Here is a 115,722-nt window from a genome sequence, read left to right on the forward strand (position 1 = left end):
TGAGCCGAAGGCAGACGCTTAACCGACTGAGCCACCCGGGGGCGCCCCAATCCGTTCTCATTTAAAAGAAGAAAGAAAAGTCAGGGGTTGTGTATGTGTGTGAGTACTTGTGTGAGCCTAATGACATTGAAGGATGTGTATCTGACTGTTAACATTGGCAGCTAACCCCAAGGGGTAAGACTGGAGGCAAAGAAGAGGTTACGAAGCTTTTGCTTTTTACTCCGTTTACGTCGTTGTAGCAAACATTTGTTAATTTTGTGACACACTATAATAATGTCCACAAACCTTTTTTTTTTTTTTAAGATTTTATTTATTTATTTGACAGAGAAAGACACAGCGAGAGAGGGAACACAAGCAGGGGGAGTGGGAGAGGGAGAAGCAGACTCCCTGCCGAGCAGGGAGCCCGATGGGGGACTCGATCCAGGGACTCCAGGATCATGACCTGAGCCGAAGGCAGTCGCTTAACCAACTGAGCCACCCAGGCGCCCAATGTCCACAAACCTTATAAAAAGAGAGGAAGAATCAAATACACTAATATATATATATAGGAGAGGAAGAAAGGAAAAGGGTACAATGGCAGAACATTCTGGAATCACTGGTTATCGCTCAGGGCCAGCTGGTCCTCAGTGACCGGGGCAGGTACCGTGCCGAGTGCAGGGAGCCGGGAGTGGACAGGCTGAGGAAATGGAGCGGATCAGTAGGGCTCTGCTGTTCGAGCCAACACGACCAGCTCCAGATTTGTCCCACGGGCCTTGGTGTGGAGGCCCAGCCATTCGGGAGACCACTGGGACCCCATCGGGGCACGAGAGGCCCAGAGGGGCAGGTGCAGCCTGGTCAGGAAGGGAAGTAGCCAGAGGAAGCTGGACTCTGGGATCTGGGGCCTGGGGGTGCAAGGCGGGGGTGGGGGGCGCCCTGCCTTGTGACCGGGCATGGCTGTGGCCCGCAGCGCTCATCCCAGGCTCCCCGGACATGGGTCCTTGCTTTCAGGGGCAGGCCTCCACTCCTTTCCCTACTGGGCTTATGGTTGGATCCCACCTTATAGGCTCTGAGCAGGGTCTAGACCAAGTCACAGTGTTGTGCTGCTGACTGTGGGCATGACATATGTCTTCTTAGTCGGTGGCTCTTTGCTTCCTGGAGCCTTCATGGCCCCCACTCTGTGCTGGGCCCCTGTGCAGCCCAGGGGCTGGGGGCGACAGGGCTATGGTCTTGGACCCGCCTCCCCTCTCCTCCACCCCCCCAACCGCCTCCCCACAGGATTTCCTCTCTTGTGGCAGCCAGGGGTTTCCTGTTCTCTCTGGCTGTCTGGGCAGCTTCCTCATTTCCCCTTGCAACACCGTGCAGCAGGTGTCTGGATGGCTCATGCTCGCCGATCCTCCGGCAGCCAGGGACAAGCAGAGAGCCTCTGGGATCAAACAAAGGTGTGCCATGGAAGGGCCGGCAGCTCAGCTGGGCCGGGCCCGGCCGGGTTCTGGAGGAGCCCCAGGAGGGAGGCTGTCATTTTCCAGAACTGGGTTATGACCCACATATCACACAGAACATATTTACGCTCAAGAATTCTTGGTCGCTTATTGAACATTTCCATTTAACTGAACATCCTGTATTTTTATTTGCTAAATCTGGCAACCCGATCCTAAGACGGCTCAGCTTTCAAAGTTCTAACTCGATTTTCCAGAAAGGGAAGCGAGGGAGGAGAGGAGAGTGGAGAAAAGAAGAAACTCCCCATGGAAAGGGCCTGTGTGTGACTCACCAGCCGAGAAGGCAGGGCTGGGGGGGTACCCCGTGCCAATCCTGGCTCAGCCACCGACTTCCTGCAGGTCACCCTGGGCCGTGGCTGGGCCTCTCTGGGCTCCCAGGCTGGTGTCTGTGGCCTCCAGCCCCCATACGTTCATCACAGTTGGCCCAAGCACACCCTCCGTGGGCCAGACCCGAGTCTGGGAGAGGAGCCGGACTCCTGGGCCCTTGAGCAGCTGGCTGGAAGGTGGCACGTGGAGGATATAGATGTGAAAATGGAGCCCCATGATCCAGGAAGAGAGAATTTCCACTTCCCTCCTTCAAAGGGAGAGCTACTCTGTCCCCACTCGGCCCTGCACATGCCTTCTTCCTCTTCCTGGCACCAGTGGCCGCTGGGGGATCTGCGGGGGCTGCAGTGGTGGCCTCGGCTGTCGTGGCACTTCTCATAGACCCAACAGGGGTCCTGCCATCCTCAACGGGAAGCCCTCCACAAAGCCACGCTGTCTCTGGCAGCCCCCAGAATGCTGGGGGTGAGCTTCATGAGCCGTGAAATGTTCTGGGGGACTTGCTTCCCCGGGACCAGCGGGTTGGGTTGGATCAAGGCAAGCTTGGGTCTCTCAGATGCCCACCTGCGTGCCCAGGGGCTTCAGAGCACCTGGTGGGCTCAGGATGAGACAAGGCGGGAGTCTTCGAATGGCCAACCTAGGATGGTAGGCTTCATACTACCGCTTTTTACCAGCATGTGTGTGTGATAGGAAAAAGGGAAGGAGGGCATTTTATTTTGATGACCGGGGGCTAATCTAGAAGGCACCATTCTCCTCCACACAGCAGCCACGGTGCTTTAAAATATAATTTTGGGGGGCGCCGGGGTGGCTCAGTCATTAAACGTCTGCCTTCTGCTCAGGTCATGATCCCAGGGTCCTGGGATCGAGCCCCGCATCGGGCTCCCTGCTCAGCGGGGAGCCTGCTTCTCCTTCTCCCACTCCCCCTGATTGTGTTCCCTCTCTCGCTGTCTCTGTCAAATAAATAAAATCTTTTAAAAAAATAAAAATAAAATAAACATGGAGCATTTAGGCTATGTTTTAAAATATATATATATATATATAATTTTGGGGGGGCACCTGGGTGGCTCAGTCAGTTAAGCGACCAACTCTTGGTTTTGGCTCAGGTCATGTTCTCCACAGGTCCTGGGATCCAGCCCCGCACTGGGCTCCACGCTCAGCCGGGGAGTCTGTCTGTGGGTTCTCCCTCTCCCTCTGCCCCTCCCCCGGCTCTCTCTCTCTCAAGTAAATAAATAAATACATCTTAAAAAAAAAAGAATTTTTTTTATTGTGGTAAAAATACAATAACGTGGAGGTGCCTGGGTGGCTCAGTTGGTTAAGCGTCTGCCCTCAGCTCAGGTCATGATCCCAGGGTCCTGGGATCGAGCCCTACATCGGGCTCCCTGCTCATTGGGGAGTCTGCTTCTGCCTATGCTCTCTGTCTGTCTGTCTGTCTTAAATAAATAAATAAATAAATAAAATCTTTTAAAAAATATAGCATAACATTTACCATTGCGGTGCACAACTCAGTGGCATTGAGTACATTCCTGATGTTGTGTAACCATCACCACTATTCCTAGAACTTTTTCATCAGCCCAAGCAGAAACTCTGTCCCCGTTAAACAGTAATTCTCCCCTCTTCCTCCTCCCCTCCCAGCCCCTGGTAACCTCTAATCTGTTTACTGTCTCTGTGAATTTGCCTGTTCTCAATACCTCATCCAAGTGGAACCATACCCTATCTGTCCTTTTCTGTCTGACTGCTTTCACATAGCATGTTTTCAAAGAACTCCTGTGTTGTAAGGTGTCATTCCCGCTTACAGCCGAATCATATTCCATTGTGTGGCTAGACTCTATTGCGCTTATCGATTCATCCGTGGGTGGACACTTGGGTTGTTTCTGCCTTCTGGCTACCGTGAATGATACCGCAAATGAACGTGGGTGTACAGATACCTGTTGTTGAGTCCCTGCTTCCAATTCTTTAGGGTATATACCTAGAGCAGAATTGCTGGGTGACAAGGGACCGCTCTGCTATTCTCCACTAAAATTATACTTCTGGTCTATGCTTCCGCGTCACCAGATAATGTGGGGTTTTTCCAAAACTAGGCATAGGCATGAGTGATTAAACCATTGACGTTGGTGATTAATTCAATCTCTAGCCCCATCTCTTCTGCGGGAGTCAGGACAGGGCCATCCTTAGGGGCTTTCCAAAAGCCACTTCATTATCATAAATTTGGGTGCGGTTGAAGGTTGTTACGAATAACAAAAGACACCTTTGTTGCTCTTATCAGAAAGTTCCAAGGATTGTAGGTGCTGGTATCAGGAATGCAGGTGAAAACCGAAATACGTATTTTTTATTAGATGACAGTATCACATCGGGTCATATGACAATTCTGTGTTTAGCTTTTTGAGAGGTTGTTTCCCGCAGGAGTTGCACCATCATTTTACATTCCCACCAGCAATGCATGAAGGTTCCAGTTTCCCCACATGCTCGCCAACACTTGTTGTCCTGTTTTATTTTATTTTATTTTATTCTGTTTTATTTTTTTTTATAACAGCCATCCCAGTGTTACCCGTAACTGGGCTTGCCTCTTGGTGGGTGTCGAAAGACAACCAAGCCAAAGAATAGGAAAAGCAAGTGTTTTGCCTGCAACAAGTGAAGGACACTGGACCCGTTTCCCAAAGTGGCGTCTCCTGGAGCCAGAGAACTGGAAGTTTTAAGCTGGGCATGCATACAGATTCACAAAGGGGCTTGCGCAATGGGGAATTCAGCAAGGAATTGGGGCAAAAGTCATCTTAAGGTGATCTGTCTGTCCAGGTCAAGGCATGAGGGCCAGCAAGGGTCGGCATCGCCAATTCTGCGCCTCCATTTGAGTTTTAATCTGGTAGAGATAAGTCAAGAATGTGTGTCAGGTCAATCTTTACTTTTGAATCAGCACTGGGAGCTTTACCACTGATTTATTGTCCCTGATATGATTAGGCTATCTCCTGGTCTGACAGTGGCAGTTTGTTCTTACATTCTTTTGTTCCCTTAAAAAATCATTATCTACCGGGGCCTATTCTGCAATTTGCAAGATATCCCTGGAAGTTCTGCAAGCAATATGCTTTGGGCAAATAGTGCTGGTCAGGCATAGATCATAAAGTGGCGGGGGTTAGGGGTCGTGGGCCCTAAAATGACGTATCTTATGTCAAGAAAGCCATGCCTATGGGTGCCTGGGTGGCTCAGTTGGTTAAGCACCTGCCTTCAGCTTAGGTCATGATCTCAGGGTCCTGGGGTCGAGCCCTGCATAGGGCTCCCTGCTCAGCAGGGAATCTGCTTCTCCCTCTCCCTCTCCTTCTGCCTCTCACCCCTGCTTGTGCTTGCTCTCTCTCTCTACTCTCAAATAAATAAATAAAATCTTAAAAAAAAAAAAAGCCATGCCTCATCTTTCTTTTTTCCGGGGACCCCTAACTCTTTCTGCTCACACTAGTGGGTGTGAAGTGGTAACTCGAGTGGTTTTGGTTTCTATTCCCCTAATGACTAATGATGTTGAATATCTCTTGTGCTTATTGGCCATTTGCATATCTTCTTTGGAGAAATGTCCACTTCAGCCCTTTGCCCATCATTTTTAACTGGGTTGTGTGTTTTCTGTTGTGTTCTGGAGAGTTGTAGGAATGCTTTATATTCTCACAGCAACCAGAGTGATTGATTGATGGATTGGTTTAAAGATTTTATTTATTTATTTGTCAGAGAGAGAGGGAACACAAGCAGGGGGAGCGGCAGGGAACACAAGCAGGGGGAGCGGCAGGCAGAGGGAGAAGCAGGCTCCCTGCTGAGCAGGAATCCTGATGCAAGACTCGATTCCAGGACCCTGGGATCATGACCTGAGTCGACGGCAGATGCCTAACCGACTGAGCTACCCAGGTGCCCCTATGAATGCTTGTTTAATGACCAGATGAGCCAATGAACTGTCTCTCCAAAGGGCTCATGGCCTTTTGGGAAGACGCGGTCGTCACTTCGATCTCCTGCCCTTGACAGCCAACACAAGAGGTCATGTCTCACAGATCTACTGAAGACACAGCAGGTAACTCCCCTAAGCTCTGCAGTCCCTTCCCTGTTTCCAGATTTTCTTCAAACTCTTCTCTTCCTTTGGACCCAGGGAACCACAGTGCTGAGGCCCTGAGGATGCCCTGAGGATGCCCGAGGTCCCGGAGCAGAGGAAGCCCCTCACCTAATGGGTGTTGTGAGTGTGTGAGCTCACCCAGAGCACTAGGAGCACCTCTTTCTCTTTAAAAAAAAAAAAAATATATATATATATATATATCTTTTACTAAGTAAACTCTATGCCCACTTGGGGCTCGAACGCATGACCCTATGATCAAGAGTCACATGATCTCCCGGCTGAGCCAGCCAGTGGCCCCTAGGAGCATCTCTTTTTTTTTTTTTTTTTTTTTTTTTAAATTTTTATTTATTTATTTGACAGAGAGAGACACAGCGAGAGCGGGAACACAAGCAGGGGGAGTGGGAGAGGGAGAAGCAGGCTTCCCGCTGAGCAGGGAGCCCGACGTGGGACTCGATCCCAGGACCTTGGGATCATGACCTGAGCCGAAGGCAGTCGCTTAACCAACTGAGCCACCCAGGTGCCCCGGAGCATCTCTTTTGATAAGAGGTGGGGCAGTAGCAAAAGAGAGAGAGAGAAGGAAAGAACCAGAAGCAAAGGAGATAGAAGTAGACTGCGGCCGCAGGGCGGGCCAACTACAGGACTGCACAGGAGGGCAGAGCAGGGAAAGCTCATTGGGAAGGACATCAGAGACCAAAAAAAAAAAAAAAAAGACTTCAACAACCTCCTGAGTGGGAGAAAATATTTGCAAATCATATATCTGATAAGGGATTAGTATCCAAAATATCTAAAGAACTCATACAGCTCAATAGCAAAAAATCCAATTTAAAAAAGTGGGCAGAGTGGGGCGCCTGGGTGGCTCAGTCGTTAAGCATCTGCCTTCGGCTCAGGTCATGATACTGGGGTCCTGGGATCGAGCCCCGCATCGGGCTCCCTGCTCAGCGGGAAGCCTGCTTCTCCCTCTCCCACTCCCCCTGCTTGTGTTCCCTCTCTCGCTTTGTCTCTGTCAAATAAATAAATAAAATCTTAAAAAAAAAAATGGGCGCCTGGGTGGCTCAGTCGTTAAGCGTCTGCCTTCGGCTCGGGTCATGATCCCAGAGTCCTGGGATCAAGCCCCACGTCCGGCTCCTGGCTCGGCGGGGAGCCTGCTTCTCCCTCTCCCTCTGCCTCTCCCCCTGCTCATGCTCTCGCTCTCTCTGTATCTGTGTCTCGAATGAATAAATAAAATCTTTAAAAAAAAAAAAAATGGGCAGAGGATCCGAACAGACTTCATAGCATTACGGGTGCAAGGCTACAGAGAACAAAAGAACATTCTTCTTGCTGGGGGATATTTAGGAGATATTAGGAGCTCGTGTTTTAGGCCAGGTGTTCAATATCTTTTTCAGGGGACGATGGCGCAGGGTGTTGAGAGCACCTGGGGTCTGAGAACACCTACTGGGTTGGGACGGCCTCCGGAGGACCTTTCCACTGGATCATAAGGCAGGACAGACCCTTGTCAGGCAAAGGAAAGGGGAAGGGTCCGTGAGGCAGAAGGCCTGGGCAGAGGTGTGGGGTATGAGAGGCTCTAGAATGTTCTGAGGACAGTGAGGACATGGTTTGTTTGGAGCCCAAGGCACACCGGGAGATAGGAAGGTGTTGGGGGCTAGGCCTTGGATGCCGGGGAGGGGGAAGGCCTGTGGCTTTCCTCCTGGGGCAGCAGAGGCCAGAAGAGGCGAGCATGAGCACGGACGGCGCATGCTCAGATCTGTGGCTGAGCTCGCTCCTCGATGCTGCATTTTCTTTTTCCAGAAGCCAATTTCTGAATATCTGCAAGCCAAGCACTACACTGCAATTGGGGATTGTGACACCTTCTCTAATTAAGAAGTTTTTAGGTGTGCGTGAGTGTGCGTCTGCATGCACGTATGTGTGCGAGTCTGTGAGTGTGCATACGTGAGTACGTGCGTGTTTGGGCCAGTGTGTGACCATGTGTTGTGTGTACGTGCACGTGCACAAGTGTGAATGTGTGTGTATGTGTGTGACTGTATATGCATGAGTGTGACTGTGTGTGCTTGTGTGTTGTGTGTGTGCATGCGCGTGCATGAGTGTATGTGAGCATATGCGTGAGTGTGACTACGTATGTGCGGGTGGGTGTGATTGTGTGTTGTGAGTGTGCATGTGTGTGTGTCATGAGACCGTGTGTGTGTGTGTGTGTGACTGTGTATGTGTGAGTGTGTGGCTGTGTATACGTGTGTGTGTGAGTGTGTCCCTCCAGTCCTGGCCTCCTGTTGATGTCCCTTTCCTGCAGTGTCTGCTCTGAGCAAGCCTGAACTAGCTGGTACTCATTTCTTCCTTTTCAAATGAACCTGTGTTCTTTAAACAAGGGGAAAACCAGAAGAGAAGCTTCCCCCAGCCTGAAGGTGCCCGCTGCTTTCCCATTCCGTCCAGGAAGGGAAATTGGGTACAGGATCCACCCTGGGGTGGACCTGGTGGCTCGAATCTTCGCCTTTTTTTTTTTTTAAGCACTTTCCCCCCACCCCCCAAGTTTATTTATTTCTTTATTTAAGTAATCGCTACACCCACCATGGGGCTCGAACTCATGATCTGGAGGTCAAGAGTTGCAGGTTCCTCTGACTGAGCCAGCCAGGCGCCCCTTGAATCTTTGCTTTGAATCCTGGCTTGGTGCTTAGTTTTTCCGGGTTGTGTAACCCCCGATCTAGCCCTTGATCTTTCTGAACCTCAGCTTCTTCATCCGTGGAAGGAAGGAACGCTGTTTACTTGGCAGGGCTGTGAGGATTAACAGTATACAGAGAGTCTTGCCTAATGGCTGTGACATTGTAAACGTTTGGTACATAGTAGCGTTTGGACCATAATCTGCAAAAGTGTGAGCAACGCAGAGTGCTTTTGGGGCCCCTTGGAGCCGCCTCCTCTGCCTCTCTGGCCCCTAACATTTCTCCTGAATCCTATCCCCTGCATCAGGTGGGCTGTTTCAGGGACATGGGTGTGAAATCTAGGGCTTCTGGAGTCCAAACACTTGACCAGAAATAAACAAAGCAAGCTTTAATGGTGAAGGAGCCGGCAGAGGCACCTGTCACGGTTCCCCCATAAGGGATTCTGGGTGTGGAGGCAAGGCCAGGGGGCAAGATGACTGGAATCACGTGGAAGGAGGACGGAGAGCTAAGGGATCATGCAGGTTCTGCTCCCAGGAGGGGTGAGTGAGTGTGATTGATTCATGCATCCAGGCGGCTCCCAGTGAGCAGAACGCCCGTCCCGGGCTCTGGGGTAAGTACTCGGGCACCACGGTGAGCCCACTCGACACCATCTCTGCCATCATAAAGCTTAGAGCAGGGAAGACAGCCGGAAAATGACTGCCCAGAGAATAAATTAGGACACACGGCAGTAGTAACGTGATTCTACAAAAAGGAGATGAAACGTAAAAATTATGGGGTGGGCGGGCGCCTGGGTGGCTCAGTTGGTTGAGCCACTGCCTTCGGCTCAGGTCATGATCCTGGAGTCCCGGGATCGAGTCCCGCATCGGGCTCCCTGCTCGGCGGGGAGTCTGCTTCTCCCTCTGACCCTCCTCCCTCTCATGCTCTCTGTCTCTCATTCTCTCTCTCGCAAATAAATAAAATCTTAAAAAAAAAAAAATTATGGGGTGGGGGCATCTGCTTTAGACTGGGTGTTCTGGAAAGGCCTCTCTGAGGAGGGGACATTTCAGTGAAAGGTAAAATAGGAAAGAGGTACCACTCTGAGTTGGGAAGGAAGGGAGGTCGTTTTGAGGAAATGGAAGAAGGACCCCCAACCCCATATGCAGACAGCCCTGAGGTTGACCTCTGAGGGGCACGGGGAAGAGGCCAGATCATGCAGAGAGTCTTAGGGTCTTTGGGTCCTGTTTTAATCCACACCCCAGCTTCTTCCCACATCCCCACTTGGTATCCTCAGACATCACCCAGGACATTGCCGACAAGAGTGGTGCATCCTGAGAGCCGCCTGCCCTGAGACTCACCAGCCTCCAGCCCTGCTCCTCCACTGACCTTGTGCCTCAGTTTCCCCACTGAAAAATCATTAATATTTTTCCAAAGACCATCCCCCTTTCATTGGGCCACTACATGAAGCATTAAGAAAAAAAAAAAGGCTACTTTTCCTCCCCATCTTTTCTCCTCTTCTCTGACTGGGCTAGGTGGACGGGAGGAGACTGCATCATGGGGCTCAGTAAACAACCCTTAATAATTTTTTAAAATTTATTTTTATTTTGGGGGTGCCTGGGTGGTGCAGTGGGTTAAGTGGGCTCGGGTCGTGATCTCAGGCTGGTGAGGTCAAGCCCCACAGCAGGCTCCATGCTCAGCACAGAGTCTGCTTGAGATTCTCTCTCCCTCTCCTGCTGCCCCTCCCGGGCGTGCGCTCTCTGTCTCTTTTAAGATTTTATTTATTTGACAGAGAGAGACACAGCGAGAGAGGGAACACAAGCAGGGGGAGTGGGAGAGGGAGAAGCAGGCTCCCCGCAGAGCAGGGAGCCCGATGCGGGACTCGATCCCAGGACTCTGGGATCATGACCTGAGCCGAAGGCAGACGCTTAACGACTGAGCCACCCAGGCGCCCCTAAATAAATAAATCTTTAAAAAAAAATTTTATGTAATCTCTATGCCCAACATGGGGCTTGAACTCACAACCCTGAGGTCAAGCGTCACATGCTCTAGGGACTGAGCCAGCCAGGTGTTCCATAAAGTCTTGACCCCTTAAAGGAGGACCCTGCCACCGGGGCTCAGGATCACCCTCTTCTTTATAGCAGAAGGGACGCACCTGGGTGGTGAGGGAGCATGGCTGCAGGGGAGCTGGTGCCTGAGAGCTGCCCCTCCCTTGCCTCCCCTCCCGCCTCACCCTAGCTTTGTCCCTGCGCTGATTATTGCTTTATTACTGTTTTCAGTCAGATATAATTCCGGCATTTTCTACAATCTTGATCTTTTCACTGATACCAGCTTTTTGTACAAAGATTTGTATATAAAATGATTATGTACTCACCAGAATACATTCCCCAGCAATTAGAATGTTTAAGATGCAGCTCCTAACACTCCTTCAGCACATTCCTCATTTATTACTTTTGAAAATGTTTTGTGGTTGTTTTTTTTGTTGTTGGTTTTTTTTTTTTTGGTGGATGTGTTTACAAATCCAGTAACAATCCTCATTTAGAGTTGCAAAACACGAAGCCATTTTGAACCCAGACAGATGGCAGCTAAATGAACTTTAATTAAAGAATGAGTGCTTTGAATCAAATCACTTTAAAAAGTACAGTACACTGAAATTCTGGAGAGGTTGCATAAACAGCATCTGGGCTCTTCTGCAGGGAGAAGGCCTGCCTGCGGGAAAGAGGAAGGCATCCCCACCAGATCCGGGCTGGGCGAGCACCGCGGGCAAAGCGAAAGGGGGCGGGCGGCCCAGCGGCCCCCAAACGCGCCCTCTGCCCTCGGCCCGGACACACGGTCCAGTGCGCAGAGCTCCCGAGACGGGCTGAAACGGACACAGGCCACCTCTGGGTTCAAGGGCTTTGCCTTGGGGGGGGGGGTGTCCCCCTTCTGCTTTCGTGCAATGGGGTGGGGCCCCAAGGCGCGAGGCTTTGTTGCACCACCGGCCTCATTGCACGCGTCGGCACAGCGCGAGCGCAGGCAGACAGACAGACGGCGGAGGCTCGCGCGCCGCAGCGCCCGGCTTCCCGGGCCCTCCCCGGGCGCCCCGCCTCCCGCGCAGACGCCCGCGGGGCAGGAGTCACTTCCGGCCGCGGCCGGGGGTCTGGGCGGGGGCGGTGGCTCGTCTCTGGGCAATCGAGAGGCGCCAGCCGCCCCGGAGCGGGCTGCTGGGGGCTGCGGGGGCTGCGGGGGGCCGGGCCCGGGGACGCGGTGGAGAAGGAAGGGGACGGGCGGTGGGGTGAGGGGCAGGGGAGGGGACAGAGGGGAAGAGCCCGGAGCGCCGGGCCGGAGACGTTTGCACTCAGTGCTGGGGGGCAGGAAAAGCACCCGAGGCGTCTAATCCGGGGGAGACGGGATTAGATCAGGGGAGCTTGGCCTCCAGGAGCGGGGGCTGAAGGCCAGGTGGTAGCTGCCAGATTGTCTTCGATTTCAGAGTTTCTGCCTTAAGGGCGGTGATGAATGGCGGGGGCGCCCCAGCTCCGATCCTGGAAAGGGGCAGGGGTCTGCAGGTGGGGTGGAGGGTCCTGGTGGGTCCCGGGGCCCCTGGGATGGGGGAGGGAGGTGGTGGCAGCAGAAAGGAGCAGTTGGGGCGCTGTGTGCCAGCCTTGTGGCTTCTGGCATCGTTCCAGGAGGAAGCGGAGTCCGGAAGGCTGGCCTGGGGCCTTCCCTCCCGGCTCTGGGCACGGGGCTGATCCCACCGGTTGGCAGAAAGCTCCCGGCCTGTTTTGATCGTGTAATTAGCTGAGTCAGGACTCAGAGCTCCTCCGAGTCCTGGGCCTGCTTCTGGCCCTTGGCTTGACCCTGTGGTCACTGTGACTCCTCCTTGCCCCAGTGCTCCTGTCCATTTGACTTCCAAGTCCTGTTGGCTGACCTTGTTATTCTCCACCTGGCTGGGCCCCGGGCCAGCTCTTCTGGAACAATTACAGGAGCCTCCCTGTGGTCTAGCAGCTTCTCCTTCGGGAGGCGGGCCCTTCTATAATGCAGATCCGGTGGTGCCCCCCTACCCCCCAGGCCTTACACACTTCCACAAGGCTGGTGAAAAAAGGGATGCGGGCCGGCCCCAGGGTGCACGGCTCAGCCCTCAGCCCAGAGAACCCAGGCTGCATTTCTGCCCCACTCACCCCTTCAGCTGGGCTCTGCCCAGCCCGCTGAGCATCCTCACCGAGCGCTAATCTCACCTCCAGCCACTCCCTGTTCCTGGAACGCCCGGTCTCGGGCAGCCTCCCAGCCTTGGCACAAGTGACTATCCTAGATCATGGTCCTGTCCTCCCCGTCCCGCGTTGCCCTGCCAACCCCAACTGTGCTCTTCAAGTCTCCGCTTCAGAGATGGTTCTAGATTCGGTGCTGCCTTGTGCTCCCAGGGGACCCTGCCTCCCCCGCCTCAGTGAACGGGGCCGCTGCCCACTGTCGGGCCCTCTTGACCTGTCCTTCTGCCTTCAGTCTTAACCCTTCCTTCATCTTCTCACCTGCCACCAAAGTGGCCTTGCTGAAACACAGCTGTGACCCATCACTCTGCTCAGATGCCCTTGAGCTCTATCAAAAATCCGCCCCACCCCTCCGGGCCCAATCCAGAGCCCCTCGGCCAGGGTGCCTTCTCTCCAGCCACGGAGAGTCCAGGCTTGATGATCATACTTAACGCTTGAGACGTCCCCTGCTAATTCACCAAGACAGCCCCCTTCCACCCTGTGCGCTCCCTGAAGCCAGGGTGTCAGTCTGCCACCTGGCCTTCCGTGCCACCTCATTGGGAGGCCACGCGGCCCCAGCGGCAGAGAAATGAGAGAAGTCTGTCCCCAGACAGCAGGGCCCAGCGGTCAGGGACATGGCCTCTGCTCTGGCAAGGAAGGAGGACCTTGGCAGGCCGTCTGAGCCGGGTTTCCTGACCTCATCCCAGTGACAGTTGTAATTCCAAACGAGAATACGCAGAAGTTATGAGCAAGGGCCAGGCTTTTTTTTTTTTTTTTTTACTTATTTAAAAAGGCCTTGGTGGCAGGAATATAGTGTAAAAATCATTGGAAAAACTAAAAGGCATCGATACATATCCGAATATACACTTTGTACATAAATTACATTTCCTTTAGTCTTTCTGAGTGAGGTCCTGATTCAGCACTGAGGTCTAGTAATTCAGAGGTCCCGGGAGCTGCACGTTCAGGCCGGCATAGTCCACCATGTACATTGGCCATTGCTAGAGAGAGGGGGACAAACGGTCTGGGTTAGGACTCCGGGTGACACGGAAAGACCGCCAGACCACTTAGCAATGCTTTCTGAAGGGCCTTCTCAGATGCGATTCATTTTGAGGCACTGAAGGTCCAGAGAGGGGAACATGACCTGTCCAAGGTCATGCAGTTCACTGATGCCCATGGAGCCTGGGCTCAGGCCTTCCGACCTGTTCCCACCTGTGTCCCAGGGGCTATTCATGTGGACCAGACAAAATTGAGGAGTGGCTCAGAACAGGTGGTCATCCCCACACACTCAGCCCCCTCCGGGCCTTATGCCCCAGAAAGTCTGTCCCCCTCCCTCCAGGCCGCCTCTGCCTGGCCCACAAGGCCTTCCCCACTTCCGCAAGGCTCTTGGATGCGGGAAGAGCTAGGGACCCCGTGGACGCACTCCTAGGTGGGGAGAAAGGTACGGCCTGAACTTTGGGTTTTTTTTCCAGGAAGCGGTTAAAGGGGGGGCACAGTCAAACGATAAATCCCCAAATCATTTTCAAAGGTGCTCCAATATTCTCCCCATAGGACTCAGGATTTCAAAGCTAGTATTTTGAAGTCAGAAAGAACTGTCATGCGTGTGTGCCCCTCATGGGGTTTTCCTCTTGGATGGGAGAGAACCCAGGCCAACCACACGGTGGGACGGGAGGGGGCTGCAGGTGGGTCCTCCATCACGGCTGACCGCAGTGAGGCCACCAACTAGCCGCTGACCCCTACTTCCCTCCTCCACACCCTGCGGGTAACACCTACACCTCACAGGGCTGTGGTGGGGCCCGGAGCTCGTGAGGTGAGTGCAGAGATTAACCTAGCCTCTGACAGCCCGGGAACCGAGAGTCTGTCTGCTCGGGGTCCTGTTCTGGTACCGCCCAGGGGAGCCCCCTACCCTCTCCCGGGCTCCCGCTTGCCCACCTGCCCAGCGGAGGTGTGACTTCCTGGCCCGGGGGCTCGTGAGCAGCCGATGACAGGGCTGGACTATCTCTTGAGGAGATCGGGCAGACGTGTCTGCAGCCCTGAGGCTGCGGAGCCCCACTCAGGGCCCAGTGCTTCCCTGCACCCCAAACCCACGCCCCAGAGCAGACAGCCCTGCCCGCGTGCGGGGTGAAGGCCAAAGAGCCGAGCGGTCAGGTCCGGATCTGTGCAACTTTACCACGAGTGAGATCTGGTTAGTGGACGCCACGGACTCCGGGTTAGAGGATGAGGAGGAGGAAGACGAGGAGGAGGAGGAGAAGGAGTTCCCTTCGGAGACCCGCTTTCTCTTGCGCTTGGGAATGCCGCTGTCTTTGGCTGGGGGAGAAGAGGTTGCTGCTGGGTCTCGGCTTCGAACCCCTCGGGAGAAGGCTTTTGTTTTCAGGTTTCAAGCCCCCTTCTCGGCATTCAAGGCTCCAGACCCCCCCCAGACCACCCCCCTCTCCCCCGCCGGTGGCCGAGGCCCAGCCCTCCAACCTCTGTCCTCAACCAGGCCCCACAGCCCCGTGGCTCTCCTCCCTGCCTTTGCTAACATGAGCCTCACCCCCCCAGGTGTGCCCCCCGAGCGGGCTCAGTTCAGGCCCATGTCCTCCTTATGTCATCCGCAGACCATCCAGCCTGTGGGGGCCGGCCTCCCCAGAACTCCCAGGGCCCAGCATTCTGCAGTGAAGAGCTCGGCCTCGGGCCCTGGAGAAAGTCACTTCAAGTCACTCGGACTTGTGCCTTCATTTCCTTGCGAGTGAAATGTTGAGGGGGACCCAGGCTCCCGTGGGTAATATGCCTGGGCCCCCAGAAATACTCAGCAACTGAGAGCTGGTATCCATATTGTCGCTACTGTTAACTGTGGATGTGTGATGACCCCAACCTGAGAATGCTGACAGATGACAGTTCACAGCACGCAGTGTCCCCGGGGAAAGAGACTCAGGTTTATAGTCAGAAGTCCCAGATTCCAATTCCCATTACTGCCAACCCTTGCTGTGTGACCCCGGGCAAATCGATTAACCTCTCTGAGCCTAACGGGGAAAACCGTGTGATGTGAGACTCAAAGGAGGTTACTGTGTATGAAAGAGCCCAGCACCCAGCCCAGCACAGGGCAGGACTCAGCCGGGGTTCTGTTGCTGCAGAATTAAATTGATAGGAATATATGAGACTTAGAAAAAAGATCTGCAACCGTGCACCACACAAGTAGGGTTTGGTGCTTGACTGAGCGGGCCAGGTCACTGAGTAGAAACCAGACTGGGTGATAATCAAATGGCCTGAGGGCTGGCCGAGCCCATGAGGTGGCTGTTTGTCCAGCTGATGAAGAAAAATCAGAGGCTGGGGGTCTGTGACTACGGCATAAACAGACATCCTGGGAAACAGAAGATTCTGGGGGCGGAAGGAGCTCAGCCAGAGAAAAGGGATTTTTGTAGGGGGCCCCACATGAACAGGAAGGCAGAGGTGCTGGCCCAAGGTCACAGCCAACCTGGGGTCACTGGAAGACCCTAAAGATGGCCATGGTGGGAGGGAGTGGTGGATGCAAGTCATGGCGTCTGCCCTCTGAGCATCTGTCCTAAACTCTCCTCCCGACGCCTCGGCAGGGCCTTCTGCATCTCTGCCTTCGACCTGGGAACAGCTCCCAAACCTGTCACCTCCCTACCCGCGAATCTGGTGCCTCACCTGGCCCCCGTGATCAGCACAGGACAGAGGGAGGTGGCTCCTGGCCGGGCTGTGCCACCCTAGGCCGTGCCGTTCTAGGGGGACCTGGACCCAGCTGGAGTTGGGGCCTCAGGTCTCAGGCCAGGATGGGGGCCCATCACGGTCCCCACTAAGCACTTGCTGGGCCTGCAGTTCGGATGGATGGCTTGAGGTGGCCACCAACTCCCCACGTGGCCCCGTCAAGCCCCTTTCCCTCTCTGGGCCTCAGCTTCCCAGCTGCACAATGTGGTTGGGACTAGATCTGTGTATTTTAATCAGCGGCACGCCTCCCAATCACTCTGAGGAATGTTCCGCCGTTTCTACGGTGCATCTTCTCAGGCAGAACCATGGCACCAGATGGCCTCCCAGCTTCCTGTGCACTCAAGGGTTCTAAGAGACAGTGTCTGGTGCAGGTGTGTGCCCTGCAAATGCAGGCAGAATGGTGGGGTACCCCCTCCCACCGGCCCCAGCCAGTCTCGGCCATGCGGCCTGCCTCCCCCTGCTGGTCACACAGCATCCTTCTCCCCCCCAGGTGGCTTCCATGATCCCACTGGCCGCCCCCTCCTCCTGGCTCTAGCCTGCCCCTCCTCATCTCCCGTTGATGTGACACACTCAGCCGTGCTGTGACCGGGCCCCCTCTGGTGGGCACCTGCAGGCTCCCTGTGGACCCACTGGGCAGGGAGCACTATACCCCCTCTGGGTGGTCAGCTACCGACCGCAAGCCACCTGGACCAGATCTACCCACAGACCCTGGTCCCTGAGAGGCAGAGAGGTGGCTTTTCCAGCCTCCGCCTTACCTGGCACCTTGGCGTCATTGCAGATTTCTGCAAAAGGTCTAAAAGGAAAAGAAAGGAGGTGGCAGTTAGAAAAATGGGGTTTCCCCTCTTCCTTCCCACCTGCCCCCTGAAAATGGGCGACACCTCTCACGAGAGGAGATGCTCCCACCGCCGCTGGAGTGTGAGGTAAGACCCGGATGGAAACGGTGGGCATCCCCCCCAGACCAGGCAGTGCCCTGCCAGGCCAATCACCCCTTGGGGCCCGCTTTCCTGGTCTAGAAGTCGAGGGTGTCGCCTGACCAAGTGGTCAGAAATGTGTGCCTAGGGATCCCCAGCTGGTTCAGTTGGTAGAGCATGTGGCTCTTGATCTCGGGGCTGTGAGTTCGAGCCCCACATTCGGTGTGAGATTACTTAAGTAAATAAACTTAAAAAAAGTGTGTGCCTAGATTTATAGAAGTGGATATTCATCACACTATTATTTTTTTATGTATGCGTTAATTTTTATTTTATTGTTTTACTTTTAGCATTCTTTGTATGAACCCCCCCTCCCAAATGAGATGCAGCCTAAATGTCCATCAGAAAAGGACATTATGGTCTATCTATTCAGATGACTGGTCAGTCACTAAAGGGAATCCTCAGGGACGTGGATAATGTTCGAACGTGTACAAGACAGCCAGACAAGAAACAGCAAGTTTTATTTACTGTCTACAGATAAATACTGTATGATCTCAGTTTCATTTGCCACAAATAAAAATCTAATAGGCATTAAAAGAAACGTGGAAATGGGGAAGGAAAGTTCTAGAATGTCTTTGGCGGTTCTTTCTGGGAGGTACGCCTATGGGGGGGGTGAGCATTTTTTTGCTGTGGTTTCTTGCACTGTCTAGTAGTTGCTTCAGGGGGTGGACGGTAGGTGGGAGGGAAAATGCTTTTTATTTGAAACCCGTCTGAATCATTTCATTTTTTTTTTTGGATATATACAAATATTTTAATTCTAAAGCGGCCAATTCTTGGTTTAGGGTTACCGCATCGGGCTCCATGCCCAGCACAGTCTTCTTGAGACTCTTTCTCCCTCTTGCTCTGCCCCCCTACCCCGCTCTCTCTTTCTCTCAAATAAATAAATAAAATCTTAAAAAAATTTAAAACATCAAGCGTAAAATTGAAAAGAAAATGTGCATAGGGGAAAAAGTTAATGCATCACAGTATTAGGCCTGAAGAGGACAGTTACATGGTTGCCTTCTTTTTTTCTACCTTTTCGTGTTTCCCAAGTTTGCTGTGTGTATTTTCTTTTTATCGAGGTATAATTTCTTTTAAAGATTTTATTCATTTATTTATTTGAGAGGGAGAGAGGGAGACAGCACAAGCAGAGGGGAGGTGCAGAGGGAGAGGGAGAAGCAGACACCCCGCTGAGCTGGGAGCCCGATGTGGGGCTCGATCCCAGGACCCTGGGATCTCAACCTGAGCCGAAGGCAGACACTTAACGACTGAGACACCCAGGCACCCCTTTATGGAGGTATAATTGACATATGACATAAAGGACACATAACTGACACATAATTGATATAATAATACCGTGTTAGTTTCAGGTGTTCAACATAACGATTCCATGTTTGTATATATTGTGAAATGATGACCATGTTAAGTCTAGTTAACATCTGTCACCATACAATCTTTTCTTTTTTTTTAAGATTTTTATTTATTTATTTATTTGAGAGAGAGAGAGAGAGAACACAAAGGGAGAGTGAAAGAAAGAAGCAGGCTTCCTGCTGAGCTAGGAGCCCAATGCGGGGCTCGATCCCAGGACCCTGGGATCATGACCTGAGCTGAAGGCAGATGCTTAACAGACTGAGTGACCCAGGCGCCCCAAGAAGATGGTCACCTAGGAAGTGGGTCCTCACCAGACCCTGAATCTGCCACCACCTTGATCTTGGACTTCCCAGTTTCCGGAACTGTGAGAAGTCCATGTGTGTTGTTTATAAGCCTCCTGGTCTGTAGTATTGTGTTACAGTGACCCGGATGGAGTGAGAGAGCTGGGTTTGTGTCCCAGCTGACCCACCATGAAGATGAGAGTGTTAAGCTATCTGTCTCTTGGAATCTGGGCAAGCAAGAGGCACCAGTCTGTCTGTCTGTCCATCTGTCTCCGTCTCTCTCGTCTTCTGGCTGGGACTGCTTTGGAAATTTCCCCACCAGATGCAAGCAGTCCCCTCTCCCATGGCCCCGGCCCATTGTGCCCACCCCGCGCTGGATGCTGGGGGCACTCACTGGAGCTGGTTGATGATGACCATGCGCACGTGCTCTCGGGCCTTCAGGATCTTCTCCAGCCGGTGGATGTCATACGTGTTGGGGTTCCGGAAAGGGATGTCGTCGGGCAGGCCCGTGACCTCGACGGCGTCTGGGCTGTCCCGGATCAGTTTGTACGGGACCAGCACAGGCCTGTTCAGGCCCAGGGCCTCGCCTACAAGACACGGTGGGTCAGTGCGAGGGGAAGAGGTCCCCTGTGAGAGGCCACGCCCCCCGGGGAAAGGGCTGGATCCTGGTATGGTCCAGCTTGGCGGCCACCATACTACAGAGTTTAAAAATCAATACACACACCTTCTTTTTTTTTTAAATCCACTTAGCAAAACTATAAACCTAATACCCAGTGCTCGCAATAAAACAGGCACTTTGGCGCGTGCCTGGTGCAATGTTAAGTGTGCGTACCCAGAACTGATAAACAAGAGATGTGATCTCTGCTTAAGATCTACTATTATGGTAGAAAAACTACAAAGTCCTTACTTAAGTTATTTATGGATGATAGGATAGGGTGTCTTGGGTGTGTTTTCAAAAATTCCGAAGTGTGTACATGGACACTGAAGAAGTCAGGTTGGCAAAATGTTGGTGATCACAGGGGCTGGCTTTGGGTGACGTGGCAGGTCACCAATACCCATTTTCGTCCGTGTCTGAATTTTGATTTCACAATGACAAGTGAAAGAGACGACCCCACCAAACACCAGCAGAGTCGCTTCTCACTCTCAGAACGAAACCCCAACTCCTCGTTAGGCCTGCCCGCCCCTCCCTGTGCACTGGGGGCCTCCCCCGGCTGCTTACCCCAGGCCCTCTGGCCTCCTTGCTGGTCCCCAGTCACCCAGCTGTCCCTGCTGCCCGGCAAGCTTTTCCTGGAATGTGTGTCCCCTCCTGACATTCGAGTCTCTAGTCTTAGCTAACATACGTCCCATCCTCCCAGGGGCATTCCTGCCCCACCCCCCAGGCAACCCCTTAACCTGCTACTGTTTTGTCTTCTCCGTTATCACTCTCTGAAATTCTATTTAAAAATATTTTTTATTACGTCCGTCTCCCTGCTACAATGCAAAATGGAAATAATACTAAATTCATCAAATAAAATGTAATGTATACAGAGCATCTAGCAGAGCTTGGCACTCAATGATCTAGAAAGCTCGCCTGTAACCATATTATTATTATTATTAAGATTTTATTTTATTTTTGAGAATTTATTTTTGGGCGCCTGGGTGGCTCAGTCGTTAAGCGGCTGCCTTCGGCTCAGGTCATGATCCCAGGGCCCTGGGATCGAGCCCCGCATCGGGCTCCCTGCTCCACGGGAAGCCTGCTTCTCCCTCTCCCACTCCCACTGCTTGTGTTCCCTCTCTCATGTCTCTCTCTGTCAAATAAATAAATAAAATCTTTAAACAAAAAAAAAAAAAAAAAAGAATTTATTTTTAAGTAATCTCTACACCCAAGGTGGGGCTCGAACCTGCGACCCTGAGATCAAGAGTTGCACGCTCCACCCACTGAGACAGCCAGGCGCCCCGTAACCATATTATTAATTGTCCCAACTGGGCTCTGCCCTGGCACCCTGGGTGCCTTCACCTAGCATCGCATGGCCCTTACCTATTCCCTGACCACCTCCCTGCACAGATTCCGAGCCCCAGGATGGCAGGGATCGGACGCCCTCCCCCAGAGTCCTCACGGCTAAGTGTGTGTTGGGCAGATGCACAAACAAGCACCTGGCCGTGGGCCATGCATGGCCTCTGCCGCAAGGCCCAGCCCTAGAGCAGCGGAAATGCTGACCTGCAATCTCTGCCCTGGGCGCCCCAGATGGGTTCTTTCCCAATGTTCGGACAGGGAAGTGAGGGGTCAGCTCCCACCAGTCACTGGCAGGGCAGCTGGGGGTGGAACTGGAGGCGGCCAAGGCTGGCTGTAGAGGGAGGGGCTGCCCAGGAAGGCTGGCCCCACAGACCCTGCCCCACAGACCCTACTCCTCATGCACTGACCGTATTTCTCATTGAAGAGCTCCTTCACCTGCTCGCGGAGGATCACCTTCTCCCCTAGTCTGTTGGCGTCATCTTCATCTACGAGAGGAAGACAAGGCGGCCGTGAAGGTGGGCACGGGCCGGCCCCTGGACGGACTCCCATGTGGCATCCCCTGCCCACCGCGTTAATATCAGGCAGCTTTGTTTCTGGCCGTGGTTGTCTGTTCATCAATCCATCCGTCCCCCCTTCCCATATTAGCTGTTCGAGTGTGCTCTCAGAAGGCAGGCAGGGGCTTCTGATGGATGGGGTGGGGTGGGAAGAACTGGCCCAGGCCGGTCTGCTGGATGTGGCGGAAGCACGGGGTGGTGCCAAGGTCACTGGCTGGACTGAGCCGGGCTGCCAGAAACTCACCCCGGCTGCCTGGATGATCCTGAGCCCGAGGCTCGTGACCGGGGAGACAGGCACGCTGCGGGAGCACGGGGGCTGCACACTCTCCCCACCCAGGGCCCAGGGCAGACCTCCGTGGACACCTGCTGTTGGAGCCTGGGCTCCCCTCGCCCGTCTTCAGTCTAAAGTGGCAGTGGGCCAGGTGAGCCCTGAGACAGGGCCTGGGCTGGGCCGGGGACGTGGAGGGTGTGGATGGGATGCAAGGGTCCTGGGGGCAGAGGGGCCTGATGGGCTCGTGCCCTGGGCTGGGGAGGGAGCTGGAGTTCCAGGAAGGGTGCCCTGAGCTGGCCGGGCCTCCGGCAGACAGGGGTGGGAGTGGAGTGGAAGCAGGCGGGGAGCCAGGGCCTGGGAGATGTGGGGCAGAACAGACAGAATGGGTTTGTGGAGAAAAACAACTCCTGTTTTAATCTGGAAAATCTCACAGAACTCAGTTCAAGTTCGGAGGCCAATGCAGGAACTCTGCAGCCCCGCCAGGGAGGAGCCTCCCTCCCCAGTCCGCCTGCTGCCCCTGCTGCCCGGGACTCCTGATGGCCCGCCGTGCCTTGTGTGGTCCCGGTCATGCCCATGCTCCCGACTCTGGAACGAGATCTGCCACATCTCAGAGTTTCTGCATATGTCTCTTCAACCATGACCATCCAGCCACCCGGGTGCTCCTGACACCCTGCACCCCAGGGTCCTCCCTCTCGGGGGAAGTAATGGCCCCATCAGTCGGACCAAGACACTGAACTGAGCCCCCCTTAGAGGCCTCCTTCTTCCCACATCCCCCCCAAACACAGCCCTCCCAGATGGTCTTCAGGACCCCACCGTGGCCAAGAGTCAGCCTGACCCTTCTCCAGGTCCTGAGTGGGCAACCTGACAGAGCCCTGGGCCCAAGGGCCACCTAGAGCCTGTGGGGAGGTGGCAGACGCTGTCCATCTCCCCCTTGGCCACCAGGCATTCCTCTGGTGCCAGGATTCCGCACAGACATGACAGCACCCACAGGACAGGGAAGTATGGCCTGGATTCCCATCGGTGATGCCGGCAGCTCTCCTGGGCACGAGCACGGCCACCCCTCACCACAGCCGAGGACACCAGAGGCTCAGAGAGGTCAAGCAACTTCCCCAAGACCACACAGCTGCCAAGTGCCAGGAACAGTCCATCTGTCTGACCAAGAGCCCCGGGTTCCCCGAGATCTCTGTTTCCCCGTCTGTAGGAAGAAGGGTTGATCCTCAGGTTGTTTCCTCTAAATCTCTTGTCCTATCAGCTCACAGTCCGGAATCTCTGTCTCCCTGGGGCCCGGGGCGGGGCCGACACAGCTGGACCCCACAAAGCCGGCTGGGTTGAAAGGCAGTGCACGGCCCCTCAAGGACGGGCCCTGTAAGTGGCGGCCGCTGTGGCTGGGGACACGGCCGTGTCGTGTCTCCCCTCCCCTGCCTTGGCCTGGAGGCTCCGGCGGCTGTGTGGGTGAGAGGTGCACACCGCGCAGGCCTGAGCCTCACACGGCCCTCGCCCTGGCAGAGGCCACACCAGGCCCCAGAAGGGTAGAGAACCTGAAGCCACGCACCTGGGCTCCTGCTAGCCCTGCCGTGCGGGCGTCGTGGGATGTCCCCTCTCGGGGCTCCTGCTCACTGTCTTGACACGACATTTGTCTGGGCCCAAGATTTCACGAAGACCATCCCATCTGGATGTGGTGCTGCCCCTGGGCATTTAGCAGAGGACAGAAACACAGCCCGGGTCCAAGGCAAGGAATGGTGAGGGACGCTTGGTGACCTACCGGCCTTGATAACTATCAGTGCAGGGCATGTGGGGGGAACCTAACCCAGCTGGGAATCAGAGAGGGCTTCCCAGAGGAGGTGCTGCTGCTGGGTATTAAGCACCTCCTATGTGCACAGCGCCAGGCCTCAGAAAGGGTGCCTCTTGGCTCCTCTCCCCTCTTTGTTTTTACTGATTACTTTTTTAATTTTTAAAAAGTCTTAATTTTTTTGTTTTTATTTAATTTGGAGGAAGGGAGTTCCATTTTTTCTTAAAGGTACTTTTTTTTTTTTTTTTAAGATTTTATTTATTTGTCAGAGAGAGAGACACAGCGAGAGAGGGAACACAAGCAGGGGGAGTGGGAGAGGGAGAAGCAGGCCTCCCGCTGAGCAGGGAGCCCGACGCGGGGCTCGATCCCAGGACCCTGGGCTCATGACCCGAGCCGAAGGCAGACACTTAACGACTGAGCCACCCAGGTGCCCCATCAATGGTACATTTTTGAGTGAAACAGGCGAGGGTAGATTCTGGTGTGGGCTGGAGGGGAGAGAGCCCCTGCCCCGTCTGGGGGCTCACAGGAAATGGGAGGCAGCTCCTCGAGGTGCATGGGCAAAGTCGAACCACAGGTGGAGACGCCCCCAGCCCCCCGTCCCGTGTCCCTGCTCCAGCCCTGAGGGGGAGAGCCAGGCTCCCTGCTGGCCTGGGGCTTCGGTGGGAGCAGCTGTCCCGCTAGCCTGGGCTGGGGCAGGACAGGCCCCGGGGAGCTTTTCCCTCTGAGTCTGGTCTGCTTGTGGGCAAAACAAAGACCAGGAAACTCCCTCCGAGAACACGGGGTGGGGCAGAGAGCACAGTCACTGTGGGCCGTGTGGGGCCGTGTGGGGCTTCGACCATAAACCCAGTCTGAAGGGCAGCCGGGAGTTAAGAGTGTTTACTTGGGTATCTGACGGTTGGGGTTCAAATCCTGTTATTAGCTCGTGACCTTGAACAATTCTCCGAACCACTGGATTTCCTCGTTTGGAAAGTCACTACCACGACAGGGGAGACCAGGTGGGGCTGCCGTTGAGAACCCAGTGCCTGGCATGGCCCTGGGGCCGGTTTTACTGTTCTGAAGCCTGAGTCACCAAACCTATTCGGGGGGACCGGTCTGAGCTCCTCTGAACCCAGGCTGGCTATAAGAACACCGACCGGTGTTGACAAACATTTCAGAATGTTCTCCATTTGGAGATGTCACTGTTAGGGCTCCATGTGGAGTGTGGGTCCCCCCAGTGTACCTCCCTGAATGCCTGCCCGCAGCGGGGAGGAAGGGGGTCCCCAGGGCCTGTGACACGGGGGTCCCTGGCTCAGCAGACTGCAAGGCAATCTTGATTCTACCCCTAATGCTATGTGATGTTTGGAACGTCACTCCACCTCTCTGGGCCTGTTTCCACATCCCTCAGATGGGACTCCTGGCCTGCCAGGAGGATCCCATGGTGTCACAGATAAAAACGGTGAAGGCCCCCCGCCATCACAGTCAGGTTGTCGCTGACGCTATTAGATCAATGTTTCCATTATCCTGGAGTCTCGGGGAATTAAGCTTCACGTATGAGACTCTTCCAGATAACGGATGCTTAACTTCTCCAATCTCCTGGGTTTGTCGTACCCATTGTGGGCAGGCCGTTTACTAAAATGCATCAAGTACCCCTTTCTTAGGTAGCACACGGTGGGGCAGAGTGGGGGGGGGGAGGAGAGGTTGACCTGAACCCCCCCCACCCCGGGGCAGCAACACGCTTCAAGGGCAGGCCCACCCTGTCGGCATTTCTGCCCCCCTTCCTGCTCATTCCAGCTTATTGGTCTCTGTCACTCCGTCTGCCCCAGTAGCTCTCATCTGGTTGTGTCTAATCTGCCGTCTGTTAGCTTGAGGATTAACTGAATTTTGCCTGGGGGAAGAAAGCAACCAAGCTTACTAAATCACAGCCAAGCTGGGTACACAATTAGAAACCAGAGGGCTCGGGGTGCTTGCTGTCTGCGATGGCCCCACAGCCCTCTCCCCGGGGGCAAAGTACGAGAACCGCGAACAGCCGGGGGCCTCTCTCCACCAGCTTGAGGTCCACAGCTCGGATTGGTGTCTGTACGCTGACATTCAGGATGGTAAGGGGCCAGGAGGAGCCTGCAGCAAGGGACAGGCTGCTCGGAGGGGGACAATTCCCCCTCTCCCAGTGCTTCCGCGGGACCCCTCCTCTCTGCCAGGCCTGGGCTGGGTGTTCCAGGCATCACGCAGACCCTCAAGCGAACAGAGGGTGGATGTTCACAGGGATCCCCACGTTGATGGGACAGCTGCCCCCGCTTGTCCCCTGCTCGGGCTCTGCAGCTTGCACACCTCCCTTTCCGGGCTCCAGACCTTCATCAAAGTGAGAAGGCATGCTCAGCTTCACCTTTTCACTCCCTCTCAGCCCGGCACGCAGGTGCAGCGGGAATTCTGTCACTGGTTTTAGAGGTGGAGAAACTGAGGCTCAGAGAGGCCACGCATGCATGGCAGCGGGGTGGACGGCCTCACCCCCGTGCCTGCTCTCGGAGAACACACCCCAGAGAAACTTCTTACACGTGCCAAAGGAAATATGGCCAAGAGCCCTAACAGCACTCTTATTAACAGGAAATCCACAAAGCCACCTGAGTGGCCGAGGACAGCAGAGTGGCGTGGTCACCTGCCAGAACTGCACGGAGCAGTGGACGCGAGCTGGCTCGGCGTCACATGTCAGAATCACCTTACATAAGGCCGAGTAGGAAAAGCAAGTCCAGACTTGACACACGAGGACACGCCTCGCTTATAAAAGTAAAAAGTGGGGCTCCTGAGTGGCGCAGTCGGTTAAGTGGCCGACACCTGGTTTCAGCTCAGGTCGTGATCTCAGGGTCGTGAGATGGAGCCCCAAGTCAGGCTCTGCACTCAGCGGGGAGTCTGCTCGAGATTCTCCCTCACCTTCACCCTCTGCCCCTCCCCGACCCCTCTCTGAAATAAATATATGTATCTTAGGAAAAAAAAAAAGGAAAAAGCATGCAAAAGGAAACAATTTTGGTTTCAGCAAATATTACACGTAATAAAGCCACTTAAGAAGTCGGCCTGTGAAGAGTGAGTCAACCTCAGATATACCAGATGATTTTCCCTATACGTACATACCAACGATAAAGTTTAATTTAGAAATTAGGCACAGTAAGAGATGAACAACTCTAACGATAAAACAGAATTATGACAACGTACTGTATTATATAATAAAAGTCACGTGAACGTGGTCTATTTCTCTCTGAAAATATCTAATTGTATTGTACTTCCCCTTCTTGTGATGATGTAAGAGGATAAAACGCCTACATGGGGAAAAGAAGTGAGGTGGGTGATGCAGACATCAGGATGTGGCATTAGGCTACTACTGACCTTCTGGAGCTCTATCGGAAGGACAGTCATCTGCTTCTGGACTGCAGTTGACCGCGGGTGGCCGAAACGCGGAAAATGAATCCGCGGATAAGGGAAACCAGTTGTATTTGTTCTGGAGAGAGGAGGGCAGGATGAGGGAGAACACGGGGGCGGAGGGCACGTTATGGGCGCTGTTCTAATTCTTGGATGGTGGTGGGCTCACGGGGTTCAGTGCAGTATTGATTAACAAGTAGACCCATGGGCAGGAATACGAACAAAAGAATAAAAAAATGAATGGGTGCTATGTGCACTGTGGTATCCTAGAGTGGATTCTGGAACGTAAAAAACATTTAGTGCAGGAACTCACAAAATCTAAATATAAAGCCTGCAGTTTCGTTATGCGTATTGTACCGATCAAGGTTGAATTCTTAGTGTTGACAAAGGTACGTGGTTCTGCTGACCCTGCATGGGTCAAAGGGTATATTTGGGGATTCTATGCGATCTTTGCAATTCTTTGGCAATTAAAAATTATTGCAAAATTAAAAAATTATATCAATCAATGGAACGATGGTCACATGCAGGGGATGGTCAATGGCACAGTGGGTCCCGAACCAGGGATCAGGACTGATCTGGTCAGTGCATGAGGTCTAATGGGACCGGGAGAAGGGAGGGAAGAAAGCAAGCCTTCTCCCCCAGAGTCTCCTTGGACAGGCTCTGTGCCCACATCCATCCATCTCCCTTCCCCTCCCTGGGGCCCAGCTTTGTGACCTCTAGCTGACGGGCTGCACACAAAGGTCTGGAATAATGGCTGACGGGGCTCGCTGGCTGGAGCCTCCCCTGCTGGGGCTACCAGGCCCTTCTTCTGCCCTCTCAGCAGCCGGACACTGGGGTACAGACCCCACATCTGCTTGGCAGATTAAACACCAGGTCTTCTTGTGGGGGTTCATCCGGGATCCTGGCGCCAGCCACACACATGGCCCTTCCCAAGGGAAACCGCCTCCTTCTCTCTCCTCTCCCATTCCTTCCTCCGAGGTCCCAGCTACGCGGCAGACATCACTGACGTCACTGACCCAGGGCCGGCCAGGCCCTAGGCTGAACTGTGGCCATGACCAGCCAGGCACAGAATGCCACGCACTGAGCCTGATGAGCAGGACAAGAGCGCCCCTCCTGGGAAGGATGGACAGACCTGGGCACTTGGCTGCATTTCTGCTGCATCACCGGGGGTGGGCGACTGATTTCGAGGACACGATCCAGTGGTTCTACCACAGCAGCTCGTGCTGCAGCCAAACACACGAGAATGGTCGCTCCCTGTCGGCCGAGACCTGTCTGCTTTCATCCATGTGCGCACGGTTAAAGCCCCGGCGCCTGCCATGATGCCCGACACCACGGACGCTCCATAAGTAAGGGTTAGAGAGACCAAGCTCTTGCGCGCTGGGCACTGTTCTCACAACTCCGCAGGGATTCATTCCCTTAATCTTTCCAACAACCCTCGGTGGCTGGGCCTGTGACTACCTCCGTTATACAGACAAGGAAACTGAGGCACGGAGAGACAGCCACCTGGCCCGGGTTACCCGGCGAGTAAGCGGGGGCCGGGACTGGCCCCAGATCCAGACGTCTAACTAGCTGGCATGAGGACACCATGTCCAAAACCCAGGCTTATGATCGTGCTGACTGTATCAGGACCTTGTTTCCACGCTCGGGGGAGGGAAGAAAGAGCAGGTCCTCCTACCCTGTCCACACCGCAGGTTTCTCTCCGCATCTCTGCGCCCCCAACCCCCAAACCCACATTTCCAACTGCCTCTCGGGGCACCTTTGATTTTGCACGTCCCTAAGCAGCCTCTCCAGGGCTCCCTCAAACCTGGCCCTCCTCTCTGGGCTTTCCTTCTCTGGGGTCCCCCTCCTGGACGCCCAGGAGAGAAACCTCGGCTGCTTCCAATCCCGGAGCAGGCTGAGTCGTGACCCCCAAGCTGTCCCCGTCCTAGTCCCCGGAGCCTGTGACTACGTTTCTTGACACGACAGAAGACACTGGCTGGTGTGACTAAGGTAAAGATCTCGAGATGGGGAGGTTATCCTGGGTTAGCCAAGTGGGCCCTAAATGTAATCACTGGAGTCCTTCTAAGAAGGAGGCAAGAAGGTCAAAGGGCAGGAGTTGGGCCGACAGAAGCAGAGTCAGCGTGAAAAGCTTTGAAGCTGGAGGAGAGGCCACACGCTGAGGAATGCAGGGGTTTCTAGAAGCTGGGAAAGACAAGAGCCTCCAGAGGGAACCTGCCCCGTTGACACCCTGACTTCAGCCCGGTAAGACTCATCTCGGATCTCTTACCTCTACAGCTCTAAAGGGAAAAAAAAATGTGTGTGGCTTTAAGCCACTATGTTGGGGTAATCTGGTCGGGCAGCCACAGGAAACCCGGGCCAACCCCATGTGACCCTTCGAGCCGAGATCATGACCTGAGCCAAAATCAAGAGTCAGACGCTTAACTGACTGTGCCACCCAGGTGCCCCAAAAGTCAACGTTCTCATCCAGCCTCACACAATCTGCCTTCTCTCCCCATTTCCACCTCATCTCCTACCACTTCCCCCACCTGCTTCCTCTGACACCCCTGGCAGGTGACCCCAGGGCCTTTGCAGTCGTTCTCTGTGCCTGCACTGCTGTTCCCTAGCCCCCTGGCTCTCTACCACCCCAAAGGCCCTCCCTGGCCACCGCCTAGCTCATGTTGCAACCCCCTAAAAATAACCCCAACCTCCCCCATCCGCTTCCCCACTTCTCCCGAGCACACATCTGACACACTTTTACACTTTGTGCATGATTCTCTGCATCCACACCAGAAGGTCAGCGCCATGAGACAGGATTGTTGTTTTTTTTTTTTTAACTGGTGTTGAGCAAAAGCCCAGCATCCAGCCCAGTGCCTGGCTCCACAGACACCCCAGAAGTATGCAGTGCCTGAGCTCCCGAAGGGGAATGTCCCACTCCCCATGCCTGCTGTGGGCTTCAGGACAGGGCTGCCTGTTCCCTACTCCCCACTCCCACCACGAGGCCTCTTTTGTCCCCAGACCCCTCCCTAGCAGGTTGGAAAGATGGAGTCCACCCAGTCAACCCCATGTGCTGAACCACACTTAGCCCCCATGCCCCCGGCTCAGAGATGCATTTCTTGGCCAGAGAGAACTTCTGTTCCGCACGCCGGGCCTGGTGACCCTTCGAGCCCATCTCAATCCAGCCCAAATAAAGGTGCTGGTTGTTCCTGTGAGCTTGGGTGGTCCCAGCTGGGGAACCAGTTTCGGTGTGGTTTTCTGGAATGTTGCAAAAAAGTCTGAAGCCCCCCCGCCCTGCTGCTCCCTTCTGGGGAGCCCCCCAGCTCTAGGAACCACGGGGTCCCCCTCCCCAACCAGCAGGGCTCAGGGAGGACAGGGCTAGGGACCACTAACCCAACCCAGGGGCGGGATGGGGCTGTGGGGACCCAGCTGGGTCCCCCGGGCCAGGAAAAGGTAGGGGCCTCCCAACATGACATTGTTCAGCCTCTCCCTGGAAGAAAGGAGGCAGCGGGCCAACGGCGCGGAGCCTGGCAGCCCGGCTGGGCATCTGCCCACAAAGGCCTCCGGGCCCCGTCCTGCAGATGCCCCAGCATTTCCTGGGAAGGCAGCAGGGACACTGTTACTGGAGCCTAATTAACAAAGAAAAGCAGAGATAATTAAGTGAAGAAACATGTGGCTGGCGCTGGAACGGGGATATCTTTAGAAACTCGAGAAAGGACGGCTTTATTTTGAGCTCTCAAGAGCGGGACAGCGTCGGAAGGGTGGAGAGGGGGTGGGGAGGGCCCACATATGGGGGGGGGGCGGGGGCCAGAGGAGCAGGTGGGTGTGTGTAACCACACCGAGAGGAGGAAATGACCCTCGGGGCGGCTGAAGGGAGGAGGGCAGGGGGACCGTGGAGATGTCCCCGCTCCGTGTGACCTGGAGGGGTCTAGAGACTGGAGGTTCACTTATCCCCGATCACACAGCTCAGAAGTGGCATCAGTTCCTGAGGGGGCCGAAGGGGACTCACCACTGCCGCCCCCTCCCCTCTCATTCTTTGCTGAGAGCAGCCCCATGCTGGCCCCCTTCTCCAGGAAGCCCACTTGGCATAGCACCTGCTGAGTGACAGGAGCCCCCACAGAGAGACCTGGCAGTGCCCCCCACCTGCCCCCCTGCAAACAGGATCTCAGCCCTCTGCTTGAGAGGCCCTTCACCCACCCCACAGCTGAGCTTCTCACGCGGGGCGTCGGGCCGAGCTGGGGGTGTGATGCTGGGGGCGTGACGCGGGTCAAGTGGGATGATTTCTTTTCCTCAGCAGAACGTAACTGAACACGGTTCCTTCAGTCAAAATTAATCTTAAGTGCAGAGTTTTGGGAGCAGACCGTGTGCGGACTTCCGAGATAGAGCATGGGGGGCGCCCCCCTGGAAACTTCGGCCCCCCTGGAAACTGCAGGGGTGCTGGGGCTCCGGCTGCGGGGGACGTCAGCGGAAGAGCTTGCCAAGGCCGGGTCTGCAGGGTCTAGTCCACGCTGCAAAGCCAGGCCTTCCAGGCCCTCCACGCTCCGCCTGGCCGGCCTCTCGACCTCTCGACCTCGCCACCTCGCCACCTCCCGCGCGCGCGACGGGCCACCCGGTCCTCCCCTCCCTGCCCTGGCTGTGCGCCCCAGGGCGCCCCAGGACGCCCCGGCGTGGGACCTTCCCGCTTTACAAGGAGGGAAACCGAGGCCCAGGCAGGCAAACCTGACTTGCTGGAGTCACACAGGAAGTCGGCAGCTCTGCTCTGTCTCTGGGACCCAGAGCCCCTGCTCTGGGGTGGGGAGTGGGGAGTGGGGGGCCTGCTTCTTGGCTTCTGGCTGCTCATCGGAGAGTCCCCTGGAGCTGGCAGGGAGGGCTGCACCGCTGGGGTGGGGGTTGGGGGGGCCTGGGTCCTGGGGGAACTGCGTTTGCCCAGGAGGGAGCTGGGAGGCACTTGGAAGTGATGAGGTGGATGAGGACCCTCCCTCTGAGCCCTTCCTGGTTCTCAAAGGCTAGGGTTCCCTTTCTCCAGGCAGGTGACAGTTAAGCCAAAGGCGGCTCCTGCTGGGAAGTAAGTGGCTGCTCGATCTCCACTCAAATGCCCCCAGTGACGGGGAGTTCACTACCCAACAAGGCACTTTTTTTGGCCACTGATATTTGAGAATAGTTCTAGAATGTTATTTCCTTGATCCCTCTGGTGTCTCCCAGAAGGGCTCCCACTCTCAGCTCTTCTTACCAGCAAATTCCTCCACCTCTTTTCCTCGGGCTCCGCCTCCCTCTGTTCCTTCACAGGCTCTTTTCCTGCAAGGTCCCTTGGAGGTCAGTGTGCCCCCTGGGCCGTCTCTGCTGGCGACACACTGGTCTGAGGGGTGGCGGCAGTTGCCACCTTCCCACGGGCCCTGCCCAGCCCATCGCCACCCTGCGCTAAAGCACCGATTTGGTCCCACTAATGCTATGGGCCCCTGGATGTTTCATGGGCCCGGAGACCCAGCCTGGGGCCTGGGTACCACCATCACCCTTCTGGAACTTTCCGCCTGGCCTCCCTCCCACACCGATGCCACCTCTAGATCCTAGCACCACTCACCTCCGCTGGGTCCTGCCGCCGGCCGCCTGGGGTCAGCCTCCTCAGCCCTCCCCTGGCCTCACTGGCCCAGTTCTGCTTTTCCAATCCACCCCTGGTGGGTGGAAGCCTGGTTACCATGGTAATTGTAAGACAACGCAAATCTGATCCTATCATTTTGTTGACTGAAAAAGAAAACCTCCAATGCTACAAGCTAAAGCTTGAGTCACCAGCAAAGTTTTGGTCCAGGCCTTTTCTAATTCTGGCCTCATTGTTTCACTATCCTCCTCCCCCACCACCCAACACTCCCCGCTGAGGCTCCTCAAGAGCACAGTCCTGGGTATGACTTGGGTGCCTGCTAACCCAGGCTGCCTCTTGCAGCCTCAGTGTGCTCAGCCGTGAAATGGGCATGACCACGGCGTCTATCTGACAGGCTTGTGAAGGGCTCCATGAGGCCGTGTGAGAGACACAGGGCCTGGCGTGTGTGGGCGCTCAGCAAGAGATGGACACAGCTCTGCCTTTGTGGGTGCCACCCCCTCAGTCTGGAATTCCTGCTCCCTTTTCCACCTGGGGAAGGTCAGCTTGCGGGGGAGCTTTCCCTGGCCCCAGATTCAGGTGGTCTCCTGGCAGGGAGCTAGGTCTCCAGGGGGAGAAAGGCTGGTCTTTGCCTGTAGGTGGCACTGAGCTTATGGTGCCCGGGGCTTGGGACACCCACTCTGCTCCCGTCACATTTCCTGGGGATCAACCCGCAGGCAGACATGCCTTCCAAGCCCCTGGCCCTCCACGCCTCGACCTGCTGTCCTCCACCAGCCACATCTAAACCTCTTGATCATCCACAGTGGGGGCCCCTCCATGGTAGCCCACTGGGTACCACCATCACCGCATCAGGATAGACGGGACTGTCCCTTCCATCTTTCTAGCCCTTGCCTCTAGGACCTGACTCCACCAGTCTCTCATCCCCACGGGAACCCACAGCCCCCGCCCTATCACCTCCCTGTCCCCCTAGGAGGAGTCGGCAGGGGCTCCTGCACCAGCTCTCAGCTCCCCTCTTGCACCCATCCTGCTTCTTGGGGGGAGGGGCGGCGGTGTCCCTCCTCTTGCCCCTCCCCACCCCCATCACTCATTTCTCTAAAATCACGCTGTGGCTATTCTTACCTCTAAAACCCGCTCCTGATCCCATTTCAGCCGGCAGACCCGCCCCACCTCTCTCCTGGCCCTGGTGCGACCCATTTCTCTGCTCTCATTCCCTCCTAATCCACTCGGGTCCCCTCCCCGGAATGGCTCCTAACCCCACTGCCCATGACCTCTGGGGGTGGCTCAACCCCGTGGGCCAGGCCAGTCTCAGGTCTCCTCCCGTATTTGACCTTGCACGCAGTATCTGGCTCAGGTGGCCACTCTCCGAGTTTCTCACTTGGCTTCTGGCCATCTGTCTCTCCCCATCTCTCCAACACCCGAATGCAGGAGGGCCCAGGGCTCATCCTTGGACCCCTCCGAATTGTCCACACTCATCCCCACGGTGATCCAGCTTCCTGACTAAAACACGCTACATGCGGAATGGCCCCCACTTGCATGTCTCCAGCAAGACGCTCTCTCTGATTTATAGATCTGCCTGTCCAACCCGGCCACTTGGGTGTCTAATTTGGTGACATTCAGATGCTGACCCCTCTTGCCCACTAGCTGCTCAGGACAAACTCTTTCGCTCACACCCCACACTCACTGCATCAGCAATCCTGTTAGCCCTACTTCCAAAATATGTCCAGGGCCCCTGGGCCTTTGCACTGACTCCCTCCCTAGATGCTTCGACTGGGATTTCTACATGGCTCATACCCTCACTTCTTTCAGGTCTTAACTCCTGCTGACCTATCTGAAATTGTCCTTTTGACAGTCCTATCTGTGTTGTATGTCTCCATGGCACTTGTCACTATCAAATACATTGCTCTTTGTCCTTATTTATCTTATTTATCTCCCTCATTAGAAAATAAGCTCCATGAGGGTAGAGATTTTTTGTCTATTTTGTATTCCTAGATTCTGCTTGCCATAAAACAGGCTATATATATATATATATATATATATATATATATATATATTTATTTATTTAAATTTATTTGAGAGAGAGAGAGAGAGAAAGCACACAAATGGGGGAAGGAGCAGGAGAGGGAGAAGCAGACTCCCTGCTGAGCAGGGAGCGTGATGCGGGGCTCGATCCCAGGACCCTGAGATCACGACCTGAGACAAAGGCAGACACTTAACTGCGTGAGCCACGCAAATGCCCTTATATATAATTTTTTAAAAGTAATCTCTACACCCAACGTGGGGCTCGAATTCACAACCCCGAGATCAAGAGCCGCACACTTTTCTGACAATATATTTTTGTTGTGCATATACATAAACCCAAAGGATTAACTGTGAGCCTAAAGGGTGAGAGAGGCAGGACCCATGTTAGAGATGCCGGCAGCCAGAAGGGGGAGCAAAGAGTGACCCAGTGTGGATGAAAGCTTGGGGAGGCACGGGCACAAGCTGTGTGACCTTTACTGAGTTTCTTAACCTCTCTGAAACTCAGTTTCTTCCTGTAAGATTGGTTATTGGGGAAGATCCCGTGCGCTGCTATGGGAAGGCTTTGTGACCGGCAGATCATAAGCACGATGTAGAGGTTAGGTGTCCACGGTGTGGGCAGTTGTCCAATGTCCACGGTTGGGGGACAGGACAGTTGCACAACTATGATAACAGCCTGATGAGGGAATGTCATAAGGCATTTTAAAAACATCAGAAAATGCTTATGTTTTCAGCGTGTATGCATGTAAATTTATAGAAAGAAGAACAGCGAGATGTAAAGTTAATAAGCTTGGGGGAAAATCTGGAAGAAATGTATCATCCTAAAAACGGACAGCCATCTGGGCACTTAGATTTCTGTGTTTTCCAAATTTCCAGCATGGGCACATATCTGCATTTCCCTTCAGGTTTTTATGACCTACTAGAATGTTCTGTGGTTGTTACTACCCCAGCCGCCCAGGTGGAGGGCCTCTCCTTCCTGTGTCACCACAACCAGCATTACCCCAAACAGCCTGCATTGCTGTGCTGGGTGGGTGTTCATGGCTGTGGGCCCCTCTGGGTTTGGGGAGAGTGCCTTGAGTTGGTGCTAGGCTCACCCAGACCCCCCTCCATAGCAAACACGACCACTGTGCTCGTGTTTGCGGAACTGTGGCCTGTGGCCCCTGGTGCACATCTGTGCCCGAGAGCAGGATGTCTGGGGCTTTGAGGGACTGTGAGGGACTCTTAGTGCTGTCCCCAGGCACCTGCCTCCCTGCCCCCCCGGCCCGGCCTCTCTGCTTTAACACGGCAGCTCCAACGGCGTGGACCTCTCCTGGGCCTCACTCGCTAGGGCTCCTGAGGTCACATCTGGGTCACCCGGGCCCACTGAAGGCAGGATTGGAGTTCACGCTGGTACGAGTGGAGGGCCTGGCCCCACCATCCCTCTGCAGCCCCAGGTCCCCCCACCAGGACCCCTCCAGCCAGCATTCCGACCCCCTAGGGATCTGTCAAGCCGCTGGCCCACAGGTCCCCGGACCAGAGGCCCCAAATCCCACCCACTGTCCTCTGAGACTCGGTCCAAGTCCATCATTAGCCAGGCGCCTGGGGGGAAACTGAGGCCCTGAGGGCGGACGTGATGTACCCAGTTGGGACAATGCTAAAGGCCCCGGGATCGTCTCTTTTGACCCAGAACAAAGCTGGCTCAGGAATGGCCATACCGTCTCCCCACTCTGGCCTGGCCCACAATTCTAGGAAGCATCGTGAAAGCCCCAGGTTTAACGACCGATTTATCTTCAAAGCATAATTTTTCTTTAGCATTCACTTTCTCAGATGGTTCTCTTAGCAAAGGCTTCTATGGGAGCCTTCGATAAATCACCTAGAAAATCTCAGAGCCATCCTTAACAGGCCTCCCCTTCCAGGGAAGCCCCCTTCTTCCCAAGCCTCACGCCCCTGCACCTCCCCACCGCACCCCCATCTGCCCTCCCACCCTGTACCACCCACTGACCAGGCCTTCCCCAGTCACTGGTCTGCTCATGCTCAAACCTTCCGCAGTATGGAAGTGGCTATATGGATGGGCTTCTTAGAAGGTTCCAGGCCCTGGGGAAGCCTCAACGGGGAGGAGCAAGGGGCATCTCTCCAACCATCTGCATGGACGTCTTGTGGGTACCAACGTGGACACATGATATTCAAGACTTGGCGGGCCCCCTGACCCTAACTCCTTGGCACTATGAAGCCTTCTGGAACCTGGACACGAGCCCAGGGAAAAGGGGAGGAAAATGGGACTCAGATTCTCCCACTATGCAATGTGGGCTTTCGGTAGAAATCTGGTTCAATTTTACATGTCTTGTGCTTCTGAGTTTCCATTCCGTATTTCTGGAAGAGGACGAAAGAACTAGGGAAGTGTCCTGAAGGCCCCGCTGTGCCCAGGATAAGGCCTGTGTCTTTGCCATGACATGGCCAAGCTGGTTTCACCCCCTACCCCTGCCCCAGCCACGTGCTCTGATGGCCCCTCCGTCTGTGCCTTCACTTAGGCTGGGCCCTGCGTCAGTACCACACACTGTTGTGCTCATCTCGGAGACCCGGCTCAATGCCACTTCCTCCGGGAAGCCTTCCCAAGCCCCAGGAATAACCACCGCCGCCCCCACTGGCTGAGCACTTCCCATCACAGCCGGTCCAGGGCTGAAGGATTCACAAACGTCTCACCCAAGCGTCAGGATGAAGCCCCCCCCCAGGATAGCAGGGGAGAAACAGTCCTCCACAGCCCGCGCGTCACTGCCCACCGTTTTTCCAGTTCTGATCACCGAGGGAGGCAGGTATGCGTTTCTCCATCACACAGATGAGCAAGTAGAGGCTTGGGGATGTGAAATAATGAGCCCAGAGTCACATGGGTAGTAAGGGGCGGGGGGGATGCAGGGATTTGAACCCAGGTCTGTCTGAGCAGCAGCCTGTGCTTTCCCACGGCCGACGTGCTGCCACCGACCCCCAACCCAAATCAGATTATCTGCCACCCCTGCCATCCATATGCCCAGGGCACCTGCGTCTGGTTCAGCCCACCTTCCTCCAGACTACGGCACCTGCTAACGTCCCACCTCCCCCAGACACCTGAGCTCCAGCTTCAATTCACCTGGGGACCCCAGGAGCTGGCCTGTGTCAGGCTTTGGTGATTCTCTGCTGGAGGGCCTGGGGACAGGCTGTGACCTCTCGTGAACTCTCGGAGGCCCCCACAAGCCTGGACACCTTCCCAGCGCGGTGTGACGAGTGCCTTGAGTAAGCACGGAGCTGGCCGGCCAGCCCGTCTGTCCCGGCCCCTCCCGGGGGCCACCCAGCCTGGGAAGCCAATGCCTGGAAAGGCGTTCGCAGGCCCCCCCGAGGGTTGGGCCAAGGGCTACTTTCCCATCTCCTCTTCCAGGCAGCCTGCCACCCTCTTCCACACCACGTGGGCAGAGAAAGCATTTCCCAGGGCTCCCTCTGCACACAGAAGAGCCAAAGCACAGGCCGAAGGGTGGGTGGACAGGCAGACTGGCCAGGAGACGTCAGGAAGCTGCTCTAACCGCCAATGGGCAGCCGAGCTCCCCGGGCCGGAGGGCAAGCCCTTGTCGGCAGAAGGGCCCGGAAGCCCTGGGGTCTGTGGGAAGGTTGCTGGCCGACCCTCTGCCCCGCAGCGTTCCTCCGCAAAGGTACGTAACCGCTCCGCGTTACGTACCACCCGGATCACTGGGCCTCCCTGCAGGGAAGCCAGGCTTTGGAGCCAACAGTCCCTTCACTAGGGGTAGGGCATCCGGGGGAGTCACTGATGTTCCCTCGGCCTCAGTTTCCTCCTCCGTAAAAAGGAGACAGGAAAAGGTCACAGTGCAAAGCGCTGACCTGGTAGCGCACGTCAGGTATCAGAACTGACTTCCTTTCCTGCTTCCCAAGCTCATTAATGACTGTGCCTGCCCCCCGAGCAGCTGCATGCTCAGGCCCCCACGGGGACCCTTCCTTCTGGAAAGAGGGGCTGGGAGCACACAGACCGCCACTGTGTTTCTGCTCTCCCTCAGCATCCCCTGGGATGGGGCCTGGGCTGGCCAGGCGCCCCTCTCCTTCAGGGTTTGGGAGGGCCCGGACACAGCCCATGGAGGAGACGGAGGTCAGGAGAGGCAGCTTGCCATCTAAGGCTGAGGAAGCACTTACCACCATCCTACCGCCCAAGTTTGGTGGGCCTGATGCAGAAACCCCTCCCTCTGCGATTAGGAACCACCTGCCACCGAGCTCACCCACACACTCAGGTCAACCAGGCCCCTTCATTAGGAGGGGAGGACCGGGCCCCCGCCCTCCTGAACCCTGGCCAGGTACAGCACATGAGTCAACCCGTGCCCCCCCGCCCCCCTTTTCTCGGCCCGAGGTTCCAGTGTGGCCTTCCTCCTCCCACCTGGGGCCGGTGCCCAGAGGAGGTGGGCGAACAGAAGGGCAGGGCCTGGTGTCCCACAGTAAGCTGGGCTCCGGCCTCTGGCCCCCAGCACGGCGGCCGGCCTCCCATGCCAAGCGGCCCCCCCCGCCACAGCCAGTGCCTCTTACCAGGCTTTGGGATGAGTCCTTGAAAAGGCCTGAAAGAGAAAGAGAGATAGGAGTGTCAGAAGGGGGACCTGGGAGCTCTTCGGCAATGTCTGGGGACCACCCCACACCGGCTGCCTCAGAATGGCATCTGAACAAGCTGCCCGGGGAGTCACTGCTCAGGCCGGACATGGTGACGATGTGGCATTGTGCTGTGCGGGGGGGGTGACCAGGGCCTCCTGCTGGCCCTGCCCTGGCTGGCTCTGTGATCCCGGGCAAATCACCTGTCTCCGTGTCCTCCCCTCTGAAGTGGGCTGACCGCCTCTCCCAAAGGGCTGGGATGGGAGGGCAGTGAGGTGACGGGAAGGCCACCCCTCTGCTGTGGTGGCTGATGTGGGGTTCCCTGCACCCTGGCCGGCCTGCAGTCACCCTTCTGCACACCGCCCCCCGCCCCCCGCCCCGGGACCGAGGATGGCACTGGAGAGCAGAACAAGGCGGGACCAGATCAAAGGCAAGGCCAAGGGCCCCGCGCATGCTAGTCTGGCCTCCTCACCCGTCCCCTGAGTACCTGGTGACTGTGAACTTGATCTTGTCAGCCACTGCGAGGATCCTCTCCAGGTTCTGGGAGCCAAAGGTGCAGGGCTTTCGAAACGGGATTCCTGGGGGGAGCCCCTCAATGATCACCGAGCCGGGGTTACTCTTGATCCGCTTGTAGGGGACCTGGACGGGGTACTTGATGCCCAGGGCTTCTCCTATGGAGGAGGGACGGAGGATGGGTCATAAGGAGCCAGAGCAGGGCCGGTGTGTGGACGCGGGGTGCGAGTGTGATGGGAAGGCGTGTGCGTTGGGGGGGGTATGGGGGCTGGCGTGTAGCCCCGTGGGAAGGCACAATCGGTGGGGGGCTAGGAGTTAGGGAGTGGGTCATGCAGGGGTACCGAGTGTCCGGGCGGGGCAGAGGAACGGGCAGGGCACGCGGGGCTTCAGCCGCAGGGAAGAGGGTAGCGGCTCAGGTTCCTCGGCCTCTCGGCCTGAGATTCTGCAGGCCCACATGGAGGATGGGACCTGTGGCCATGGCTGGCCCTTCCCTACAACGCCTGACCCTCCATCAGCCCCCCGGGGCTCTGCCTCACCCTGGTTTGGGACCCGCCCAGCCTGAGGGCAGACTGTATTTGGGGTCCCTCCTGGACAGAGGGAAGGAGCTCACTGCGATCCCTCCAAGGGGTCCACTGAGAGCGTCATCCCCTGCATTGCAGGGCGTCCCTTTATGAAGACACGATGCAGAAATCTCTGCACGTCTCAGCTCGAGGAAGAACAGCTGGAACCCTCTCTGTGCAAGAAACTAACTTTTATCTCAAGGATACTGGGACTGGTATAACTGGACTCATTTCCCTTTTTGCTCTGGCTCCCAGGGAACACAGAGCCTGATTTGTCATCTGCATCCCCCACGTACAGAATCTCAGTGGCTTCCTATGACCTCTGACCATTGTTCCTGCCTGTTTTTGTGTTGGTTTTTTTTTTCATTGAGATAAAATTTCCATACCATAAAGCCAACCATTTTAAAGTGTACAATCCAAGCGTTTTTAGTGTACACACGAGGTTGTGAAATTCTCACCACGAGCTAGTTCCAGGACACATTCATCACTCTGGGAAGAAACCCTGTGGCCATCTGCAGTCTCTCCCCGTCCCGCCTCCCCGAGCCCTGGTGGCCCCTCATCGACTCTGACTTGACGGATTTGCCTGTTTTTAACTCTTTATCCTGACTGTGATGCTGACTAGGTTATATGCGATGGCTAAGAGATCCTCACCTCCCAAACGGCCCTTGCTACAACGACCGATGGCCTCCATGTAGCCAAATCCAGTAGACACCTGCGCTTCTCTCAACAGAGTTTGGCACAGATGTCCATGCTCCCCTCCCTGAAGCCCTCCCCTTGATGTCCGTGACCCCATGCTGCCGCCTGGACCTGACCTCTGAACACCAGGGCTCCTTGGCCTTTGGTCCGGGTCCTCTTTTTTGCTCCTCTACCCTCCTGGCCTAAGTTTTACATCCAATCCAGACACTTCTCCTGAACAGCAAACTGGATCCCCACTTGCCTATGGGTCATCTCTACTCAGCCCTCAAACTCAACACATCCAAGATGGCACCCATCCTCTCCCCCTCAAGCTACCCCTCCTTGGTGAGGGCGCTGCCCCTTCTCTCTAGCTGACAGTTTGGGGTGGGTGTCTGCCTGTCTGTGAGCCCATGTGCTCCATCCCCCCTCTCTCCCTTGTCACAGTGATAGGTCCCCATCACCCAGTGAGCATGTGGTGTTTCCCTGCCGCAGGGATTGAGTGAGGAATGGACATGTGACTCAGTGGGGACCAATGAGAAACAAGGGGGGGGGCTCAGGGAATTCTAGAAAAGAAACCCCTGGCTCTCTGGAGAAAGGCCTCGAAAGAGCCAGCCCTCTCCTTCCCTCCTCAAGGTGTAGGTGGGATGTCTCAACCTGCTGTGGCGGGAAGCCAGCCTGAGACTGATGCCAACATGGTGGAAAGACACCAAGGATTAGCTCTGAACTGCTGGATCCAGTTGATCCTGAAGGCTGCTCTCCTGCTGGATTTCCCAGGCTGTGAGCTGTGGCCCATGATACTGTCCAGAGACAGCTGCACCAACATTCCTCCCATCCCACACACTCCTCTTAGCGTCATGTCAACACTCCCTCACAGAGAACTGGGGGCCTGTGTCCCCTCCCCTTGAACCTGGGCGGGACTTCGTAATTACCTCGACCAACAGAGTATGGCAGAGGCTCTGAGGCTGGGACACAAAAGGCGACGGCTTCCACCTGGCTGGCAAATCCAGCCACCGTGGGGTCACTACACCGGAGAGTCCACGTGGGGAGAAGGCACAGAAACAGGGACAGAGCCATTCCAGCCAGCGCCAGCTGGGTCCCCGGCCCAGGGGTCACACACAGGAGGTGACTCCAGCTCCAGCCACCTTCTGACTACAACCCCAGGACAGACTCCGAAGGCGAGCCACCCCCTGAGCCGCTCCCAGACTCCTGACTCACGGACACCACAAGAATAAAGGCCATTGTTACTTTAGGCAGCTCGGTGCGGGCTGATCTGGTCTGTGGTCATAGGAACTGACTCAGGAGCCCGTTTGTTTTTGTTACTTGAGGCCATGAAGCACCTTAACTGCATGAGCTTGTTTTCCTCAAGCCAGACTCAACGGGACGCCTCCCCTCTCCCCTCGCCTCCCTGCTCCCCACCAACTCGGCACCTCCCGACTCTACCTCTGCAGCTCAGCTCCATTCCATCCACCTTCCTCCGGCATCCCTGCCAGGGCCCGGCCAGCCTGTCATCACTCCGGTTCCGAGCTGGTCGCCCAGCCCTGCCCTCTTGCACCCGTTCACCTTCCTCGTGGGCAGCCAGGAAGATACTTTAAAACTACAGAGTGCCTTCTGTTCCTTGAGTCCTCCCAACAAAATACAAAAGCGAGACCATGGTTCCTTTGAAGGCCCTAGGTGACGGGGTTGTGTCCCAGCCACCTCTCCAGGGCCCCTCCCCTCCAGCCCCACTTCCCCACTTCAGCTTCCTGTCCGTTCCTAGGACAAGCCTCAGGGCCTTTACATGTGCTCTTGCCTCGGCCGGCCTGCCCTTCCTTCTCTGTGAGATGAACTTCTTTCTTTAAAGAGGCCTCCCTGGCTCCCAATCCAAGTTATTCTCTCTTGAGCAGCTTGCTCTTTTCCTGCGAAATCGTGGAACGGGCCCTCGTCGTTACTAGACTTGGTGTAGTTATTGAATGTCTGTCTCACCTCGCTGGTCTACAGGGCCCAACAGGGCAGGGTCCCTTTTTCCTTCAATTCTTTATCCCCAGGGTCTGGCACATAGTAGGTGCTCAAGAAATGTCCGAACGTGAGGGAGTGGTTTTCCCGGAAATGACCACGGCTACGAGTAGGAAGCTCCCGCCTCCCTTCCCGTGGCAGCCGGGCTGCCCTCCCACCTGGGTGCCTCGGGGCTCACCGTATTTCTTATTGAACAGATCCTGGACTTGCTCTCTCAGCGTGTTGGCGATGTCAATGCGCGAGAGTCTAGCGTCATAATTTTCTGCAAAGTGAAAAACAATTATGGATTGGGGCTGTTAAATTAAAAGGCACTTGGGGACTTTTGAGGAATATGATTTTCTAACGATGGGGAGCTCCTTCTCTGGCAATTACCAGATCCTCAGAGTGGGACCCTCAGAGTCCTTCAGAAGGAACATCCAGGTGGAGATGTGTGTTTTCCGGAAGGACCCACGCGGTTGTGACAACAGCCACGAGTGGGAAATTAATTGTTGACATTTGAAAACCACCCAAGCAGTCAATCAGCCCGGGCGGTGAGAGGCCCCAGGATGGGGAGCAGGTTCTGGGGCTTTGGTGGGGCCGGTGGGGAGGGCCACCCCTGGTCAGTCCCTCAGCCGCGGGGCGTCAGTGAAAGAGTCCACGTGCCAACCCATGCCGTGGGGACCCCAGATGGGCCCCTGACCCCGAGAGACTGCAGCCTGGCACTGCCTGGGGAGAGACAAAGGTGAGGGAAGGAGGGAGGGAATGGACCTCTAGATGGCTGGGGGTGGGGGGCGTGGTGAGGACCCCCGTCTGCTGTGAGGCTGCGCATGAGGAGCCATGGGTGGGCTGAGCGCTGTGAGGACACTTCATTGTAGCCAGTTCCGGCTGCCCGGGGGGGAGAGAGAGAGAGAGAGATGGGGCAGGGAGCAGCCCCCTCCGGGATCTGGGTCCTATCTCTGGGCGCCCCACTCCCTGGGCTGGCCCATCCTGTCGCTGGTCTCGCTGACCTCTCTCTCTCTCTCTCTCTCTCCGCTCAGAGCCACAGGGACCAGCCAAGGGCCACCTGGGGAACAACCCGGCCTCGGGGACTCACAGCCACACCCTGGAGCTGTCCCCACACGCATGTGGGACTTCCTGCTTCTGTCTCTCCTGCCTGCCAAGCCACTTGCATTGGTTCAAGCTTCTCCTACCTTCCATCTAGCTTTCTCCCTGCTCACTGCCTCTCGGCCCTTCCTGGCCCAGCCACGGTTCTCCTCCTCCACAGAACCCCCTGGCCCTTGGGGCCCTCGCCCTCCTTTGGCTTCAGGCATTGAGAAGACAGCTGACTGCCTGATACGGAGAGGGCAGGCCCCTGCACCCTGCTGCCCCCCACACCCTTATGGAGCCTCTTCTTCCTGCTCCACCTGCCAGCCAGCCTCACGCAGACCCCCAGGCCCTGATGTCGGGGGCCAGCCCCTCCCACCCACAGCCTGGCCCTCCAAACCCAAGCCAGGTCAAGGTCATGGCACTGGGACAGCTGACCCCATCCTGAGCTGCAACCTTACCTTGGAAACCCTGTCTCTTCAGGCTCTCGTCCACAAGAGGGTCCCCGGAATCCCTCTCTGGGGGCGGGGGAGGGGGGGAGAGAAGCCAGGGTGAGCAGCCAGCTCCTGGGACCCCGGGACAGAGGTGGTATCTCCGGGGGGCGGGGAACCTGACAGGGAGGGCGGTGGGGGATGCTAGGGGAGGTAGGACCAGGGTAGAGGAAGGATGAGGGATGGGGGCACAGAGCTGGGACCCCTCCCGCACCCGGCTAGCGCCTCAGCCCGTGACCCTGCGTGGGGTACCTTGGCTGTCCGTGATGGGCTCTTTGACTCCCTCGGTGAGCAGCTCGGGCCTGGAAGACACCACAGCAGGGCAGTTACTGAGGCCCCTCTGGCCCTCCTTGTACAACCCCATTCTGCACCGGAGGCTCCGTCTACACAGCTGAGCAACAGGCCCTCCCAGCTCTGGACAGCCCAGGTCCGGGGTCCCCGTCCCTTCCCCCCCGCCCCCCCAAGCCCCTGCACCTGTCCTGAGGACCCACGCCTGAGATCGGGGGGCGCTGTGCTGGGCTCTGAGGATCCAGCCCAGAGGGAGGACGGCCCGACCCAGACCAAATGGAGGGGACACCGTCACTCGGTTCCGGGACGCTTCCCACGGGGTCAGTTTGAAGCAGAGAGAAGCAGCCGGGGCTGACCATGTGGCAAGATCTCGGAGGGGCAGGGAAAGTCCGGGGTTTCTGGGGGACACCTGAGAGCTGCCGTGGCACTCGGAGTCAGGGCCTCGGGGACCGACCCCCGCTTTGCACTCACGTCTGTACCTCGAGACCCCACAAAGCCCTTCCCGGATGTCGTGGAGCCCTCTCCGCATGCTGGAGGCGGGTACTGTTTCCACCGCCCCATTTACAGGATGAAGAGACAGGCACTGACAAGGTGAGTAAGGTGCCCGAGGCCACACAGCAGGAAGGGGCAGGGCTCCATCAAGGCCCGCGCCCCCTCACCCGGCCGCCTCTCCGGATACCCAGGTCCTGCGGCCAGAGAGGCACCAAGTCCTCATCCACTGGCCACCTGACTTGGGCGGGGGGGGTGGGGGGGTGCCCTGAGAGTCTGGCCTTTGGCCTCCCTTCTAGGCCGGGTCTCCGTGCCACTGCTTGGCCACCCCCATGACGGGGAGCTCATTACCTCTCCCAGCAGCCTCACCCACCCTGGTCCAGCACCCCAGCCCCATGATACCCTTCAGGAGATTTGAAGGAGTGATTCTGCTACCTGTCCCACTCCATCGTCCCCTGTCAGCCTTCCCCTGGCCAGCCTGACCTCCCCAAGGCCCCCAGCCTGCCACACACTCCAGACCATGCCTCTCTCTCCTAAGCAGACAGGCTGCTCCAGCTGGACAGATCTGTAGTGAAAACAGGGCATTTAGAGTCAGCGCTGTATAATAAAGAGTTTCGTCCTTGTCCTGGGTCCTGGAAGGTGACCTCTCATCTTTGGTATTTCTCGAGGGACAGGAATGTGAGTGCTTATTCCTGGTGGGATGCTGGGATCACACCTGGGTTTATGCTAACGAGATGACTCGGGGGATTCTGGAAGACGGACCCTGTGATCAGAGGACTGGGGCTTCGAGCCACCTGATACCCGCCCACCCTCCTGATTTCTAGGGAGGGAAGGGGGCTGCAGATGGAGCTCAATCACACAGCCCATGACCCAGTCAAGCACGAATCCCAATAAAAATCATGGGCACTGAAGCTCGGTGCTGGAGGGTGACATGTCCTGAGATCATGGGGACCTTGGCTTTCATGTCTCTCTATTTGGCTGGTCTTGATTAGTATCCTTGATAAAAAACTGTAATTGTAACATAGCACTTTCCTGAGTTCTGTGAGGTTTTCTAGCTAATTATTGAGCCCCAGGGAGCCATGGGGAGCCCTGGATTTTGAGCCATTTGCTCAGAAGTGTAGGTGGCCTAGGGACCCCTGAACTTGCAGCTGGGGTCTGCTAATGCCGGGTGGTCAGTATCGGAACGCCCTGTAGCACTACATGAACCAGAACGTTCCACCTCGACTTCCCTGGGTAGCGGTCTCCTGTCTGTGTGAATCCACCCATGATTTTCAATTTCCAAAGGGTTTCTTAACTTTGGAGAATTGGATGAAAGCAAGGGACCCTCTGCCCAGAAGAAGGTATAGAAGAATATGTTTAGAAGGACGTGGAGGTCAGGTGCAAGCAGAAAGAGTGACAATCAGTGAGTGATGTCTCCTGCAGGTGGTTTCTCATATATATAAACACGCAGCTAACCCTTGAACAAAACGGGTTCGAACTGCATGGGTCCACTTACATGCACGTTTTCTTCAATACAGTACTGTAAATTCATTTTCTCCTCTTTATATTTTCTCTTTATGTTTTCATTTTTGTAGCTTACTTTATTGTAATAATGCAGTATATTATACATATAACATATAAGATACATGGTAATCACCTGTTTATGCTATTGCTAGGACTTTTGGTCAACAGTACGCTATTAGTAGTTATGGGTTTTTTTTTCTTTCTTAAAAATTTATTTATTTTAGGGGGGAGGGGCAGAGGGAGAGGGAGAATCTCAAGTAGATGCCCCGTCAAGCGTGTAGCCTGATGTGGGGCTCGATCCCAGGACCCCGAGATCATGACCTGAACCAAAGGCAGATGCTTAACCAACTGAGCCACCCAGGCGCCCCTTATCTGCTTAGAGTGGACACACAGTGTTACATTCGTTTCAGATCTAAGTAGCTAGGTTTTTGGGGAGTCAAAAGTTATACATGAATTTTCAACTGCACAGGGGCTCAGGGGAGGGTCGGCACTCCTAACCCCCGTATTGTTCAAGGGTCAACTCTCTGTTTTTATGGGCTGAACTGTGTCCCCTTCAAATTTCATGTTAAAGCCCTGACCCCCCAGTACCTTGGAATGTGACTGTATTTGAAGGAGTCTTTAAAGAGGTGGTTAAATTTCAATGAGGACATCAGGGGGGGGCCCTCATCCCCTGCCTGGTGCCCTTATAAGAAGAGATTAGGTCACATGGAAAGAGACACCAGGGATGTGTGCACACGGAGAAAAGGTGACTTGGAGGCACAGTGAAGAGGACAGGCCTCGGGAGAAACCAAACCTGCCAGCACCTTGACCTTGGACTTCGAGCCTCCAGAACGGTGAGAAATAAATTTCTGTTGTGTCAGCCACCCCCCCCATGTGTGATGTTATGTTATGGCAACTCCAGCAGACCAATATGCACGTACACACAAATATACAGAAGATAAATATGGATGCTCTATTGAGATGGAACTTACATGCCATAAAATTCACTTTCAAAGTATGCCAATCTGTGGTTTTTAGTATGTTCACGAAATTATTGATACAGCTGTACTTCTACCTGATTCCAGAACATTTACATCACCCCCCCCACCAAAGGCACCCTTCTCTAAAGTAAGATCAATGACAAGTGGCTCTTTTATGCTTAATATACCCAACAGTATTTTCTGATTTTTATTTTATTTTTTTTCTGCTGATTTTTAAAATGAGAAATAACAAAATAAATATACTAAGGGCTCAATCTCTCAGAATCACCCAGCAAGGCCACCCCCAAATGCTGCGCCTGGCAAAGCTCATCACGCTCTCCTACGTGAGTCCAAGTCTTTGCTTGGCTTTCAGGAAACTGGAATCAGTTAAACTTACTTTTTAAAACGGATATGTTTTTAAAGACACGAAATCCAAATCCAGGCAACCACATGAATGAATCTCAAAAGCTAAGTGAAAGGAGCCAACTCAAAAGGCAGCCACCGAATCACTGTACTTGTAGGATGTTCTGGAAAAGGCAAAACGATGACAAAAGATACGTCGGCGGTCGCCAAGAGCTAGGGTGGCCCACAAAGGGACACAAGGGAAGGTTTCGGGGTGATAGGACTGTCCCGTATCTTGATGGTGGTGGTGGTTATATGACATATGAGCTTGCCAAAGTTCAAAGGGGTATACAACTAAAAACGATGAATTTTGCTGAATGTCATTAAACTCCAATAAACCTGACATTAGGAAAAAAAAAAAAAACAACCCATCTCGATTGAGTACTGAGTGCGCCAGCCCTTTGCTGAGCCTCGACTTCCACTGCCACTCTGGAAGTGGTACAGTGCTTCCTGTTTAACAACCTGGAGCAAGCTGCCCAAGGTCATGGGGAGGAGCGGGAGGTCCGGACTCAGACCCAGGAGCTGGTCTTCAAGTCTGACAGAGAGCCACCGGGCTAACCCGCCTCCCTTTCTAAGTATAAAGCAGCGTGAGAAAATGCTCGTGAGCACAGGAGATTGAGAAGCTGTGTCTGCACTGAACAATGAGAAAGGTCAGCTCGTGAGGATGTGCCGTGAAACTTGGCTCCCCCTGCTGAGCCGCCCAAGTGCTTCTGGTTCTCCGTCTGGAGGATGGATGTGGCAGGCGGCCCCCCTGTGACACGTCCCTCCTGAATCAGGACATTCAGGACATTCAGCTCCTGACGTCCTGTCCCCACCCCACGCTCTCCCCTGAGCAGGGGGTGAGTCCCGTTTTCCACCTGCCACCACCCTGTCCCCAGGGCCAGAGCAAAGCCTTCTTGCTGGTCCCTGCTTCTGTGCCTGCCCACAGCCCCGAGGTCCCCTTGTACCTCACAGCTGGAGGAAAAAAAATAAAGACCAGATTATGTCATAGTCTCCTCGGGATGTTCCAGTGAGTTCTCATTCATTGTAAAATAAAATCAGAACTCTTTAAGCCAGGCCAGGACCATGCATGATCCGGCCCCTGCTCCCTCCTAGGCTTTACCACCCTTCCCTCGCTCACTGTGTGCAGCCACACCGGCGTGTCACTGGTCTTCAAACACACAAGCATGCCCCTGCCCCAGGGCCTTTGCACCTGCTCTTCCCTCTGCCTGAATGCCACCAGATATCGGCATGCCTCGCTTCCTCAGATAGGTTCCTCCTGCCCCTCTCTGCCCCCAGACCCTAGGTTCTAGCATTTATCTCTACCTGACATTAGATGGTAGTTTTAGTCAACGAGACTGGCCAACTTGAGGGTAGACCTCGGCATGTGCTGCTTCTCACAGGCTGGCCCGCAGTTGGCACTCAGATGTATGTGCCAAAGGAAGGAACCACATGTGCATTATTTGTGTCTCTTGGAGTACCCCCTTCCTTGTTCCTCCTGGTGCAAACCAGGCCCCCGGGGGAGAGCGCCCTGCCCCACGCCCCATCACCCGCCATGAAGGATGTCATGAATTTTCCAGTTTGGGGGCCATCTACTCCCCTAGGGGGAGCAAACCCTTAGGACTCTCCTCTTTCTTGTCCCTTTCAAGCAAACCAAGCCTAAATTGACATAACAGTATCACACAGTAGCAACAAACAGGTCACCCCAGCCCCGCCCCCCCCCCCACCTTAAATCAATAGCTGCCTCCATCTTTTCCACAGGGACTGTATGTCTGAGCTGGGCTCACAGGCTGGATATGCGGAGCTCCACTGGGCCCTCGAAGACAAAAACGAGATGCCCAGGGAAACAGAAAGGACCCGCCACCACCGTATTTTCCAACCCTGGGATAATGGGCCCTCAGCAGCGCTCTGATGCCCCCGGCCCAGGATACCAACACACGCCCAGAGAATGTGCAGAACGGTCCAGGAAAGGAAACCGGCGGGCAGATTCCCACTGCACATGGTGACAAACAGGCGGGTTGCTTCGGGTCTCGCAGGCCCGGGCAGGGTCTGAGCAACCTCCCGCTTGCCCAACTGTGGCCAAACTTTATCTAACGCCCCACTGTGTCCAAACAACAAAAAAGCCTGCCCCGATCTGAAGACGAAGATGGCACTCTGGCACCGCTCCCAGGCGCCGGGTCAGCCTGGAGGGGCCCCCTGTGGACGCGGCCAAGCCTTACCTCTTGATGACAAACTGGATGCTGTTGCTGGCCTCCAGGATCTTCCGGAGCTTGGCGATCCCGAAGCAGTTGGGCCTGCGGAGGGAGATGCCTTCAGGCAGCCCCACCACAAACAGCTCCTCTGGGTACATCAGGAACTTGGAGTAGGGCACCTTGACGGGCTCCGAGATGCCAATGGCCTTGGCTGCAGAAATACGGCTGCTGTAGGGCCATCCAGGGCTATGGGGCCATGAGCCCCGGCTCTAGCCTCCTGTGTCTGTGCAGGGCCGGGGGGGGGGGGTGCACGTGCCAGGGCTCTCTTGAGAGTCAGTGCTTAGTTGACCCCCCAACCCTCCTGAGAGGTGGGTACCGTGACCCCAGTCTGCAGGTAAGAGACCGGGAGCTCAGAGGGGGACGGGACTCAGGTAGCGGAGCCCCAGAGCTGGGGGATGCGAACCCGAGTCAGTGGGACCCCCAAACCCTCGTACCCAGGCAGTGCACAAGAAACCACTGATGGCTGGTGAGACCTGGTTTTGGCTTCGCCCAAGCCCGCTTATCCCTGGGCTGCCAGAAAGGACTTCCAGAGAGCCCCCCGTTATCCATCCATAACCCCAAACTCTGGGTGGCCCAACCCCATGCCTTGGGAATGGGACAGGTCGGAGGCCCAGGCCGGGCACTACACCTCACACTCGGACAAGCCATATCATTTCCCCAAGCCTCGTGTCTCCTCATCTGTCAAATGGGTACAAGGACACAGGGTTTTGTGAGATGGGAGAACTTGCGTGAAGCCCCTGGCCAGTGCCTGGCAAACCACTGGGGCCTCATAAAAGAACAGCCTCCCCTGCCTCCTGGCCCCCGCCCCATCCTCTTTCCTGGACTCTTGAGTAGGAAAGGTCTTGCTATGTGTGTGTCCTCCCGAGGACCCCGAATGAGGGTGTCCATGAGGACGGAGGAGCGGTTCTGGCAGTGGACAGAGCGGGCTCTCCAACCTGAGGCCAAGGCCGACCGGGAGCGGGCAGGTAATGGAGAAGGCAACGGGGGCCACATTGCTGGGGTGGGGGGTTCCCTGGGTTTCCCCATCCCCTTCCCAGTGGGCCCTGGCCCTTCCATCCCCTCCCTGCCTCATGTCAGAGCAGGGAGCAGCAGGGGCCCCACATCCCTCTGCAAGCAGGGCAGCTAGAGGGAGGGCGAGCTGCCCAGGGCCCCGGCTGGCTCCTGGCTCACCGTATCGCGTGTTGAAGAGAAGCTCGACCTGCTTCCGCAGGGGCCGGATCACGTCACCGTGGCTGTCTGGAAGGCAAAAGGCAGCCTGTTGGGCCTCCCCAGGGGCAGCAGCACCCCGCTTCTCAGCTCATGTCCCAGCTCTGCCGGCATCATTCTTGGCCCATCTGCATTGGGACCTTGAAATGGGGGGAGGCTGGGGTGGTGGTGGTAGCAGCTAACCTATTTCCTCAGAAATGGCACCCCCAGACGGGTCCGCAATTCCTGAACTCAAAATGTCTGCTTCTAAAATCAGGTCTAAGGTATCGCTGGGCCTGAATGACGATTTGGAAGACTTTGCAGCCTAAGAACGACCACAGATCTTTCGAAGCGTGTGTCATTCTAGACCAGCTCAGGAAGTGACTTAGCTAGTGGGTGAGTGTTAGGCCGGCAAACTGAGTACGCTGCCACCAGGTGGCAGTGGACTTTTCTACCCCCACCCCAGGTCAGGCTGGGTTTAGGGCAAAGACCCTTCTCTCCTCACACACCCACTCACATTCCATTCCAGGGGCAGATACTCCCAAGAGGAAACAGACCCATCCCCACTTTGATCTCTCGTCCTGCACAACTCTCACTCAGCAGGAAGAGAATGAGGGGTGTTCCTGAGAATGAGCAGGTCTGCTGGACACAAAGCCAATTTTGTGCTTCCTGGCCTCAATACTACTTGCTCAGACTCCAGACTTAAAACCTTTGTGACAGAAGCAGGGTATGTATAAAAACAAAGATAGAGAATGCTCTGCATTTCCCTTACCAGAAAGAGCTGCTGGTGCCTCTGATCAGGTACCTCCTAGTTCTAGAAGACAGGTCTATAAGCCTCCTCCCGGGACTCCCACCTCCAAACGGGGTGTTGGGGAGAGATGGGGTGGAGAGAACCAACAGAGAGAGGAAAGGCAGGGGAGGGTAGGAGAGATGGGGTGATGGGCTGAAAGGTGGGAGGTGGACAGCGCCTCACCCTCTACGGGCCTCTCCTCGGGCCGTGGGTCCTCGCTGGGGCCTTTCTCTGAAAGAGAAGAGAGGGTGCCAGGAAGCCACAAGCACCATCTCCCCAGGAACGTCAGGCCAGACAAGGGGGGTGCAGCAGGCTGACTCTGGAGCAGAGCATAGCGACCCCCCGGATGGGATCAGGGACCTCGATCCTGTACAGGCACCCCACCCCTGTCCTCACACAAGAAGGCCAAGTTCAGAGCCAGGTGTCAGAGCACATTCGGTCCGCACCGTCTGGAGACCAGACCCGCGTTGGTCGGTCCCTCTTTCCGGGTGCTAGGCTCTGCTCGAGGCACTACGACATGCAGGGACAAGACAAAGCCCTGTCCTCCGCTGTGACACCAGCTCGAACACAGAAGGCCAGTCAGCAGGGATGCCGTGAAGAAAGGTGGTCGGGTAAGGGGAGGGCAGGTGGGGGGGGCGCGGAGCTACCCCAGGTCAGGTGGTCCACAGGGCTCTCTGATGAGATGGCACTGATCCTCGCCTAAGCTCACAGCAACAGACCCAGCCTCGTCCCCAGATAGCCAGGATGTGGCGCGTCAACTGCGAAGGGGAGTGCGGAAGCTGTATGGGGGTGGGGGACCCTGCTGGCCTTGGGGGGCGTGGAGAGGAGGGGAGCACCTGGGCTGGAGATGAGAGTCTAGGAAAAGCAGTAGGGGAGAAGGACACAGGCAGGGAGGGAGGAGCAGCGTGGGGGGCGGTGGCAAACTGAGGTTCTGACTGGAGGAGGAAGTAGGTGTGCACGGACACCGGACTGGGGTGCAGGGTTGGGGACAGCCATGCTGCAGGGCCTCCCTCAGCAGCACCCCTTCATTACCAGGGGTGGAGCCAGGAAGGCATCAAGGGCTGGTCAGTACTTGTAACAAGTGGAAGGAAGCTGTAATTTGGGAAGCTCGTGGGCGCTGTGGCGCCAGGTGCTTTCACACGCAGGACTAAGCCTCCAAGGGCCTGTGTTGGCCCACGACGTGCAGCCAAGCTGGAGAGCAGCGGAACTGGTGGCGCCCAGGTCTGCCAGACTCCAGGCCAGCGTCCGTCTGCTCTCCCGCCGGCTCCTGGAGGGAGCACGTGGGGACAAGGGAGACCAGGGCACGGTCCCCTGTCCCCAGGCGGGAATGGGGAGCTGGAAGGAAAGGGGCTGGTCCCGGGAGAGCTGCCAAGAGTCCAAATTCGCTCAGGATGGAGGGAAAGGTGAGCCTGCACCTGGGATCACCAGACAAGCCTGAGGCTTGGGGCTCAGCGTGGAAGGCGCTGGAAGATTCTGGAGGGTTGCCCCTATGCTCAGCCGACTTGAAAAGGTTGAGGGCCAGCCCTGGGCTTCAGGCCTCAACCTTCCTCAGGGAAATGGGCTCACTGTGGGCAGTGGATGCTAGGCCCTCCTGACTTGGCTTGAAGGCTTTCCTCTGGCTGCAGTGGCAGCCCCAGCAAGCTGGGAGAAGCAGAACTGCCTGGAAACATCTCTCAGCCAACGACGACGTAGGGCCATTTGGAAGATCACTATCTCAGCTCCCTCCCTACTCGGCTGCCGACCTGGGGCCTGGGGCATGTGGTTTACGTGGCTCTCATGTCCCCTGGCTCAGCTGTCCGCAGCGGTAACGGATCTGGTGACACTCCTACACTGTCCCTGTCCCACCTCCCACCCCATGTTGGTGTGCCTCGATCTCCTCCCAGGCAAGCAAGCAGAGCCCCATCCACAGCCAGCTTCTGGAAGGTCCTGCTAATCCACTGCATTTTTGCCATTTCCAGATGAAGGGGGGGGGTCAGTCAGGGAGAGAGGAGTCTGGTGGGACCCGCAGGGCCACCAGAGACTTTTCCTGGGCAGGGACCTGTGACAAGGGGTCAGGTAATGGTCAGTCCCAGGGGAAGGGAACCACCCAAGTGTCACACCTGGAGCACTAATTAAGGTTACAAGGTGGCCTGGAGAGACACGAGGGGGGAGACCTGGCCAGGGAGTCTGTCCCTGCCATGAGCTGGCCCTGTGCCATCGTTCTGAGAGTAGCAACAAGGAGGCAAGATCCATCCGGAGCCCGGGCAGGAGAGGACCCGCCCCCGCCGTGCAACGAATCCAGGTATCCTCGGCCCCACCAAGGAGGGGCTTCTGTTGGGCTGGGGCCACTCCTGGGGGCCTGTGACCCGTCTGCTTTGGAGTCCCCAACTCCAAACGTGGGGAACTCACCAGATACTCCACCCAGGTGTTGGGGGCTGGGCTATTTACCCTGATTGAGCCCCCTGCAACTGGCTCACTGTGCCCCCCTTTCAACTGAGACTAACTGGCGACACCCTCCAGATATGATCAAGGACACGCCAACTATCCCAGCACTCTAGAGATGTCCAAGGCACCAGGTAAGGGAGGGAGGGACAACCTGTACAAAATCATAGCCACACGCATATGCACACGTGCAGAAAAAGGACATACGAAGGACCCGAGGAGGGGGCACAGAACTCTGTCCAGGGCACAGAACTCTGCATCATTTATTTTATCATGGATACGTGTCAGCAGAAAAAGCACACGCACAGGGACGCACGGACACACACACACCCCGTTCGAAACCACGGTGGTCCTGAGGGCCTCAGAATCTTCCAAGTTCGTTGGTTTTGAGTGGGGTGCTTGGAAAGACACCTCGGACAGGCAGTCAGCAAACCTGAGCTCCAGCCCAAGGCTGGGTGCCCCTGGGCAGGTGGACTGGCCCGGCTGGACCTCAGGTTCCCACCCTCTGTCACGCCAAAGAGGAGAAGCCATTCCAATAGGCCCATTGGCCCATGGCCGCCCAGCCACCTGGGGTCCAGACGGAGATGGATACCCACGATCTTCTCTAACAGCACTGTGACCACAGCCTGGTACCCTGCGACCTTGGGGGCCAGGCTCCTCTGTCAGCTCATCCCGAGCCGCGGGTCACCTGAATGCCCCCCCCACCCCCCAGTTTCTCCAGAGACTGTTGTCAAGTCTGGTCCTGCCCAGCCCATCCAGAATAGTCTTTCTTCACGACCAAGGTATTAAAAGCCCATCCCAACTGGCTGAGGGAACGAAAAAGATAACACCACTTAACCTCGCATAGCTACTGTTCCAGCAGTTTCTTCCTTGTTTGTTTAACCAGCGATTATGTTTTCAACAGCTGCAAACAGAGCAGCCTTGTCCCTTCCGTGCTCCCCCTCGCTGCTTATTTTTGGTGGCTACTAACAGTCCATCAGGAGGATGCCACCAACAGGTCCCCGCCAGGTGGGCCAGCTCTTTCCAGTTCTTTCTTTACCAGTAACACGGCCACGAACAGCCCCGTGCGGAAGACACTGTCCGTGTTTCAGATCATTTCCTAGGACCGGACCCCAGGAACCCCCAGGGGGTGCTCGTTTTGACAGCTCGTCAAGCTGACCAATTTCCTGAGAAAGCAACTTGGCAAGCTGCATCCTTACCGGCACCAGAGGGGCACCCATTTCCCAACATGCTCAACAAAGGTTCCGCCAGATTAAGGGGTGCAGAGGAGATGTCCCCTTTTCGTTTCCTTGAGGCTGCGCGTGTTTGTGTTGCTTGCTGTCTCTTTTTTTGCGTGCAATCATCCATCCGAGCTGCGGCGGACACTGGGATGCACCACTTGGGTCCCCTTCCAGGGGCAACTCCCGTCCCATGACTGATTGAGGATAGCCCAGGCCAACTTGGAACAATGCCAAGGGGCCATTCTGGCCGCAGAGCTTCTCATGGGGCCGGCAGAGGCTGTCAGTGGGGCCGCATCATGCCTCCACCTCCCTCCCGGCCCCCCACGCTCCCACCCCCTTTTTTACTTAACTGCTGAGCCCAAGGGCAGCCCCTAATAACCCCCCGCCCATTAAACACCAGCTTGGGGTCTGTTCCCTGGGGAACACCACCCGTGTGACATGTGTCCTTGGGCTGTCAGTTTTTCCTGTGGGTTCCAGCCCAGCGTTCTGGTCTCTGAAGGCCACGGGGAACGTCATTCCCGGGGACACTGCCCATCCTGTCCCGAGGCACCTGCCAACTGCGTAATCTTACTGCCTGAACTACCTTTGCCTGACTGATAAATACGAGAGGAAGGACCGAGCCCCCCAGGACACCGTGGGAAAGCTCCCCCAGGAGGAGGCTGGGGTCCCCTTGCCGCCCCGCTTCCCCAGCTGGCCCGCCGTTGGCCCCAGATCCTGGTGTCCCATGAGCCGACTCATCAATGAGCCCACACTGGGTCCCTTCTCATGGTTCAGTCATCCGTATGGAAATGGGCTCCAGAACCGAGCCCGGGACGGGCACGTGCTCGACCTGTCTGTGGTTTGGACAAACCGTCTGGAAGTCTGTTTTCCATGGCCGGTCATCTTCTGTCCCCCATGACCCCGCTCCAGTGCTGTGGACCGGGGATCTTTGGGATTATCTGCCTGGGATCTGACTCCTCAGAAGCCGGAGCCTGACAGGCCCCCACAGCAGCTCTGCAGACCCTGCGTATTGCCCCACCGAGCGGGACTCCCAGGTCCTCTTCCCACTCTCCTGTTTCCAGACCCATTCTCCCTGACAGAGAAGACAGATGCAGACGAGGAGCAGAGATGTTCTGTTTTAATTCTGTCGCCAATGAACACGGCACCACCCGCCTGGGCCTGCAGGAAACCTTGTTTTTCCAGTCATGTGTCTATTTTTGGTCGGGGGTGGGGGGGAATTTCTCAAGTGCAGCAAAGCACGCAGAAGAATATTATAATAAACACCTGTGTACCCACCGGCCGGAATGAGTATGTTAGCATTTTGTCATTTTTGCACCTAATTTTTTAATAAAACATTAAACAACACTGTTTTTTTGGAATTTTGAAACAATGTTTCCAAACTTACATAAAATGCTGTGTCATCCATATCTTTCTGCAGTTGCTTTTCACGCTGAATGTTCTCTTTCTGAGACCTCTTTGCCCTGTTTATTTATTTTTACTGTTTTCAAGTAATCTCTATGCCCCACGTGGGGCTCGAACTCATGATCCCGAGATCAAGAGTCGCACGCTCCACTAAGTGAGCCAGCCGAGTGCCCCTGCGTGGGTCATTTAAGTGCCACCTGCTATACGCTTTTGCATGGTATCCTTCCGGCACCCCTGCCTTCCACTCCCAATCAAGCCCACACCAGATATCGCACACACGGGAAACACACAAAAGACAGTCCAGTCCCCTTCTTCGCGTTTCGTGGCCTGGCCCTGCATCTTGTATTACAAAGCTTTCCAAAGTTTAATTATTTGAGTACTAACATCATTTTCTAGCCTGTGAACCTTGTGTCCTATACTTAACATGCTATTTGTCTTTGTGATAACCAACTTCTAAAAAACTTCACCTAGGGGCACCTGGGTGGCTCAATCAGTTGAGTGTCCAACTCTTGATTTTTGGTTTAGATCAGGATCTCAGGGTCCTGGGATCGAGCCCCGCGCTGGGCTGTTCGCTCAGCATGGAGTCTGCTTGGGATCCTCTTCCTCCGTCTCCCTCTGCTCCTGCCCGCACTCTTGTTCGCACTCTCTCTCTCAAATAATCTTTTTTTTAAAAGATTTTATTTATTTATTTGACAGAGAAAGAGAGAGGGAACACAAGCAGGGGGAAGTGGGAGAGGGAGAAGCAGGCTTCCCAACGTGGGGCTCGATCCTAGGATCCTCAGATCATGACCTGAGCCAAAGGCAGATGCTTCATGACTGAGCCACCCAGGCACCCCTCAAATAAATAATCTTAAAAAAAAAATAGGGGGCGCCTGGGTGGCTCAGTTGGTTAAGCGACTGCCTTCGGCTCAGGTCATGATCCTGGAGTCCCGGGATCGAGTCCCACATTGGGCTCCCTGCTCGGCAAGGAGTCTGCTTCTCCCTCTGACCTTCCTCCCTCTCATGCTCTCTGTCTCTCATTCTCTCTCTCAAAATAAAAAAAAATAAAAAAAAAAAATAAAATAAAATAAAAAACTTTACCTATAGTAATTCTTGCTTTCATTATCTATAATAAATACAGAACATCTGTTGATAATGGTTGGAGATGGGAGGTGGGTGCACGAGATTCATTAAACTACTGTTTTCAATTTTGCATGTTTTTGAACATTTCCAAAATAAAGGAAAAAACAAAAACCCTAGGGGGCCCCCCCCCCCTTGCTGCTATCTACCTGCTGGACCAGTCCTCTTGGCTAGGATTTACAATAGTCTGTTTCTGTCTTTGTCCTCATTACCCTGCAGTTTATCCTCAACCCCATGGTCAGAGTAAACACTGTTAGAATGTCCCTCGTTAGCTCCAACCACCCCCCATGAGGAGGTTTCTGTCCCCTCAGAGTCAAAGCGTCCACTCTTTCCTTTGACATATGTGCCCTGCACAATCCACACCATCACCTACCTCCCCACCTCACTCTGCGCCAGACACCCAGGCCGCCTTGCTTCTCCTTGGACAGTAAATAGTTGTTGAACAAATGAACAAGTTAATTCACACGGGGGCTCGTGGGAAAGATGTAGAAGCCAGACTTAATATAAACCAAGGCCGACTTCAGGTTTCCAGAGAGGAACCTACCCCGCACAGGGAGTCAGGCACATACTGGGTTTCCTCTGGGGGGCTTCCTGGCCCATCCTTCTCCCCGTTACGCCCCAGGGAGGTGGGTTCCCAGCCCATTTCTTACCAGTCAGCATCTCCATCCCGTAACCAGAATCTTCTGAGGGCAGATGCCCAGGCATTGAGTCTGTCATCTCCTCAGAGGTGGGTGAAGGGTCTGGAGACAAAAGGACAAAAGCATCTTCTGCTTGTCCCACACTGTCACGGTCCCTCCGGGACCCCCAGCCCCACATGCCTGCAGAGCAGGACCCTTAAAGGAAGCCATGCCCTGGAACTCTGGGAGGACAGCTTTAGTGACCAATTGTGCTAGAGGCCAGGCGGGGGCCTGAGGCGGGGGAACCCCACATTGAGCCTCCAGAGACCACATACACCCTCTTTTTCACAGATGTGGAGACAGAGGCTTAGGGGCTTCTAAGTCTGGAGTCATACTCAGACCCTCCTATCCCCATACCTTTTCTTCTCCTCCCTCCTGCCTTATAAATCCCAGGGGAGCCAGGCCTGAGCGGGAAGGCCTGGGTGGGGGGGGCATCTTTAGGAAGACCGGAGCCGAGAGACGGGCTTGCCAGCGTAGAGGGGAGACCCAGCTGCAGAAAGTGCATGCCATATGCCCCATTGGAGGGGTATATGGAACCAAAACTAGAGAAACAATGGCCTGGAGACCCCTTCTTGGCCCTCAGGAGACAGAGGGGATAGCCCAGGAGGGGACACGGTGCTTCTGGCCAGTCCAGGAGCGTGAGCTGCTTGATTCCTGGAGGTTCATGTTGGGCAGCAGGGCAGCCCTTCAGACACCTGTCCCTTACCTGGGACGGTGACCTGAATAATATCTAGATCCTCTGGCTCAATTTTAATGGGCCTCAGCCCACTCAGCTCCCCAGAAGTTCCTGCGAGGAGGGAATGAGGGATCTAGTTAGGTGTGGGCCTGAGCTTTGCTGGACAAAGCAAACCATTCTAGAACATTCTTACGTCTGTGCCTAGTTAGTCATGCCCTGGGAACAGTCATGCCGGCCTCAAGCTCCTGCCCAGCCCAAGAGTGGAGGGTCACCATGCAGGCCCTGAGTCCTGTCCTGGTATCTCCAATTTATAGGCCTGGTTACGGAGGCCCACAGAGGGAAGTCACTTGCCACGGACACACTGGGAAACAGTGGTGATGCCGGAAGCCAGGTCTCCCGACTCCCCATAATGCCACCCACATCCCACCAGCCCCTCCAGCCTCCCAGTGAGCTCCCAGCATGCTCTGACGCCGGGGGGGTGGGGGGCAGGGAAGGGCAGGGTAGCTCATTAGTATTCCAGGCTCATGGGCTGAGCTTGCCTCCCTCCTCCCCAAGGCTGCTGGGAGGGGAGACAGGGGGGTGCTGGTGGACACCCTCTCACCCCAGGACACACACAGCGGGGTCCTGCTCCTCCTCACCTGGCCCACAGTCTTCAGAGACACCATTCTTGTCTGACCTGTGGGAAGGAAGGAGGCCAAGAAACGACACGGCATCAGCCCTAGCTCTCCCCTCCGGCAGAAGCCCACGGTGCCTGCCAACTCCACACCCCCGACCACATTCACTCCCATCCCCACAGGGCAGTCCTCCCTACGGGAGAGGCCCGGTGCAGGGTCCCCCAGGACAGCAATCACCTGCCACCCTAGCCAAGATGCTGCTCCCTACCCTGAGGTGAACGGTCTGGGCGTCCACCTTCCCCACCAGTTGGGAGCTCCCGAGGCCTGGCTCGGCCAGTATGGGAGCCCCACAACTTAGTACAGTGAGGTTCCATCAGGGCTTGCTGGGGGGATTGAGAGCTGAGGGACTACCAGCCTGGAGAGGGTATAGAGGTCTGGGAAGCAAAAGTGGGCAGGGCCCCTGGATGGATGATTCAGTGAATTCACAGAGCACTGTGGGGCAGGCCTGGGCTGGTCATGGTGGTTCTGGAATGAACAAGCCATCCCTGGCCGCCAGGGGCCCAGAGCCTAGGTGGGGGGCACTGGTGGACGGTGGTGACCAGGCCATGAGCTGAGGGCAGGGCCTTGTAGACACGCAGGACAAATGCCTGACCTAGTCTGGGTGCCAGGGAAGGCTTCCGAGAGACCAGGCAACCTCTGGCTGGATCCTGAGCGGGCACAAGAGCTCTCCAGGTGGAAAAAAATCGGCAGAGTCTCTGTTCTCCTCTGTCCCTTTGGATTCTCCCTGGCCCACAGCGGGGTGAGGACACAAGGGGGTGTGTGTGTGTGTGTGGGTGTCAGGAGCCACTGGGCACGGCATCCTCTGGCCAGCCCCAGGCCTTGCTCCCCGCCCCCACCCGCAGGTAACACCGCCAGACCAGAGTCGGGGAGGGGGTGGGCCAGGAGCTGGCGTGGGGCCTTACCGAGCAGTCCCGGGCAGGTCGAGGACAGACGCACGGGAGATCTCTGTAGAAGTATCCTCTGGCGGGCTGGCTGGCTCCAGCTTCGTGGGGTCTTTGGTAAACTTGTTCCCTGGGCGGAGAGGTGGGGGCAGGTCAGGGCCAAGGCCCTCTAGCCTCCTGCCTGACTGTGGGGCACCTGGGCAGTAACCTGTGCGAGGTTCTTGGCGGCACCCCTTGCATATGGTCTGGGCTCTGCCGAGCCAGAATGGGTCTTGGGTAGAGAAGGAACGTAGGCCCCGGTGCCAGAGGACGCCAGGGATCTGGGAGGATTGCAGGAGGAAGGAGCAGCCAGAAATAACTGTCCTGGCCTCACGTTCACTATTAACGCTGAGGGCGCCCTTGGGAAAGAGGCCAAGTGGCCCCCAAGGCCGGACTACAAAACCATTCTCTCATATAATTATCTCAAGAACTCAGAGGAAGGTCCTTCTTATTACCCGCCCCCATTTCACAGATGTGGAAACTGAGGCCCATAGGATCCTGGCCAAGGTCACAAAGCTGGTGGGAAGGAGGGCCGGAACCAGGACCCAGCTCTGTTGCACCCCAAGATCTGTTCTCCCTTTGCTGCACCAGGCAGAGCCCGACTCTCCCTCCTGGGAGGCGTGCTGCCTGCTGGTTGGCGCCCCTGTGCCCTAGGTTTGCGGCCAGACCTCATTGCTGACCAGCTGGGCTTCAGGGAAAAGAGCACAACCCACTTCATGGGAATGTTCAATGTGAAATTAAAGTAAAACTGAATATGCTAACAGCTTAGAAGAGCACCTGACACCCGCTGGTGTTCAGCGCACGTTAGCTTTACTATTCCCGAGGGGCTGTCTGCACCTGGGAGCTGGGGGCTGTGTCTACCCTGGAGGTGGACGCCGTACCCAGGCTCCCTCCCCGGCCCGGGGGCCCGTGTGATAGCAGCACTTACTCGGCAGCTTCAGGATGGACTAGCTGGTCCCCACACATACCTGTGAAAATTCGCTCATCAAACATCCTGGGGAGAGAAGAGAGACCGGCATGAGGGCAATGCAGTCCCGGGGACCCCCCAGGCTCACGGACAGGCCTCCATGCAGACCATGGACTGGAGGAGGAGTGGCTGGGGGCCTGCGGCCATTTGGGACCCTGGCATCACTCTGCTCAGCCTGGAAGTCTGGGCCAGGAACAGGAGGGCAGAGGGAAGGTTGGCGAGGAAGCTGGGGTCACCCACCCCTCCACCTCCGGGGGGGGGCCTGGTGTGCTTTCTGTTCCACCCCAGCCCCCCCCACCTTGGTGGCACCCAGAGGGTTGGGGAGCTGCCGGTAGCTGGCATACAGGCTCTGCGGGCCCCCCCAGACCAGCCTGGACCCAAGAACCAAATGATGCCCAAGGCGGGCCCAGCGGAAAATTCAAACAGAGGCTCAAGTGTGGGAGGCAGAGTTTGGCTCCCCCGCTGCTCCTGGGGGCCCATGTTTATCTGGGGCCCACGAGGCTGAGAAGCAGTCACAGGAGCGACTCTGGGGAAAACCGACTTTCTGAGACCTGCTTCCTCAGCCCCACCTGGGGACGGGGAAGCTGCCAGCCTCGACTCTGGTTTTATCACCAACAATGTTACCTATTTATCAGCAAGCCCGAGGGGCAGGGGCTCGAGACAGCACGGGGCCTGCCCGGTTTCCTGGGTGGGACTGGCAGGCAGATGACAGGGAGGTCGGATGTGGCTCCGGGCCTGTGAGAGATGCCCTCACGGGCTGCCTGGCCTGGGAGGCCCGCTTGACGGGCGCTGACCGGGCTTGCTGTCCATCTTCTGAACACATCCCAGACTTCTAGGATCCCCTCCAGACACTCTTTTCCCCCTAAGTCCTGCCTCAGGTGGAACCTACGCGCCTGCCCCGCAGGTGGAAACTTGGATCCTCTCGCTGGGGGGCTGGTGTCCTGGTGGGAACTGGGGTTTTGGAGGCCGGGGAGCCCGCCTACCACCAATAACAAGACCCGTAGGCCTCACCAAGTGGCTTCTCCCCTTAACCTCCCCCGACCCCGCAGACACTTGGGCCGCGGCAGAGACTCCACCCGCTGGCTGCTCCTAAGCCCTTTCTCCCGACTCATTTTTGCCAGGACAATCTCGAATGCTCCGCTGACCAGGCTGGGCTGGATACCAGTGGCAAATGTCCGGAGGGCTCTGAACGGAGTAGCCGCTGTTCTGTGCGTGCTGCTCACATCCAGTCCTCTCGTCTCCCATCCGCGGTGTGAGGCATGGACAACCACTAGCCCCATTTTACAGAGGGCGAAAGTGAGGCACAGAGAAGTTAAGTAACTCGCCCAAGGACACACAGCTGCGAAAGGCAGGGCCAGGGCTCAAACTCAGGCTATCAGCACTGACGCACTTCACCACTCCTTTTTTTTTTTAAGATTTTATTTATTTATTTGAGAGAATGAGATAGAGAGAGCATGAGGGAGGTAGGGTCAGAGGGAGAAGCAGACTCCCCGCTGAGCAGGAAGCCCGATGCGGGACTCGATCCCGGGACTCCAGGATCATGACCTGAGCCGAAGGCAGTCGCTTAACCAACTGAGCCACCCAGGCGCCCTCACCACTCCTTTATACACGAGGGAGAGGGGAGGTCAAGGAAAAGGACGGTGTTTATTGAGCATCTACTATGTGTCAGGTGTGTTATGTCTGCCTCCTCATTTTATGCTGAGAAAAATCGGGGGTGTGTGAATGCATCAGTGTCCTTATTTTTACAAATGAGGGAATAGGCTCAGAAGAGAGGCGCTATTCAAGGTTATGCTGCGAGTGACTTTAGGCCCAATCTGCCTGATGCCAAAGCCACCTCCTCCAGGAAGCCCCGCAGGCTTGGCGCTCAGATGACATTGACTCGACATCTAGAAATCCGTTGTCCTCTGATACCCTGGACTCATCACAGGAGTGAGCCCCTCCCCCCCCCCGACTGGTAGTGGCCTCTGGGGACAGGTGGGGATGCCTGCCTGCAGTCTGTGAAGTTCCCAGTAGAGCCCAGTGAAGGGCTGGGCCTGTGCGAGGCACGCAGCAAATACTAGGGAAAATTTAAATAAGCTACGGTTTAGACTGAGGGAGATCAAGGTCAGCCACGGCGAGGACCCAAATCCCATGGTCAGGCACACACGGGGACACTGGGGTGTCCCTGCAGCTTTCTTCTTACCTAGCCCCCCGTCTGCCTAACAGACTTAGGCAGCAGCAAGAGAGATTTAAGCTAGACAACGGGAGGCACTGCCTGACGACTGATTTCAATTCACCTCCAGAATGATTTGTCAGGTGGGACCCCCCCAGTCAGGGTCGTGAGGGCAGATGCGGTCCCACTGCCACAAGGGAGCAGGTGAGTCTCCTCCTCCTCTCAGTGGGGACCCCCTTTCTCACCTCTGTATCCTCCCTGGCGAGCCCTCCCTGGCCCGTGCTGACAACTCTCAGGTTTTTTTTTTTAATCTCTGACACAGATCTCTCTCTGGAGCTTCTGACTTCTCAATGTGGTCTCCAAAAATTCCATCTCCTGAGCACCCCCAAGTTAGCATACCCCACGTGAACTCCCCACCCCACCCCTGCTTCCCCCAATCATACACTCAGACACATGGGGTGATCCTGGCCTCCGTGCTCCCCTCCACACCCCCACATCCCAGCCACTGGGAAACCCGGCCAAGCTCAGAATCCACCCCAAATGCAGCCGCCTCTCTCCCTCCGCCCAGCAGGCCAGCTCGGCCCATGCCAGGCCTCCTCCCGAGTCTCCCCACCTCCAGGGCTTGCTGCCCACCTCCCAACCTCCGTAGCCCTGCTCTGGCCTCCAGCAACCCTGCAGAGGTCCTTCCCACCACTCAAGAACAGCTCTGTGCTCTCAGAGTGGATCCCGGGCCCCTGCCCACGCCCAGCCTCCTTGCACCCCTGGGCAAATATCTATTCATTCATTCATTCCACACATACACACTGGGCGTCTATTACTACTACGTTCTAGGCGCTGGGGGTTCAGCGACGAGCCCAACACAGTCCTTGCCCTCAGTCCCTGCCTTTAGTCTAACAAGCTCGCACGTGAGCAGACGCACACACTGGGAGCGCACCCTCACAGAGCTCCCGGACAGATGCCTGGGAAGTGGCCAGCACAGTGTTGCCTGGAGGCAGGGGGCTGGACGCCACGGCCTCTGGCCACCCCTCCATCTCTAACCATTTAGGAGGAAGCATCCCGGGAAGTCTGAGCATTGCCTGCAGACCCTGATGCTTCTGGGTGGTGAGTCCAACCAGCTGTGAGGGCAAAGTCCCCACTGGAGTCGGGAGCCGAGGCTAGGGGATGGGCAGTAGCAGCCCCCTCCTCCCCCCCACCAACCCTGGGGGGCTGCTGATATGGAGTGCATCGTGTTCTGCCTTCTCCCACCCACCCACACCTGGGCCAGGGAAGCCGGCTGCCTGGGAGGACAGGGAGGGCGGTCCAGCCACCAGCAGGTAGGGTAGCCAGATGTGGGGTGTGAAGGGGAGAGGCCAGGCAGCTCCAGCTGAGCTCCCCGCTAATGGCAGGTAAGTTCAAAGGCCTCAGGTCTTCTTTAGGCGGAGGAAAACGCCTCTTACTAAGACCTGACGGAGGGCCCGCACGGGCCAGGCATGGTGCCTCCATTTCCCGTTCAGGCCTCAGAAGAGGCCAGGAAGGGGGGGCCTGCACAGCTGCGTGGTTAAGGAGCCCGACCCCTCTCCCAGGCCCACCTGTTCTCTTGGCCGAGTCTGAACCCATTCATTCCAGCCCTGCACCATCATCACCCCCCTTCATGCCTGCTGTGGTCCCCTGCCCAGCCCGGACACTCCGGCACCCCAAGCCCGGGCCCCGCACCCCACCCTGTACCTCTTAATGATGAAGTGGATGCTGTGTCGCTCCTCCAGGATCCGCTTCAGCTTGGGGACCCCGTAGGTGCAGGGGCGCTTGAAGGGGATCTTGTCTGGGATGCCCACAATCTCCACAGCCTCTGGGTCGCAGGCAATCTTCCTGTAGGGGACGGGGACCATGTGGTCCAGGCCCAGGGCTTCCGCTGGAAGGGCAACGGCAAGGCTGAGCATGGGACGGAAGCGGCGGGACATGCGGGGGCCCCAGGGCCGCCGTCACCATGACCTTCCCCCGTCCCCCTCCCCTGCACATGGCGCTTCCTCTTGAAAACTGCCTATGGGTTCCCATCCCCCTCAGCGACAGCCAAAGTCCTACCTGGGCTTACGAGGCCCCACGTGACTGGGACCCCATCACCTCTGACCTGATGTCCCTGCTTTCACTGCTGTCTTTCCAGCCTCCTTGTTGCTTCCCTAACAGGCCAGACACAACACCTACCCCAGGGCCTTTGCACATGCTCTTCTGGCTACTGGCTCTTCTCCCAGATCACCATTCACTTCCCTTCCTTCCTTTCCCCATTCAAGTGTCCCCTCCAATGTCACCTCATCAGCCAACAGCCCCCTCCATCTCCCCATGACACACCCTGCTCTGTTTTCCATCCCCCGTTTACTGTGACCTGACACTATAAACATATTCGTCTATACGTTGGTTCACTGTCTGGAACGTCAGCTCCAAGGGAGCAGGGGGTGGTCCCTGCTCCACGGCTGGGATCTACACAGGATGGGACATAGGCTAGCTGCTCCCTGCACTCTATGAGCGAATGAATGGCTGAAGGAAGCTTCTCGGCAGGACTCCTCCAGCCCCCCAGATGTGCTCTTTCCTCCAGAGAGGCAGCTGACATTCTTCTCACTCATCAAGGACAGAAACGAGACACAGACAACTTTGCCAACAGCAATGTAGACAGAATCCGGGCTTAGGAAATGGTGACTTGTTCCTTTCTTCCTTCCAGACCCTTGGGTTCGGTCTTGGGCCACCTTAACTATTCACTTCCATCGCACCTCCAAGTTCCCACTCATTCAGGTACCAAGTACTTCTTGAGCACCTACTATGTGCTGGATGGTACTTTCTTGGGTCCCCGGTTCTCCCAGGGCCTGGGAGGTCTCAGGATACCTGAGCAGGGCTGGTGGTCCACTTCCCTCCTGCCTCGTCCCTCCAAACTTCCCCAAGCATCCCGTGTCCCCAGGCCCTTCCTCAGGCCCCTCCCCATCCTGGCCCTGTTCCTCTGCCGGGGCTTTGCCTGTGTCCCAACAGGTGCCAGCCCCGAGCTGGCCTCCCCTGTGGCCACACCCTGGCCGGGACGCGGCAGGGCTGCCTGGGGCCCTCCCTGGCGCGCCGTCAAGAACTGTTTTTCTGTTGATGCAGCCAGGTCTGCGTCGGCGGCTTTGGCAGCCAGATCCTACTGTGAAGCCACACTTAGCTCGTTGTCAAATTAAACCCTCGAAATCTCAACAGCTGTCAAACCATTTCTTTCCCCAACCCCCCACCCCAAGCCCCAGCCAGTGAGGATGGCTTCGGCAGGTCTCTGTGCATTTGTCTCCACTCGGGTTCATGTCATTGGCTGGGCCTGTCTCTTCAGCCGCGAGGACACCCAGCAGACAGAAGGTGACCCCACCTGGCCTCCAGCCTCTGGCCCCTGAGAGGGGGAGACTGCAGCCACCAGGCAGGAGCCTCCGTCCCTCATAGAGACTCAACCATCTCCCAGGATCCCCCCCATTTCTTCTCCGCTTTATTTTTCCCCCGCTGCACCCCCAGCCCCATTGCTGGCCCACTTCACCCAGAGCTGGTGGCTGGAAGGGCAGACCCAGGAGCAGGATCCGTTCGTCCAGGGTCTGCGGGATGCCTCAGGCCGCCACACAAGGTCCTCACCCCCAGGGACGTCCCCAGTCCTCCTGGGGATCTTCCTTCTCCCCAGGGCAGCTGCAGGGGAAGCTCAGACGGAGCTCTGGCCTGAGAAGGGGCAAGGCCTCAGGCACTCCAAGCCCAGTGCTCCTCCTTGGGTTTGGACGCGGCGAGGCCAAGTGCTGGCATCCACAAAAGGCTCAGCTTTCTGGAAACATCCAGAGTACACCATAGGCAGGAAGCCTGGCGGCTGCCGTGCCAACTTGGCTGAGGCAGAACGCTCCCAAGGCAGTCGGAGCCAGCCCTCCCCAGATCCCCTCCCCCCTACTGCCCATCCAGCTCGCACCTGCCTGTAGGGGAGGAGAGGGGGAGGAGTGGGTCGGCCAGAGAGACCACAGCAAAGGTTATCAAAGGTGCTCAGGCTATCCCAGACTCCTCACCAGACCTCTAGAGCCCTGCTCAGCCCCACCCCACCCCAGAAGGCGCAGGCTGCCAAAGCCCCAGTGTGGCTCAAAGGGCACCTCCTCCATGAAGCCACCCCTGATTCCTCAAGCCTGTGGAGACCTCACCCTTTTCTGAGCTGTCCTGTCTTTCCGAGGGCCCCCACCCCCGCGTATTACTGTACACTGTCTCGTCCCGCTGCACGCTGCTGAAAACACCTGGAGACACATCTTCAGGCACCTGCCGAAGCACCTTGAGACCAGCGTGGGCCTCAGCGCCTGGCACAAGGTTGGGTGGGGGGAGCTGAAAATGCGTGACTGATAAGTGAGCGAACCAGTAAATGCATGAGAACAGAAAAGAAGGGAGGGGGCAAGTGTGACAGGTGACCCAAGAAGTCATGTGGTCCTCAGCTCTGGTTCCTGGCTCGAGAGTTCCCAAACCCCTGGTAATTTCCTTGAGTGACAGCGCTGACGACAGAGTCCTGTTTTTCCTAATAAACCCTTCAACCCACCCGAGTTTATGATAACGAGGGGCAGGCCCCCAGCACCCTCAGGATGGGGACTGGTTGCCAGGGCAACCCAACTACGTGATCAGAGGGTTGGCACTTTCGATCCTCCCCCCACCCCACCCCCAGGAGGGGAGAGGGGCCGAGATTGAGCTAATCACCAGGGGGCGATGTTTTAATCCATCCTGCCTACTTAATGGGACCTCTGTAAAAACTCAAAATGTGGGCTTCAGAGAGCTTCCGGGTTGGTGGATCCATGCGCCAGGAGGGTGCACCCCCAAACTCCACCAGGACAGAAGCTGCTGCTCTCGAGGCCCTTCTGGACCTCACTCTATGTGCCTCGTCACCTTGCTGCTCATCTGTACCCTTTATAATAAACAGGTAAAGACAGATAAAGTGTTTCCGAGTTCTAGCTGCCCTTACAGTGGACTGTCCGAACCTGAGGGGAGGTCACGGGAATGGTGGATGTGGAGCCACGTTGGACAGAAGTGCGGGTGCCCTGGGGACCCCACCCCTAATTGCGGGGCCGTCTTGTGGGACTGAGCCCTTAACCTGCGGGCTCTGCGTCGCTGCCAGTGGTCGGTGTCAGGATTGAACTGTAGGACACCCAGAGGGAGCACTGCTTGCTGTGGAAAACCCCCTCTTCGGGTGTCAGAAGTATTAGAGAGAGGGGCGCCTGGGTGGCTCAGTCGTTAAGCGTCTGCCTTCGGCTCGGGTCATGATCCCAGGGTCCTGGGATCGGGCCCCGCATCGGGCTCCCTGCTCCGCGGGAAGCCTGCTTCTCCCTCTCCCACTCCCCCTGCTTGTGTTCCCTCTCTCGCTGTGTCTCTCTCTGTCAAATAAATAAAAAAATAAAATCTTAAAAAAAAATAAAAAAAAAAAGAAGTATTAGAGAGAGGGTTTTCCTTTAGCGAGGCAGGAGGGGAGGGAGGAAGACGGAGAGAGAGGAGAGAAAGACAGGAGGAGAGAGAAGAGGGTAAAGCCCCACCCTGTCCCTTTTGCTTCAGGTGAGAAGGCCAAGGTTAGAGAGGGAGGCGGCCAGCTCCTCCTGGTCGCCTGGGGCAAGTGGCTGTGGACTCCCAGTGCAGTGCTCCTCCTGGACCTTGTGTGTTTAGGAAGCTCCTAGGGTCCCTGCCCTCCTGTCTGTGGGCCTGGGTGGCGACCGTCCCTGCCCTCCCTTGGCCCCATGGGCAGAGGGACTTCCCCACAGCGGGGTGGCACCATTCGGGAGGTGGTGGGTGACACCAGGGGATCCGTGGGGACGTGCGTCATGTCCCCATACTGAGAGCCACCCACCCAGACAAGGGCTACACGTACATGGCCATCGCCTGCTGGGAGCTTACAGGAGGAGCCCCATAAAGGCTGAGTGAGCAAGGCCTGCCAGGGAGACGAGAGGGACAGGTGCGGGAGCGCACGGCGGGGGTGCGGGCGAGCGGTGTCCGAGCACCCAGAGCAGGACGGTCTTACAGGCCACCTGGTCCCACCCCTGCCTTCTAGCCGACGGTGGCTTCACTCTCCACGCGGCGCGGCACGAAGCTGGACCACGTGGAGGACACACCTGCCCCGGCGCTTCCCCCACACCCCATGTGCAGAGAGGGCTGACATGCGTTCTGGGCCCTGCGCGATCCTGGGTGCCGGGGACACACAGAGGGGCCGGCGCAGTCCTGCCCCCCCCACCCCGGGGAACAGACACAGACAAGGCACATCAAATGCAGGATGTGCAGCAAAGAGGAGCCCATCAGGGCTCTGGGGACCCCTCCTGGCCCAGCCTGAGTCTCGAGGAACAAGTGGGAGTCTACTCCACAAACACGCAAAGGGCACGTCAGGCAGAGGGCCCAGCACCAAGGCCAGGGCTCTGGGCGCAGTCTGTGGGGAACATGCAGCGCGTGGGGCCGCCGGCCACTCTCCCGGGTCTTCCCTGCAGGGTCCCCCCTGCCCGCCCCGCCGCCTCCCACAGGTGAGCCGAGTTGGGGCTCTGCCATCAGTTCCGCCCCCTGGAAAAGTCTGGAAGGGCAATATTGACAGAACCACCCCCTACCCAGACAGGAGATGACATGAGCGCGGCCGGTGAATGGGTGCCAGCATATGGCTCCTGCTGTCATGTTAGGGAACACGAGTGATTGCCACGTAATGAGATGCTCAACACGCTGCCGAGGCCACGCAGCGGGCCGCACCGCCCACTCACCATATCTGCTGTTAAACAGGATCTGCACGCACTCCCGGAGCGTGTTGATGTCCTCGGTTTCCTTTATGAAGGCGTCCCACTTCTCTATCAAAACACAAGAGGTACGAGTGAGGGCGGGTCGCGGCAGGGAACCCACGGGCCGGCCGCCTCCCCCTCCACTGGACCCTCCTGGCTGGGCCCGGGGGCCCGGAGACGGCCACACTGGAGGCCACCAGGCTCTCTCCTCCAGAGTCCCACAGAGGGGCTCAGCTCTTCCGCTCACTCCCGCCTCGGCCCTTGACACCCCAGCCTCCTCCAGGAGGCAGCCCTGCCCAAATCCAGGGTGCTCGGGTGGTCCCCCCACTGCCGCACCCTGCTCTCTTCTCTCGCCTCTGTCGGCCCCCAGGGGCAGTGCGGATTACGCAAGCTCAGCCTGGCCCTCCTGGGTGTCTCCTGCCCCCATAGGCAGGGGTTGTGAGTAAGGAGACACAGAGCCCTGGTCTCAAAGGCACTAACCCTCATGCCTTGTACACCCAGCCTTGGCCCTGTGGCCTCCCTCAAACCCCCAGCCCTGCTGGCCTCTTCCACGAAACCAGAGCCTCTGCCTCAATTTACTATTAATAACTAGAGTCACCATTTGGTCCATTATGATACCATTATAAATGCCATCTTTAATTTATTTACTTTATTGTTTTTGTTGTTTAAAAGATTTTATTTGTCAGAGAGAGAGAGAGAGCAAGAGCGAGCACAGCAGGGGAAGGGGCAGCCAGAGAGAGAAGCAGGCTCCCCACTGAGCAAGGAGCCCAAAGTGGGGCTCAATCTCAGGACCCTGGGATCATGACCTGAGCCGAAGGCAGATGTTTCACCAATTGAGCCACCCAGGGGTCCCCCATCTTTAATTAATTATTAAGAGCTTATTTGTCCTGAGTACTTTATACAGAATATCCTATTTAATCCCTCATGATATCTTTAAGCATAGACAGTATCCCCATTTTTCAGGTAGGAAAACCAGGCTCAGAGAGGCTGAGTATCTCTCCTGAGATCACCCAGCGAGCACCCAGTGAGATTCTACCACAGCTGGTACCCCTTGCCCACCATGGCCTCCCGAGATGCCACTGCACCTGAATCTCCAGGTCCCCTCCCTGCCACGGATGGACCCTGTTTGGGACAGTGGGGGGGGGGGTCTCCACTCTGATCCCAGGGGACTAGGTGTTCTTAAAGAGCCTCTCACTGAAGGCGAGGCCAAGACCGCCACCAGGCATAATTGCTGGAGAGTCTCCCTTCCTCCCTTTTGGTATACAGGAATCCCAAATACGGTGTGGTACTTTTAAAACCCATCCACATGGGCGCCTGGGTGGCTCAGTCGTTAAGCGTCTGCCTTGGGCTCAGGTCATGATCCCAGGGTCCTGGGATCGAGTCCCACATCGGGCTCCCTGCTCGGCGGGAAGCCTGCTTCTCCCTCTCCCACTCCCCCTGCTTGTGTTCCTGCTCCCGCTGTCTCTCTGTCAAATAAATAAATAAATAAAACCTTAAAAAAAAAAAACCCATCCACATAATTTTTTGATCCTCTCGTCTTCAAATGGCCTTCAGCAGCCGCTGCCGGCATCCTGAGTCCAACCTCATGAGAGAGAGATCCTGAGCCAGAAGCACCCAGCTAAGCTGCTCCTGAATTCCGGACCCACACAAACTATAATGCGTAAACGCTCACTGTTTTGAGCTAAGTCCTGGGGCAGCTTGCTACACAGCAATACCCAACTGTTACACTCTGGTTTTACTCACACGTCCCTTGTGCGGAGCCGTCCCTCCTTTCTCCCACGAAGACCCAGTGGATGCATTTCCATTTCAGGACACACCACCCCCAGCCCCGGACCCCCCACTCTGGTTGGGGTGCTGCTGTGGGCACCGTCCTACCTGACTTGTCATGGACAATGGAGAAGAGGATGCGCTTTGAGGCGTGGACGTTCTGGATGAGAGGACCACCGGACCCGGGGGGCTTCTGTCCTGGACAAGGGAGAGGAAAGGTACAGGTTCAAGGTGGGCCCCCAGATCTGGCCTGGGTGCAGAGACGCTGGCTCTGGGGTAACAGTCTCATCCACCAAGGAGACCCCCGAGCTCAGCCCTAGGGTCGTAAACTCAAGACAAGTTCCCTGCCCAGAGGCCTGAGACATTCTCTGGCAGAGTCTGCTCTCCAAACGGCAGATCAGGGAGGCCAGGATGACGATGTCCGAGGACAGGTGGGGACCCCTATTTAGGTGTCTAAGTCCCACTCCGCTGCTCAGCCCAACATCTGATGGGAAAGGCGGGGGAGGGAAGTCCCTTTTGCTCCTTCTCCTAACGGTAAGTACAACTTATAAGCACCTCCTACGCACCAAGCACTGGACTCTTGCTTTAATACAGCAGCTCTCAAGCCTGAACACCCAGCGGAGCCACCTGGCCGATTTAAATACACAGGTGGCTGGGCCCCCAGCAGCCCCCTAAGCTTCAGATTCAGCAGGATGGCAGCAGGGCCTGAGAATGTGCATTTCTAACTTGCCCTGTCATTTGACCATGGTAATAACCTCGTGAGAGGTCCTACTGGCATCTCGACTTTAAAGCTGAGGAAACTGAGGCTCAGGGAGGTAGAGATCTGCTGTGGGACACACAGCCTGGTGGAAGAGCCAGGACAGGAACGTAAGTCTTTCTCACACCCAGTTGTCCCTTCCCCTATGCTTTCGGTACCCCTAATCCAGGCTGGGTATGTCGTCAGTGCTCATTAAATGCTTGTGACTGATTAGCCTGCTTACTCCCTCCACAGACTCCTCTGTGGGGTGCCCTCAAACATCTCTCGGTCCCAGGCCAATGATACTGTTCACAGAGGTCCTGTCCCAGCCCCTTGTCCCGACATGCCTCCTTCAGCCTGGGGTGGGCCTGAGCACCCCCATCTGCCCAGGGAGGGTGGCCCCCCGGAGTGATCTCTGTCCCACCCCTGGCATCAGGGGTCCCAGCAGCACCTTACCACAGCACTCGGGGAAGTCTTGGGCCCCAGAGGCCTTGGGCTCAGGCCCGGGCCGGCCAAGGCCCAGGTCGCTGGGGGCAAGTGGGCAGGCGGGGGCCTCCTGCTTGAGCTCTCTCGTGGTGTGGTTAGGGAGTGAGGTGCTGTACAGAAAGCTGGCCACAGCGGACGAGGTGCCGGTGGGGGGTAGGTCCTGGGGTGGCCCCTTGGGGGCCTGGCCGTGCAGGCCGCAGTCCCGAGACCCCTTGGCTATCAGGGAGACACCGTTCAGCTCCACTAGGGCCTTCGAGTCCCGCCCGCCATCCTCAAGCGGCCTGGGTGAACGAGAGAAGGACACGTGACAGCTTTATACACCTGGCCAGCCAGGCCCCAGCCCGCCCTCTGCACAACATGATGGCCTGTGAGGTACACGGGCCAGGAGCCGGTCCCCATTTTACAGCTGGGGGTGCAGGCCCGGGGCGGGGTTGTGATGTGCCCAGGGCCACACGGCTGGGCCACTAGAGGAGCTGGGCCCTGCCCCTCGGCCCCCGTGCGCCCCACGCCCCCATCCCGTGCTCAGATCATGCTCTATGCCTGGGCATCTGCCTCACTTCCATTGCCGGACTGGGAGCTTTTACAACCGGGGTCCCCCGTGGGTGTCTGAAGTCCCCTCCCCGTGACTGGGTGAGTGGCCCCAGGCTGAGCCAGCATGGGAGCAGATCACCCTCCCTGGCCTGTCCTGGCCTGACCCTCATGGTCCAGCCACCCTCCCTGGGCCCACTCCCAGGCTGACTACCTCACTCACCTCTTGAGCTTGAAGCGGATCCGGTGGCTATGCTCCAGGATGGCCATGAGGGCCTTGGGGTCATAGTCGGCCGGCCTCCGGAAGGCCAGGCCCTCGGGCAGCCCCTGCACGGCCAGCAGCCCCGGCTCCCTGAGCAGCCTCTCGTAGGGCAGGGGCACCACGCTGGCCCTTCCCAGGGCCTCGCCTGTGGGGGAGGGGGTCGAGGAGAGGGTCTAGTATGAGAGGGCAGCCAGGCTGGGCCGGGGGCCAGCCTTGCCCCAGAGCTGGGGCCACATTGAGTCACTCCCTGTGGTGCCGGGTTCCCGGGAAACTGGACCCCATGGGCCCCTTCCCTGCGAACGCCCCACAGAACAAGGCCCTGCAGGCTGAGCGGGGCAGGTGAGCGCTGGAGGCAGGCCCCTCTGTGTGCACCTGAGGGCCGGGGTTCCCCCATGGCCTGGGTTCCCAGCTTCTCTCGCCATTCTCCCCTCTCTGGGCACCTGGGTGGAGGGCAGAGCAGGGCGCGGGGCTGTGGGCAGGAGCTCAGGAGGAGCCACGGGGGAGAGAGAAAGGAGGGCGGCAGAGACCGCAGGGAAAAGAGCCACAGGGCGGAAGGGAGGAGAGGGAGGTGAGAGGAAATGGGAAGAGCAGATTCAGAAAGAGAGGAAGCAGACAGACAAAAGGTGGTGGGGATGAGGAAGGGGTGAGTGGAGGGGAGACTGACTGGGGACTGACGGGGTGGGATGGCCGAGGGGCCTGGGCTCAGGAACGCCTGTTGTCACTCCCACACTGCAGCCCCTCCCGGAGCCAGAAAGAGGCTGCTCACCTCAGATGCTGCCCGAGGTGTGCAACTGGGGGGTGGGGGGCAGGGCAGAGTGGGCAGGGGTGCGGGGGGGGGGGTTGAGGGCACGAACCCTGTAGCTGGCAAAGCCAACCACATGTGACAAGTCCTCCCATCCCAGGTGACCAGTGTGCCCACCCCGGGCCTCTGGGCCTCCCATCCCACCTAGGCCTCCCCCTCCTCCTGACAGCAGGAGGTTCCTCAGACCTTTGCTCCACAGAACCAAAGGCTACAGTACAGAAAGGAAGAAAGTCAGAGCTGGGATCCTTAGGGACCAAAGGGACCTGCCCAAGGTCACCTGGAGACCGCGACGGCTACCACTGGGCCAGAGATTCTGCAACTGGCCACTTGTGAGGGAGGCCAGGCCTGCCCACCTCCCCCAGCCCTCAGAGGAAGACTTGGCTAACTAGCGAAGTTAGCTCTCACTCAGTCATTCAACAAACACCCTGCCGATGTCGGCCGCTGTCGCTAGGGATGGTGGAAGGGGCAGGCACAGACCCCGGTCCCAGAGGGCACTGGGCTAGTGAGTGGTCAGAGCACAGTGGGTGCCCCTAGGGGGCACTGAGCCAGTAGCGGGGGCTTCCCAGAGCTGAGCCTTAGAGAATAATGCGGTGTCCGCCGGACAGAGGGGAAGGCAGTCGTGAAAGGCACAGTGGTGCAGAGGCGAGGTGTGAAATGGAGCCAGAGTGGGCCGGAGAACAGGAAGCGGTTTCGTGAGGCAAGGCAGCATGGCTGGAGGGGAGCAGGGACCGGCCACTGTGGGGAGGGCGACGGGGAGCCCCCGAGGCCGTGGAAAGAAGAGCTTTCTGGTCAGACTTGTGCTTTAGAAAGATGGCCTTGGTCACAGGACAGGTGGGGACAACAGGGAGCCGGCCTGGAGGCAAGGAGACCAGGGTGAGCCCAGGGCCATTTCCAGGCAAAAGGTGGCAGCGACCAGGGGCCAGGGCCGGCCCGGGGCGGTGTGGAAGGCGGTTCAGGAAATGGGGCTGGGGCAGAAGAGCCATGCCTGGGGATGCAAGATGAGGGAGGGGCCGCCTCAGCAAGGCGGGGACGGGGGCTCCCACCCGCCTGGGGGCCCCAAATGGAATGAGGAAGGATCTTACTATAAAGAACATCAAACACCTCCTCTACCATCTTCCGTAGAAGGTACACGTCCGAGCCATGCTCCAGGGAAGACCGAGGGATGTTCCGGCCGCCACCCTCGCCCCGCGACACCTTCTTGGGATGCTCTGTCTCTGGCTCCTTCCAGGGGGCCCCTCCTGTGGGACACAGAGCATGCCGGGCCAGGATGAGCACCTGTCTCACCCCTGCCCAGTGAGCTGAGATGTCCCTGCCCCATGCTGAACCCTGCAGCGGGGCACTCAACATGGAGTAGAAAATGAAGGAAGGAAGGAAGGAATGAAGGAATGGAGGAATGAATGACGAGTGAGCAAGCCCTGCCCCAACCCCCTGCCCAGGGCCAAGGCTGGTCATCTCTGAGTTCCCAGTGCCTCGCACAGGGCTTGGGTCTCATCCTGGTCACCTCTGACTCGCTGTGTGACCTTGGGCAAGTCCCTTCCCTCTCTGGGCCTCAGTCTGCGAGCTCTCACAGAAGACCAGCTGGCGTGGCTCAGAACCGGGGTTCAAGCAATGTCTGTTCCGTGCACCCCTTTCTGTGCTCCAACCCTAATGCTGTCTTAAATAGTCGAGGCCCCAGTTTTCCGCTCTGCCCCATGAGGAGACGATGGGGACCCCAGCAGGAGGCCAAGGGGCTGCAAAGAGGCAAGTTCATGCCAGGCTGGGCCAGGGTGGGGCCCTGGGAGTGTCAGTGGACCCCTGGATAGGGAGATGCTAGACACTGCACTGGAAAGGGGACGAGGGGAGGGCCCGGAGGCCCCCTCGCAGCTGGGAGCCTGCTCCTCTCCGGGGATCTGCGGAGCTTGAAATAAACCAGCTATAAATAGTCGCTCTGCTGGGCTCGGGAAGCCAGGTGCACCTTCCGCAGGCCCCAGCCTCGCCAGCCTGGGGCCACAGGACCTGGCCACTGTCTATTCTACCCTGGGCCAGCCCCCACCCAACCTCGGAGAGGGGACAGGCTCGGAGAGCTGGGCGGGGGCGGGAGTGGCCAGGGAAGCAGCTGGACCCCAGTGATGACATGCCCAGTGCTGGGGGCAAGCCTTCCCCGAAACGGCTGATGGAGGCTCCAGACCCCGGGTGTAACGCAGACGTTAATGATGGCAAGGACAATGGCTAGCATTTACTGTGTGTGAACCCAGTCTCAGGCACTGTTCTCGCCTGTATGAGATCGACTTAATCCTCAGATCGACCCTCGAGGAGGGCAGCACTGTCCTCCCCTTTCATAGACAAGAAGGTTGAGGCCCAGCAGCCGGCAGGTGGCAGAGCCGGGACGGAGCCCCAGACGCCTGCCTTCAGGGCCTGCTCTTAACCCTAAGAGCTCAGAGTCCCAACTCGTGGGCTGGAGCAGCTGCTCAGGGACTGGCCTTCGGCGCTGCAGCCAGGCCCTAACCTTGTAGGGACTAATCCACCAAAAAGGTGAAGATGACGAGCTTACCAGGAGCACGGATGGAAATTTAGGACATGAGAAGCCGGCACAGTGTGGGGAGTAACCACAGGGGTTGGGGCGGTGGGGCGGGGGAGGGTTGGCGACTAGGGGTGGGGGGCACAGAGAGGGGCCCGGGCAGGCGGGAGGAACGTGGACGCGGAGGCTGGGGAGGCGTCTGCCGGCAGAGGAGAGGAGGGAGGGCCTCCCAGGTTGGGGGACAGCAGGGACAGAGGCAGAGGGGAGCATGCACACAGAGCCGGTGAGCTAGCACTCAGCCCAGGACCGCCTGCAGTGAGGGATGCCGGGAGGGGTGACACAGAGGCAGGGGCTGGGTTACGAGGGTCTTAAAGGCCCCAACAGTAGCGTTGAGGAGTTGGGGGCTTCAGAATGACCCCCCTGCTTCAGGGCTCCCGGCTCCCAGCTCTGAGTGCTGTTCTCTTTTGCAAGTGACCAGGAACCCCTGGCAGGGCTCCCAGGGGGAATGGGGGGGGAGCGTCCTGCTACACCTCCCCCATTCTGGAGGGGTCAGCACAAAGAGCACGGGTTTCAGAACAGAAACCTGGCCTCCGTCATGTGGCGGCTATGTCCCCCTGGGCAAGTGGCTTATGCTCACCGTGCCTCAGTTTCTCCCTTGTAAACTGGGTGCGGTTTCCTGAGCCTGCTGGGGAAAGTGAACAGAGCACGTGGCCTGGCTCAAAGCAATACTGATCGCAACGCCACTAACCGCTCGAGATATCAAGCATTTCCTTCGTGCTGCCGGTGTCCTCAGTCACTTCGTCCCCAAGAGCCACCACGAGGTGGCTCCAGATCGTTACTATAGCAACGACAGTGCCTAACTCACAGGGTTGACGTCGGGATAACTGAGTTAGCATGGCGAAAAGGGTGCTGCACACAGCAGGTGCTCAATAAGCGTTAGCTGAACAAGGGCACTGGGTCCCTGTGTGTCGGAGGCAACATCAGGCCTCAGGGTCCCCTTCTGCCAACGAGCACGCGGACGTGTCTGGGTCTGGCCCGCCCCGGGGTGGAGTCAGCTGGTCTCTATGGACTGAGGGGCTGCTGGAGAAGTCACGCCCCAGTGACGCCACACTGGGAAGCCCGCACAGCCCCCAACGCAAGGCCCCCTGGGATTGCTCTGGGGACCCTCAGGGACCGCAGGCCCCACCCACTGGAGCCCTGGGGTACTCACGGCAGAACCTGAGGAAATCTGACTGCAGCTCGTTCCGTGCATTCAGGAACATTCTCCCCTTCTCGGTGCCCACCACGAAGGCGCTCTCATCATGGACAGCAACACAGGCCACCTCTGCATTCAGCTTGGAGAGCGCCGAGCACTGCAGGGGGAGCGGGGTATGTGAGCCGGGAGGAGGTCCCCCAGCTCGGGGACACCTCCGGTGACAGCTCTGGGGGTGGGATGAAGCTCCCAGCTGCCTAAGATCCCACCAGCAGCTCCAGGGAGAGGTCACCCCTCCACGGTTCTCAGTCGGAGTCTGCAGGAGGAAGGAGTGAATGACACCCCCCACCCAAAGCTTGGCCAAGGTCAAGGGAGAAGACAGGTCATGGAGCCCCCAGAAGAACAAAGACACAGGGCCCCTGCCCTTCCCTCCTCCCAGGTCCTCCTGGCTCTAGAGGGGTTCCTGCCTGAGGCTTGGCCCCAGCCCCAGGAACAATCCTGTCTGGTTTTCTTAAAGTCCTAAATGAGAGGAGGTGAGGCGGGGGGGGGGGGGCGGGCGGCCAGGAGAATAAAGGCTTGAGCAGATCCAGGTTTCAATCCCACATCAGCCACTTCCTGCTGTGGGACTGATGCACGTCACTCCCCTCTCTGGGCCTGATCTGCAGAATGGGGACAGGCAGCCCAGCTCCCAGGCTTTCAATGGGCTTGGCTGTAGGGATTCAGCGAGGCCTGGCAGGCAGGAAGGAATCTCTAAACAGGGGTATCTCCTGTGGGTTCACAAACAGAGGTCATTTTTGCAGCCCCAGACTTGAGGGGTTGGCAGGCCCCCTGCACGGGAAGCCCTAACACAGGGGCCCTGCAACCAAGACCACCAGCATCTCAGACCTCCGACCTAGATCAGCAGAAGATCTCTGCCTGCAAAGCTCTCAGCATGCATTCGGCGCCCTGTAAACATTGGTTTTTATGAGAGTTTGGTAGCGCTCTGCTGGGCAGTCAGGGAGTCTGGCTTCTCATCCCAGTTCTGCTGCTGTGTGACCTAGGACAGGGTCCTCAACCTCTCTGGGCCATAATCATGCCTCTCAGCTTCAGCCCAGAGTCACTCTGCTGAGGAAGCCGGGGACATTGTGGAGCCGAAAGGCCTGTCCCCGGAGATCTCCTACGGTGAAGGGTGTGTGTTGATTTCCTGCTCAGATTAAAATAAAAATCTGCCGCTCGCTCTGCCGGTGGCAATGCTACAAAACGTTAACAAGCAAAGGAGACAAATAGAGTCAGTTGTTCCCAACACACGAGTGGCCATCCGAGCTGGAGAGATACTTACTTCCCTGTGTGGTCACTCTCCAGGGAATCGGCTTCCCCAGAGGCACAAAGAACGGGGCTTGGAGGAAAGGCCTGGAAGAGGGTCTGCCCCACAGCCCCTGGAGACCACCCGAGGACCCAGGCCCCAGCCCCGGAGGATGCCAGCATCCAGTCACCGCCGAGCAAGGGTCATCATCACCCTTGGGGTCCGTCAGGAAACCCAGGAAGGGACCTAAGGACAGGGGGGCAGGTCTCGTCCCCGCCACCAGGAGAGCTACGGGGGCCCTGCTCCTCCGAGGAGCCTCTGTAACGCCCTCTAGAGCAATGCTGCCCAACAGAACTTTCTATGAGGATGGAAAAGTTCTGTCGGGGCGCCTGGGTGGCTCAGTCTGCCTTCAGCTCAGATCATGATCTTGGGGTCCTGGGATCGGGCCCTGTGTCGGGCTCCCTGCTCAGCGGGGAGCCTGCTTCTCCCTCTCCTTCTGCCCCTTCCCACCCTGCTTGTGCTCTCTCTCTCTCTCTCTCTCTCACTTTCTCTCTCTCAAATAAATGTAATCTTAAAAAACACAAAACACAAAACTGGCCATGCTGTGTGACTCCAGGCAAGGTGCTGCCCTCTCTGAACTTCAATTTCACCATCCTAACATGCAGGGGTGCAGCTAACGGACGCCAGACAGCTTCTAACACCCCCTTACTCTGTCCCAGAACTTCCCCCCCCCCAAGAAAAACCTACAGGAAAATGACATTATAATTTCCTCATTTGGGATAAACCACTGCAGGCTTAGGTACGTAAGCAATCGTGCCAAAGGAGTGATTTACGAGGCGTTTCTCTCTCCTGGGCCCGAGATGCAGTTATAGCTCGTGCTTTAACATCGGGGATTACAGCTTTCTCATGAGTCAGGTCCTTTCCTCGGAGACCTATGACCTTCCCAGGGATGGGACCTGAATGGCAAAAGGCGATGAAATGAGGATGAGGGGTGAGGGGACCAGGGGCCCAGGGCCAGTGCTGAATTCCAGGGCTGGATTTTCACATCCTTGGCCTCACTCAAGCCTCCCCCTGCCCCCCTCCCCCATGTAGGCAGATGGGGACAGTGAGTCTCAGGGGGTCGAAGACCCCTCCGCCCGAGGTGGCAGAGGTGGGACTCGAGCTCGACGTCTGCTGACAAAGGCCGTGACTTCCGCCCCTCCGGGGCAGACCGGGGCACTCACCATGGAATCTAACGCAGACACGAGGCTGGTGATGATCTCGTCTTTGCGGGTGAAGGCGGAGCTCCAGCGGTCAGGCCCGCAGCTGTTGGCGGGAATGTCGCAGCGCTTCCCCAACAAGGCCATGGTCACCTGGATGGAGGGAGGCCGCGGAGGTGGGCGTGTGCCCCAGGGCGTGGCCCCCACGGCGAATGCCCACCCCAACCCCGCCAGGCCCTCAGAACCCCAGGGCCGCCTCTACTTCCAGGGTGGGACGAACCAAGGGCTGGCCTCCCCTTTCCCCAAGGGGTTAGATGTATGAAGGCATTAGAGCCCCCCGCAGGGCCTAGTTAGGGAGGAGGCCGCACACAGCTCTGGGCAGGCACGGGCACAAAACGGCGGGGTAACTGAGGAGTGCACTCGCTCCATGGCATGTCCCCCAATCTGCAACTCCAGGGCTGAGCCCAGTACCATGACCAGTCCGCCTGGCACCTCAACTGCCAACTTCCCCCTGCACGTAGCTCTGGCCATGGCTCTCCCTTGCTCACACACCCTCCATGGCTCCCTACTGCCCACGTTAGCTCTGCACTCCTGCCCCTCGTCCAAGTCCCCCTCCACACCCCACACTCTGGGTGCTCTAAGAATCACCGCCCCCCAAACATAGCCACGTCCTTCATGGGGCCCCAACTGTCACAGGTTTCCCTCTCCCTGACCCGAGTGGCCTTTTGGTTCCTCTGTCATCTGCCGACAGCCCACTCAGCTTTTAATTGTCACCTCTGCTGAGAGGGTGCCCTCAATGGCCCCACCTCCTGCCCCTTCCCGCCCTGGCTGGGCCAGGTGTCCTGGCTGGCCTCCCACATGTCCCCAGGCTCCTCTGTCACAGCTTTCTACCAAGCTGCAATGGGCAAGGCCACTGTCCCGAGGCCCGCGAGCCCCAGTCTCAGAGGTTCAGAAAGATAGTGGAGGCCACTTCATCTCAGGACAGGGTTCCCCCAAGACAGGACTTTGCCCCATTGTCATGAGGCTCCTGGAGGACAGAGGTGCACCCTCCCCTTGCTGGGGCGCCCTCAGACCAGGGCCCAATGCCAGGGCTCCCCGAGGCAGGGGACAGGCCTGCTGCCCTTTCACCACCTGGTCCAGCCTGGGCACCCACTAGACACAAAGGTCAGCCTCCCCTGCATCCGGTTCCGTCCTGCCCCTCCCCTACCAGAACCCGAGGAGGCAGGTCTGGGGGGCCACCCACAGGCTGCCCCAGTGCCCTTCCTCGAAGGCAGGGACCCTCGGTTTCCCTCTCTGGGCTCAGCTCCCCTAATGCTCTGTGCACGGGCCCCAGGCCAGGTGCTGGCAGCCAGGTCAGGGGTGTGAGCAGGGAGCAGGGCTGCAGGTCTCAGAGTCTATGGATCCTGGCCTCCCTCCTTCCTGCTGATGGGGGGTGGGGGCACCGGGCAGGCTGACAGCTAGGCCCGATGTCTTAAAGGGTGCCAAGCCCAGAGTGTCTTCTGCCACCGCAGCTGCCCCCTGGACCATAAGCTCTGTGAGGGCAGGGACCGGCTTGCCAGTCACTGCTGCACCCCCAGGGCCCAGCTCAGGGCCCGCCGTGCGCAACGGGCCAAGGCGGGGCGCGGTCCACACCACAAACTGGAAGCCTTTCGTGAGTCATGGAACCGGTGATACTGAACGAGTGTCAGAGTGCATCACACATAACAAGGTGCGAAGTGTCCCAACTGCAGTTGTGGAAACATACAAAGGAATTAGGAAAGCACTCGAGCTTGGCTCCCGCCTCAGGTCTGGCCCGAGTCTGCTATTTGGCTGTGAATAAATATTGATTTTAACAACTGGCCAGTCAGCAGTTGGCCAACATGTGAATTGGGTTCACTTCGAAATGTTTACAAGATGTATTTCTTCAACCAGGTTGCAATTTTATAAATGTTTGAAGTCCACAGCATTAAGGGACGTGGAGGGTGTGACAGGCCATGTAGGGGACATCCTCATGGGGGCCACAGGCAGCCGGTGGCCAGAGCCTGGGGCCTTGTGCGGCACAAAGCCCACTGGAGGGTCCACCGTGTGACCAGCTGAGAGGTTTGCCTGCCTGGGGCGCTTGAAGGCTTCTCCCCTCCCTTCGGCCACCCCCTCGAGCCATTCCCAGAAAGACCTCAGCCTGCCAGCCTCCCGGCCCAAATTGAATCAGGGCAAAGCAGGAGGCACCAGACAGCCCTGGCCTCCGGGCCGCCCCAGACAGCTGGTGGCTCCTTCCTGCAAAGTCCTAATCCATTTAGGAAGGAACCAGGGACGCAGGGAGGGAAGGATGGAGGGAGGGAGGGAGGAAACGGGGGCTCGGCTTGGGCTAGCCCCCAGCTCCTTGTCCGGGGGAAGGTGGATGCACTTTGGGAGGCGGCAGAAGACCCTCCTGCAAAGGCCCGGGGCCTCTGGGAAGGGGCGGGCTCCATGCGGCTGGAGCAGCTGTGAATGGGCCAGAGGCGCAAGAGCCCTGGGGCCGGGAAGAAAACCACCCCATAAAACCAACAAACTATGCAGAATAGAGAACAGCAAGATGAGAGCAGTAAACCAGGAGGCACTGAGTGGCCAGCATAAACAGGAGAGCGTCCCGGGGGTCAGGGGGTCGGAAGGGTGGTGAGGACGGGAGCCACTGAGGAGCCCTCGCGCACACAGCACAGAGGCTAGGGCTGCGCAAGGCTGGAGGCACCCAAGTGCTGCTCTGGGGAGGACACGAGAAGCGTCACGTCGGGGAACAGGCAGCTGGCTCCTGAAGCAGGGCATAGGTGGGGAGCAACTGTCAGCGACCCTCGGGTTCCTCGGTGGACAAGGCCTGCAAGGGCCAGGAGGCGAGCAGGGATGCCGTGAGCAAGCATCCTCTCTCCCCCGACAGACACTTCTCCCGAGGCTGCCAGGGGGCCACCCACCTGGTTTACCTCCCACCTCCCGGACATTTGCCCTGCTGGCTATGACCAAAAACCCAACGGCCGGCACCGACCGCTAACCCGACCTCGGGCACTGACCGCTAACCTAACCGCTGACACTGACCAGTGATACTGATGGCTAACCCGACCTCCGGCACCGACCGCTAACGATGACCTCCGGTACCGACCGCTAACCCTGACCACCGGTACCGACCGCTAACCCGACCTCGGGCACCGACCGCTAACCCGACCTCAGGCACCGACCGCTAACCCGACCTCGGGCACCGACCGCTAACCTGACCGCCGGCACCGACTGCTAACCCTGACCGCCGGCACTGACCACTAGCCCGATCCCGGGCACTGACCACTAGCCTGACCTCGGGCACTGACCGCTAACCTGACCACTGACACTGACCGCTAACCCTGACCTCCAGCACCAACCGCTAACGCTGACTGCCGACACTGACCGCTAACCCTGACTGCTAACCCAACCGCTGGCAGGCTGCGGCTCGGTCCTGGCCCCTCCTCTTCCCCGTCCAATTCTGTCCCTCTCTGCCAGGCAATCTTTTGGCTTAATGTCACCTAGAGGCTGGTGACTATCGGTTTCTCTCCCTCCCCTCTCCTTGAACGCCACCTCCTCTGCCACCTCCTCCTTTTCAATGTCTAAGAGGCAACTCACGGGGAGCAGGCCCCACATTTCCCACTCAGACCTGCTCCTCCCCAGCGAGCCACTCGGGTGCTCGGGCTCACACTGAGGCCTCGTCCCCGGCTCCCTTGTCCCTCGCTTCTAAAACGATGCAGGGAGAATGCCGCCCATGTGGCTTCGGAAAGCACCCAGATCTGTCCGCCTCTCATCACCGCCAGGGCCCCCTCCCCACCCAGGCCACCATCCTTGCTCGCCCACGCCATGGCCAGGCCTCCTCGCTGGCCTCCCTGCCCTTCTCTCGTCGCCACGGTCCCTCCTGCCAAGAGCAGCCACGTCAGTCTCACGCCACTGTCCTGCTTGGAAGAGTCGAAGTAACAGCTCTGAGCATAGGTGCTGTGTGAGCCGGGCCCACCTGCCTTCTCTGGCCCATCGGCCCTCTCCGCTCCGCGCTGGGCTCTGGCTCCATCCTCCTCCTCTTGTCCCTCACATGCCACCTGTACTCCCCGCTCCGGGCCTTATGCCTGCGGTTCCCCCCGTGCAGCGGGCTCTCCATCAACCCCTCGCTCCATCAACCCTCCATCAACCCCGCTCCATCAACCCCGACCCCCAGCTCCTCGGCACCCCGTCCCTGACCGCACAGCAGACCCCTCACACCAGCTCCCCGTCTCTTCTTTTCCGCACAGAATCTGCTGCCATCTGAAGGGACTTGCTCATGTGCTTCTCGCCCGACTTCCCCAGCAGGAATGGGAGGCCTGGGGGGCCGGGGCCGCGCCTGCCAGGTTCACGGGATGCCTGCTGCCTCGAACGCCTGCTTGGGTTTTCATGGGCATGCAACAAATATTCACGGAACTAGCCAGTGTGACGGGCGGCAGGAACTGGGACGGTCACAAGCTATACGCAGAGTGACAAGTTTGGGCTTGGAAGGCTCTCAAAAAATTTAAAAAATTAAAAAATAAAGGCAATGTGCGACACGGCAAGTCTGGATGCATTCGGATCGCAGAAGAACGGTCCAGGAACTGAAAGTGACGGAGGCTGCTGGGTCAGCCAGGCGTCCTGGGACAGGTGCTCCTCTCGCGGCCCAGGACCCCAGCACCAGCGCCCGTGGACACTGGTCTGGGGTGGGGCACCAGCGTGTGTCACCCTCTCTGCTTCTGTGATCCTCCATCACAGAGGCAAGGACCCCCAGCTGGTGGGTACTGAGGATAAGGTTGGTGTGTCTGTCTGTTCTCAGGCCTGCTCCTGTCCTTCAAGAAGTGGAGGGAGAACTGTAATCCTCACACTCACCAGGATGGGGGCGGGGGGAGGACAGAAAGATCAGCTGATTGAAGCCATGGCTGATGCACAGCTAGGCTGATCAGCTTGCCCTGGTTCGCTCCGAACCTCTCTGAGTTTAGCACAGGAAGTCCCCTGTCCTGGGAGACTCCTCAATCCCAGGCGAACGGAGACCGCTGGTCACCCCACGACACAGGGACCAAGAGGCCCATATACCCCTCCCACATGCTGAGAACAAGACGGACAGACGGGAAGGCGAAGTGATGGACCCTAGGGCCTGTCCTCAGGTCCAAAATATCAATTTTGGGACTCCCGGGTGGCTCAGTCGGTTAAGCATCTGCCTTCGGCTCAGGTCATGATCTCGGGGTCCTGGGATCGAGCCCCGCGTCTGGTTCCCTGCTCAGCGGGGGGTCTGCTTCTCCCTCTCCCTCTGCCTGCCTCTCTGCCTACTTGTGATCTCTCTGTCAAATAAATAAATAAAATCTTTAAAAAAAATCAGTATTACCTAATCAGGTGAGAGATGGGCTGGGCGGCTCCTGGGGGAGGGGACAGGCCCTCCTTCTCCAGGGAGATCTCAAGGAGGTGGGGAAAAGCCACTCTCTTGACCTATCTGGAGACCAGATGCGGGCCAGGGTCTTCTTTTATGAAGCACTGAAAGGCAGAGCTGGGGCTAAGTGAAGACCCGGGGTCCCGGGGGAGGCTGACACGCAGGCAGGTACAGCCCGGATGATCTCTGGGCATGGTTCCAGCTCCAACATCCCGATTCCAGTTTCCGAGCAGCTCTGCTCTTCCTGCCTGATGCCCTTCTCCCCCCACCCCCCCCAGCTGGGGACTCCTTGCCCACACAGTGGCAGCTTTGCTGACGCCGGGAGCTGGAGGCCAGCCCGGTCTCTGAGCCGAAGAGTAGCCAAGCGCTTGTGTGCCTGTCTGAGTCACTATGGCCCCGACCCAGGGCAGACCTGTCTCCAGTCAGGAGGCACCCGTGGGGGCCAGGCCCAGAAAGCCCACGGGCACCTCGGCTGGGGGCTCTAATCCCAAACACCTCGCACTGGGTGCTCCAGGCCAGCTAGGAGGCTCGGTGGGAGGTGTCCCTGTGCCTGTCCTTTCCGCTGCCCGTGGCCTACTTGCCTGGGGAGACAGGTACTCGCTCTGGCGGGTACCTGATCTCTCGCAGTGACGCGCGGCACAGCAGGAGAAGCGAACGGGGCTGATGGGGTAGGAGGTGGGAGAGGGGTGTGCAAAGCAAAACAGTCAGGGCTGCAGAGGAACCTCTCGGCCCAGCCCATCTAAAACTCCCCTTCCCCACCAGCATCCGGATGCTCCCTCATCCAAGGGTTCAACCCCCCAACTCCTCCTCCCCTCCTTGCCCTGCTTCCACTACCAGCTCCTCCCTCCCCTCCCGGGCTGAAGATCCAGCCTCATGGCCACCAACCATGGCCGTCCACCAGGGCCCCCTCGGACACTGCTGTGAGCACTGTGACATCTGTGACCGCTGTCCAGGGAGCAGGCAGGATGGAGGGGACTCACCCCATTTTAAGGGTGAAGAACCCAAGACCTATAGGACCTTCCTGTTCAAAGGGAGTGACAAAGCCAGGATGACACGTGGGACATCTGATACAACCAGTCCCTTTTTGCTCCTACTTGGGGCAAGAGTCCCCGTTCTGAGGCATGGGGCTCATGGCGGAACCCCAGGCGCGGTGACCAGCCATCAGGGTGGCCGATGAGACCCAAGGAGGCCAGCAGAGAGAGGCTGAGGAAGAGCTTGTGTGTTCGATGACAGGAGTCCAGGTGCCCGTCCTCCACACTGTGGGCCCAGGGCTCAGAGCGACACACAGAGGACACCCAAAGGGGCCCAGGCCTCAAACAGCAAGTGCCAAGGAGGTGGGGTTAGCCGGCCATCCAGGGACCCGGCTGCCCCTCTCCCTGCCAGGGGCTCAGCAGAGGGGAGTGAAGGAGAGAGCGACATGGCTGTTTCCCAAACACCCAGGCCCGGTGAGACCCTGATGTCTGGCTAATTCTCCCAATCACCCTCAATTTCCAGAGTAGGACTTCGAGCCTCGAGCACCCTGACCCTAAACCCCAGAGCCAGCATGTGGAAAAGGCGGAATCTCAGCCCACATCCCCCTGAAGAAATCGGGGTCCCTCCGATGCAGCCTTCGACTACTTCCCTCTGGGATGCCAACAGACCAGTGGGTGAGGCCTGGCTGGCAGGGAAAGGGGGGCCCACTCAGCACTAGGCTTCCTCGCCCATGGGGCCCAGGCAGGGAGACCCCAGGAGGGCCTGGGGGAAGTGGGCCTGTCCCCCGAGCCCGGGGCCACCAGTGGCGGGTGCTTTCCCTGGCCAGCGGCCTAACTGGGAATCGAGCCTGCTCACGTGAGTTTCCCCTCAAGTCTGCTGGAGCCTGACAAGTACATGCTTAAGGAATCGGGAGTGTGAGTGAGCATCTGTGTGCGTGTCTGCATGAGGTGTGCAGATGTGATGATACACGTGTCTGAGAGAGAAAGCACAGCGGTGGAATGCATGGGGATGGGTAAGAAAGGAGACCGCGTGCGCACAACCCACACGGAACGAGAGCAGCCCCCCCACCCCACCCCGGCCATAGTGACAGCATGTGGCCTGGCCCACCAGGCTGGGGAAGGTCCCTTGTCCCCATGGGTTTGGGACTGAACCAAGAAACCAATGCTGAAAGCTCTCCTACAACCAGCATGCTAGGGAGTGGTGAGCTAGGGGCCACCCATGAGCTGGGTCTGCTCCAGCCCCTTCCATATCAGGGGCGTGGGCGCCCCTTCCATATCAGGGGCGTGGGCGCCCCTCCCTTCCTCCTTCCCTTCCACACACTTGTTGATCCCCGAGGGCTACAATGGGTGCTCATCGGCCACCTAGCTGGGCTGTCCTGGGAGAGAGCAGAGAGCACACCTCCACCTGGCTGTCAGCCGGGTCCCGGTCCCCAGGCAGTGCGGTCTGCCAAGTGGGGTGGGGGCAGCCTGCAGAAGCTGAGGCCGGCCTACCTCTCAGGAGGCCCCAGACAGGACGCTTCCCTGGCCTCCCTTCACCCCAACCTGTTTATTCAATCATCCTGGGAGCCTACCCCGGGTTAGACAGACTTGGAAATGACTCAGATGGCCCCACCTGCCCTCCTAGTGCTCACAGGGCCAGCCTGTCCACAGAGAATTATCAGACCATGAAATGAGGACAAGCAGGGAAGTGTGCCCAAGTTACAGAGCTTGACGCCACGGAAAGGGGTTCCTCACATCTTCTGTTTACTTAGCTTTGGGGGAGTAGGGGTCTCCAAACAAGGTTTCCCGGAGTTGATGAATACTGAGATGGGTTTTGAAGGGTGAATAGGAGTTCTCTGGGAGCACACGTGGAAAGGTGATTTCTGTGGCACAGGGGAGAAGCTTGGCTTGCAGATACACAACCTTCACTCCGTAAGCAAAGGGAAATGTTTGGCTGCACTCACCCACTGTTCACTCTGGAGTGTCAATCCTAAGATTAGAGTGGATGCCAGGACGCAGAGGTATCTGGGCCCCCATGAACCTACCAGCTCCCATGTGCCCCCACCCCCGACCTGCCGAGAACCGGCCTGTACAAAGAACGGGGCCAAGAAAGGTGTTCGGTGGGGAGAGGCCATTTACGCAGGTTCGGAAGAATCAGACGCAAGAAAAGAGTAGGCGGAGGAGGAGGGGGGTACTCTGGACAGGGTGCCTCACCAGCAAAGGCACTGAGGCATGAGCCTGCAGGGTGTGGTATGGAGCCCTCCTGGAGGCTGGGAGGGAAGCTGCGGCAGATCCCTGAGCCCTTCCAATATAGACCGAGGTCAGACTCTGAAACCGTCTGGTAGGAAACACCCATGCTCCGTCCCACCCTCAGCCCCAGACCCTGGGTCTGCACCTCAGAGGGCCCCGCTCCGGGCCCCCTCCAAGGGACAGCAGTGTGCAGGCCTAAGAGGACACACTCCACCCGGAGCATGAATCTGCCCCAGAATATCTTCTGGGTGCTCAGGCCCCTGGGGTCCACTGGGCAAAGAAATCCCCATTCTGGGCCCCCGGGGGCCGCTTCTCTGGTGTGTCCTCCCCCTGTGGCTCTCAGCATGACAACAAATTATTGGACACACCTCCCAACAAGTGGAGATACCCAGTTCCCCTCCTTCTTGAATACGGGCCTTCATAACTCACTTCTAGCCCACAGCCAGCTGATATCGCCACCACGTGACCTCCAAGCCCAGTCCCCAGAAGGCACTAGGCTTCTCCCGGGCTCTCATGGGAGCTCCGAGCCGACATGTCAGCGGTCCAGCTATCCCGAAGCCACCGTGTTAGACCGGGGGGGGTGGGGGGATGGAATCTAGTGATTCCTGGGGAGACCCAGCTCTTTCCCAGGCCAGCCGCCAGCAACGAAGAAGTCTCTGAGACACCCCCAACCCCAGCCATCTTCTGACTGCAAGTGCAGGAGATCCTGAGCAAGAACCATCAGGCCGAGTCCCGCCAAGCCCCGAACTGAGAGATGATTAAAGTATGAAATGACTACTGTTTGACAGTGCTGAGTTTGGGGCTACTTGTTACACGGTGACAGGTAACCGATACACCCCACAGGCAGATCAGGCAGCGCAGCTGCACCTCCAATGGACAGCTGTTTGGAAGGGTGGCTAGAGCCTGGATAGGTATTTGGCATGCCCCAGCAGCCACCAGAAGCTGGAAGAGGCAAGAGGCGGATTCTCCCCGACAGTCTCTGGAGGGCACACAGCTCTGCTGACACCTTGATTTTGAGCCAGCAGTCCCGATCTGGGTTCTGGCCTCCAGAACTGGGAGCGAATAAGTTTTGGTTGCTTTAAGGCACCAGGTTTATGGCAATTCGTTAGAGGAAATGAATCCAGTACACCTTTGCTCCTCACACCCCACCCCTGAGTCCTGGTCCACGTCCTCAATCCCCTGGACGCATATTCCTCAGCTCAGACCTCAACAGAGCTCAGGCCTGGCTTTGCCGGAAAGTTGGAAACCCCAGAACCACCACTGGAAAGGGCTGGATTTCTCCGGATGCCAGAGGAACGCCTCGGATTCAAGTCTCAGAGCCCTAAGATCCAGCTGGGCCCAAGAGCCAGTTAAAAAAAAAAAAATGCATTCAACCACGCAAAAGGCAAAGGCAAGAGCACACACCACCCAAACACGGCCCCCGCACCATCCGCCACCATATGCTTGTGTTTCTTGAAAAAGAAGCTTGAGAGAACAAACAAAATTCTCCCCCTGTGGGAGAATTTTCTCCTTCCCAGCAGCCCCCCCCCCCCCCCCCAACTGGATACTTCCTCTCCTCTCCAGGGAGCTCCCCAGTGGAGATGGATGAGCCCGGGGCCTTGAATTCCTGCCCCCTCCCACTGTCCACCATCACTGCATCTGGCAGAGAATACACAGGGCCAAAGCCCTGACTTCCAGTTCTCTCTGCCTGGGAAGGACCCAGGCAGGGGCGGCTGGAGGGGTCTTACACCAGCCACAGTGCACTGGAAGGCAGTCCGGACTCGGTCAAGACATGGAGTCCCAACCCTGGCTGTGGTCCCTTCTCCCCGCTAACAGAGCCTTCCTTGTGTCCTGGCATCTCACAGCGGGTGCTTGGCGGCAGTGAATCCTGGGGATTCTCTATCGCTTAGATCCAGGCAATCCTGTTCCCTTACCTGGGATTGGTTTTAGGAGAAGCATGTAACCCAATTCTGGCCACTACAACTCGAGGGGCTCCTAGGAAAGCTCTCCTTGCTCTTAGAATGTGACTGGAACCAGGGATGTCCTCCCTCTTCTGCATGTGAACCCCCCAACCATTGACAGCCACGTGGGGACCACGAGAGGAACCCACCCAGGAGGTGAAGCCATCACGTGGAGGACAACAGCACAGACCCATGGAAGAACCTGGCCCTTCGTGACTTGGAATCTACCACCTCTGGGTTTCGGCATGGATAATAAATGTCCACATTGCTTAAGCCACCTTTTTTTTTTCTTTTTTAAAGATTTTATTTTTAAGTAATCTCTGCACCCAACGTGGGGCTTGAACTTACAACCCCCGAGATCAAGAGCTGTACGCTCCACCGACTGAGCCAGCCAGGCGCCCCACTTAAGCCACCTTTAATGGAGCTCTCTTTTCCCTGTGGCTGTATAGACAGGTAATCTGTAGCAGGTGCCCACTGCCCAATCCCCGCTGCCCCTATAGGCCAAAGGGACCAGAGTCACCGCTCAGGATGGAGCGCCAGAAAACAGAGGTGCTGGCCCCTCTGAAGACCCTGAGCAGGTGCCCAGGGCTGGGCTGCCCACCTCCAGATGTCATGTTACAGGAGAAACAGACTCCTCCCTTCTCAAGTCCCCGTTTATCGGGTTACTTGCAACTGAACACATTCCTAATGGAAACAGATTCCACGGTATGCGTTTTCAAATTATATTCACTTCTGGCTCTATCTGAAGCCGTAACTCTTATTTTACTGCCTTTTTTATTCCATCTTACTAGAGTTTATGTTTCTTGACGAGTCTTTCAAGTTCCTTCTGAAACAAGGCAGGCTCTAAATAAATGAAAACAAATCAATCCGATCACCTTTTAAAAGCCCTAGTGCTGTGTACCATTCAAGGAGAGAAAGACCCGCCTTCCAGTCTAGTCTAATGAGCAAGTTATTTAATTCCCCCCGAACCTTGCTCTCCTCATCTGTAAAATGGGGCAACAGTGCAGACCTACTCACTGCACTATTGGTGGGGGGAGGTAAATAACTTTAGTTGAAATGGACTCTATCCTTAGAGACCTGGGTCTCTACAACTCTCCTGATAAATGCCACCTTCCCTCAATCCTTGTCACTGAGGAGTTTGTGCAAGCACGAAAATGGAGTTTGTCCTGCTGCAGCCTCTGCATCTGCTTCCTTCTAGCGGGACATCTGGAGACACAGAGGATGCCTGCCTGCCCTTCCCTCTGCCGTGATCCCACTCACGGTGGAGCTCTCCTGACCCTCGGACGGCCAGAGGTGTTAGAAGGTAGTGGGGCTCCATCCCATCCCTGGTGTGCACCCAAGGCCGGAAGAAGTCTCAGGTGGATGCTGGATAAATGAACTCAAGCACTAGGTAAGGACTAGAAGAGGTGACTTATCAGATGCATTCCAAGTTGGAGATCTTATAGCAATATCGGTAGTAATAAAATAATAGTCTCAAAAGAGATACTTATACACCCATGTTCACTGCAGCATTATTTGCAATAGCCAAAAGGAGGGAGCAACCCAAGAGTCCCCTGATGGATGAATGGATAAAGAAGATGTGGTCTACACATACAACAGAATATTTTTCAGAATATTTTTTTTTCAAAGATTTTATTTATTTGTTTGGGGGGGGTGTGAAGAGCAGAAGGAGAGGGACAAGTAGACACCATGCTGAGTACAGAGCCCAACGACGGGGCTCGATCCCACAACCCTGAGATCAGGACCCGAGCCGAAATCAAGAGTTAGACGCTCCACCGACTGAGCCACCCAGGCGCCCCCAGAATATTCTGATTTTCAAACAGGAAGGAAATTCTGGCATATGCGACAACATGAATGGACCTTAAGGACGCCATGCTGACTAAAATAAGCCAGTCGCAACACGGCAGATGTATGCAATTCCACTTATATGAGATCCCTAGAGCAGTGGCACTCACAGAGACAGGAAGGAGGATGGTGGGTGCCAGGGGCTCGGGGGTGGGCGAGGGGAACTTCCTGTTTACTGGGGACGGAGTTTCAGTACGGGCAGGTGAGAAAGTTCTGGAGAGGGGCTGCATCAGAACATCAATGTACCTAACGCTACCGAACTGGACACCTAAAGATGGCTGTGATGGTCAATCCTGTGTGATGGGTATTTTACCCCAATTAAATAATAACAGCCATTTCCTGAGTGTTATCAAGGGACTAGGGTCTGGGGATGCGCATGGCCTCCCCAACCCTTAAGCCCATGACTGACTCTGAGGTCCCACACTAGCCCCAGGCTCACTGGCATCAAAGTATAGATGTCACAGGGATACGGGCTTTAGTTCGACCCAAGGAAACACTTCCCAGCCGGGAGGACTGTCCGAAAGGGCAGAACAGGTGGCCGTGTAGGCACTGAGCTCCCCGTCCCTGGAAGTCTGGGGAAATCGCCCATTTATCAAGACCTTTTGAAGAAGGTCTGTGCATGTTTCTTGAAGGAGAGACTTCCACAAGTCACCTAGCAGGGGGTCATGAGGGCGGGGGTCACGAGGGCAGAGGTCAAGGACAGCTCACATTTGCTTTGGGTAGAAAGTGAGGCCATAGGGAAGGACAGCAAGAGCAAATTCCAACCACTTCGGATAATAAGCTCTTAGCACTTCTAAGTACATGATGTCAAGCATGCAGAGCTGGATGGGCCCCTCGCCCAACCACCTCCATGTGCATCAGAGATCTGGCCCACGCCCCAGATCTCTGCACACCCAGCGCACATTTGCACCATGATGCGACACCCTCTCCCCCATGCGTAACTGCTATGCTAGTTGCAAATTCTCCCCAATCCACTGGTGCGGGTCCTTCGGGAAATAAACTTGATTTCTTTGTACCTGGGCAACAATTGCAACTGTAGGCATCCTGGTTTTATCGTAGTGCCCACGCGTGCTTGCTTCCAGGGCATTCTCTCTGGTGCCCGGTCTGTCGAAAAAGACATCAGACACGAACAAACCACAACGACACGCAGCGACACGGCCGAGTCTCTCAAATATGATGAAAGCACCAGGAACCAAAGGTCACACCGTAGGATTCCATTTATGTGCAGCTCAAACACATCCGAACTCCGACGTTCGAAGTCAGGATGCTGGTCATCTGGCTGGAAGGAGGCATGAAAGGGGCTTCTGGGGGCTGGGAATGTTCTGTTCTCCATCTGGGTTGTGACCTGGGTGATTCCGTTTCTAAAAACCTATCGAGCTGCTAACTTATAACGATTAGCTTTTTTTTTTCCTCAATAAGAAAGTTTTAGGGGGATGCCTGGGTGGCTCAGTCAGTTAAGCGTCTGCCTTTGGCTCAGGTCATGATCCCAGGGTCCTGGGATCGAGCCCCGCATCGGGCTCCCTGCTCAGAGGGAAGCCTGCTTCTCCCTCTCCCACTCCCCTCTGCTTGTGTTCCCTCTCTCTCTGACAAATAAATAAAATCTTAAAAAAGAAAAAGTTTTAAAAAGATGTCAGATACTGGAATCCCCAGTTAGGCAGCAGACACCAGGACAGCGGTCTTGACAGACCTCCCGAGGGTGAACCGAGCTCCCACCCTGAGACCAGCACTTTCAGTCCTATCACTTTATCCCAAGAAAATTCTCCGAAACATGAAGATTTATGTGAAAGGCGTCTCGCCAAAGCATGTCACACATCCGTAAATACACATGGCACACACACACCAAAGGGTAACAGCAGACCATCCAAAAGCCCCCTGGGGGCTGGAAGCAACGTCATCAGAGTGGCGACCGGCCCCGGGACACGTGGAAAAAGCCAGAAACGGGCACTGCACAGACCCTTCACCTCAATGAGCCGGATCCCTGAGTGACCTACCTTCCCTCTGCTTTTCGGTCTTCTGTAAACTCTCTGAGCTAAGGATGTTATCACTTCTGCAATTTGGAAAGAAACAATGGAAAACTCAGTCCTTAGAGCCGCCCCACCCCCAGGACAGGAAAGCAGGCCCAGGGACCTGGCAAAAGGCAGGAGCAGGGAGCTGAGGGAAGGGGCAGGTCTGTGGCCCGGCCATGGGAAGCCTGCCTCCTCTTAGCCCAAGGGTTCCAGAAGGTACAGCTTTATCCCTCTCGGGTAGAGAGGGGTTCATGAAGTGGGGTGGATGCCCCCCAGACGGGGCTCCCCAGGGTCAGGCTCAGGCCAGGCCTGTGTTCTTGGCACCAAGACAATGAAGGGAGGCCTTCCAGCTCAGTTCTGTTGTGTCTCTGCGCCCTGCAGGAGATGAGGTGCTGTGGGTGGGATGGGGTAGCTGGGCTCCGGTGGGCAGATGGCTCTCTGGGGTCAGGTTTCTGCCCCGTTATTTAAAGCCCGGCTCCCGGCTCCCGGCTCCCGGCTCCCAGCTCCTGGCGGGCGGGCAGGGGCAGCCGCTGCCTGCGTGACTAGGATGAGAAATCGCAATCCCGACTGGGGTGCCCATGGCAACTGGCGCTGTGGCCTTGGAGACTAATCCCCAGGCTGCCAGTCCGCAGGGGCCTCTCCGGGAGGGGCCCCAGCTCCCTGCGGAGGCCCTTGGCCGGGGAGGGGACCAAGCCCTCTCCCAGCCGAGGACGGGGCATCTGACCTTGCAGGGTCACAAATTCCCAGGGCCATGGCCCCGGCCACACCCCCCAGTCGTGGTCACACATGTGGGATGTGGCCATCACGCACACACACCACCATCACACTTCATTGGACACAGCATGGAACCCACGGCAGGTGCTCCTGCCCATGAGAGAGTCCCAGGGGGGGGGGGGGAGGAGGGGGCGGACAGGACAACGACAATAAAATAGGCTATTAAGAAAAAAAGATTAAAACACTGTGATACATCTTGATTTAAATGGTGGTTACGTGGGTGTCTACACAGGTAAAAACTCATCATGTTAGATGCCTGAGATTTATGCGTTTTACAGTAACTTATAAGTCAGTTAAAGGTAAAAATAAACGACTTGCAAGAAGCACAGCCTAGTGGGTGGGGAAGGCCGGGGAGGCTCCCTGGAAGAGGTGACACCTGAGTCGAGCGGAATGTCATGCCACAGGGGCAGCAGGAGTCTGCAGGGCAGGAGCAGAGCCAGGGGAACTGGGCCCAGGCTCTGCTCATCTGCAAAGGGGATGACCACCCTGCCCCCCACAGCGCCCCCCTCCCTGGAAATAAATGCTGAACAAATACGGCAAGACCCGTTTGAAGGAGTGCCAAATTGCTGGCCGCCCGAGAAATCCAACCACCAGCCCAGCCGCCCACGTGTCTTGGCTGGGCCTGAGCAGGGTGGTGGGTGGGGTGGGTGGGGTGGGGCCCGCCCTGCTCTGCTGGGAAGGGCCAGGTCGGGGCAGGAAGTGGTGGGCAGAGAGACAGGCTCGGCCATGGGGGCCAGGTCAAGGGCCTTAGAAGGTCATCACCGAGGGGGCAGGAATCACTGAAGAGTATGGAGCAGGGGCAAGATGTGGTCAGTTTTGGGGACCCTGGCAGGATTCGGCAGACGTGGATCCAGAGCCGGGGAGCGGGTAGTAACCAAGCTTCTGCAATGGTCCAGGCCAGAGATGGCCAGGTCTGCAGCTGAGGGTAGCAGCAGGATGGAGGAGAGGGTGGCTGTGACCAAGGAAAGGGCAGAGATTTGTGATACCGTGGACAGGGGGAGTCCCGAGGAGGGGCCACCTGGAGGGATGCCCGGGTTTGTGATTCTGATGATGGAGTGGGTGATGGCGCCCCCAGCTCAGCAGGGAATAAAAAGGGGGTACCAAGAGGCAGAGCCTTGGCTCATGAGGGCCACCTGTAATCTGATCGGGGCTGAGGGCTAGGTGGGGGGCTCTGGGCTAAAGGCTCAAGATCCGACAGATACAGGAGGAGCAAAGGCCCCCCGGGGACAATGTAGTGGGAGAAGCCAGAGGGAAACTGAGGACGAGGTAAAGTCAGAGAATCAGGGGAGGAAGAAGGGTGGGAAATTAGAGGTCAGGAGGCCAGTCAAGGGACCTAGAGCAGCACAAGGGCTAGGGCGACACATCGGGGGGGGTGGGGGGGGCAGGGAGTGGGTGCAGAGGGCTCTGAAGGGCTTCATTCTCCAGGAGGAGAAAACCAGAACAAATGGGGTTGGACAGACACACACACGCAGGCCTCCCTGGTCCTTCCAGATGGATCTAACTAAGAGCCTGAGCCAGGAGCCTCTCCACCCAGGCCCTCTCCTGGTCTAGGACGATGGAGGGTCCCCAACCCCACTGTGGTTTCATTCCACTGGATGGGGAGGAGCACGCAGGACAGGAGAGGCAAACCACAAGCCAGCCCAGGGAGGTGGTGGTCTCACCAGCCAACCCCCCCCAAAACAGGACGTGCACACGCAGGGACAGGAATTTTGTTTTGTTCATGGCTATGCCCCCGAACCATACAGGCACTCCATACATACTTGCTTGGTGGGTGAACGAGGAGCTCAAAGGAAATCAGAGCGGGGACTGCCAAATGCAGCTTAGCCAAACCAGACCGTCCTTGGCCTCCATGGCCCTCCCTGGGCACCTCCAGCCCCACTACGTGGGCTCCCCCTGCCACCCTGTCTACCCCAGGCTCATCCCTCAGCGTGAGGTGCAGGGAAGTGGCCGGGCTTGGGGGTCAACCTGGGCTGGGCTGGAGTCCCCACCCAGCAACCACCGACTGTAACGTCAAAGGAGACTGACGTGCCATGCCTCAGTTTCCTTCCGAGGAAACTGGTGCCACCCACTCTGCTGTCCTCAGCATTTCGAGGACAGCAAGCTACCGTGTGAAGAGCATCTGGCACGGGGCCTGGAGGCCACGGGCGCTCATTAAAGGCACGGCAGCACTGTGTCCTGCCCTGACATCACTGCGTCCCATCAACTCTGGGTTAGCTCATGCGGTAATTCTGATGGGCAGCACACAGACGCTTCTGCTCCCCTGCGTGAGGCGGCCCTGGGTGGGAAACACAGGCCCGGCACTGCGCTGGGCGTCAGGGGACCCCGGCACCTGTCCCCCCGGGGTTCGGGCTGACCCTCGGCAGCTCAGCCACAAGGGGCAAAAGCATGTGTTGGTTCTTAAGCATCCAGAGCGCCTGGGGGCTGGGTATCAGGAGGGGGTGGGAAGAAGCCAGCACTGGGGTGGTGCCAGCCCCTGGGGCGATCGCGTCTCCCGACAGCCCCCTTGCCAGACGTAAACAGGCCTTCTCAGAAGGATGAGCAACGTGGATAAGGAGCATCAGGCCCTTTCTTGTCGGGAAAAGGCTGGGCGGAAAAAAAAGCTAATCACGGTGGGTGATCTAATCCCAGAGCTCTGGCTCACAGGCTCCCACCCCAGCCAGCCCTCCTGAGCCGGAGCGCTCCCTCCCTCCTCCTACTGCTGGCTATCCCACCCAGCCCACTCCGCCAGGGGTAGGGGGCAGCGGTCCCAGGGAAGGCCATGCCCTGCTGCAGGTTGGGGTGGGGAGACCTGGCTTCTAACTCCAGACACCACCCCAAAATGGGGCTCAACTGCCCCTTTGGAAATTTCTCCGAGGACCTTCTGACCCTCCACCCCAGGTGAAAGGACCACCACGCCCCCTCCCCTGACATCTGGCTGTCACACCTGCCCTGATCCATGCCAGGGAAGTAATCACAGCCCAACGCCCCCAACCCCACACCTTTGGTTCCTGCTCCTTTAAATCCCAACGCCACAGCCTGCAGGACCCTTTCCTCCCGCACTCCCCATTCAGGAGTTCCTCTGGTCCCAGTCCTGGGCCCATGCGCCCCTGTGGGCGTGGGCGGCATACCCATCTGTTGGATGCGGGGCACCAACTCATTACACGGTACTATGAGGACACCTGTATGCCCCAGGCCCGGAACTGGGGGTAAATCAGGCCGGATCCCTGCCCTGGAGCTCCCGGGTGGGGAAAGAGAAGCTAGAAGTTATAAATGGTGACGGCACTCTAGAGAGGAGTCCGTCTCCGTTCAGAGGTCGGTTCATCAGGTATTTGTCTGATACACCTGCCGCCTGGAGCCGCTCCAGGCCTGCTCGCTGGCTGTGCGCATGAGTCACAGCTAACGCCGGCCAGCGCCCCGCCCCACCCCGCCCCTTCCTTCCACAAACACTTCAGCATCCACTCAGGCCCACCCGGTCTGCGGGTGGTGGGGGGGGGGGGGGCCATGGTACTGAAGTCCCCGCCACCTGCTGGGTCAGGGGCTGGTTCACATTAATGACCTGGTCCCTGGGGGATAACACACTTTATTTTGTGGCTGGAGGGTCTCAGACACGGAGACGCAGGTGCACCAACACCCCCCCCAACCCCGTCACAGCTTTCCCACTCCATCACATCGGACGCCCCAGGGTCCCCAGGAGAGAGGCAGGACAGGGCAGGGATCATCACCCGTCCCTCACTGGACAACGGAGGCGCAGTGTGTAGGTGACCTTCCTATGATTGCACAAGAACCCCAGCGGGGGAGCAGGACTCCGTTCACGCTCTGTTTCCCCGGCCTCCCATCCCAAAGCCTATAAGGGCTCGTGTGTAAACACCCACTACTGCCCTGCTTGTGCTCACCACTCCCTCACTTGGGTGAGGAGAGCTTGACCACCTCGATCCACCGGGGACGAGTCAAGCCCACCCGAAGCCCTGGCCAGGTGGTAGGATTCCACAGAGTTCTCCTCCCCGGGGATGGGAAGAACCTGGAGGAGCCCAGCCCAGGCCACGCCGTCCCCTCCCTAGAGCCCAACGACCCATGACACAGCAGCCCCTCACCAAAGGCCAGTCCTTGTGAGATCTGGGTCTAGTCAAGGCTCTGCCAACGCAGGGGCTGTGTGATACTGGGCAACTTGCTTCCCCTCTCTGAGCCTCAGTCTCTGCCTCCAATAAGGACAGACATCCACGGCACCCTGCCCATTCCTCCCTCACAGAGCAGTGGTGGGAGGTGAAAACAAGGCCCAACAGAGCCTTTCTATCCAAACCCTACCTTGGCCTTGGGCCCAGCTGAGACGCCATGTCACATTAAGTTCACCATTACCATCAGCAGCCACACGACTGCCCCGTGCCGTGCTGTGAGCATGCTTTCAACCCCCTGCAGCAGCCCTAGAGCACCGTGGTTCTCTTCCCATTTGACAGATGAAGACAGGGATGCTCAGAAAGGCTGAGTAACTTGCCCAAGGTCACACAGCCAGAAGAGTCAGGGGCTGGCTTCAAAGCAAAGTCTGCTGGAAGGAGAGAATGTGCACCCAACCCGTGACAAGGTCCCCGAAGCAGCCCCCCCAGACAGCCCCCACCCCCAGGCCCAGCTCACTGTCCAGTGACTGGCGTGCAGATATTCGCAGAAGGGCTCTCTAACACAAACTCCTTTTCTGCCTCCCCCACAGGGTGAGAAGCTTCAGGAAAGGGGCCAGGCTTCCTGTCTGGGGTCACAGTGAGGCCCAAAGAGGGCTTCCTGGAGGCCCCGTGAGTTTTGAAAACCAGAAGGGACCCCAAAGTATGGAGACATCATTTTGTGAGACAAAAACAGGGCTGAGGGCCCAGGAAAGGGTCCTGTGCTGCCAAGATCATGGGCCTTCCAGGCCGGGGGGGGGGGGGGGCGCCCGGAGGGGAGGTGTTACAGAGAAGGCACGGCACGGATTCCAGGAACTGCCCTCCACACAGACTCCAGACTCTCGGGGTCACCCAGTCTGCCCCCAGCCCCCACCACCCATCTGCAGGAGCACAGAGCCCAATGCATGGGAGCAGGGAATCCCTGGTTTCCTGGCCCAAAAGGAACCCCATCTGAAGCCTGGGATGAGAAAGCCACTCCTCTTCCAAAGCTGTGGCCCCCGCAGAGGTGCAGGTTGGTGGGGAGGGGTCCCAGGCCTGACTCCTGACATCCTCATGCCCCCGTCCAGGGCACCCATTGGCTTTCCAAGGCCTGCAGCGTGAGAACCCTCCTCGTGGGGCTGACAGAGCTCTGAGCTGGCTCTCTGAGGCGGGTGACAAAAACCTGGCTGGGAGCCAGCTCCAGCTCCCTGCTGCAGGCTGACCTGCCCGTCCCCTCCCCCAGGCCCACCCTCCCAATAAGTCTCCAGACCTCTCAGCTGCGCCTCAAGGCGGGGACACAGCCCACACGGCAGTGACTCAACATCAACGCCAGGATAAACCCAGGGCCTGCATCTGCGAGACCCGGTCCACCCGACCGAGGGTCAGCACCCAAGACATCCCACCCGCCCCCTGTCTCCTGGGTCTCCTGGGCTCTCTCCTTAAGGAGGTTCTTCCAGATCGTCAGCCCCACCTTGCCGACCCAGAAGACCAGGGCCGCTGGGATTTACCCGGACACATAATGGGGCTTTGGGGTTATCCCGATGCCGTGGGTTTCCAGGGCAGAAGCCAGCGCCCCTCTCTCTTGCCTGTCCCCGGGGGCCACCAGCCATTCCTATGCATCACGGAAACCAACCATGTTCCACCTCCAGCCTGTGCTACACTCCCTTCTTCCTCGTCTGGGGTGTTTTAGAGGCCCTGGCCCACCCCCCACCCCTGCCTTTGGCCATACGCTGCCCCAAAGCCTCCCGTCAGCTGTTTGGCCTCAGTGTGCCCACCCAGTCCCCTGGAACAGGCAGATGAGGCTCCAGGTGCCGCCGGGAGGGCAAGGAGTCCCAGCCCAGGAGTCGTGAGATGCAGTTTTGGATCCTGATTCTTGTAACTCTGGAATCAGCCAAGTGCCTTCCCAGCCCTGGTCTCAGCCTCCCCATCTGAAAAGGAAAGGTCATCCACCTATTCTGAGGTCCCTTCCAGTTCTAATGGTTCATGGATCCAAAGCACAGGGCATGGCAGACGCCATCCAGGAAGCTCGGGAACAGCAGAGGAAGGTGGCGGGAGGGGGCACCAGCGAAGATCCCCGGCCCCAGCCTTGGGCCTAAGTCCCGTGAGCCAGTCTGAAAGCCCCAAACCCAACAGTTATGGGTCTATGGAGGTAAAGCAGATGGAAAGGCTAACCCTGCAGGGGAGTTAATCCTGAAAGGCCAGTTCAGGCTCAGACTAGCTTTTTGAAACTGAGGGGTAACATACACACAGTGAAATCCACGCTCTTTGGCAGGAGTCCTATGAGTTTTTACAAATGCAACCTTCTGTAACTGGGACCGCAAGCAAGACACAAGGCAGTCCCATCAGCACCCCAAATTCCACCATGCCCGTCAACCCGCCCCCACGCAACTCCGGATCTGCTCCGTCCCTATAGTTTTGCATTTTCCCAGATGTCGTGCAAACGCAACAGGGCCTGGCTTTCTGGGTCTGCCACCTTTCAGCCAGCCTAACGCTCGGGGGAGTCACCCATGCCGTGTGGATCTAGACCTTGTTGGTTTTTTTTTTTTTTTTTAAAGATTTTATTTCTTTATTTGAGAGAGAGAATGAGAGACAGAGAGCACGAGAGGGGAGAGGGTCAGAGGGAGAAGCAGACCCCCCGCTGAGCAGGGAGCCCGATGTGGGACTCGATCCTGGGACTCCAGGATCATGACCTGAGCCGAAGGCAGTTGCTTAACCAACTGAGCCACCCAGGCGCCCTAGACCTTGTTGGTTTTTAACACGGACTCATACCCCACGGTCTGAATGTACATACGGGGGTTTGCTTCTCCGTGCACCACCGGCCGGACACTCAGATTGTTTCCAGTGTGGGGCAATGATGAAGAAAGCCACTCCAGATATTTCTCTTCTTCAGGTTCTTATGTAAACCTAAGTTTTCGTTTCCCTTGGGTAAATACTGAGGAACAGAACTGCCGGGTCATACGGCGAGCATATGTTTTAACTTTGCAAAAAGCTGCCCCCAAATCCACAGAGACACCATTAGTGGTTGCTAGGGGGCTGGGAGAGGGGGGGAATGGGGAGGGACTGCTAATGGGTATGGAGTTTCTTTCGGGGGTGATAAAAATTCTTCTGGAATGAGACAGTGGTGACAGCTGTACAACTTTGTGACTATACTAAAAACCACCGAGTAGAATACTTTAAAATGGTGAATTTTATGATGTGATTATATGTCCACGAAAATAATAAATAAACTGTTTTCCAAAAATGGCCATACCACTTTACGCTCCCACCAGCCGTGTCTGAGGTCTAGCCCAGGCCAGTTTTTTGTTGTTGTTTTTTTTTAAAGATTTTACGTATTTATTTGACAGAGACACAGCGAGAGAGGAAACACAAGCAGGGGGAGCAGGGGAGGAAGAAGCAGGCTTCCCGTGGAGCAGGGAGCCCGATGCGGGACTCGATCCCAGGACCCTGGGACCATGACCTGAGCTGAAGGCAGACGCTTAACGACTGAGCCACCCAGGAGCCCCTAGCCCAGGCCAGTTTTAAAGGCAAGACGTTCCACAGCTGGTTGCCGGGAAGGGAGAAGCAAAGGCCCTGAGGCAGGATTGAGTGAGCCCTGGGCTACAGGTCTCCGAGGCTGAGCAGAAAGGAGGTCTCTGGATGGGGAGGAGGATAAGGGAGGCATGACAGGTGACTGGCACTGCCCTTCACAAAGTGGGATCCCCTCAGGCCCCAGATGGGCAGTGGTAACTCTGGGCCGCATAAGAGCCAGGCACCCATGATCTAAGTCCCCACCCTACCTGTTGGGGGGTGTTCCATATCCCTCTTCTTGCTCCTGGAAAAACGAAGATGTCCACACTGGTCTGGGCCACGAGGGGCAAAGAAGGGCAAAGCCTGCCCATTAGCATTCCCAATCCCCTTCTTCCCCAATAGGCATGCCTCTATCTTCCCAGTTCCCTTGTAGTTAGGGGGCACCATAGGACCAAAGTCTGACCTGTGTGAAACTGGAGAAGCGCCCAAGGAGAGCATGCGTGAAGGCAAAGCTTTGAGAGTAGAAGCATTCTGCCCTCACTCCTTGTCTCCATCTGGACCATGGCTGTGAGGACTGGAGGGGCTGCAGCTATTCTGTGACCATGAGGCATAAGCGTGAAAACAAAATCCAACAAGCTAAATCAACATCACATGAGGTAGCACTTCACCCTTTCTAGGATGGCTATACTCAGAAAGACAATACCAAGTGTTGGCAAGGATGTGGAGAAACTGGAACCCACATACACTACCAGTAGGAGGGTAAAATGGCACAGCCACTTTGGAAAGCAGTCAGGCAGTTCCTCAGTATGTTAACCGCGAAACTGCCATTATGACCCACTATGACCTCCACTCACAGGTGTTTAGCAAGAGAACAGACAGGACAGTTCACACAAAAGTTCATATACAACCGTTCACAGCTGTGCTATTCGCAACAGCCAGAAAGGGAAATGACCCAAATGTCCCTCAACCGATGAATGGACGGATAAGCAAGAGGTGGTCCATCCGCACAAGGGAATATTATTCAGCCATAAAAAGGAACAGACCTCTGACACCTGCCGCAACATGGATGAACCTCGAAAACGTGATGTGGAGCAAAAGAAGCTGGACGCCGAGGCCATGTATTACAGTATTCCACTGACATGAAACGTCCAGAATAGGCAAATCTGTAGGGACAGAACGTGAGTCAGTGGCTGCCAGGGTTGGGGGGAGCAGAGGGCTGACTACTTTCTGGGTCAGGATTTCTTTTCCGGGTGATGAAATGCTCTGAAATGAGCAGTGAACACCGCACAACTCCGTGAATGTATGAAAGCACACCTTAGCATATGCTTCCAAGGAAGTAATTTTTAAAGGAACTTAAAACAATCTAACAAGCTAAGGGAGGAAAGGAACCGAGCCCCCGACGGCATCGCTGAGCCCCCATCCCAGCCTCCAGCTGCCTCGCCAAGGACTTCTCCTTGTCCAAGCTGTTCAAGTTGAGGCTTTCGATTACCTGGAGCCAAACAGTCCTGACCAACAGCCTGGTCCCCCTGGGCCCCCTGCCAGGACTCGAGGGGGCTCTGTACACGGGGCAGCACCTGTGGTAGGCTGGTGGTCGGGATTCAGCGAAACGTCAGGTTATCCCAGTGACCACCGGTGGCCCCCGGAATGCCACACACACACACACACACACACACACACACACACACGTGCACGCACACAAGCGTGTGTGTCTAAATAACCCAGGGGATTAACTGTCCTGACGCTCCACACTTGTGCTCTCTCCACACACACCAGCTGCCCTTCACGGAGGGGAAACCCCCCCAAACTGGGCTGCACCCAGCCCCAGGAGACACAGTGTCGTCGTCCCCCCCAGCCACCCCCCCTCACCCACCACCCGCCAGACGCCCCTGAGAGCCACAGTTGGACCAGCAACTGGGGGAGGATGGGGGTGAGCCAATGAGAATCAGTACTGAAGGGTGGAGAAGGCCCCTGAGCTTCCAAGGCCCCACCCCGAGTGCCCTGACACCTACCCGGCTTCTAATTCACTTAGCAAGTTTGTACTGGATGCTCACTCTTTGCCAGGCAGGGTGCTGGGGGCAGGGGGGTGGAGGGACAAGGCACCAAGGCCCAGACCCAACGGAGGGTGACAGACAAGTCCAAGGGCAGTCAGAACACAGACGTGATAAGGGCTGTGCTGGGGGACATTCAGGGGTTGTAGGAACACAGAGGAGGGGCATCTAACACAGCCTTGGAAGGGGGCACAGGGAAGGCTTCCAGAGAGAAGGGCCATCCGAGCTGCGACCTGCAAGTAGAAATCAGCCCGATGAAATGGACAGGGCGCATTAAGTACGTTCCAGGGAGAAGCAACACCATATGGGGAAGCCAGACAGAAGCACAGTATGTTCTAGAAACCCAGGGAAGCTCACTGGGCTGGCATGGAAACAGGCAGGGCCTGGCCATGCCCAGTCTGGGAGTGAGGCAACTAGAGGAAGGCTTTCACCTGGACCCAACACAATGCCCCGAGCTGGGCCCCGCCGGGGAAATGCTCACCTGGCCACATGCACAGTCACTGATCACTGTCTCTGGACCCTTAGACTGTCGCGCCCTCCCCCAAACTCCCCGCTCCCTCCCCCCACCCCTGCACTTGCAATGCCCACCCGAGACTACTCCTGGTCCAAACCCCACCCATCCTCCAGGGGCCAATGAAAAGTCACCTCCTACAGGCTGCCCTCAGGCATATCCCTATGGGAAAAGAGGGCTCTCCAAAACCCCACCACAGGGCCACTGCCCCTGGTAGCCCCAGCCCCAGGGGACTAACCAGGTCCACCCCTGGGGTTTTCCCAGCTCATAGAAACAGAAACTGAGGCACGGCAGGCTCCAGGCTCCAAGGGCAAAGGAGGTAAGAGCGCAGCAGGGAAGGATGGCATCCAGTTCTTCTCTGGGCAGGACTGGGGCCCCCAGAGAGCGAGACTCTGGGGTCATCATGTGACAAGGTGAGAAAACACTCAACTGGAAGAGCAACCAGCTTCCCCCAACTGAACGTGCTGATCGTCCCAAGAACACTGCAGTGTAGGGAGAAGCACCCTCATTTGTTCAGATGAGGCTCGGAGAGCTAAAGTCACTTGCCTGAGACCACACAGCACGTCGGCAGTTAGCACTGGGACTTGAACCCATGTCTGTCTGGCTTCAAAGGCCCTGCTGGTTCCACGGCACCCCTGCTGGCAAGTAGAGAAGGCCTGAGGCAGGTAAAGGAGCCCCAAGGAGGGGCACTGGCCTCTGACCCAGGGCGAGGAAGAGCATCTCTCCCTTGGATTTGCAGGGCGATGGGCCAGGACCGGAGGGAGGATGTGGTCAGCTTTACCCGCCCAGAGGTCTGTACCCCCAGCTGGAAGCCAGGGCGCACACGGGGAACAGGGCAATCACCCCCCTTCCGTAGCTCTCCCAACCTGGGCCTCCCTGCTGAAAGCCGGCACACCTGAAAAACCAGCTCCTGGATAAACACGAGAGACACCAGGCTGGCCCAGTCATAAGACCCCCCTGGAGCCCGCCAGGACCACCTTGGAGCTGGGTGGGCGGGCAGGCAGTGGTCCTGTCTGCTCCAGGGAACCACCCAGGAGCACCCGAGTATGGGCCTCGCCTGCTCCAGTCCTCCCAGACTTCCCACCAGGTACTGCCCAAGGGTCGGACTGAGGGGTGCAGGCTTTGAGACCGGGCCAGGGGAGTCAGGGGGGCCGGGGGAGGGGGAGGGGTGCTGGGGGCTGCCGGGCTCACCAAGAAGAATAAATGACTTGTTTACCAAAAACAAAGTTAAAACCCCTCCAATCTCTCAAGACACCCAATGCAGGTCATGTTAGCACCCCAGGAGCTCCCTCTCCTATGGGGCGCACATGCCCTGGGGGGCCGCCAAGGTCCTGTTGGGCTTCCCTTCACTCAGACGCCACCGTTCACGCCGCCCACCCACAACCTTGCAAGGTACTGCTGTCTCCCTTCTCAGATGGGCAAACTGAGGCTCAGCCGACTTGGGAGCTGTCCAACTCACGCAGCCGGCCCGCAGCAGAGCTGGAATCGGTCTGACTAGAAGCTTCCGTGACAGCCGAAATCTCAGTGATGCCCACAGAAATGTCCAGAACAGCCACTGTCCGTGCAGCGCGGACCACGAGCAGAGGTAGATGGCAAACGTTTTTATTTAGGACCCTAACAGGTAACGTGGATAAAAGCGGCCCTGCTCTGGCTCCAAGGGGGACACAGGGAACCGGAGGTCTGCATGTCTCCGCCTCCTCCCCATCGGCAGCACCCCCCTGCCCCGTAGGGCTCTGTGGAGGCCCACCCGCTTGTGTGAGCACAGCTGAGTCCCTCACTGGCCCTGTCTCCCATTTACAGATGACCAAACCCGAGCACAGAGATCAGAAGTCACTTGCCTGAGGTCACACAGCCCCCTTCTGTGGGACCCTAAATCACGCTCCCGACTGTTACGCCAGCCTCAATGTCCTTTCCTACCCACCTCCCCTCCCCGAACAAGGAAAACAGAGAAGTTCTACCCTAAGCTAAAAGGCTGCAGGAGTGGAGACCAGGGACACGGCCAGGGACCCGCAGACTCCAGGGCAGCGGGGCGCCCAGAGATGGGTGAGCACCACCGGGCACATGCGGCTGCCCTCGCCCGCCCCAGCTGTCCTGGCCTCAGAGCATCATTGTGCCAGGAGCCCACCTGCACAGCGGAGGGCTCTGTGGGTGTGAGGGCGGCTGCAGGCAGGTGTAATTTCATCGGGGGCTCGCCGGCTGGGTGAGTCACCAGAACCAGAGGATGAAATTCTAGCTCTGCGGACAGAGGTGTGCACCTCTCTCGGCTCACGGTGAGCTCTCAGTGGGGGTGGGGACGGGGCGCAGGCAGTGCCTCTGTGAACATGAGCAAAAGGTACCCCTCCCTCTAGGCTGGTCCCAAGCGGGGCTCTGCAAACCCGGTGTCCCTGACCACAGAGTGGGTGGAGCTATGTGGCATGCCAGACGATGGAACACTCCTCAGCTACCCCAAGGTCGAAGAAGCCACACTCAGGCTGCATTCTGTGTGACTGCATTTATGTGACATTCTGGAAAATGCGAAACTACAGACACGGAAAACACACAGTGGTTTAAAAAAAGAGAGAAAGAGGGGCGCCTGGGTGGCTCAGTCGTTAAGCGTCTGCCTTCGGCTCAGGTCATGATCCCAGGGTCCTGGGATCGAGCCCCACATCGGGCTCCCTGCTCAGCGGGGAGCCTGCTTCTCCCTCTCCCTCTGCTTCTCTCCTGCCACTTGTGCTCATGCTCTCTCTCAAATAAATAAATAACAAAAAAAAAAAAGAGAGAGAGAAAGAAAAGAAAAAGAAAACAGAAAACACACAGTGGTTGCCAGGGGCTGGGGGAGGGTAAGAGGCTGGCGGCAAATGAGCTTGAGGGAGCTTTCAGGGGTGATGGAATGTTCCATGTCTTGACAGGGGCTGGGCTGCGTGAATGTGTACAATGGTCAAACCCCTTGGAAAGCACACTTATTAAAACTTGAGCTTTTCAATGTATATCCCTCATCCCTTGACAAAACATAGAACAACGTGTGGGGTGAGCCCCTCCTACGTGCAGGCCTGGGGCCAGACGCCAGGGCCTGAGACCCCGCAGACCCAGGGCAGGGGGAAGGGGGTGATATCTGTAAGTTTCTTACTGGCTGGTGGACTGACAGACTGATGGACAGATATAGACTCACCTCTATGGTGGTTCTGCCAGAAGCCAGAAAATGTACCTTGAAACCCGCCCCCCCCCGACACCCCAATCGGCAAACAGGTCTGGCCCCATCCAAGCCTCCAGGAGAGAAGCCACCTGAGGGCTATACCTCCAGCTACCCGCCTCCAGCTACAGGCTCAGGCTCTCCATCCCCAACTACACAGCCTTGCTGGGCACCTGCAGGCTGCCCAGGACCCCAAGCCCCTGAGCTAGGACCACTCACCTCTGGCTTCCCACACTGTCTCCACTCTGCACTGGGGTGACCCACATATCCACGCTCTAGAAGCATCCCCCCGCCCCAATCACAGCACCTGAGGCTCAGGCAGGATGGGGGGTATCCTGTGCATTCCACAGGTGAGCACACAGCCTGGACTTGGAGGCTATCCCAGCTGTAGCCAGTCCACATTCCCGGGGTCTCAGCTCAGCACAGGGGCTGGGGGCTACCTCGGATGGCTGTATGCATTGGAGCTACACACACCAGGCATCCCTCCATGGGGACTACCCCTCACGCCTGTGACCCAACCCAGCGAACATCCTCCCCTACCAGCCCCCTCCAGCCCCCGAGGCGGGATCTCCAAGCCTTGCAGGGGAGGACATCAGACCGATGGCCTCCCAGTGCTCAGGCCTGGCTCTGTACACCTTGACTGCAAATCCTAACTTGGGCGTCTGCTCCAGTGTACCCCACAACTCCCGCCCCCTCCCCCTCCTGCCACAGTGGCACGGAAATCTCTGAAAACCAGGGCTTCCCAGACTGGGGATCCCTGAGTCCCCCACACCACCCAAGCCTAACGGGATCCGGACTAGAGAAAGCCGGACCAAGGAAACTGGATTCAGCGCTACCTGATTCGAACTCACCCAGACCATCCCTGGAGCTTTAGGTTGAGCCTCTCCCCAGTCCCCAACAGTCCCGTCACCCAGAGGTCATAGCTGTAGGGTTGCCAGATAAAATACAAGACCCTAGGGGCGCCTGGGTGGCTCAGTCGTTAAGCGTCTGCCTTCAGCTCAGGTCATGATCCCAGGGTCCTGGGATTGAGCCCCGCATCGGGCTCCCTGCTCGGCGGGAAGCCTGCTTCTCCCTCTCCCGCTCCCCCTGCTTATGTTCCCTCTCTTGCTGTCTCTCTCTGTCAAATAAATAAATAAAATCTTTATAAAAAAAAAAAATACAAGACCCTAGTTCAGCTTCAGAGAAACAAACAAGTAAGTCTTTAGTATAAGTTACGTCCTCAATCCTGCATTATCCGTGGCTTATCTGAAATCCAAATTTAACTGGAGAATCCCTATTTTTTTTTTAAAGATTTTATTTATTTATTTGACAGAGAGACACAGCGAGAGAGGGAACACAAGCAGGGGGAGTGGAGGAGGGAGAAGCAGGCTTCCCGCTGAGCAGGGAGCCCGATGTGGGGCTCGATCCCAGGACCCTGAGATCATGACCCGAGCCGAAGGCAGACGCTTAACGACTGAGCCACCCAGGCGCCCCGAGAATCCCTATTTTTATTAGCCAGATCTGGCAACCAGAAGCAGGTGGTCCTGAAGGAGGGAGACAGGGGGGCGCACAAATAGCTCTGGGTTGGCCAGGCCCAGCTCCGGACCAAGAGGAAGGGGTTCAGGAGCAAGAGTTCTGCCTGAGACACCTCCACCAGTCATCCCAAGCCCAGGTAGGGACAAAGTACAGCCTCACTCAGCTCATTCAGCAAATGTAACTCCCCACAAAGTGAACGAGGGCTCAGCCCCCTCGCACCCCCTCCCCCAGGGCTCTGTGCCCCTTGGTTGTCATCAGCCATAACCCCATAGCCCTGAGCCTGAAATGACAGAGCATCTACCCTGGTGAGCATGAGGATCACAGAATCCCAGCCAGACACGCCTGCCAACGAGGGACCTGGGAGCCAAGTGAGGGAGCCGGCTCCCCTCGGGCCCCGCCTGGACACCCCACCACCTACACACAGAAGTCTCCATTGTCACCCTGCAGCAGGATGGGGAGCATCTCATTGCCTTATAACCATTTTCATCTCCTCCAGTTCTCCCACAGAAAACAATCCTTCCACCGCTCCGCCCCCGCTTAGGAGTTCCTGCTGGGATTTCCCTTGCAGTCGCCCCAAGGGTCCACGTCTCCTGGGCCCCACACCCTCCCAGAAGGTTCCGAGCCCCTGGCCCCGAGTCCCGCTCCGCTCCCCAGTGTTTGTGAATTAACCCTGCAGTCCCTCCGCAGGCCCACAGAGCTGGGCACACTTTCCTGCTTGTCGCACAGAACCCGGCTGTGAGCCATCACAGAGAAACCCCCAAACGGCCAAGAGTCGGAGGACTGAGAGAAGCAGGACAGAGGACATCCAGGGAGCAGAGCCCCAGGCTCGGGCGTGAGGGGAAGACAGCTGCAGTAATGGGAGGATGGGGAGCAGGAAGCTCAGGGGAAGACCCTGGGATTCTCCCCATTGTGTGGGGGCCCTTCCCCAGAGACGGGGATTCAGGAATAAGGGGAGGAGCTGCTTAGCAATGTGGACCACTTCATTCATTCCCTCAAGTAGCCATTCGATGAGCATTCGGGTACTAGCCCCGGGGCACCAGGAAATCCAAAGCAAGCCTCGGTCCCTGCCCTGTCCCTAGTGCACTTGGGGAGACAGATGTGGAACTTTTGAGTGAGATCAACACTGGGACAGAGGAAGGACAGGACATCATGGGGGTACACCTTGGCCGGCCCTGGGATTCCAGCCCGAGGACACGACAGCCGGTGGAGTCTTCAAAGAGAGGAGACGAGAGGGGCAAGTCCTGCCACCCTTACCCCTCATGCTAGCCAGGTCGGACCATCGGAGGAAGTCTCCCACCCCCTCGGGGGAAAGATGGAAAGAACCTTCCAGGGAAAAGGAACAGCCCATGCAAAGGCCATTCAGGAAAACTGCGGCATTCAACGAGCTAGAGCCAGTTGAGGAGGCCGTGGGTGGACAGAGGACAGCCGGCGCGGATGAACCCGAACCTGAACCCAAACCCAGAACGGGGAGGGCCCAGGAGACGCGGCCTGTGCCTCCAAGGTCCCACTGAGGATGCGAACGCCCTGAGGCGTCACCCACCACATCACCCTGAGATCCTCATCTGGGGTTTCTGACAAGCCGGCTGCCACCCAACTGTGCAGGCCCTGGCTGCTGGAGACAGGCTTCTGGAACAACTGCCTCTGAGACCCCTATCATTATGTCTGCCTTGCCGACTAGTTCCAAGCACCGACCGCTGCGTTGGAAGGCTAGCCTGGCTCTGGGAGACTGCCTCCAAAGAAGAGAGAAAAAGTATTTGTGATTAACACGCTGCACGTAAATGACCCTTCCTCCAGCACCTAGAGAACAGTGCCCTTAAGTAGGTCAAGCATGCCCCTCCAACGCTGTCTTCCGAGACCCAGTTTTGCAACCTTCGGCCCCAGGTCTCCCACATTTTAAATGTGCGGGCAGCGAGTGGCCGCAGAGTTCCCACCTTTGCTTGGTTCCTCTGCTGGGGTGCTCTGGGACCCTCTGAGTCAGAGCCTCAACTTTCTAGGTCACTCATGGAGCAGGCTACGGAATGGGGTGTGGTCTTAAGCCTCTCGCATCCCCAAAGCAGGTCGGGGATTCCGACATCCTGTCACCTTGGAGCCAGGTCTGTCCCTTGGTCCAGCGCTCCCTGTTCAGAAGAGGTGAGAGTCTATCTCGCAGCCTCCTGGGCTCCTTCCCGCCGTGGGTGGCTCATGATGGGCACCGGACCACCCCCATCGCTGCCACCCCTGCGCCCAGACCTTCCCCACCAACAGCCACCAGCCTCCCAGTCACTGCCACCTCTTGCCCCGAATAAACCATCAATGCCCGTGCCCTTTCCCTTTGGGAATGACGCTGCTGAAATAAATGGCTGCTTGGAAAGGCACCTCCCAAGCCCCGAAGACCCGGGCAGTGCCGAGGAGCAAACAGTCCCAGGCACGGGGCAACCAAATCCCGCCAGAGGAGGTCAGAGCGGCTTCTGGCCGCCCCTTCCTCCCACTGGGCGCAAACGCCCACTCCTCTAACTGTCCTCGCCTGCCCCTCACTCCAGCTCCTGGGCCCAGGGCAGGCCCACGCCCCATATCACCAGTACCACACTCCATCAGGCCTGCGCTTCCCCCTGCGGGCCTGGCATGGAGAGCCCCTCACTTGGGCAGCGACCGGGACACAGGAGCCTCCCACCCCAGCTCTGGTCCTGGGGGGCTGGGTCACATGGCCAGACGTCCAGGGCTCCAGCACCGCCAGGAGGGCAGAACTCTCAGCTGCAAGGTTCCCCCCTCTGCCCTGGGCCCAGGCCAGGGCATCGTCCCTCTCCCTGGCCACAGGCCGGGGCTGGAGCCCAGGAGAGGCATCAAGCCCATCATTTCCAGGGACTCAGGATGGGGGGTGGGCATCAAGCACCCTGTGGCGCTCCACAGGCCTCCCTGCCCATGTGCAGGAACTCAGAGACCACCCACATGCGCGGCACCCCCAACTTGCTCTCCCGGAAGCTTGGTGGCCCCCACTGCCAACCCCTGAGACTCTTCCCCGCCCTCCTCCAGAGGTTCAGCTGCCACCACTCAGGCCGGCCCCCTCCCGGGGTACCCCGACAGGAACCACTGTGCCGGGGCAGTCCTGGCTGTGTTGGACTCAGCCTGCGAGTGAGGGGCACGGGCCAGGAGATGGCCCAGCCCGAAGAAGGCAGAGGTGGGGGGGCGGGGACCCGCGGCCTTCCCAGCCCCCTCTGCTCCCACACTGGCGCCCGCCGCCGCGGGCAGCACGACTGACCTCATTCGCCAACTGCAGCAGCCTGCGGGCGCCCGTCGCCCGCCCCGGGGCGCCCCCCACCTCCGCGAGGGCCGGGGGTGACAGCTCCCGGCTCCCACCCCCCTCCCGGCAGGTGGGGGCGGCCGGCCCTCCCCTCCGCCGCCCCCCCCCGGCCCGAATTATAATCCCAGTCACGTGCCTCCCCAGGCACCCAAAAGCCGGACCCAGATTCTGGAACACCTTGAGGGGGAGGGGCGGGGGCCACGGGGGTGGGAGGAGAAGGGGAGAAGGGCCTCGGCGCCCGCCCCCCGCAAAAGTTTCTCCTACCTTGGAGGATCCCCAAGCGCTCCTGCCAGCGTCGCCCCGGCCCCGGCCCGCGGCCAGGACTCAGCCTCCTGCCGCTGCCTCCTTAATTAATCCGGGAGAATGGGGGAAGGCGCGGCGGAGGGAGGCGCGGCGCGGCGCGGCGCGACGGGGGGGCGGGGGGCGCGGGG

General features: G+C 57.3%; 1 protein-coding gene across 2 annotated transcripts; it reads right to left on the reverse strand.

Moving 5' to 3' along the window:
- Window positions 1-13,518: 13,518 nt before the first annotated feature.
- Window positions 13,519-82,160, reverse strand: GTF2IRD1 (GTF2I repeat domain containing 1). 2 transcript variants are annotated; one of them, XM_044915132.1, is made up of 26 exons: window positions 82,038-82,160; window positions 79,551-79,692; window positions 76,926-77,081; window positions 75,003-75,186; window positions 74,222-74,532; window positions 73,138-73,227; window positions 71,248-71,331; window positions 66,242-66,425; window positions 62,387-62,412; window positions 61,401-61,509; window positions 60,463-60,500; window positions 59,855-59,935; window positions 59,122-59,211; window positions 52,494-52,541; window positions 51,506-51,571; window positions 50,303-50,486; window positions 44,716-44,765; window positions 44,434-44,490; window positions 43,089-43,172; window positions 39,658-39,841; window positions 39,114-39,142; window positions 21,414-21,491; window positions 19,408-19,600; window positions 17,170-17,207; window positions 14,877-15,013; window positions 13,519-13,707 (listed from the first exon to the last, which is right to left on the reverse strand). In XM_044915132.1, the coding sequence occupies exons 1-26, from the start codon at window positions 82,158-82,160 to the stop codon at window positions 13,639-13,641; spliced, it is 2,835 nt and encodes a 944-aa protein (XP_044771067.1). In that variant the 3' UTR covers window positions 13,519-13,638. The 2 variants fall into 2 exon arrangements, with proteins under 2 accessions (XP_044771067.1, XP_044771066.1); XM_044915131.1 differs by having other exon boundaries at window positions 44,434-44,535.
- Between the last annotated feature and the right edge of the window lie 33,562 nt (window positions 82,161-115,722).

Source organism: Neomonachus schauinslandi, chromosome 5 (genome assembly GCF_002201575.2).
Source record: "Neomonachus schauinslandi chromosome 5, ASM220157v2, whole genome shotgun sequence".
Lineage (NCBI taxonomy): Eukaryota > Metazoa > Chordata > Mammalia > Carnivora > Phocidae > Neomonachus > Neomonachus schauinslandi.

Coding starts and splice junctions, on each gene's coding strand:
- GTF2IRD1 (XM_044915131.1), bottom strand. CDS start 82,160: ATGGCCTTGTTGGGGAAGCGCTGCGACATTCCCGCCAACAGCTGCGGG. Junction 59,936..60,462: donor CTCTGAAGACTGTGGGCCAG/GTGAGGAGGAGC, acceptor CCCTCCTCGCAG/GAACTTCTGGGGAGCTGAGT. Junction 13,708..14,876: donor CTAACCAGATCTCACTCGTG/GTAAAGTTGCAC, acceptor CCCTCTCTCTAG/CAATGGCCAATGTACATGGT.